Raw genomic sequence first — 121,896 nt, 5'->3', positions numbered from 1 at the left:
GTTGAGCCCAGGAGGTTGAGGCTGCAGTGAGCTGAGATCACACCACTGCACTCCAGCCTGGATGAAAGAGTGAGACCCTGTCTTCAAAAAGAAAAAAAGTATAGCTAAAGGAAAAATGGAAGAGGGAAAAATGAAGAGAAGAAAAAAAGGCAATGGTACGAAAGCTAGTTTCAGGTGGTGAGTCAGATTATACTTCCTTTTATAAGGTCTAGGTGAGTGGAAAATACATCCTCCAGAATAAAGTCTTTGCGTGAGATAGAAAATTCCCTCAAATGACTCCTTTCTTCCAACTATTGTATCTTTTAGTCACAGAGAGGTGTTTAGAAAACAGATTTTGTAAGGCCATCACATTGTTCTGCAGTATAATTTCAAAAATAGTCTCTCTTTTTTTTCCTTTTTTTAAATTTAATTTTATTTTTTTTGAGACAAGGTCTCACTCTGTCACCCAGACTGTAGTGCAGTGGCATGGTCATGACTCACTGTAGTTTCAGCCTCCTGCTCAAACGATCCTCCTGCCTCAGCCTCCTGAGCAGCTAGGACTACAGGCACGTGCCACCATACCTGGCTAGTTTTTAAATTTTTTGTAGAGAGGAGGATCTTGCTGTGTTCCTCAGGCTAGTCTCCAACTCCTGGGCACAAGCCATCTTCCTGCCTCAGCCTCCTAAAGTGGTGGAATTGCAGATGTATGACACCATGCCCAGCCAAAAGTATTCTCTTACTTTTACAAATAAAAACCTACCTTTTTATTTGTAAGAATCTTTCCCCGGCCGGGCGCGGTGGCTCAAGCCTGTAATCCCAGCACTTTGGGAGGCCGAGGCGGGCGGATCACAAGGTCAGGAGATCGAGACCACAGTGAAACCCCGTCTCTACTAAAAATACAAAAAATTAGCCGGGCGCGGTGGCGGGCGCCTGTAGTCCCAGCTACTCAGGAGGCTGAGGCAGGAGAATGGCGGGAACCTGGGAGGCGGAGCTTGCAGTGAGCCGAGATCGCGCCACTGCACTCCAGCCTGGGCAACAGCGTGAGACTCCGTCTCAAAAAAAAAAAAAAAAAAAGAATCTTTCCCCTTGGAGCACAGTATCAGAGTTTGTAAATCAAAACTACATGTTTACTTTATCATAGAATAAATTGTTTGATTCAAAAATTTTGATTTTTGTGAAGTTCATCTTTGAAGAGCCAGATTAACCACCTGGATTCAGTAGTGTGTCCTGTGTGTTGCCTGCCTCACCAGTTGAATTGCAGAGACCACAGTGAGCTGAACTTCCTGGTCTGGCCAGAGCCTCTCTTTGTGGGCAGAGAGGAAATGAGAGCAGCAGAAAATCTGGAGATAAGATCAGCCACCTCCCCTAGTGAGATCTGAGAGACTCCCTTGCCCCATATCTCTTCCTGTTGGATACCTGACAGGGGCCACTGCTTTGGAATAAGTCAGCAAAGATCACTACCAGATAAAGAATGGAAAGGCTGTTTGGTTTCAAGGAGGAGAGAAACACTAAGGCACTCCAGGAAAGGGAGTGTTTATCATAGATAATCAAACTGGAACCAGAAAACTGCTGGGGGATTGAGGGAGCTCTAGGGACTGGCTGTTTCCTTGATCTTTCTCATAGCCAGGATCATCTCCCTCTTGTTATCTTTCTGCTTTTTTCCTATGATGTGTCTGCTCTGTTTTCCTCTCTTTATCAAGAGGCCAATCCTGGCCGGGTGCGGTGGCCTGTAATCTCAGCACTTTGGGAGGCCGAGGCGGGCGGATCGTGAGGTTAAGAGATCGAGACCATCCTGAATGACATGGTGAAACCCCGTCTCTACTAAAAAAACAATACAAAAATTAGCCGGGCATGGTGATGCACGCCTGTAGTCCCAGCTACTCCAGAGGCTGAGGCAGGAGAATGGCTTGATCCCGGGAAGTAGAGGTTGCAGTGAGCTGAGAATGTGCCACTGCACTCCAGCCTGGCGACAGAGCGAGACTTCGTCCCCCCTACCCCCAGCCAAAAAAAAAAAAAAAGCCTGAGAGAGCTAGTCCAAATGCCTTTGTTCCATGGGGCTGCCCTTTGGGTAGAGCGATTTGCCCAAGGCATCTTCATGAGTCATTAACCAACTGATGGAAAGGCTGCCTCAGGCCAGGTGTCTACCTCTGGTCGACTTAGTGGTCCCTTGTGGATAGACACCAGCCTAAGGTAACTTCCCTGTTTCTGGGGATTATGGATGTGGCAGTTTATACTAAAAGCAACTGTTGGATGACAGTCCCTGGGATCTGCATTTAGTCTGAGTCCCAATGCGATCACGTGCCTAATTTGTTTGACCAGTCAGCACTCAGATTTCTTCCTCTGTAAATAGGGAATAATAATGAAACCAACTTCACAAGGTTGTAGTGAGGCTCCAACAGGGTGATATATAAGTGAAAGGGCTTTGTAAACTATTAAATATTATACTAATGATACTATTATCAAAAAGAGATAACCTCTTAAGCCATTTTGACCCCTTTGGGTTCTCAGGCTAGTCATTCATCTTAAAAAGGAACATGGCAGGGAACAAGTGGGGAGTGTCAGGGGGCCAGGAATCTCTTGTTACCCTGTGTTAAGGGATGTCCAAGGACAGCTAGCCGGGAGTCCTGGGACTCAGGGTCTCACAAGGCTCTGGGTTCTTGATGTGTATATGTATAAAATGAGGGGGAATAGAGGACCCCTCTTCTCCTTGCCTCTAGTGACACCTCCCTTTTCATTGATAACCCCTCCAAATTTCTTTAAAGATAAAGAGAAAAGGAGATGAGAAGTAAGAAAATGAAATTTGAAAAGAGAGAGGTGATAGTGACTAGGCAGAAGTAATAAGATACTGGGTGTGAGTTCCCTAGAAGGGCTGGGCAGTTCAGCTCACAGAACTGAATTGCTGGGGAATTTTGGCTCACAACTAAACATCCTGCAGCTGCCAGTAAATGGCAATCCCTTTGTATGAAATGTGGCCCTGACCTTGGGCAGAGCTGCATCTGAGCACCTCTGAACCCCCTGATTCACTGCTGAGGTAGCTAAATGAGGGTGGAACACTGGACGGAGTACAGCGGCTTTGTAATTAAATTTACAAAGTCCCTCATTGCACAAGGGGAAAGATGGAAAAGAAGTTGGAGAGATACTTCTTTAATAAGATCCCCGTCCCAAATCTGAAACCTATGTCCTGTTTGAATAGGCTTCAGTTGCTCATATCTAGGCTGTCATCTAAAAATGATCCGTGTGCTCCAGAAATTTATAATTTATTCATAAAAACACATTTTCAAAAACACACTGCAAACTGGAACGTCTTGGTGCAGCACAGACTAGCCATTAAATTCCGATGGACTAAATGGGCCTCTGCAGAGCCATGTGGTGTGGGAAGATTAAATAGGAGGAAGAAAAGTACAAGCAAACTTTCGATATGTTCCTTTGAGAAGAGTATAGGAAGGACAAGCAAGAGGAGATAGGGAAGTGAAGAAGTCGATGAATCATTCTCCTCTATATTTGGCTAATTTCCTCAGTGGCATTGGCAGATATGACTTCCAAGTCCTGGGGTCTTGACTTTCTTTTTCCAGGGTTTTTCATTCTCTGTTAATTAGGATATTGGAAGAATTGTCATGATAATTATAATGTCTAGACTAGGGGAACTGCAGGAGGCAGTAAGAGAATATTTAATTGCAGAGCTGAGAAGACACATGAAGATGACAGGATTGTGAAAGTCTCTCCTTAGAACAATGCCACATGGAGCTGTTTCACAGGATTGCTCTGGCATTACCTGTTATGTAAGGGGACTCTTTGGTGTTTTCTCTGAGCATTTAGGGTTTTCAAAATTCCCATTTCCTCCAGAAGATGCCAAGGATCTACAGAAAAAGTGGGGTTGCGGTGCTCTGATGTTTATCAGCTTTACTCTCAGAGTCTGTCATTGTAAAGGGTGGTAGGGATGGATGCTCTCAGAGTTTCTTGCCCAGACTGAAAGATACCGGCTGATTCTTTTGGAGAGGTAGGAAAAATGATCAGGCGGGGAAATCTCTTACCTTGCCAAGTTTGGTCATCATATTTCCTCTCCCGCAATTCAATTGTATGCCTTTTCCAGTTGGTTAGTAGAAGTATGGCGCAGAATGTTTTCCTTTCCACCACACAGTAAATCCTTGCTTATTGGTTTCCAATTAACTAGGAGAAGACAAAATAATTGGTATTTATAAGGATGCCTGGAATGTGCCAGGCCATCTCCAATTACCTTTTATTTTCTCCAAATGGAATTATCACTGTTGTTTCTGCTGATGATGGATATAAAACTAGCTTATTATAAAGATTCAACATTGAAAACTGGGGTAGTGAAAAATCCCTTTGCAAACATTTCACCTCATAGTTGACCTTCCAGTTAACCACTCTATAGACTAGATCCCTTGGAAATTTTCATGCACATAAATACACACATGTATATATAATGTAGACCATATGCAAATGAGATCATATACATCCTGTAAGCCACCTTTTCACTTTATATGTTATTAACGTACATTTCAAACATATACCTCAACCTTTCCAGTGGTTACACATTTTTTTTTTTTTTTTTTGAGATAGGGTCTCACTCTGTCCCCAGGCTGGTGTGCAGTGGTATTATCATAGCTCACTGCAGCCTCAACCTCCTGGGCTCAAGTGATTCTCCTGTCTCAGCTTCCTGAGTATCTGGAACTACAGGCACATGCCACCATGCCTGCTAATTTATTTTTTGTAGAGACAGGGTCTTGCTATGTTATCCAGGCTGGTCTTGAACTCTTGACCTCAAGTGATCCTCTCACCATGACTTCCCAAAGTGCTGGGATTACAGGTATGAGTCACCACTCCCTGCCTAGTATAGATTCTTCATAGTTGATTTTACTAAGCATCTGATAATGAATATTTCATTTGCTTTCCATTTTTGCTACTGTAATCCATTCTTCAATGACATTGCAGTTCTCTGATTCCTTTTATGGTTGTATTTTTTTTTTTTGACTTGGAGTTTCACTCTTGTTGCCCAAGCTGGAGTGCAATGGCGTGATCTCGGCTCATGGCAACCTCCGCCTCCCGGGTTCAAGTAATACTCCTGCCTCAGCCTCCTGGGTAGGTGGGATTACAGGCTCACGCCACCACGCCCAGCTAATTTTTTGTATTTTTAGTAGAGACAGGGTTTCATCATGTTGGTCAGGCTGGTCTGGAATTCCTGACCTCGTGATCCACCTGCCTCAGTCTCCCGAAGTGCTGGGATTACAGGCGGGAGCCACCGTGCCCAGCCCTCTGATTCTTTTTAAAAAGATAACTATTATTGTTTCACAGTTCTCTGATTTTTTTTTTTAAAGGTAACTATTGGCCTGGTGCGTGGCTCATGCCTGTAATCCCAGCACTTTGGGAGGCCGAGGCGGGTGGATCACCTGAGGTCGGGAGTTTGAGACCAGCCTGACCAACGTGAGAAACCCTGTCTCTATTAAAAATACAAAATTAGTCAGGCATGGTGGCGCATGCCTGTAATCCCAGCTACTCGGGAGGCTGCGGCAGGAGAAGGAGAATTGCTTGAACCTGGGAGACGGAGGTTGCAGTCAGCAGAGATCGTGCCATTGCATTCCAGCCTGGGCAACAAGAGCAAAACTCCACCCCCTCCCTGCTCCCCCCAAAAAAGAGAACTATTATTGCTTTCTATAAAATTAACTTTGTTGAAATATAGCTTATGTACAATAAACTGAAACCATTAAAAGCTGTAGTTTGATGAGTTTTGACAAATGTATCCACTCATTTAACCTCTACTACAGTCAAACTATAGAAAATTTCCGTCACCTTAAAAAGTTCCCTCATTTCCCTATACAGTCAACGTCCACACCCATCCTCAGCCCCAGGGAACTGTTGCTCCACTTTCTGTTATTATAGGCTAGTTTACATTTTCGAGAATTTCATGTAAGAAAAATTATATAATATGTACTTTTTTGAGTTTAGCTTAATGTTTTTGAGATTCGTCCATGCAGCTGCTTTTATCAATAGTTTTTTTTGTTTAAACAAAGTCTCACTTTGTCACCCAGGCTGTAGTGCAGTGGCTCAACCTCCTGAACTCAAGCAATCCTCTCACCTCAGCCTCCCGAGTAGCTGGGACTACAGGCTCGCCCACTAGGCCCGGCTAATGTTTTTGTTTTTTGCATCTTTTGTAGAGACTGGGTTTTACTATGTTGCCTGGGCTGGTCACAAACCCTTGAACTCAAGCAATTGGCCCACCTTAACCTACCAAACTGCTGGGATTACTGGTGTGAACCACCATGTAGGTCCGGTTCATTTCTTTTTAATGCTGCATAGTATTCTCTTGTACAGATGAATCACTATTTATCCATTCACTCATTGATGGATATGTATATTGTTTCCATTTTGATAACATATACAGTTGCTATGAACATTTGTGCAGAAGACTTTATGTAGACATATGTGTTCATTTGTCTTCCCTATGAACTTTATAAGAAACTGACAAATTGTTTTCCAATGTGGTTGTACCATTTACATTCCTATCAGCAGTGTGTTAGAGTTCCAGCTATTATATATTTCTAGTTTTAGTCATTCTATTGGATGCATGGTAATATATCATTGTGGCTTTAATTTTCATATCATTGATGACTAATGATGTTGAGTGCCTCTTCAAGAGCTTTTGACCATTGGTATGTCTTATTTTATGATGTATCTGTTCAAATATGTTGCCATTTAAAAACAGTAAGTTGTTGTCATCTTATTACTGAGGGGTAAGAGTTCTTTTTCTCTTTTATATTTTCTTTTAATATTTGACTTTTATTAATATGATTTTATTTATTTATTTATTTTTGAGACAGAGTTTCACTCTTTCGCCCATGCTGGAGTGAAGTGGAATGATTTTGGCTCATGGCAACCTCTGCCCCCAGGTTCAAGCGATTCTCCTGCCTCAGCCCCCTGAGTAGCTGGGATTATAGGTGCCTACCACCACGCCTGGCTAATTTTTGTATTTTTAGTAGAGACAGGGTTTCACCATGTTGGCCAGTCTGGTCTCGAACTCCTGACCTCAGGTGATCCACCATCCTTGGCCTCCCAAACTGCTAGGATTACAGGTGTGAGCTACTGCACCAGCCCATATAATTTTCGTTTATAGTTTTTCTCCAGGTGGAAAGAGGTCTTTATATAATCTAGATACAAGTACCTTGTCAGATGAGTGCATTGCAAATGTTTTTCTCAATCTGTGGCTTGCCTTTTAATTTTCTTAACAATGTTTTCCAAAGAGCAATGTTTTTAATTTTAATAAGGTCCATGAATTATTTTTGGAAGCATCTAAAAAAGAGAGAGAGAGAGCATGATAGGTTAAATAGTGGTCTGTCTAGTTTTAATAGTGAGCACATACGAAATTTCAATTCCTTGAAAATTGTCAACTATGTATTAATTAAAGTGTTGGATCAATCAAAACTTTCCTTTTTCTTATTGCCTTTGATAACATAATTTGCTGTATTTATGTGTCCTCATGTAATGACTCTGAAATTTAAATGATATATTAAACCTTTTTTTGTTTGTTTTAAGATAGAGTCTCACACTGTTGCCTGGGCTAGAGTGCAGTGGTGTGATCTCGGCTCAGTGCAACCTCTGCCTCCCAGGTTCAAGCAATTCTCCTCGCTTCAGCCTCCCAAGTAGCTGAGATTACAGGTGCCTGCCACCATGCCCAGCTAACTTTTTTTTTGTATTTTTAGTAGAGACAGGGTTTCATTACGTTGTCCCAGGCTGGTCTTGAACTCCTGACCTCATGATCCACCCACCTTGGCCTCCCAAAGTGCTGGGATTACAGGCATGAACCTCCAATATTAGCCTCCCAACGTGCTAAGATTACACCCGGCCTCCAATATTTTTTTAATGCCAATGTTTTATGCTATTAATAGATGTACAGTAACCAGATATTCCATCTCAACCACATTCATTTTTAAATAGTTTTTATGTGGATGTCCCATTATCCTTATCTAGGCATTCACTGATTTTGGGGGCAAACTATTTTGAGATTTTAAAAATATTTCATTTTAGCCTCAATAAGAATTTTCTCAATGTAGGGACTGAAGTTTTAAATTCATATTTGCCAATATTCTCAAGTAAAAAATTAGAAAATTCTAGTACTGAACCTTTTAATTCACTGGCAACGTACAGCTCTCAAGACAAAAATCTGGGAGGATGGAGAGAAGCTAAGGGAGACGAGGTGTGTCCCTCATAAATAAGAAATGTTGCTAAGTCACAGCTGTCCTTTGTTTTCAGATAAATTAATGAGAATCAATGGAAGCTCTCAGTGCAGCGCAGGGTTGCCTCCTAGGAAGGGGTGTATTTTCAACACGGGATCCAAAGAAATGGTTTATAGCACATTAGTGCCATGGTTTTTGAAGGTTGAATACGGCTTTGTTATTCGACTCTCCAGTTACATCCTCTAGAGGATACTCTCACTGTTGCCCTGGGGGAATAATATCTCAGTAGAGTTACAGAAGGCAATTGTAGGATATGGAGGAGGAAGGACCTCTCCCTCATTACTTTATGCTTTAAAAATTAAATAAACAGTCAAGTGTACTGTTAGCATTTTTCTTTCTCTTCTCCAGTTTCTGGAAGCAAAAAACAATAAAGAATTAAAGAGTACGGGAAAAAATTCATTTTCCTTAGTAGATATGATTTTTTTTTTCTTTTTTTTCTTTTGACAGAGTCTCATCCTGTCTCCCGGGCTGGAGTGCAGTGGCGCAATCTCAGCTCACTGCAACTTCCGCCTCCCGGGTTCAAGCAATTCTCCTGCCTCAGCCTCCTGCGTAGCTGGACTACAGGAGCTATGCCTGGCTAATTTTTTTGTATTTCACTCATCATGTTGCCCAGGCTGGTCTCAAACTCCTGAGCTCAGGCAATCCATCCACCTCGGCCTCCCAAAGTGCTAGGATTCACAGGCGTGAGCCACCACACCTGGCCCCTTTTGCCTAATATTAATTTACTGAACTAAACATCATACACTTATGGCCTTCCTTCTTTTAGTAATTCATATCAGCATGAATATTTAGAAATAAGAAAATTTTGAGGAGAAAGATTTAGTATGTAAATATGAACATCTGCTATCCACCTGAAGAGAGATATTTAATTCTAAAGCTAGGACATATATTTTGTAAAAACTAGTAGAGCCAGGCCTGCTGTCTGTATCAGCCCTACCCAGGCAGGTTTGGGATAAGGGAGGGAGTGAAGAGGGAAGGTAAGTCCCCAGAGTTCCCTTATCTCAGCCACAGCAAGTAAATCCCTGGAAAAAGCAGGAGACACTTTCCCGGCTAGTCCTCCTAGCCTCCCACCCTACCCCGCCCTCTCTCTAGGCCTCTTTTTAGAATTTCTGAAAAAAGGATATGGTCAGAGAGAAGAAGGCTGGAGAGAAACAAATGGGAAACAGCGATTCCAGGCTCAGTATGGGGTGTGTGTCAGAAAACTCAGGTCACCCTTGTTTTTTTTTTTTTTTTTTTTTTTGAGACGGAGTCTCGCTCTGTCTCCCAGGCTGGAGTGCAGTGGCGCTATCTGGGCTCACTGCAACCTCCGCCCCTCCAGGTTTTAAGCAATTCTCTGCCTCAGCCTCCGGAGTAGCTGGGATTACAGGAGTGTGCCACCATGCCCCGCCAATTTTTTTTTTGTATTTTTAGTAGAGACGGGGTTTCACCATCTTGGCCAGGCTGGTCTTGAACTCCTGACCTCATGATCCATCCGCCTTGACCTCCCAAAATGCTGGGATTACAGGCGTGAGCCACCGCGCCCGGCTACCATTGTTTGTTTTCTAGTCGTAATGCTTTCACTTATTTTATTAGCTGAACGACCTTGGACAAGTACTTTCACCCTTTCTGTTAAAACAACTCATTTTCCTACCATCATGTGCCTCTTTAAAAACAAGTAAGAGAATTGTATTGATCAGAATAACTTGCTTCTAGAAATATCTGGGGCAGGAAGGTCACTAACTGATGGAAAGTACTATTTCTTTTTCCTTGAGTACTAGAACTAGCCCAGTATAACACTGCATATACTTTTCCTTTCTTTGAGTCAGATCTCAGCTAGTATACTCTAGTAAGTATTGATGAAATTGTATGAAAGGTGAAGTAAGTTTCTCTTTTGAGACAGGAGAGTGAACCTATGTGCACTCACCTTCCCCCATGACCTCACAGAAATAAAAGTAAATAAGCACAGGGAAAAAAAAAAAAAAAAAGCATGTAGTAGGGAGAAGTAACAAGCAATAAACTGGAAATTTCAACAAATTCTTAAAATAAAGTGAAAGGAGAGAGTTAATGGTTAAAATGGGTAGAATACACAAGATAAAATGACAATTGGAAACTTGAGAGAAACAATTCTGAACAATAAAGTCACAGACCACACATGAAGCAAACTACAACTGGACAGGAATATAAGCAGTTAACGGAGTGTACGAAAAAGCAATTCATTTGACCTTCATGCTAGAAATAGCCTCATTTGAGAGACCCAGGGGTTATAACATTAAGTTCATGGAAAAGAAAATATCCTAGCACATTAACATTGAACAATGTTTATATTAATCATAATTGAGTATGTGTAGTGTATTGGATTCTTTTTTCTTTTCCTTTTGGAGACAGAGTCTCTCTCTGTCACCCAGGTTGGAGTGCAGTGGCACAATCTTGGCTCATGGCAACCTCCATCTCCCAAGTTCAAGGATTCTCCTGCCTTCCAACTAGCTGGGACTACAGGCGTGCACCACCATGCCCAGCTAATTTTTTTGTATTTTTAGTAGAGGCAGCGTTTCACCATGTTGCCCAGGCTGATCTCAAACTCCTGAGCACGGGTAATCACCTGCCTTGGCCTCCCAAAGTGCTAGGATTACAGGATTGAGCCACCGTGCCCAGCCTGTTTCTATTTTTTAAAAAATATTTTAAATAACTTTATTTTTTAGAACTATTTTAAATTTACAGAAAAATTGCACAATAGTACAGAGAGTTGCTATATACCCTGTAGTCAGTTTCCCCTATTATTAACATCTAACATTAGTATAGCCCATTTGTTACAATTAATGAATGAGTACTGATATGTTATTAATAACTAAAGTTCATAACTTATGCAAATTTTTAAATTTTCTCCCTCATGTCTTTTTTCTATTCTAGAATCCCATTGCATCCAGGTTATCACATTTCATTTCGTTGTCATGTCTTCTTAGGCTCCTCTAGGCTACAGCAGTTTCTCAGGCTTTTCTTGTTTTTGATGATTTTGAGTTTTGAGGAGTACTGATTAGGGTTTTGTAGACTGTCTCTCACTTGGGATTTTTTTTTTTTTTCTTATTATTAGACTGGCGTGATTGGTTTTGTGAGGAGGACCGCAAAGGTAAGGTGCCATTTTTATCACATGAAATCAAGAGTACATTCATACTATGTATGGATAGTACATACTATTGGTATGACTGTTGGTCCTGACCTCAATCACCTGATTGAACTAGAGTTACCAGGTTTCTCCAATGTATGGTTACTTGTCCTCTCCCCCTTTCCTTACTATACTTTTTGGAAGGAATTATATAGATTTTTAACTTCTAAAGTCAACCTATAAAAAAATTAGAACATAGTTTTTTATGATGGCAGTACACAATACAAATATTAACCATTTCGTGAGTTGTAAAGTATAGCGGTCAACAATGGAAGAGAGAAGAAAAGTTCAGGAATGGGAAGGGGAGCCACTACAATTTATAGAACAGAGAGCCCACAGATATGCTATTAAAAAGAAATAGAAATTTGAGTACTTACTGAAAAATATAAAAAAGTAGTTCCAAAAGAGGAAATAAAATAAATGATTACTGTTATTAAACATTGGGAAGAGGAGGATAATATGAGAGATGTGCTCATTTTTATATTGTGGAATTAACTGCTATTGACTAAAGTTGGTAAACCAAGAAGAGCAATATAGAGTGCAATGGAAGTAAACACCAAGTGATCTCATACCAGATGAAACAAGGAAGTTTTTCTCTGCAGAAGAACTGGAGCTGAGCACGAAGGGGAGGGAGGAAAGGCTGTTGCTTTTCAATGGAAATTCTTTTATACAATGTGATTTATTACCACATGCACAAATTATTTGCTTTAAACAAAAGATGATGTATAGGGTAGTACCAGGACTCCTACTGGACAACCTGGTATGACCCTTTTTTGGGCAGCACCCACCCAGCTTCAGTTATACAAGCAAACCGGTGAACTGCCTAACCTTCATCCACACAAACCACATTACAATGTGGTGTTTTGTTGGAACCTCACTTGTGAGATAGTGAAAGGAGCAACCATCTTAGGTCTTTGATTTGTAGGAAAGGCATTAAAAAAAAGAACTTCCTTTGTTTCCCTGGGATTAAAGATTAGGAAGATTTCAGTTGCAAAAAAAGAAAAAAAAAAAAAGAAATTGGCTGAAAGATGTGTCCAATTGTCTCTGGTTGCAAAGTATTGGCAATCAGTAGAAATCCTCTGTGTGTTTCCTGTGTTTAGCATTTATATAACATGTTTCAAGTTTAAAAGCCCTTTACTGTCATTAGCTAATTATCTCCCAAGGGCTGCAGGGTAGTTAGAGGAAATGTTGGAACCAAGCCAGTTTTTAGAGCTGTAAGTTGTATACACACATACAACTGTGGCAGCCTTGATTCAGGGTGTAGTTGTTACACCATTTCCCACACATAGATCAATCAGTTAGTGTGTGGATATTCAATCTCTGAAGTTCTTTTTCTAGACTTCACATTTTCTTCTTAAGAAGTACAACTTACTGAAACAGAAGAGCACTTATTCTAATAGCACCTCTCCTAAGTGTCTTGAAAATAAACATTGTTGATAGTTTTAGGTTCATCATCAAATCAGAATCCCTGAAGTGAGACCTGAGTTTGGCACTCGAGGCGTGCCCTGGGTGATTCCAGCGAAGAGCCACTCTCAAGAACCACGGACTTAAATGGCCAATAGAGGTTCCCCACACCCACCATCAATAACTATATCTCCAAAAAGAATGAAACACAATATGTGGCTACAGAGAACTTTTTATACACGCTAATCATTAATAAATATTAAATCTTGTTTTATGCCAAATATTTATTTTACATTATCAAAGTGCTCAAGAAATTTGGAGGATATAGAAAAATAAATATGCATACATATCTAAAAAGTCATCACAAAGAGAATCATTGTTCATGTTTTGGAATTATTCTTTCCATCATTTTATTTCATTGCTTTGTCTTTTTTTTTTTTTTTTTTTTTTTTTTTTTTTTTTTTTTTTTGAGACAGAGTCTCGCTCTGTCTCCCAGGCTGGAGTGCGGTGGCCTGACCTTGGCTCACTGCAACCTCCGCCTCCTGGGTTCAAGCAATTCTCCTGCCTTAGCCTCCCAAGTAACTGTGACTAAAGGTATCTGCCACTACGCCCGGCTACTTTTTGTATTTTTAGTAAAGACGGGGTTTCACCATATTGGCCAGGCTGATCTCAAACTCCTGACCTTGTGATCCGCCCGCCTCGGCCTCCCAAAGTGCTGGGATTACAGGTGTGAGCCACCGCGCCCAGCCTTTTCTTTCTTTCTTTTTTTTTTTTTTTTGAGACAGGGTCTCACTCTGTCATCCAGGCTGGAGTGCAGTTGCGTGTTCACAGTTCACTGCCACCTCGAGCTCACAGACTCAAGCGATCCTCCCGCCTTAGCTTCCCAAGTAGAATAGCTGGGCACATACCATCATGCCGGACTTGCTTTGTCTTTTAAGAAAATTTATTGAGGTAGCAGTTATCAGATTTCATATTGGCTCCATACACCAATAGACCTAAGCAGTTTTGTATCTTGCTTTTCAAATTTGCCATTATAATAAGCATTTTTCACTGTTTCATGCTTTAAAAGTCATCTCTGAAAATGAAATGAGGCAAACAGGAAAAATTATATCCGTGATTACACCAAAATAGAAATACAGGTACTTGCAGAGCACAGGCCAACAATATTCTCTACTTTGGTGTCCGTTTAGAATCCTTCAGATCAGCAGAAACTAGAACTTGAACTCAATTTCTGTAGCCACATTCTGACTATATTTGGTGTGTGATGCCCTCTACTGGCTGTTCTAGGATGGTGCCTTTTCCGTTTGTAAACTGTGTAAGGACTCTAAAGAAAGGGGGTTTAGATTGTGTCCGTGCTTGTTTGAATGTTCTATGTCTGTATTTTTATTTATAGGTGTCGCTTTCATGTAGAATTGAAGCTATATGAATACAGGAGCTGGCTGTGTGTCTGTTTCCTGTTTTTCTTTCAAGAAACATTTTAAAGAATCTACCACATGCCAGGTATGGTGCTAGGAAGCTGGAGACACAAAGATGAAATCTCCCCCTTCAAGTGGCTCATTATCTTAACTACTGGGAGAGACAAAGTCAGGCAGCGGAACCTACTCAACATGCCTTGAGTATTCCAGCAGAAAAACCTGATTCTCTGTAGTCAGTGGTCTTTATCTAGAAAAATCATCCTCTCCAATGAAGTGTCCAGCTTTTGGAAAAACACATGTGGCAGAGTCAGGAAGAAATGGGACACCATCTTAGCAGGACAGATCCAGCAAATCAATTCTGGCAATCAGTGGGGTTGACCGATGTCACAGCCAGCTTGCTCTCAATATACTTGGTAAATTAAAATTTATGATGGAGTGTGACACAAGAGTAAGATAAAATGAATGGCAATAATTCAGAGTTGTAATTGAGTTCCTATAAGGCAATATACTTCATTTTCCAGAAAAGTGTACTTTATATAATATGTAACCAACGAAGGAAGGTATAATTACATTTTGAAAGCACTTTGTGTTTGGAACTTTACTTTGCTTTCTTGGAAAACAAATTCATATAGGATTAACCAGTTTTTTTTTTTTTTTTTTTCCAAATCTGATGATGACCTGGAGCATAGGATAAAGCATTCATGATCACTTACATAGTTACCTGATATGTATTAATAGTTCTGTTTGACCACATTATGCACAATTATATAAAAATCCTCTATAGATTAGCAAGGTCTCTCTCTCTCTCTTTTTTTTTTAAACCTGAGGACCCTGATGATGGTATTGGCTCTACAAGGTTGGCTCCATACACCAATAGACCTAAGCATGACTAAACGATATCATAAATATGAAGCCAGCAATTGCTGATTGTGTGGTCTTAGGTGAGTTACTTAACTTCTCTTCAGTTTTCCTTGTTTGGGAGTGGGTATAACCTACCTTATTGTAAAGAAATAGGCTTGTAAAGTATCCATCAACATTCCTAGCAGAGCACAGTAGGTACGTCAAAACGACAGAGATGCAAGCTTAAGCTCTGGAGCCAGGCTGACTGGGTTTGAATCTTGGTGCTACGCTTTATTAGCTTTGTGACTTGGTATCTTTACCTTTCTGGGTCAGTTTCCTCATTGCTACATTGAGGGTGATAATAATACCTACAATCATAGCATTGTTGAGCAGATAAAATGAGTTAACACCTGTAAAGTGCTTTGGAACATTTATGAACATATAGGGTTTAATAAAGGTTAATTGTAATTTATATTGCTATTCCTTTCAGCTGTTAGAGACACTTGCATCTTTTTGTAGTTCTATATTAAAACCAGGGAGAGACATCTTCCCATGTATAAAATAACATTTCACTCAGTGCTGTCACACCAGCTGTTTTCAGCAGTTTCCCATTATTGTGACCCTGTAACTAGCTCTCCTTTGATATGACCTCAGATCCTCAGTAGAAATTACTTTAAGTTTGGCTGTTTGGCTATACAACAGTAATTGTTAGCTCTTGACTTCCCTCTCTAAGCGTCTATGGATTCTCTAAAGAACATGGAGGAAGATGGCCGGGCGCGGTGGCTCATGCCTGTAATCCCAGCACTTTGGGAGGCCGAGACAGGCGGATCACGAGGTCAGCAGATCCAGACCATCCTGGCTAACATGGTGAAACCCCGTCTCTACTAAAAATACAAAAAATTAGCCGGGTGTGGTGGCTGGCGCCTGTAGTCCCAGCTACTCGGGAGGCTGAGGCAGGAGAATGGCGTGAACCCGGGAGGCAGAGCTTGCAGTGAGCCAAGATCTCCACTGCACTCCAGCCTGGGCGACAGAGCGAGACTCTGTCTCAAAAAAAAAAAAAAAAAAAAAAAAAAAAAAGAACATGGAGCAAGAATTATCTAGTGGCAAATTAGGAAAGCGTCGTGTAATCAAGACTTTCCTTTGCAACTCTATTGTCACCTTCTCTCCAAAGTAATTGTATGACACAGTGACTTTCTGCAGAAGAAGCTCTGAGACCTCATTTCAGTCTAAGTTTTTTCATCATTTCGTTGATACTCCTCCCCTTCAACATACATAGTGACAATTTGCTATGTACAGGCCATACAAAGGGTTGCAAAGAAGGGTCTCCACACTCAAAGAGGGTGAACAAGGAGCAAGGCAAGGATATAACTAATTCACTCACTAATTATAGCAAAAATCCAACTGTGAGAACCACTTAAAAAGTTACACAGAGTGAAGGGGATTCTGATTAAGAACTTTGGAAGAGGTTTACAAAGAGGCAACACTTATATTGAGCCTGAAGAATGGCAAAGGAAGAGAGGAAACATGATAGAGGCAGAGAGTTCAACATGAGCGAAGGCCAGGAAATGTGAAATACACAGCTTGTTCGGGGAACAGCAGATGGGCCTGTGTTGTTAGAGTGGAAGGAATGTAGGCGGATAGCTAGGAGATAGGAACAAAGGTCCCTGGCTCCTCAGGGAGTCCACTCACCTAGCTCTTCTGAGGTTCCAGGGTGGGGCTTCTCTGACAACTCCCTCAGGATCAGGTCCTAGGTGTAACCTCACATTTCCTCCTTCTCCCAGAAGTCTTCTCTTGACCTCAGACCTATATTCTTTTACAGCTTCACATAAAAACCCTATGTTTTATTTTACATCGGACCTTGCTGGTCTGGCATTATTTACCTGCCACCTGTTGTAAAATATATGGAAGATGAAATGGCATGAGACTTTGTACAAAGCATTGGCCCTTTAAGATAAAAATCTGAGCCTAACAAAGTAAGAGCAGGTCAGGCAGCCTAGCTAGACTGTGGGGGGTGGGGGACAGTGGGTGGGAGAGAGATAACTATGAAGTAAGAAAATGATGCTTGGTACATTGTTGGTGTTCAGTCAATATTCAGTCAATGTTCAGTCAATATTCGTTGAATAAATGAATTAGGAGACAGCTTGATAGACTCTCAAGTATTGTGGGGTATCTCTGCAGTATGGCCATCTGCCTCTGGAACAGCACCTCCTATTTGGGAAAGAGGAAGGAAGGGGAGAAAATATATGTGTATTCTGGCTCTCCATGCATTTGTGCCAAGGTCAGGTTTGTTCTTGAGTTAGGAATCCCTTGTCTGGCAGTCTTCTCTTTTAGGGAAGAAGGGCGTGTGTGTGTGTGTGTGTGTGTGTGTGTGTGTGTGTATGTACAGTGACCCAATATTTATTCCCTTCTAGTCATGCCAACACCTAAAAACCTCAGGCTACAAAATCATTTCTTTGCCAGAAGGTAAACTGGGAGAAAATGATAAGAAAAAAAAGCTAAGAACATTCAGTGAGAACTCAGTTTTCTTGGTAAACATATATATTTGGCACTTAAGATGCAAAGAAGTCTTGATTCTAATCCCAAAGAGCTTTTAATGTGGGAAGACATAAAGCCAGAGTATTTAATGCATGGGAGATAGTGCAGGCACAGAACCCAAGGCCTTGCTACTCTACGTGTGGCTCCACCAGCGGCAGCATCTCCTGGAATTTTGTTAGAAATGTAGCCTGTTGGCTGGGCGCGGGGGCTCATGCCTGTAATCCCAGCACTTTGGGAGGCTGAGGCGGGCAGATCACGAGGTCAGGAGATCGAGACCATCCTGGCTAACACAGTGAAACTGCGTCTCTACTAAAAATACAAAAAATTAGCTGGTTGTGGTGGCTGGCGCCTGTAGTCCCAGCAACTCGGGAGGTTGAGGCAGGAGAATGGCATAAATCCAGGAGGCGGAGCTTGCAGTGAGCCGAGATGGCACCACTGCATTCCAGCCTGGGGGACAGAGTGAGACTCCATCTCAAAAAAAAAAAAAAAAAAAAAAAGGAAAATGCAGACTCTCCAGTTCCATTCAAGATTGACTGAATGTGATTTTGTCGTAACAAGTCCCTAGGTGAATCATATGCATATTGATATTTGAGAAGTACTGACCTAGGGGGTGGGGATGGGATCTGGGACTGTTTCTTAGAGGAAATAAATCCTGAGCTGTGTTTTGAAGATGAGTACAGTTAACCAGGTGGTGTTCCAAGTAGAGGAAAACAACATAAGCAAAAGTTCAGTGGTATGAAAAAGCACAGGGGCGTTTTAGGAACCTGTCACCTAAAACTGCTAATCAAAAGAGAGAGTGTGGGAGAGAGGAGGCGAGGGAAATGCAGAGAGATGACGCAGTTCAGGCAGTGGCCAAATCCTGCTGCATGTGTTCTAGGGTAAGGAGCTTTGACTAGACTTAATCCTTGATAGAGATGCATGATGACATGTTCAGATTTGCATTTAGATCACTGCAACCCTGAGGAGGCTGAAAGGTAGAGAGATTAATTAGGAAGCTGAGGCAATAGTTTTGGAGAGAGATAATGAGAGTCTAAACTTAGGTTGTGGCAGTGGGGATGAAGAGGAGGGGGCAGGTTTAAGACATTTTAGGAGCTAATAAACAGATGAAAGACTTCAGAATGGATTGGAGGTGGGAGGATAAGGGAGGGCTGAGTCTTGACTAGATGACTCGTAAGCTGGGATTAGTGCATGGCTGTTCATGATGCCACTAACAGAGATGAAAAGATACAGGAGGATGAACAGGTTTGAAATTATGAGTTTGGTTTTCAAAATGTTCAGCTCAGGTGAATAGAAAACATGTATAGATGGTCTCTGACTTACTATGGTTTGACTTCATAGCTGTGTGAAAGTGGTGCATTTAGTAGAAACTGTAGTCCAATTTTGAATTTTGATCTTTTTCCAGGCTAGTGACATGAAGTAGGATACTCTTTTGAAAGGCTGGGCAGCGTCTCCCAGTCAACGACATAATCACAAGGGTAAACAACTGATATTCTACAATGTACTGTGCTGCCAGATGACTTTGCCCAACTGTAGGCTAATGTAAATGTTCTAAGCACATTTAAGGTAGGTTAGGCGAAGCTATGATGTTCAATAGGTTAGGCATATTAAATGCATTTTTGAATTGTGATATTTTCAATTTATGAAGGGCTTATTGGGATGTAACCCCAAGTAAGCAGAGGAGTATCTGCATAGAAGGGAAAAAAGGAGGAAACAAGAAAAGGAAGGAGAATAGCATGAATCAATCAGGATGGAGGAGGAAAAAAATGCCCTGCCCATTTTTGGGGCAACACTAATACACATAGTGTATCTGTGAGCTTTTCTTGTAGTTGTATTTCCAGAGGTTGCCTCCGTGTTTCCAGCAACTGGGTGGACCCTGAAGAAAAGTAAATAATTTGATTCATGATTTCCTATCTGGTGACCAACTCATTGTTGCCACCGTTTGCTCTATGAAAAAAAAAAGTCTTTTGATCTGTGGTTCAAACTGCTCCAATGTCAGTTTGTCTTTTTCCAGATTCCTGAATGTATAAATAACTTTGTCCATGTCGCAAACACTGTTTCCAAAGTGGCAATAATACAATCCAGTATGTGTGTGTGTGTTTCTAGAGGTCATCCTTCAAGCTCTGGATGACTCTTCTGCCACAAATCTTACCCATCTGTGAATGTTACAGCTCTTTTATTTGCACCTTAAAATTCAGAACTAGATCATAGCCTGTCTCTAAAGTCATTTTTTCTAGACTTGACATTTTCTCAAGGAGTACAGGTTACTGAAACAGAAGAGAAATTAGTCCAATAACATCTCTTGTAAATGTCTTAAAAATAAACATTGGTGACAGTTTTAGGTTCATTATCAAATCAGAATCCCTGAAGTGAAACCTGAGTATTGGCACTTACTAAAAGTGCACTGGAGGATTCCAGAGTAGAGTCACAATCAAGAACCACTAACTTGGCCGGGCGCGGTGGCTCAAGCCTGTAATCCCAGCACTTTGGGAGGCCGAGATGGGCGGATCACGAGGTCAGGAGATCGAGACCATCCTGGCTAACACGGTGAAACCCCGTCTCTACTAAGAAATACAAAAAATAGCCGGGCGAGGTGGCAGCGCCTGTAGTCCCAGCTACTCGGGAGGCTGAGGCCGGAGAATGGCGTGAACCCGGGAGGCGGAGCTTGCAGTGAGCTGAGATCCGGCCACTGCACTCCAGCCTGGGCTACAGAGCGAGACTCCGTCTCAGAAAAAAAAAAAAAAAAAAAAAAAAAAAAAAAAAAAGAACCACTAACTTAAATGGTCAAGAGAGACCCCACCTCCGCATCACTAAGTATATCTTCAAAGAAAATGAAACATAATATTTGGCTAAAGAGAACTTTTAATAAACAGTAGTCATTAATAAAAATGAAATCTTGTTTTATGCCAAATATATATTTTACATTATGAAAGTGCTCGAGAATTTGGAGAATATAGAAAATACATAATCACGTGTATATAAAAAGTCATCACAAAAAGAATCATTGTTCATGTTTTAGAATTCTTTTTTTTTTTCTCCAGGCAAGAACTTTAATGAATTGAACTGTTACCGACAACATGAAACACCAGTATAATATATACAAAATTATCATTTTATTTCAGGATAAAATTTATCATGTTGGCAACAGAATATGTCCTGCCGACCTCCAAGTGGATGGCATAGTATATCCACCCCATGATAGGCCCACTGGGACTGTGGTGAACATGCCTGTACCTCAGTACAAAGTCCCCTTTCCCTGAGAAATGTACAGAAGGATAGATGAAGAGCGTGTATTCAAAAGGAAGAGGAAGAAGCTGGGTGCCCTGTGCCCCGAGCTCAGAACTTCAGGGGGATGGCCGGCTAGTACTTGGGCTGCTTTGGGTCACAGCGCGTGTCAAAGCTCAGCTGCACCGTAGCCTCCATGGCCTGAATCTTGGCGGCGCTGTCTCAGTACAAACGCTTCATCTCGGCCTGGCGCCGCTCACCAGGCCTCTCAGTTGGGGCGTCTACCGACCGGCGGGTGTTGCAGTACAGGTCGTGGTCAGCGTTCACAAACTGTCCAGGCGCTCTGCATCCGGCTGCCGCCGCCGCCGCCGTTCTTCTCTGTGCCTCTCGGTCTCTGCAAAGTACTGGCGGAGCTCTTCGGTGATTTCCACGTTGCTCAGGTCACATTCTACCTCTGCATCTGACTCGATCGCCATCTCTTCCTCTTTAGACAAAGCTTAGTCTTCTCTTATGGATGCCTGGATCCTATTGCTGCCATGTGGATGCTGCCCAGACCCTCTGAAAAGTGAAGAACTGCAGGGGGAGTCCTGCTAGGCCACATGATGGTCATAGAAGGACTGACGATATGCAGCCTGGTTATCGTAAGAGCTTTGGGGAAGAAGTGCAGGAAGGAAGTACCATGGAAGACTGAAACAGGATTCCGCCGCCTTCCTGTAGGCATTGTGGTGGCTTTGCATCCAAGACATTGCTTGATGATAATGTTGCCAGTATCTTGCATATACTGGATGAGGATACCAAGGCCTGGTAGCTTTTGATGTTGTTGCCTTCACCGCTGCCATCTCCGATTGTTAAAGTCCAAATGGGTGCCGAAACTTGTGGGCATGCAGCTTGCAGATCCTGCGTGGTGGCCAAGCAGGCCATATTTTAGAAATCTTTCCAGGCGGGTCGCGTTGGCTCACGCCTGTGATCCTAACACTTCGGGAGGCCGAGACGGGGCTGGGAGTGGGGGGATTGCTTGAGCCCAGGAGTTGGAGACCTGCTTGGGCAACATGGCAAAACCCCCATCTCTATAAAAATAATTTAAAAATTTTTTAAAGAATTATTATTTCCATTTTATTTCAATGCTTTGTCTTTCAAGAAAATTTATTGACAGCGATAATCAGACTCCATATGCAATTTTGTATCTTGCTTTTCAAATTTGCCACAGGCTTCTAAAAACGTCCCAGACTTCTGTGTCTCCATGGAGGAAACTCTGCAAGTACTTACAAATGTTATGATTAGTCATCCGTAGCCAATACAAAGCAAAAGTTAGGCTTGCAATTTTATTAGTTAGGGCAGGAAGAAGGCATTCCAACCGGCTTCTTTCGCTCTTGCCAGGTTCAAACATGGCGGGCCGCAGCCGGCCCTTCCCGTACACTCGGCTTGCTTTCCCACAACCCCTGCCAATCTTTAGCGCTCCTTTTTTACCTTCCTTCCCCATCAGCGGCTCCGGAGGGTCAGCACCTCCGATCATGACAGCGGACCTGCTTCCCGCCCCCACGCGAGGGCCCGCCCACCAGCCCGCGCCAGCCAATAGCAGGCCGCGCCGACAGGACTGGTAGCGCCGGTCGGCCCCGCCTCCCCAGCCTCGCTGTGGCCTGCGGCTCCCGGGCTGGTAGCGCCGCTCTCGGTCGCGCGGACTGATCGTGTGGAATCGCGGGTCGCGGACGCTCGCCGCCGGCCGCGGACGCTCGCCGCCGGCCGTAGCTCAGCCCAGCGCCTCCAAGGCCGACGGCCCCCAGCCTCTGCCATGGACTTCGAGGACGGTAAGCACTGCCTCTGGCTGGTCGGCGCGGCTAGCAGGAGGCGGGGTGGCCTGCGCTGGGGGTCTGTTTACCGTCTCAAGATGGCCGTGTGGGCTTTGTTCTGCGGGCCCGGAGGCCGCCGGCCCGCCCGCCCCGGGCCCAGCGCCCGGAGTCGGCCTCTTTGGGGACCCGCGCTCCCCGATTCGGCCCGCTCGGCGCCCGCTGCCGGCGGAGACAGGAGAACTCGGTGCCCGGTAGGACGCGCCTAGAGCGCAAGAACCTCCGGGCTGGAGCCGCAGACTCGCCTTGGCCCCTGGTAGTGGAAATTGCCCCGACGTCTCCAACTTCCCGGTCTCGGCCAAACGGGCGAGTGCGGCCTCACCCACCTAGTCTCGCATTCGCCCCACAGGGCAGCGACCCAGACTGTGTGCTTAGTTAATCCTCAGCCTCGGGTTACTTCTTGCCAGATAGAATTTTCAGAGGCTTGTTCACAGTGATGTTTCTGGTTGTCCCAGTTTAAGATGAGTTGAAAGGGTGTCTTTAAGTGATGTGTATAGATAGATATCTATGCAAAATGGAAAGCAAGATGTTTCCTGGTTAGCAAACTGGGGTGTTTATCATCAAAAATTACCTGCTTGTTAATCCCAAATTTGAAATATTTATGTAAACCAAAGCACTTTTCTTTGGATCGTGTGTAGATAGGATTGAAGTTAGTCAGAATTTTGGCACAGCAAGCATCAAATGTCCTTCACATTTGGACCTTTACACAGCCTTGTAAGTGTTCGACCTATGGATTAAATAAACTATTTTAGCAATACCTTTTAGTTGTCTCAGATACTAATTCTTTAAACTACTTTTACAGGGTCACAAAGTAATATTCATTTGGTCTTCACTTTTGTTTTCAAACCTTGCTAGGAATTGGTGTCAAGATAAAGTGGTATGTAGTGACAACATTAGGGAGACATGGGAAAGGACTTGTATGATTAAACTGGATTTAATCCTGAGTAACCAGGCATGCTTAAGTAAAACCAGTTTGCTAAGTAGGCTGTAAACCTTTGACCCCACCAAAAAAATGATCTTTAAATGAGGTGTGATCTCAGCATATGTCTTACTCAATGAGCTTTTGATTTTTCATAAGATTTCATGCAACAAAGAATTAAAGCTTTCACATCTAGGTACAGATTTTTGAAAGGGGACTGGAATCGCCCTCTTGTAGATACTTTTCAGTTACTTTGAAATAGTAAATTCAGCTCTTAAGAGTAACACACTGTTGTGGTTTTGTTTGTTTTAGTTGGACTTTGACTCATTTTGATGTAGATACCTTTAAACTGTGACTGTTTGGGCCGGGCACCACCGTGGCTTACGCCTGTAATCTCAGCCCTTTGGGAGGCCGAGGCAGAAGAATCACTTGAACCTGGGAGGCAGAGGTTGCAGTGAGCCGAGATCGCGAGCCTGGGCAACAAGAGCCAAACTCGGTCTCAAAAAAAAAAAAAACAAAAAAAAACCCCACAAAAAACAAAACAAAACAAAACAAAAACTCAACAACAAAACAAAAAACTCCGAATACTTGAAGTAGCCAGAGTTGGGAGTGAAAATAAGAAATATATTATTGTATTTTCATGCTAAAGTTTGATGATAATGCCAACACCCAAGGTATAGCAGAAGCTAACAAAGTGGAGATGGGGCAGTGGAAACAGTTATTTCCCCTCCCCACCCAAGGCAATAAGGGAATCCATTTTCTATAGAGAACTGAAAAACAATAATAAAACGTAGTATGTTTGCTTTCTATTAGTGCTGTATGCCTACAGTTCTAAATAGTGTCAGTGATAAAAATGCTAAACAATATTAGTGATGAAATACTCCCTCTCTCACTGTCCAAATACACCACTGCTGTATTTGGAAGATGGAATTTGACTAACGCCATATATGAATCTATTCCTGCGTAGTGTGGCAGGATTCTGTTGTATCCAGATGACCACTATATTAAATTCTGTTCTTCCAGTATATGTTTGTAAAATTAACTACGTATATATTTGTAAAATTAAAGAATTTAACAGTTGTTAAATTAGTTTTGACGAGGAAATTGGCAATATGGTTTTCAGTGATGACACATTCTGGATGAATATAGAACACAGTCATATACGTATATGCATATGCATGTCTCAGATGAGATCTTGAAATCCTTTTTTTTTTTTTTTTTTTTTTTTGAGACAGAGTCGCTCTGTCGCCCAGGCTGGAATGCAGTGGTGCAATCTTGGCTCACTGCAACTTCCGCCTCCTGGGTTCAAGTGATTCTTCTGCCTCGGCCTCCCTCGTAGCTGGGACTACAGGCGCGCACCACTAGGCCCGGCTAATTTTTGTATTTTCAGTAGAGAAAGGGTTTCACCATAATGGATAGGCTGGTCTTGAACTCCTGACGTCGTGATCTGCCCACCTCGCCTTCCCAAAGTGCTGGGATTACAGGAGTCGCCATCGTGCCCGGCCAAGATCTTGAAATCTTTAAAGAGCAAATTAAATGGTAAAAGAAATTAACTTAGCAAAAATGTCATGTTAGGTACAATTCTCACATGTCTTTGCTTTTGCATTATTTGATACATAATTTAATCTTTCTGCCTTTTGTTACTTGGTACAAATCAGTGCTGAATCCCCTCTTTTGGCTGTTACTATGTATCAGGTGTTGTAAACTAATGTTTACCATAATTCGAATAATAAACCTACCATTTGGGGAGACAGTGAAGCAAAAACAGATACTTTTTTCCCAAATGGAGTATTAGTAATTATTTGTTTTAATTATTCTCAATTTTGCAGATAATTGGGTTAATGTCATTTTAAAAATTGTACTTGTTTTTGACTAGTTGGGTATATGCTTTTGAATTATTGCTAATATCATACTAATTCCTTTTTGTTAAATGTGTCTTCATAGATTACACACACTCCGCCTGCAGGAATACTTATCAGGGTTTTAATGGTAAGTATCCTCTTTCAGCTTTTCTCTTCATGCCCATAAAAAAATATATATATATATATATATATATATAGAGTATCAATGTAGAAAGTCAGTTCTACCTATTTCAGTCCTTGTTTTGGTTCTTGATATATCACTTATGTGTTAATATTGTCTTACCATATATAGTATTTGAATTGGGGAATTTGCTATCAGAAAATGTTAGAGGTTATTCACATTAGTTTGATTTTTTTTTTTTTGGTCCGTTTTGTTTGAATTGTGATTATTTTAATGTGTTCCAAAGGGCCTAACTACCTTCTGAGTGATGAATCACAAGACACTGGTTGAGTTATTTTGGTTGAATTAGAGACTTTGGTATTGAGTAATGTAGACTAAGTGGATTATTGGCTTGGTTCTATGTAGCTTGTGTTGTAATGTATTTTGACTTTGTTTTTGAGGTCATTTTCTTCAGTCTGTCCAGATGTGTTAGTATATAAAGAGCTGTCTAGAGGAGCACATGAAGAAGCTTGATTGTTTATTGACATGAGCATGACATTAGACTTATGACTATAGAGCTAGATAGAATCATGAGAGGTATGTAGAATACAATTGGTTGTCATTTTGATAGTTATTAGAGTTAGGGCCCTGCCACACAAGATAATAATACGAAAAAGAACAAAGAACAATTAATACAGGTTAAAAAACATATGAAGGACTTGAGGGAGTGGCATTAAATATCCTGAGTGCCAGAGATGTAAAATCCAACTTTCATACAGAATAGAATATATTCGCAAAGTAAAACTGAAGCAAATGTACTACTAAAGACTATGCCATTGATGGGAATAATCACTGAACAGTTGATTTTTATTTTATCGTCTTTAAAGATTAAGATAAACTTCGGATTTCATGTGGGCTAAAAAGTCTTAGCATATAGGGAGTTAGTACTGAAGAATATATTTGTGAGCTGGAAATTGAAAATTACCAAAGGAAGTTTAATTTGCATCCACATGTAGGTTATATTGAAAACTGGAAAATCGAGAAAGCCGTTTCATAAGTTTTGATATAAAGATTTTAAGACCTTGAACTTGGGAGGTGATAGTAGTAATCTTAAAAATAAAGAGCAAATTAGCAGAACTTGCAGGCTGACTAGTAATGGGCAGAAAATTGAGAGGGTTGAATAAAAACAAATCCAGAATTTTAAACTGGAATGTAGGACTAGTGCTTTTACAAGGGAGAGGGGGAGGGGAAGGGGAAGAGGGAGATAATTTGTAATGATAAGAGGCCATCTAGGATTTACTGGATAGTTGGATTTAATGTCTAAACATAGGACTTGAAATGCAGACTCATGCAGGGCTAGACATTTATTTATTATACGGTGTTGCAATAAGATCTAATATTATGACTTTTATTTTTTCTCCTAATTTTAGTTATGATAGTGGTTCTCATCTGAGGGTGATTGTTGGAATCTCCTGGGGAGCTTTTTCAAAGTCTCTCTGTTCAGACATAGCCTATACCTCTCGAATCTTAATTTCAGTGTAAGTGGTCTTTGGCTGTGTATGTTGTGCAAAACCACTCTGATTTTGGAAGGCACCTCTTATTAAAGGCCAATGCTTGACAGTACTTCTAGGTCTAGATTATTTATAGTTTACAAATGAGGAACTTAATTTCAGGGATTCTATTTGACATTGTTCAGCGAATATTTAGTGCCTGCTGGGCATCAGATATCATTCTAGGAGGTGGGAATATAGCAGTGAACAAAATGGACAAATATTCCTGCCTTTGTGAGGCTTTCAGTCTAGTGGGATGAAATAGTAAACAAGTTAAGAAATAATATATATGTCATAATTTAGTCCACAGGGGAAAAAAGGAGTAATATATATTGTATGTTAGATGATGATCATTGCTAGGGAGAATAACAGAGAAGGAGGATAAATGTGTGTGTGTACTTGTATGTGTTGCAGTTTTAGAGTCTCTGGGGAAGGACTCACTAAAAAGATGATATTTGAGCATAGATTTAAGATAGGTGAGTATGAAAGCCATGAAGCGATTTAGAGGAAGACTTATAGGCTTTAAGAAATAAACAATGCATAGGTACCAAAAAGCCAAAAATATATTTTATTGTTAGCACTGTATTTTCTAGGAAGTGAAATGAAGTAGAAGGCATTGGAAAACATGGCACGGTACAGATTTTCCCCACACTATTTCTTGGAAGGAATATGTATTTCCAGTGTCTCCATATTTTCCTTCTTGCTTCATAATACCTTTTATATAAATAGCATATAGAAAAAGGGAGAGAAAAGGGTGCGCTAGCTCATGCCTGTAATCCTAGTGCTTTGGGAGCCTGAGGTAGGAGCACTGCTTGAGGCCAGGTGATTGAAACCAGCCTGGGCAACATAGTGAGACCCTGTCTCTACAAAAAAAATTTTTTTTTTTTTTTTGAGACAGAGTCTTGCTCTGTCGCCCGGGCTGGAGTGCAGTGGCCGGATCTCAGCTCACTGCAAGCTCCACCTCCCGGGTTTACACCATTCTCCTGCCCCAGCCTCCTGAGTAGCTGGGACTACAGGTGCCCGCCACCTCACCCAGCTAGTTTTTTGTATTTTTTAGTAGAGACGGGGTTTCACTGTGTTAGCCAGGATGGTCTCGATCTCCTGACCTCGTGATCCGCCCGTCTCGGCCTCCCAAAGTGCTGGGATTACAGGCTTGAGCCACCGCGCCCGGCCCCAAAAAAACATTTTTTTGCGTGGTGGTGCCCCCCTATAGTTCCAGTTACTCTAGAGGCTGAGATGGGAGGATTGATTGAGCCCAGGAGGTGAAGGCTGCAGTGAGCTATGATTGTGCCACTGCAGTCCAGCCTGGGTGACAGAGCAAGACCTTAACGCTGGCTTGACTAGAACAGATGATTTTTTACTGAGCAATCTTAAGACAAGGTTAGAGTGTTGAGGTGTAGCCAGAAAGCATTGAAAATCAAAGATAATTTGCTTATATATCAGAAGCAATAGCAAGTGAAGACCTGAAAAAGTTGAGGGAGTAAACAGTGCAGGTTCAGGGGAATGAGCATTCCAGGCAGAGGGAACAGCAGCTGCCAAAATGGGTATACACCTTGTGTTCTAGAAACATCAAGGGACCTGGTGGTGTAGGAGTGGAGTGAACAGGGGTGTATAAAATTGATAATGAAGTTAAGAGGTGATGAGGCAGATCATGTAGGGCAGGGTTTCTCAAATTTCTTACATTTTGGACTGGGTAATTTTTTGTTGTAGGGGGATGTCCTGTGCATCGTAGAACTTTTAACAGCCTCCTTGGCCTCTATATGCTAGATGTCAGTAGCATCTGCCCCCTAGTTGTGACATCCAAAAATGTTTCAGACATTGCCAATGTCCCCAGGGGGTGCAAAATCTCTGGTAGTTAAAACCACTGGTATAGGTTCTTATGTGTTATTTTAAGGTTTGGCTTTTACTTGGAATAAGAGGAAGCCATTGGAGGTTACTGAGCATTGAACATGATTGAACTTACATTTTATCAGAATTATTCTGGCTATTGTCTTCAGAATAAACAGCAAAGGAGCAAAAGTGGAGCAGGAAAACCAGTTAGGAGACTTGTGCAATAACCTAGGTGGTAGATGCTGGTATCTTGTAGTAGGCTGCTGGTAGTGTAGAGTTGCTAAAAAGTAGTCCCACTCAAGACTTAATGTCACATAGCTAGTTATTTTGGTCATAGGTCAGTTTTTAATTTTTTTTTTTTTTAAAAGACGGAGTTTCTCTCTTGTGGCCCAGGCTAGAGTGCAGTGGCGCCATCTCAGCTCACTGCAACCTCCGCCTCATGGATTCAAGCGATTCTCCTGACTCAGCCTCCTGAGTAGCTGGGATTACAGGCTCCCACCACCACGCCCGGCTAATTTTTTTTGTATTTTTTAGTAGAGACGGAGTTTTACCATGTTGGTCAGACTGGTCTTGAACTCCTGATCTCAGCTGATCCACCTACCTTGGCCTCCCAAAGGGTTGGGATTACAGGTGTGAGCCACCTTGCCCAGCCCATAGGTCAGTTTTTCCCCCAGTATTTTGCAGCTGCTTCTTTGTGTTTTAATTAAAAATGAGTTTTAGCATTTTTGAGCATGTATTTGATTTAAATTATTAGGTCAGTTTTATTTTTGTTGGTAAATTACTTTCATTTAAGAGATACTACTATGTTCTCACAGTTTTATTTTTTAAAGGGATTTTAAAATTCATTTTGGTGACTGGAAGAAAAATTTATATAAAAGCAGTCATCTTACAGAATCTATAGCCCTATAACTACACTGTATACAATATAAAGACTTTTCCTCCTGTTTAAATGAGTAGTAACAGTTCTATGAGCAATCAACCAGAATCATCGCTATATAAAAGTAGCTTTATTAATTTTTGTACATTTCAGAGTATCTAACACATGCATGGTTAGTGTGCAATAAATGTTAATAATTTTGATTATAGTGAAATAAAAATAGAATAAAAACTGAAGGTTTTAGTATTCAAAGGCAGCCAATGCTAACTCAAAATAGAAACTAGCAGAAATAAAACATAAGATTTTTTCCTCTGTGTACCTGATTAAACATAATCTTATTTTTAAATATGAGGCCTTAGAGGAAAACTTTCCATTTTTAAATCTTTATTTTAATCTTAGAATTATCCTCTAATATATGAGCATAAATTTACTATATACTTACCAACTTTATCACAAAAAATTAACTATTTTATTAATCTGGGACTGTGTTGTCCAGTTTGGTAGCTGCTAGCTACATGTTACTATTTAGCACTTAAAACATGTATAGTCTGAATTGAGGTGCTCTGTAAGTGTAAATTACACACCAGATTTGAAGTCTTCAAATGAAAAAGCAGTAAAATATCTCCATATGTTTTGTGTATTGATAAACTTTTTGTACTGTTATATTAAAACCCATTAGTATGTCTTGTACTTTGAATGGATCTTTTTTACCATATATTATTTTGTAATATCGACATTATTTGGAAAATAGTGGTTTTTATATAAAATGCAGATTTTCCAAATATTGATAGGTTTTATGGCACAATATTTAAAAAATCATATTCAGTAATACCACCACCAGCCTTATCAGAAAGTCTATAAGTATTGGGAAGCTGTCAAGCTGAAGGTGGTAGATACAACTTTTAAAAAATTCTCATGTTCACTTGAAAGCATGAATTTTATCATTGACAACAAATAATGTCAGCGTTTCTGTTAAAACAATGGTTTCACTTAGTTCATTTTTTTTTTTTTTTCTTCGAGACGAGTCTCGCTCTGTTGCCCAGTCTGGTGTGCAGTGGCACGATCTCAGCTCACTGCAAGCTCCGCCTCCCGGGTTCACGCCATTCTCCTGTCTCAGCCTCCAGAGTAACTGGGACTACTGGCGCCCGCCGCCATGCCTGGCTAATTTTTTGTATTTTTAGTAGAGAGGAGGTTTCACCGTGTTCGCCAGGATGGTCTCGATCTCCTGACCTCGTGATCCACCCGCTTCGGCCTCCCAAAGTGCTGGGATTACAGGCGTGAGCTACCACGCCAGGTCACACTTAGTTCATTTTTAAGAAAATATCTGCCAAATGCCCACATCTGAAAACCATCGTATTTGTCTGTCAGTCTTTCTAGTAAAAAGAGTGTTCCTTGTAAAAAGTGGCTGATTTAATTCACAAACCAAACACTTGCACAATAGCTTTTCCTGGGAGAGCTATGGTACTTTGGTAGGCAGCCAAATTGCTTGATATGTTTTCCCTTTCATTACAGAGAATATTAAAAAAGGTGTACTTAAAGGTCATGTTTTAATAAAATTGATAATTCTTACTGCTTCGTCAAGGACATTCTGAGGAGAAATTGGCATTTGTATTTTATTATTTTTACTGTGAGCGTGTAATGTTAAAGAATGTAATGACGCCGGGCGCGGTGGCTCAAGCCTGTAATCCCAGCACTTTGGGAGGCCGAGACGGGCGGATCACGAGGTCAGGAGATCGAGACCATCCTGGCTAACACAGTGAAACCCCGTCTCTACTAAAAAATACAAAAAACTAGCCGGGCGAGGTGGCGGGCGCCTGTAGTCACAGCTACTCGGGAGGCTGAGGCAGGAGAATGGCGTAAACCCGGGAGGTGGAGCTTGCAGTGAGCTGAGATCTGGCCACTACACTCCAGCCTGGGCGACAGAGAGAGACTCCGTCTCAAAAAAAAAAAAAAAAAAAAAAGAATGTAATGACTACCAGTACAATCTGTTGCCACTGCCTTGATCTGTGCTAGGTCACCAGCATTTTTATTCACCAGTGCTTTTGCACCTTCTGTGCAAGTGTCAACTCTGTGAAAAAGGCAAATAATGTTCAGGTGTTATTTATGAAAATATTTTGACCTTGTGGATCCCCAGAAAGATTCTCAGCAACTCCCAGTGGTCAGCAGCTGCCTTGACAACTGCTGTTCTAAGATAAAAATTGGACTTTACCACAGGACTGGTAAATTTAAGATGAGGCCACAAATGGCAGAGTAAGGCAGAGTATCACAAGCACCACGTGAGAGTTATAGGCTTTTGTGCCTATAACATTCAGAAGAAAGATGACACTCAGCTGAGAGAGTATCAGTAAAAGTTTTCTTGAGTGTATTAGTATTTGAAATGGACTTTAAAAGATTAGAAAGTTTCAGTAGGCCGCTATTTAGGGTAGTAGAGGAAAATATTTCATGCAGAAGTGATAGCATGAGACTAGACAAGAGGATATGTATGGAATTTTGGGAAAATCATTTCATCTCTTTGGACTTCAGTTCCCCATGTCTATAAAATGAGAGGATTGATTTTGAACATTTAGGTTGCTACCAGGTTTAAAGTTGGATGACTTTGAGTACTAGTTTTATAAAGTTGTTATTGTTGTCATTATTATTGTTGTTAGGACTAGAGATATTTAAATGATTATATAAAATTTAATGTTTTAAAAATGTAAATTAAGGTATTTACTCTGTGTGTACCATTGTATTTATTTGTGTATCACATTTGGGGAGGATAGTAATGAGGGATTTTTAAAGTACTTTATAGAAAACAAATTCTAAATGTTTGTTTTACTTTCTGATTTTTATAGTCATCCTAAATTGATTTTGTTACCTCTTTTGTTGTATTTATTTTTCATATCAGAGGTTGGTATATAGGCAGAATTGCAGTGTAATAAAATAGACAATATGCTTATTGTGTCTTAGTTTTTTTTTTTTTTTTTTTTAGTGTTCACATTGCTAGAAATTTGCATTCGTTTGTTGAGTCATCATTTATAGGCACAGTGCCATAGATTGGTCTCACTCTGTGATTTTACTTTTTAAAAATGTCTATTTCAATTACTGTGAACAAGGCTAATTGGAAACGTGGCTGCTTCTGAGTTTTCAGACATTTAGAGAGGAGTTAGATGCATAAAACAAGTATAGTCTACTGCTGTCATATAGAACAAAAATTTCCCCTTTGACATTATTAAATGCTGACTTCTCTTAAGAATAGGAATTATGTATCATTAATTATATATGCTATAGTACTTAATACAAGGCCTTATAGTAGTCCCCTAGTCAAATAAATATTGGTTAAATTGAAAATAATTCTGTGGCCAGGTGCAGTGACTCATGCCTGTAATCCCAGCACTTTGGGAGGCCAAGGCGGGTGGATTGTTTGAGCCCAGGAGCTCAAAACCAGCCTGGGCAACACGGTGAAAGCCCATCTCTATCAAAAATACAAAAATTAGCCAGTCTCATAACCAGTCTCAAAAGAAAATCAAAAAAGAAAATAATTCTAATGTAGAACTTTTAGTTGAAAATATGTTTTTCTTTGAAATATCAGGCTTTTTTTTTAAGCAAATTTGATTTAGTAGCTTCTCATCTTTGTGTTTTTCCCTTCAGCATTTAGTGTGAATTTAGTTTAAATGTTAATAGTAAATTATTATCTCAGGAGATAGATAGGAATATCTTGTGTTTTGTGCAAAGATCCCTGAAGAAAATGGTGTATTTTACTGACAATTTCTTATTGACTCTCTTTTAGGAATGGATCGTGATTATGGCCCTGGATCTTACGGAGGTCTGACATTCAAGGATATTTATCTAAAAATTCTTCTTTTGAGTGCCAGTAAAGGTGAGCATCATATAACTTTTTTCTTTTTAAACTCTTATAGGGATGGATCGTGACTATGGCCATGGATCCTATGGGGGTCAGAGATCCATGGAGTCCTACCTAAACCAGTCATATGGCATGGACAATCACAGTGGTGGTGGTGGGGGTAGCAGGTAAATTGCTTAATCATTTGGCCAAATAATTAGACAACTATAAGATTCTGGATATATTAAGTATTCTTTAGGCATGTTATGATACTTGAACTTCACTGTTTGCTATTGAATCATCACCTTAAATGTTTAAAGGTGTTAACTAATGGGATAAAATTTAAATCAGGATTACTGGCAGACATTATTTTAGGAAAACACCAGATAACTATATCATGTCAATACAATAGAGTAAGATACTCTGTTTTTAGCAGTGAACTTTTTAAAAATTCTTTTACTTCTAACTTCTTGTCAATCAAAATATCCTGAAAAATGATATAAAAATGTTATTGAAAATATTATTTATGAAGCTTTTTCTTAATAATTAAAAAAAATCTTTTCTAATGTGGGGTGCTATGTAAATTAGCAAAGCAGTCTAACTAGAATGGATTTTACTGAAACAGTCTAACATTTGCTTTCTAAGAAACATTCAAGACATATTCCTTTAATTCTAATTTTAAAGGAAGAGCATATTGCAATAATATAAATATTTTTAAAATTATGTTCAGGTTATTTATTGGCAGGTACTACTTACACCAAAGCATTTGTGCTCTAGGCTAGGAGCATTGTATTAAAGCCATGAATACTATACCTTTTACTAGTCTAGATTGTATTTATACTGTTACTACTGTATAAAGCTTAAACCTACTTAAACAACTACAAGCTTTAAGGTTGACCATATTTCAGGAGAAGGGGTGTCTGCTTTTTGAGGCACAAAGGTTCCTGCTGAATATAAGTAAAACTAGTTAGTAGACATGTGAAACAGTCATCCTTCTTCATAAATTGAAGGATCCGGATTCCTTAATGATGGACTGAATGATGCTTACTTTCCTTCTTTCTGCTTCCAGTGTGCCACTATGATTTATAGTAAAGAAAAATTAAGAAACTGAACAGTTGCAACTATTTTGCTTATGTGATAGATGTTTTGAAAAATGTAGTTGGAAATAGGAATAATTTTTATATGGTTACTAGGATTCAGAAGTAAATACTACCTTCTATTTAGTGATCTGTAAATAATTGAAGTAATGTAACACTTAATGTTTTAATATGTCAGTTATTGCCCTTTTATATTGTGAATGTAATGTGCATAAGCTATTTCTGTAGATGTTATTGTTTTATCTCATGTGTAATTGTGGGTCTTTATAAAATTGTGTTGTAAGATATCAAGCAACTTTTGTAATCCATGCTTTGGGTTTGTGAGAAGGAAGATGATTTATTTCTTCTGTTAACTCTCTTAAAACCTCGAGGAGACTGTGTGCTCCCTTTTTAAGGATAGTTTTATGTGATAATTTCCTGAAGGATATAATTTTTCAAATAATTGAATATATTATAAGATGTATTCTTTTTCATCTGCCTTGAAAATTCATATGCAGAGGGTATATGTTGGTGATCTTTTACTTTTATGTTTTATCTGTTTATCCTTCTAGATTTGTTAGATTTTCTAGTCTACAAGTAAAAAGTGATTGAGGATTGATTAATTGACCTTGGCTGAAGTTTGGCAGATTGTCAAATTTTTATAACCAGAGATAATTCCCCAAATTTTGACTCCTACAGACACAATGAAGCAGTTTGTGATATAGATTATTGGGAGTGCAAAAGGATCTCTCTGTGTCACAAATAACCTACATCTAAGTAGACTTCAGTTTGTGTCCTTATTGAAAGCCAAAATGTTGTAAATGTTTTGTAATTTTTAATAATAGAGATAGATTCAAAAACGTTTGAATAGTTTGTGAACTTTAGCAAATGACCTTTTCCAAGACTAGGGCTGGGCTTAAATAATGACAGACAAATCCTTTCTTTTTCATAAAATAGAAAAGCTGCTAAGAAGCAGATTTTTAAGCTAAGTTTTACTAAACTCAATTCATGTTTAGAATCTGACTCAGATAGCTTTCTATCTGGTCTCACGTTGAACTGCCCAGCCCTAATCAAGTGTGAACAAAAGTAGAACTGTGCAAACCAGTATGGTATAAATGAATTTTAGTTGATAAATGTCATCTGATAATTTGTCTTTTGAATTGTCTAACATTAGTAAGCTTACTTTTGTTTTTTCCCTCACTGTGCAACTTTTCCAGGTTTGGACCTTATGAGTCTTACGACTCCAGGTCTTCTCTGGGTGGGCGAGATCTGTACAGATCTGGCTATGGTTTTAATGAACCCGAACAAAGCCGCTTCGGAGGTAGTTATGGTGGTCGATTTGAGAGCTCCTACCGGAATAGCCTTGACTCTTTCGGAGGTAGAAACCAGGGCGGGTCTAGCTGGGAAGCACCTTACTCCCGTTCAAAATTGAGGCCTGGGTTTATGGAGGACAGAGGAAGAGAGAATTACTCTTCCTACAGCAGTTTTTCTTCACCCCATATGAAGCCTGCACCTGTAGGCTCTCGGGGGAGAGGAACGCCTGCTTATCCTGAAAGTACGTTTGGAAGCAGAAACTATGATGCTTTTGGAGGACCATCAACAGGCAGAGGCCGAGGCCGAGGAGTAAGTACAACAGAATCTTTTCAGATTCTTTTCACTAGTCACTCTTTTAAACCCTTTCAAGACCATCGCTTTCAACTAGAATAAACACTGTTCATCCCAGTGTATTTTGAAGCAAAAGCTGAGTCATAAACATAATTTTTAGGTTGACTGTAAAAGTTTTTCCAGCACCTCAGAAAATAAGTGGCAGTTTGAGATGATCATAAAGTTGTGCCAAATCTCCCTTTATTAAAAAGGTGAGGCTGTTAGGTTTGGTCTAAAAGGGGTTAAAAGGAGTTGCATTTTTCCTTGTAAACACTAGCAGTTTTGCTGGTGGAATAGTTTGTGGATTATTGTGAAAGGTCACTGAACCCTTTTTGAGTTTTTGAGTAGGTTAAAGGTGCAATGTATGATAAAATGTTTATACTTTGTTGCTAAACTCTAGCAAGTAGAATTTCTTCAAAGCTCCATGTTTCACATTAAACACAAGAGACTAAAAGTTGATGGTAGATCAGGATAGCTTAGCCATGTTTATGTGGTGAAGAAGTTGATGTGTATAATAGATTGTACAATGATTTGTGGTCAGTGTAATTTTGCTAACTCACTCTTACAATATGTCCAATTGCTGGTTGTTTATTTTTCCCTCGTGTTACTAGTTTTACTCTTGAGAAATAATTTTCACCTGTACAGATACGTTTATGATTTCTTCTTAGGAAGTAATATTTTGTAAATTATTGCTTAAATGAGTAAATATACTAGTCTACAATTGTTTAACGTTAGGGTGCATAGTGTAAACATTATGCTTTATGTTCTTAGGTCACTTGATTGACATGAAATTTTACCTAGTAAGTGTGTGTAGATTGTGGGCTTGTTATATAGTCTGATCATTTAAAGAGTGTTGTGTTTTTGTTATAATGTAAGAATCCTTTTAAGTCAGCTGCTCTTAATATTTTCTTTGCAGAGGAAAGTATTTCTAGTAAAAAATGTAGTAGGATACATACATGTTTTTGACTGGTTATTAACCTTTGGTGTGTCAGTGTAGCTTGTTACACTTGTGTAGAAATTTTGCATTTTTAACAGTTACTCTTTACTTATGTAAAAATGCATTGCACCTTTAATGTGTAATTAAGGAAGATTTTCCTGATATGACTTTTTAAATTACCTGGAAACACAACTAGGTTAGCTAGGCATTCCTAAGCATAGTATACAAATGTAAGCAACTGATACATTACAGTCCCACTATACTTCATGATCATAGGTTAATTGAAAATAGTTGGGATGACAGACTTTGGGTTTTGAATTGAAAATCCATTCTAGTTTGGAAATTTGGAAAACACTTAATATTTTCCATGCTGTATATTATTTTAGGCAAAGTGTGTTTTCTTAATGAGGCTTCAAAAGTAAATTTCGTTTTCATAATAGTAAAGCAAGTATTCTTGTACTTTGTATTTACCATTCTAGTCTGAATGGACTTTTCTTTCTTTCCTTCTGTTAGTGAAGTAGATGAGCCAATAGGACCTACATTTTAAATCTTCACTTGTACAATTTCCCTTGGGTCCTTCTCTTCAGATTACTCCTCCATCTTTATCTTCTAAAAGTAGGATTAGCAGAATAAATTTCTGTGGACATGTGGCCTCTTGGTGTAGATTTGGATAATGACAAGAGAAGAGGAAGGGACACAAAGAGTCGTTTGGTTGCATGACTCTTCATCTGTAAACTTTTGTTTCTTGGGCTTCGGGGTCAGAAAATGTTTCTCTAGGTAAGAATGTGAATGGAACGTCAGATGCAATTCTTTATCTGAAGTGTGTCTTGGAAGTTGATGCATGGTTATGCTTTAACTCTCCTATTTCATACTAATGTTCCATCTCGCCTTCTCATTCCCTTTTTCAACAGGGAGAATACTAAATGATTTCTGGATCTTTTTTACTTCAAACTACAAATATGGTCTTCTTTGTGTATCTTAGTTTTAAGCCAGGTTTTAGTAAAATAAAGATTTCTTTTAGGGTCTTTTCATGGGAAAACATCCATTAGGAACTCTGAAGAGGAGTTGTCAGAGAGTTGTACAAGTGGTAACATTTGGACAGGCACATATGTTGTCTATAATCTCAAGTAATTTTGAAATGTAAAAGTAAAAACATAGGTAGCAAATATTCATTATTTGTTCTACTGGAAATAAAAATACTAATTCAATGGATTTGAGTTTATGTAATAATTTACAGAGTTTTTCAATGTGTTTTTTCAGAATGGACATGTAAAATTTAGTTACATTCCAGGGAATTTTCAGGTGAAAATTAGTAGATAGTTAACGTGAAAATTTTATATGAATTCATAGTTTTTCTTGGACAATATGCTAATACTTATTGATTTCACAAATTTACAGCATATGGGTGATTTTGGAAGCATTCATAGACCTGGAATTGTTGTTGACTATCAAAACAAATCCACCAATGTGACAGTTGCTGCTGCAAGAGGAATAAAGAGAAAAATGATGCAGCCGTTTAATAAGCCCAGTGGAACCTTTATCAAGAAACCCAAACTAGCAAAACCTATGGAGAAGATAAGCCTCAACAAATCACCCAGTAAGTAAGAAAACATAATTGCTATGATTCAGGATACTTTTTATTTTTTTTAATTCCATACTTTTAGGTAATTTTTTCATGTTTATATACCAAAACTACTTAACAATTGCGATTGTAGAAATTAGATCTGTAAATTCCCTATTGCAGTTAATAATTGGTCATGAATACCCAAAGATACTTTAAATGTACATACCCTGGTCCATTCCTTTTTCCTGAATCCTGTGTGGTTGTGTATCAAACCCTCTACAGCTGAGGAAACAGGCATAGGATAGATAAATAATTTGCTGCCTAGGTCAAACAACCAGTAAATGGTAATGCCAGGATATATTCCAGAGCAAGTAATGCTCTAGAAATCCTGTTCTTAAACCTCCCTATGATTGTAACAGAAATTTGCTTTGTATTCATTTTTCCCTTTTATTTTAAAATAACTTTTTTCCCTGATTATAACATTATAGACATTTTATTATGTAATATTTGAAAAAACTGAAATTGCAATGTTAGATTCTTTCCTCAACATATCTTTTCTATAATATAAAATTTGAGAAAAGTTTAAAAATTGTACTGAAATTACTTTCTCATCATGCCTTATTGTTTAATAAGAAACAATATTCTGGAATTTCTGGAATTCCTGAAATTCTGGAAACCTGATACTAAGCAGAGTATGTGTTGTGGGGATACCTTTAACAATGTGTCAGTTGATAGACTGTTATGTATCAAATCTGAAATTTTATTAGATGTTACTATAATAGAAAATTCAGTTGATTCTCTTGGGACCTATTTCAAAGATGTATTTTCCGTGTATAGTTAAATATTGCAAAAGTTTGATAAAGAAACTGATTTGCCATTAAAGCAGATAATATGTATCCCTCCCCCATACCCTCTTTTTTATATAACAAAACTTGAGAATAGTGTTGTATAGCTAAGAATGAAACTCAGATTCTTTAATTAAATTATGGCTTCTCTGTCAGGTGTAAAATGGGCATTTAAAAAGATGATTGCTGAATTTTCCTCAATACAAGGTCTTGCTATGCTGTAGTATAGACTATGTGACTTTATAGAAAATTAGTAGGGAAGGAACCCTATTCTGTCACTTGGCTAGAAGTACAACATGTCATAGTTTTAGCATATGAAAGGAAGATTAAATTACTTATTTGAGGTAATATATAAATAAGTAGATTTTTCAAAGGCCATCTAAAAGGATAAGCAGTGCATAAAAGGAAAAATTTAAGGGCAAATCGTTAAGTTTTTTTTTTTTTTAAGTATAAAGTTAAATGTATTACAAGAAGGAACCTGCTCACAATGAGATACCACTCCATACCCACTAGGATAGTCATAATAATAAAAGGAAAATAACAAGTGTTGACAAGGATATGGGGAAATTGGAACCTTCACACATTACTGATGGGAATGTAAAGCAGTGAAGCCACTGTGGGAAGCAGATTGGTGCTTCCTGAAACAATTAAACATAGACTGTCCATATGATTCAGCAATTCTACTTCTAGGTGTTCTTCTACTCCAAAGAATTTAAAATAGTATTCAAACAAAAATTTATTTATTTATTTATTTTTATTTTTGAGACAGGATCTCACTCTGTTGCCCGGGCTGGAGTGCAGTGGCGCAGTCTTGGCTCGCTGCAACCTCTGCCCCTGGGTTCAAGCAATTCTCATTCCTCAGCCTCCTGAGTAACTAGGACTACAGATGTGCACCACCACGCCCAGTTAATTGTTGCATCTTGAGTAGAGATGGTTTTGCCATGTTGTCCAGGCTGGTCTCGAACTCCTGGCTTCAAGTGATCCATCCGTCTCAGCCTCCCAAAGTGCTAAGATTACAGGCATGAGCCACTGTGCCTGGCCCAAACAAAAATTTATATATGAATGTTTATAGTAGCATTATTCATAGTAGTCAAAAGGTAGAAACTATTGAAATACACATCAACAGATGAATGGTTTTAAAAATGTGGAATATTCATATAATGGAATATTATTAAACCATAAAAAAGAAGGAAGTACTTACTAATACATGGCACAACGTGGGTGAGCTGTGAAAACATGCTAAATAAAAGTCAGACCAAAAAGGCAACAGAGAGGATGATTCTAGGTATATGAAATACCTAGAGTAGGCAAATCCGTAGATCAGAAAGCAGATTAGTAGTTACCAGGGCCTTAGGGTAGGGTTGAAATGAGGAGTGACTGCTTTATGGGTTGATGAAAAGTTCTGTAACTAGATAGTGGAGATGGTTGCATAACTTTGTGAATGTACTTAATGCCATTGAATTGCACATTTTAAAATGGTTAAACTAGTAAATCTTATGTTTTGTGTATTTTATCACAATAGAGAATTTTTTTTTGAGACAGAGTCTCGCTCTGTCCCCCAGGTTGGAGTGCAGTGGCCAGATCCCAGCTCACTGCAAGCTCCGCCTCCCAGGTTTACGCCATTCTCCTGCCTCAGCCTCCCGAGTAGCTGGGACTACAGGCGCCCGCCACCTCACTGTGCTAGTTTTTTGTATTTTTTAGTAGAGATGGGGTTTCACCGTGTTAGCCAGGATGGTCTCGATCTCCTGACCTCGTGATCCACCCGTCTCGGCCTCCCAAAGTGCTGAGATTACAGGCTTGAGCTACTGCGCCCGGCCTACAATAGACAATTTTTTAAAAAAAGAGAACAAATGTGCTTTTATTTTGGAGATTATAAATTTTAAGAAACTTTCCGAGAGCTCCTACAATATGAATATGAGTTCTTGCATCCAGGTCTCTGCAGTGTTTACTGGACTTCCATTTTCATGCTGGGGCAGGTTGCTTTAGTGTTTCCCAAAGTATATGGTGCCCAAGATAATTTTAGGTGATAAGGATATTATTGCTTAGAATAAGGATAGGACAAATGAGCAGATTTAAAGAAAAATATGTAGCAAATAATCACATAGATGACAAGCAGATATGACGGAATTTGTGATGATGGTATTCAAATGAATGAAGTTAATTTAGTGAAGTTTAAGAAATACTGGATAATCTCAAACTCCGATTTTTTCAGTGAGTTCAATTTTAGATTACAATCACTAAGTAAACCTCATAAGTATATACTTTATGAACTGATGATTGGAAAGAGAGAATGGAAAAATGAATTTTAGCTTTTACTTTTTTGTGTGATATCCTAGCAAAAACTGATCCTAAAAATGAAGAGGAAGAAAAGCGACGAATTGAGGCTCGGAGAGAGAAACAAAGGCGCAGAAGAGAAAAAAACAGTGAGAAATACGGAGATGGATACAGGTTTGTGCTTAGAGTCAGAAAATTAGGCTCATTAAAAAATGGTTACCTAGAAAAGGCAAACACATCAATTGTAATGTGAAAAAGTTCTTAAGATTCAAATGAAAAGGCTTGTTCAAAGATATAGAGGAATGCTTTTGATTTTTGATATTTATATGTAATCACTACTTAGAAAACATAAGAAAAAAGGCATTCTATTTATAATGGCAATCCAGAAATATAAAATATCCAGAAATAACAGCATTCTTAAAAAGACATACTTGTCATTGAGGTTTGACTATATGGAGACAGTGATTTTCATGGGCAGGAACTAAATATTACAAATATGTAAGTTCTTTCCAATCCAGATCCCAAAGGAAGTTCTGAAGAAGAGTAAATGGGTAGGTACTGACTTTTTTTTTTCTCTTTTTTGAGACGGAGTCTTGCTCTGTCGCCCAGGCTGGAGTGCAGTGGCTGGATCTCAGCTCACTGCAAGCTCCGCCTCCTGGGTTTATGCCATTCTCCTGCCTCAACCTCCTGAGTAGCTGGGACTACAGGCGCCCACCACCACGCCTGGCTAGTGTTTTGTATTTTTTAGTAGAGATGGGGTTTCACCGTGTTAGTCAGGATGGTCTCGATCTCCTGACCTCGTGATCCGCCCGTCTCGGCCTCCCAAAGTGCTGGAATTACAGGCTTGAGCCACCGTGCCCAGCCGGTACTGACTTTTATAGATAATCATTCATTAAAAAGCTGTAATAGTTAAAAATACATGGTAATACACAAAACTAATTACTATATCAGAATTATTAGCCTGTGAGCAGATTGTCAGGAAGAATGTAATATTTAATAAAGAGGATATTAGAAATAAGAGGGGAATTGATTGAACAATGAAATAATAACAAAAATAAGTTTAGAGCTTCCTCATATGACACCTGGAATGAATGTAGTTAAAAAGAAAATGAAATTACAGAAAAACAAAATGTTCTGCAAGGAGATTTTTTTCCCAGGCTTAAAAGTTATAGAATAAATTACAAAGGAAATGATGAGCAGATTTGGCTAAATAAAAACTTAAAATTTGAAAGGAAAGCAAACAGACTCGGAAAATATAAACATGAGAAATGATTAATGTCCAAATTAGATTAAAACATTACCCAAATTATTTTAAAAAGTAAGAAAACTAAAATGTTTAATATTTAATATGATAAGGAAACAGCAGCTAGTAATAATTTTAAGGAAATTGTTTTAACAGTAATTTAAACTAAAAATTTAAATAACAGTATGCCATTTTATTACTAAGGAGAAATTTGATTTGCTGATTAAGGAATGATCAAAGGACACTTACAGTTTCTTGGTGACATTATAATATTATAACTGCTAGAAAGCAATTTAGCAGTTTTTAAAAAAATGTCTTAATTTTTCTTAAAGCCTTGAGCCCTGAAGTTTGAGGCCAGCCTAGGCAACATGGCAAGACCTCATCTCTAAACAAAACAAAACAATCCATAAAAAGAAGAGTAGTTCTAGTTTTAAGAACTACTGCTATTTTTAGTCCTTGTGAGTTCTCTGTCCCACTCATTATCTCTTGTGATTCCTTCTTTTGGTAGAAGCAACAGTCATAGTTATATTTTGGTATAGAAATGAATTTAAATTATCAGCCTCTTGGAGTGTAAAAATCATTTTACATTATAAGATGCAATTTTTAAAATTTAATTGCCCTATGAATATTTTTCTCATTAAAAATTTCGGCTCTGAATTACGTTCATGTTAACATAATCTGGATTATGTTAATGTTAATATAATATATAAAATTGTGATTTGGAGAAAATGAAAGAACTGAACTTTCATTTAGCTATGTTCTCTGTAACTCTAAATATAAATCTGATGATATAACCAAAAGAATGTCAACTCATAAATTATCATTGTAGGATATAATTTCTTTAAAGTAGTCTAGATTATTTTCACTTATCAGAGCAGTTTTACTTTGAGTTATGAGGATTCGAGATTGAGTAAATCACTATTCTTGTGATAGGTTCCCTTGGATATTTGAATGCTTTCAACATAATAAAGAGCATGGAAAGGTTTATACCTACCCTTAAGGGAACCTAGGGAGAAAGAGATGGATGTGTGAGAGATGTACATAAATAATAGTGTATGACGAAGGATACCAGAAGAGAAGTACAATGTAGTTTCATGAGAAATAACTTCTAAATAAGAGTATAGGAGGCCAAGCGTGCTAGCTCATGCCTGTAATTCCAGCACTTTGGGAGGCCAAGGTGGGTGGCTAGCTTGAGCCTAGGAGTTCAAGACCAGCTTGGGCAACATGGTGAAACCTTATTTCTACAAAAAATACAAAAATTAGCCAGGTGTGGTGGCATGCGGCTGTGGTCCCAGCCACTTGGGAGGCTGAGGTGGGAGGATAGCTTGAGCTTGGGAGGTGGAGGTTGCAGTGAGTTGAGTTCGCACCACTGCACTCTATGGCCTGGGCAACAGAGCAAGACTCTGTCTCGAAAAATAAGTAAATAAGGGTGCAGGGAAATCAGGGGAGGTGACCATGATGGACGTGGTATTTGAATTGATCTGGGAATGGTAGGGTTACAGGAGGAGTTGTGAGAGGCAGCCCAGGTAGAGGCCATGGCTTGCCATCAAAGCAAATAAATAGGACTGTGTTATTGTTATTTAGAAAATTGAAAGCAGTGTAGATTGAAGTGACTCTAATGGGATGAAAGGTATAATCTAATTTAAACATTTAATGGAGACATGCTGTGCCAGATATTATTAAAGGTATTGGTGAGTAAGCCAAAAAGGAGAGATTAGGAAATTTCCTGGATGGCAGCAAAAACATTTTTGTCTTTGTTTTTTGAGCTTACAGAGCTAATGAAGCCCTTTGAGCAGTAATGTGCTCTTACCTGCTATAGGAAGTAACAATAATTAATTGAGTAATTGTGTGTTAGGAAATGTTCTAAGGGCTTTGTATGCATTAATTTTTAAAAATCCTCAGACACCTCTGTGAGCGTTCTCATCTCAATGTAAGAAAGCCAAGGCCTAGAGAAGTCAAGTAACTTGCCCAAGATCACAAAATGGAATTAGGATATGAACTCGGCAGTTGGCTCCAGAGCTCATACTCTCAACCAGGAAAATAAATCTAGTAGCGTTGCAAAGAATTAATTGGAAAATGGAGACTGGAGACAGAAACCAGTTACGTGACTGCTAGCATAATTCAAGGAAAAGAAAATAACATAAGATAGAAACAGTTATGCTGGGCACAGTGGCTCACACCTGTAATCCCAGCACTTTGGGAGGCCGAGGCAGGCGGATCACCTGAGGTCAGGAGTTCAAGACCAGCCTGGCCAAGGTGGCAAAAACCCCATCTCTACTAAAACAGCCAGGTATGGTGGTGCATGCCTGTAGTCCCAGGTACTTGGGAGGCTGATGTGGGAGAACCGCTTGAACCCAGGAAGTGGAGGTTGCAGTGAGCTTAGATTGCACCACTGCACTCCAGTCTGGGCAACAGAGCGAGGCTCCATCTCAAACAAACAAACAAAAAAAGAAACAATTAGGTGGGACTGTTCATTATGGAGTGGCTCTTGAGCTTACAGATGCATGCATTTGTCCAGTCCAGGCCTATTAATTATCCTGAAGTGAAGTAGTCTTTAGAAGGCAAGACTTTTATCACCCAAGAATTCCATAGGAGTGAGTTATGATTGTCTGGTGGTGTGCCACTTTGCTTTGTTGATATGATACTACCATTGGTTTAGAAGCTTGAGGATGGAACAACATGTAAAATAAGTTGCAGAACTTTGGAACTCGATACTTCTTGAGGTTTGCTTTGGCTTTTTAATTGGTCCAGGCTTGAAGTGGATAACTTATAGATCCACTGGTTCCATTTTTCCTACTCGGAAGCTCCAAAGTGGGCCAGAAATGCAAAGTGGTGTATGGGTGCGGTCCAAATAAGTACTTAAAGAAATAGTTTTTTTAGATTTAAGCTAAGTTTAATTCAGTCATAAAATGGAAGAAAGGAAATAATTTATGTTGGTAAAATTAGTTTTAATGGTATATTTTTATGAACTCTTTATAAGTGAATAAAGTAATATTTAAAGGAAAACTTTTTTTTCTCTTACAGAATGGCATTTACGTGTTCATTTTGTAAATTTCGAACGTTTGAAGAAAAAGATATTGAACTGCATCTGGAAAGTTCTTCACATCAGGAAACGTTAGATCATATACAGAAACAAACTAAATTTGATAAAGTAGTTATGGAGTTTTTGCATGTAAGTAGCTGTTTTTGAAGTGAGAAGCATTTTATTGATATGAATTTCTTTTTTTTTTTTTTTTTTTTTTTTTGAGACGGAGTCTTGGTCTGTCGCCCAGGCTGGGGTGCAGTGGCACAATCGCGGCTTACTGCAACCTCCGCCTCCTGGGTTCACGCCATTCTCCTGCCTCAGCCTCCCGAGTAGCTGGGACTATAGGCGCTCGCCACTACGCCTGGCTAATTTTTTGTATTCTTTAGTAGAGACGGGGTTTCACTGTGTTAGCCAGGATGGTCTCGATCTCCTGACCTCGTGATCCGCCCGCCTTGGCCTCCCAAAGTGCTGGGATTACAGGCGTGAGCCACCGCGCCCGGCCTGATATGAATTTCTTAAGATTTCATTTTTCACTTTCCCCATCTCTTGCATTTATGTTTCTAAAATTTTAATTTACTATTTAAAGAAAGAGTTGCTTTAAAATTAACCCAGAATTACTTGTGAATTCCTCTATAATAGAATTTGTATTTGTTATTTCAGAAATGATTACATTTTTCACAGTTGTTTCTGGGGGAGGTGTCCTTTAACAACTTTATTGATGTAGAGTCAGCTATCATCCGTTAACTGGAGTTGTGCTGGTTACATTCATTCATTATTTCAGTTGAGTCCTATAACAACTCATTTTTATCATGAAAGATTATGCTCAGAGCAGTTAAATGTTCAGTGCCAATGCCAGGAATTCAGAAGTACCGTAGGGGTTTGGCAAAGGGAAAGACGGTTGGGAATGTTAAGGAATGCTTAAAGAAGGGGCTTGAGTTAGACTGCTAATTGTACATAAAATTAATTTGGACAGAAGAGATGGAATTATTAGAAAGTTAAAAATACAGTGATCATCAAGTATACATATGTAACACACCTGCACGTTGTGCACAGGTACCCTAGGACTTAAAGTATAATTAAAAAAAAAAAAGTCAAGAAACAATAGGTGCTGGAGAGGCCGTGGAGAAACAGTAACACTTTCACACTGTTGGTGGGAATGTAAATTAGTTACATGATTGTGGAAGACAGCATGGAGATTCCTCAAGGATCTAGAATCAGAAATACCATTTGACAGAGCAATCTCATTACTGAGTATATACCCAAAGGAATATAAATCATTCTACTATAAAGACATATGCACACATATGTCTATTGGAGCACTATTTACAATAGCGAACTAATGGAATCAACCCAAATGTCCATCACTGATAAACTGGATAAAGAAAATGTGGTACATATACACCAGGGAATATTATGCAGTCACAAAAAGGAATGAGATTATGTTCTTTGCAGGGACATGGATGAAGCTGGAAGCCATCATCCTCAGCAAACTAACATACGAACATAAAACCAAACACCGCATCTTCTCACTCGTAAGTGGGAGTCAAACAATGAGAACACATGGACACAGGCAGTGGAACAACACACCCCGGGCCTGTTGTGGGGTTGGAGGAAAGGAGAGGGAATTTATAGGACTAGTCATTAGGGGTAACAAACCGCCATGGCACATGTATACTTATGTAACAAACCTGCACATTTTGCACATCATCCTGCAACTAAAAGTAAAATAAAAATAAAATAAAATAAAAACACTGGCTAAAAACAACAACAAAAAAATACAGTGATCAGGCCGGGCGTAGTGGCTCACACCTGTAATCCCAGCACTTTGGGAGGCTGAGGCGGGTGGATCACGAGGTCAGGGGTTTGAGACCAGCCTGAAAAACATGGTGAAACCCCGTCTTTACTAAAAATACAAAAATTAGCCAGATGTGGTGGCACGTGCCTGTAATCCCAGCTACTCAGGAGGCTGAGGCAGGAAAATCCCTTAAACCCGGGAGGCAGAGGTTGCAGTGAGCAGAGATCGTGCCACTGCACTCCAGCCTGGGCGACAGAGTGACACTCCATCTAAAAAAAAAAAAAAGTGAACATTCATACCACCGTAATCCTCATAGAACTAACTGTGACCCTTTATTTTCTTCTGTAATTTATTTCCTTAATGAGTTTCTGTGTGTCCTTTATAACTTAAATACCCACCTACTCTGGAAGACCTCTTAAATATTCTAGCTCCCTTTGATCCCTTTCTCTATATGCTTAAAATATACTTTGAAAAGTGAATACTTTTTGTAGGTTCCTAATATTTTATGATTATCTTTTCAACTAAATTGTAAACTCCTTGAGAAAAGATATTAATTCTTATATAGCAGATATTGTATCTTCCATAGGATGAACATGGTGCTAAGCATTATATTGAGTACTCATTGAAAACTATTTGGATTCTTTCTGTTTTGTTTTCTAGGAGTGTATGGTGAATAAATTCAAGAAAACATCTATTCGTAAGCAACAGACAAATAATCAAACAGAAGTAGTTAAAATAATTGAAAAAGATGTTATGGAAGGTAAGTATTTAAAACAAATTATTTTAAAATTCTACATGTATTTTTACCTGTTTAAATGTAAATGATAGCCACTAGAGTGATATAGTACAGTCATATATACAGTAGCTCTGAGTGAGTTACCAGAAATGAACTTCTTTGTCTTCCTGTTCTCATGCTTACAAATTTATCATTACCTGCCATTACTTTCTTCAATTCAGTTTGAGAGGAAAAGTTACCTTTTCCTCTGGATGAAAGATACTTCTCTCTGTTCTCTGTTTCTGTTATTCCTTCTCCCAAAATTCAAGTTATGAACTCTTCTGTTTTTTAGTCTTTCCTTCTCTTTTGATTCCATCTCTGGAGTCTGTAAATATGCTTTTACTTAAAAAAAAAAACAAAACAAAAACGAAAACTAACCAAACAAAAAACAGCCAACAAAAGGAATAAAAAAAGGAAAGAAAAATAGACGCTAGTTCTCCTAAGTAACCTATCTTCTTTTTCATTTTAAATAACCAAATAACCATGCTTCTTTAAGCATAATCCACACTAGTCTCTGCTTCTTCGTCTCCCATGTATTACATTAAACACATTAAACAACTTTCGACTACTCTTAGTCTACTGAAACTGCTGTAACAGAAGTTATCAACAACAACTCCTCTAGGTTCTTTTGAATCATTATCTTCCATAACGTTTTTTACTAACTACATTATTCATGAATCATTTTTCTTGCTTTGTTTCTGTGGCACTTCACTGGCCTAATGTTTTCGTTATCCTTTTGTCATTTTTTAGTCTTTGTGCTTTCTCTGGCAGTCTTTTAGAATTTGATGTTTCTCAGTACCTTGTCATTAGCTCCATTACCATCTCCTTTTATATTCCTTCCTAATAAATTCACTTACTTACAGAGCTTAAGTTAGTATCTAGATGTTCGTTACTTATACATCTATATTTCTAGCACAGATCTTTCTTCTGAACTCAGTCTTACACATCTGCCTACTGACATCTCTCTACAGTAGTCACACAAAATCAACATATCAAAAAAATTTATCATCTCTTTGAGCATATCCTACCTTACATAGAAAGCAAAACAAAACCTCACAGTTTTTTCCTTCATTTATCTTGAAAAGGGCCTGCACCATCTACCAAAGCCGGAAGTAGAGAGTTATACGAGGTACTTTTTCCTTACTGTATCTCAAGTACTGATCAATTGAGAACGTCAATTCTATCTTTTAAATATTTATCAAATCTGTTTCTTTACGTCTCCTTTAAATACTGTATTTGTTCAAATCCTTGTCTGTTGTCTTGACAATTGTAGTATTTCTGAAGTAGTTTCCTTACTTCCAGTTTTTCTTTTTTTTTTTTTTTGAGACGGAGTCTTGCTCTGTCGCCCAAGCTGGAGTGCAGTGGCGCGATCCTGGCTCACTGCAAGCTCCGCCTCCTGGGTTCACGCCATTCTCCTGCCCCAGTCTCCCGAGTAGCTGGGACTACAGGCGCCCGCCACTGCGCCCGGCTCATTTTTTGTATTTTTAGTAGAGACGGGGTTTCACCGTGGTCTCGATCTCCTGACCTTGTGATCCGCCCGCCTCGGCCTCCCAAAGTGCTGGGATTACAGGCGTGAGCCACCGCGCCCGGCCCCAGTTTTTCTTATCTATGATTTTACCACATGATTTCATTGTTTCAGGAACTTTCAGTGGCCTCTCATCCTCTCCAGGATCAAGTTCAAATTCCTAGGCATGGCACATAAAGCTCTTTATTATTTAGGCCCTTTTTTTCTATTTTCATCTTTAGTCTCTTCTTCTCTGTTCCAGTCGTACTAACTTGCAGAAAGTACCATTTTCTTTCACCCTTCCCCTGCATATGTTTATACCTTCATCTGTAATAAACCCTAGTCACCATTTGCAAGATCCAGAATATCTTTGTTCCTTATGAATCCAGTTTTGACATCATTTCCCCTTTTCTTACTCATCCACATTCATAATCATGGAAATTCTTATTTTACTAGAAAATCAACATTTGTTTTCCTTTATATTATAGTTTTGGGAGGGTGAATGTACCGGCCTCAGAGCATGGTTGTTTAACCTGATTAGGAACTATAATGTAATTATACCTTAATAATTTTAATTAGTTAGCAATATATTAAATCTACATATGTAGATTTATGAGATGTGGTAGAAATACTCAACATAAACCTGTTCACTCTGATCTTTATTTTGGAAGAAGGGGTATGGAAACTAAGTAGTAAAAACTTCATTGGTCAGAAATAATACATGAGTCATTTCTTTCATAATTGGATGTCTTTTGTAGGTGTTACTGCAGATGATCACATGATGAAAGTAGAGACAGTTCATTGCAGCGCTTGCAGTGTGTATATCCCTGCCTTACATAGTTCAGTTCAGCAGCACTTAAAGTCTCCTGATCATATCAAAGGGAAGCAGGTAAAATTTTGATCTGTCTTAATAAAGTTGCTGGATTATCCATCAATGTTTTATTGTTCTTTGGCCATAGCTTCACACCTATCTGCAATTTTATCAATTTTATCAATCTCATATGGAAATAACTGTGATTATATTGAGAGAGGCAGTATATAGTGGTTAAGAGTGAGCTCTAGAGTAAGATTCCCGGAGTTGTTCAATCTATAACATGTGTTAAGCAAGCAAGTTAGCCTTTCTTTGTCTAAGTTTCCTTATCTGTAAAATGAGAGTAGATGATCATTCTACTCTTACCTCATTTTTTTAAAGAATTAGATTAACTAAAATGTATAAGGCAATTAAAATAGTGTCTGGTAATGGTAAGCATTCAGGAAATTGTAGCTTTTATTGAACTGTTAACTTTTTTAAAAGTCAGTACGAAACAGTTTTGTGAGAGAGAGAGAGAGTGTGTGTGTGTGTGTGTGTGTGTGTGTGTGTGTGTGTGTGTTTTAGAATAAAAAAGTAAAGATTTGATTATTACTGATAAATTTTTCTGATGGTTGGGAAAAATACATTTAAAAACAGCATTACCAGCTAGCATCATTGTTACATTTTTTAGTAGAATATCCCTGAAAAATTTACTGTCTTTTTGGTTAGTATGTTTCTGCTTCTCTATTGGCGTGGCTGGTTTTATTTAGTCAGATTTACTTCAGGCAATACAAATGTTTATATTGTGGAAAATCGGTTTGTTTGAAAAGCATATTTAAAGATTCAAATATTAAAGCCTTAAGTTTTAAGTAGAACATACTCAGTGTTAAACTTGTATTTTGTATTAAAGTGAACCTCATTTAATTCAGATTTCTTCAAGCATTTTTGAACACATACAATCTTTTCTTAATCTACGTCTTTTTCTTCTCTTGATATTCCCTTGACACCATTTTGGCAATTAGACATTCTATATTGTTACCTTTCTTCCTTTGTATAATAGTCTTGAAATAACTACAGCCTAAAGGAAGACTAGATACTCTTGTAGTATGAAAAATTATTCTTCATTTTTTGATAGCATGAAAATTAATAGTTGGGGCCTGGGGAGGCAGATGGGGAGTGGAAAGAAGAGAAGGCAGCTATCTAGTAGAATCTAGACTTGTAGATTTGTGGGACTGAGTGTTTTCTGTTGAAGCTGATTGGCTTGAATCTTCAGTGTTTTAATTCATAGATTTAGATTGTGGTTATAGTAGGTACTGTTGCTCTATAGTTTGTAAGAAGATAAGTCATTCAAATCTAAGGGTTTGAGCATTAAATGCTGTTTTAATTATGGAAATATTTTTCATAGCATGATTTTCAAGAACCCTCAGTGTGTTCTGTTTTTTATAGGCTTATAAGGAACAAATAAAAAGAGAGAGTGTCTTGACTGCTACAAGCATTTTAAATAATCCAATAGTGAAGGCGCGATATGAACGTTTTGTTAAGGTAAGATATTAGGGCAAAAACCTTTTCGATAATATTGTGGTATTGCAGTAATTAACTGGTGACATAGTAACCTTTTGTGATACTTGAATATAGTATAACATATTAAGAAGAATTTTACTCAGTATCTTGTATATAGGTAAAACATCTTTTTTCCTTATTGTTGGGTTGGTCAAGATGGGAGCAGTGATTCCTCTGATCATCTTTGTAGCTCTGAATCAATTGAGAAATACACAAGAATTAGACAGAAAATCAAAATGTCAGCTTTATTCTTGATTTAAGAAAAAATTGACTTGGAGAATATATCTTAGTTATGTAGTTGCTGTGAACTTTTAATATTTCACTTCTGAATTAGGTAGACTTAGATCCTCCCAACTTCTGTTACCAGCCCAGATGGAGAGCAACAGGCTTCTCCTAGTTTACCACATGGCGTAGAACAGACTAGGATGTACCTTTTCTGTCACTAGGAAGACCCAAAAGAGGGGACCCAGAAGGGATTGTATTGTGTACACCTAGTTTTTTCTTCCAAGCATACTAATTGCATATGTCATTCCTTTTCTTTGGATAAAAGTTGGAGGGTAGCAGGAAGGTCAGATATGTTGCTCCAGAAGAAGGAATCTCATGGAATTTGGAGGGCAGGAGAAGAGAGGTTTGCTTCTAATGTTAGGAAACTCAGATGTGGACTCTTTACTCCTCAGGGTTTTTGCCATATGTTATGGCTTGAATCCATCTTTACATAAAATTTATTATAAACACTATACAAATAAGAGCTTACTATGATTCAGGAGATTAATAGAAATCAATTTTAGAGGTTAGTCTTTTAGTTTTGTTCTGTTTTTACTTATAATACCCAGACTGGTCTGACAGAAGTTATTTTTCAGTCTTTACAAAATAATACCTACCTTAAAATCATTATTCTACACTGAAGAGAGCAGTTGTGTTGAAGATGTACAAGTGTGTTATTTGCATTAGTAAGTATAGATTAAAGAAGTTTTGTTTATTTTGTCTATTGTGACTGTTAACAGCTACTCTGAAGAAAACCTGATACATATTTAATGACCATTAAATTGTCCCTCTACCGGTTCTTTCCAAGCGAAATAATATCAGTTCTTTCAGCTTGTTCCTTAGGGACCTATTTTCTAATTTGTTAATTTAATATTTGTTAATATTTGTCACCGTTTACTACATTCTTGACACTGCTTTAAAAAAATGAATGCAGCCCTCAATTGAAATCCAATTTTATGGGAGGTATGGCATCAAAAAGAAGCATCATAGCTAAAGAAGGAAAGATTAGATTTTTATTTTTGCATTGTCACAAACTTCTGAGAAGTCAATGGTTTCTATTGATATGTGAAGATAATTTTTAATAAGGGAAGAATGCAAAATTAGAATTTCTATATAGTGTTTTCAGGTTACACATAGAATTTCTATATAGTGTTTTCAAGTTACACAATTGAGTCACTTCATGGAATGGGAGATGTCACTGGTGGGAGTATCCTGCTCATGCACGTATTATAGAGAACGCACCTGAACTGAGAACTCCTCTAGAACTTTGTTACTCAGAATGTGATCTGTGGATCAGCAGTATTGGTATCACTTGGGAGCTCATTAGAAATGCAGTATTTCAGGTCATACCCGGGACTACTGAAGAAGAATCTTCATTTTAATGAGATTCCTGTTGATTTATATGCATGTGAAAATTCAGGAAGCACGGGGGTCACATTACTCACTGACGGCCCTTTATTCGGCATGCCTGTCTGCTCTGTTCCCTGTTGTGGTTCCCCAGAACATCTTCTGCTCATGGTCAGCTCTGGTCATGGCTTAAAACTCCTCCACTGTCAAGTACTCTCTGTCTGACAAAATGCCCTTGTAAATCTTTGTCCCTTAGAGACACAGCAGAGAAGACAGAAAAAAACAAAATAAAACAAAACAAGTTTGTCCCCATCGAGATGATCAGTTCATCAATTTCTCCTAATTGTCCAACTGTATCATCTTGTTCTGCCTTCAGTCCTTGCTGTGGGCATTGATAATCACCCTTTCAGTAGGGAATGGTGCTGTTCTAAAATTCCTTATTCGTTCTAGCTCTATGGTTAGCTTTAATGTTTGTCTTTCTAAAAAATGTGGAATCGTGCGTGCCAGTCCTGTGTTTCCCAGATTTTTACTCAATTCACAATAATTTTACTTATTAACTACCAGTGTAATGTGTTTCCTATAGTGACTTTTCCAACCTTTAATAACTTCACATCTCAGATTTCATTCTTGCTCTCTTTGTTTTCCATATTCTTTTTCTTATATATGTGTTTATATTTTAACACAATCTCTTTGTGTTGCCCAGGCCAGAATGCATGGTGTGATAATAGCTCACTGCAGCCTTGAACTCCTGGGTTTAAAGCCATTCTCCCACCTCAGCCTCTTTAGTAGCTGGGATTACAGGCACATGCCACCACCTTCAGCTACTTCCCATATTCTCACTCTCCTGCATTAGGGAGATTGAGACCATTAGATGTAAATTCAGTAAGTGTTCGCATTTCTGTCTTAGATATATCTTTCCTTCACCTTTATTATCTGTGAGGAAAAATCATTGCCTTTCATATGTGTCCTAATTTCATCACTATTTCTTCCCTTACTTGCATCTGATTTTTTTCCTGTTTTTTTTTTTTTTTCTGATCTTCCTCAAATAGACATGCTTATGAGTTCCCTAAACTAAAAATGACTTAACTTTTCCTAGACTTTGGCCCACCCTATTTTATCATCTTTTCTCTTCCCAGAATACTTGAAATGGTAGTTTACTTTGCACGTGCTCTTTGCTTCCTCTCTATTAGTCACTCTTTAAACTAGTAGTTCTCAACCAGAGGTATGTGTTCAGTTACCCGTGAGGCTAAGATAAATGAAAAGCTGCCTAAGCCCTTTTTTTAGGCTTTCTGAATTAGGGTTTCCCAAACCTCACTGATAAATACCTCCTAAAATGCTTCTCTTACTTTGAGACAGAGCCTCACTCTGTTGCCCAGGCTGGAGTACAGTGGTGCGATCTTGGCTCACTGCAAACTCCACCTCCCAGGTTCAAACGATTCTCCTGCCTCAGCCTCCTGAGTAGCTGGGTCTGCGGGCGTGTACTACCATGCCAAGCTCATTTTTGCCCTGAAATGCTTCTTAAATGTGCAAATTACCAAGCTTCTCCTGGAAATTTTGATTTAGGCGGTCTGAGATTGATCCAGGAATTGGTGTTTTCAGCAGGAGCTCCAGGACAGACTCAATGAAAATCTCAGGGTGTTGGAACCAGGGCCTGTGGTTTTTGACAGCTTCACAGGAAATTTTAAAGATACATTCTTGGACAACTGCTGCTGTCTTAACTGTCACATCATACTTTTGAAACTGCTCTGCCTAAGATTACTAATGATGTCATTATCAAATCTAGTGACCTTTAAAAAATTATAACATACTATTTTAAATGTATGAAAATAAGGGGATAGTACAATAAATCCTCAAGAACCTCCATTCTGTAATGATGATCAACTCTAGTGACCTTTTTCAATTGCTTTCTGCTTTTTTATACATATCATTTGACACTGTTGATCTATCACTTATTCTTGAAACTCTTTTATCAGGTAGTCTTTTACTGTCCTGGGTTTTCTCCTGCACCAAGTGTTCTTTCACTTCTTTTTTTTCTTTTTTTTTTGAGATGGAGTCTTGCTGTGTCGCCCAGGCTGGAGTGAAGTGGCACGATCTTGGCTCACTGCAAGCTTTGCCCCCTGGGTTCACCCCGTTCTCCTGTCTCAGTCTCCCGAGTAGCTGGGACTACAGGTGCCCGCTACTAATTTTTTGTATGTTTAGTGGAGACAGGGTTTCACTGTGTTAGCCAGGACGGTCTCGATCTCCTGACCTCGTGATCCGCCCGCCTCAGCCTTACAGGTGTGAGCCACCACGCCCGGCCTTGTTCCTTCACTTCTAACTTCTGCTGCCTCCATGTATAGAGTAGGCATCTTCATAGGGTTTTTATTCCAGCCCTTTTTTCTACTTAATCCACCAGTCCCATCCCAGGGCCTTGCCATTTAAGACTCTGGCTTCACCATGCAGTCTATGCAAGCAGGCAATTCATTAATGTAAATATCTTACTTTGAACTCTCCTCTCTTTTTTGAGTTGCAGATTTATAGCTGCCTATTAGACATCTAGATATCTGAAGTTTTAATTATATATATTAATAACATATACACACTTCCTCCCCTTTTCCTTTCCATTAGAATAGTGATTGTAACTTACCTGTTCTGTGAATAATGTCACCACATCTTTTACATTTCTGGTCTGGGGTATTAGAGTAGCTTCCTCACTAGTATTCCTTCTTTTGGTTCTCTACTTCATCCTTCACATTCCTGTGGCATTCATCTTAAAGGGTAGTGCCAGTCTTAATGTTTTCCTGCTTAATAACGTTCACTGTTACTTCATTTCTTACTACATTAATATAGCCTTCTGATATGGTCAAATTTGTATGAGATTTGATCCAGATATATAATTCAAATATTAAAATAAAGTTGTACCTGTGAATGTTTACTGAGAGGTTTGTCTACTTTTTAAAAGTAGAAGTAAGGCATGGTATCTAATAGATTAGGCAAGGTACCTGATTTTCATTTGAGTTTTAAAGAGATTCTGTAACATTAAATACTCATATAATTAAGTAAAATGTAAATCTTTGTGTCATCTGTTTCTACCAAAAACAACACTTGCCTTTGTCATATATATATATATATATATGACATATATATGATTTTGTCATATATATATATATGATTTTAGAAATACAGTTAAGGGGAAAATATGCTGCTCTTGGGAGTGAATATTCAAGTGTGCATCAATTTTTTGAATACTTACCCTAGAAGATTCCAGTTATGGAGTATAAAGTAATGGCTTCAGTAAATTATATGCTCACATTGGTATGAAATGGACACTCAGCAAATATTTAATGAATTTGTTACAATTTATAATGAAAAGTTTCAAAATGGCATTTACTTCTCATGATATGGCAAGTAAAAATTTCACTTGCCATATCATGTAATAATGAATGTGCTGATTTTAAAACCCATTTCCTATGTTTTTAGGGTGAGAATCCTTTTGAAATTCAAGACCATTCTCAGGATCAGCAAATAGAAGGAGATGAGGAAGATGAAGAGAAGATTGATGAACCTATTGAAGAAGAGGAGGATGAAGAGGAGGAAGAAGAAGCAGAGGAAGTGGGGGAAGTAGAGGAGGTGGAAGAAGTAGAGGAAGTGAGAGAAGGAGGAATAGAGGGCGAGGGAAATATAGAGGGAGTGGGGGAAGGAGGGGAAGTAGGGGCAGTGGGAGAAGTAGAGGGAGTGGGGGAAGTAGAGGAAGTAGAGGAAGAAACAGCAAAGGAAGAACCGGCTGATTTCCCTGTTGAGCAACCTGAAGAAAATTAAATATAAGATATTAGATTTAAAAGGAGCTTTACATTTCGGTTCTAATGTAAAAAAGGGTAAGACATTTAATAGCTTAAAATATGAATTAACACCCATGTTGCATGCATTCCACATATTAAAATTTGTTTTATATAATTTCTAAATGTTTAACATTTGTTTAATAAAATGAAGGTAAAACTATTTTAGTTTAGTTTTTATAGCTACCAAACTTAGATCTGATAAATTGTTTGTATAATTTTTAAGCTTAATTTTTATTACTTTATTGGTGTTAAGGATAACAAATGTGTATTGTTAGTATAGCTATTCTAATAATTTTATCTTAAATGCTGCTCTTGGGAGTGAATATTCAAGTGTGCATCAATTTTTTGAATACTTACCCTAGAAGATATAAACTGGGCAAGTATTTTGTGCTCTGACTGTGTATTTTTTTACTGCATTGGACATTGAATAGTAATTTGCGTTAAGATAGGCTTAAAGGCTCTTTGTGACCATGTTTCCCTTTGTAGCAATAAAATGTTTTTTACAAAAAACATTCTCCCTGGATTAGCAGTTTAAATGAAACAGAGTTCATCAATGAAATGAATATTTAAAATCAAAATTTGCCTTAATGTATCAGTTCAGCTCACAAGTATTTTAAGAGGATTGAGAAGACTTGAAGTAAAGAAAAAAAAATTCTCAATCATATTTTTAAAAAGTAAAACTAAAAATTTTTTAAAAAACACATTTCAAATAGAAGTGAGTCTGTAACTGACCTTATTTATACTCTTTTTAGTTTGTTCCTTTTCCCTGTGCCTGTGTCAAATCTTGAAGTCTTCCTGAAAATACATTTGATACAAAGTTTTCTGTAGTTGTGTTAGTTCTTTTGTCATGTCTATTTTTGGCTGAAGAACCAAAAAGCAGACTTTTCTTTTAAAAGAATTATTTCTCTTTCAAATACTTCTATCCTTTTTTAAAAATTACTTTTTATGGCTTATATACCTACATATATAAAAAGAGAACTTGAGCTTGATAGAGGATCTATTCTTAAGTCATTTGTTTTCAAACAACCATCTATCTATGTCACTAATAAGTAGTGCTCTTGTTTTTTTCAGTCTTTACTGTGGCCTCTTTTGAGAGTAGGGTCCGTTTTTTTTTTTTCTTTTTTGGGACAGGGTCTCACTCTGTCGCCCAGACTGGAGTGCAGTGTAGCCTCAACCTCCTGGGCTCAAGTGATCCTCCAACTTAGCCTACCACATAGCTGGTACTGTTAAGTGTGAGCCACCATGCCCAGCTAAATTTTGTAGTTTTCGTGGAGACAGGGTTTTACCATGTTGTCCAGGCTGGTCTCGAACTCCTGGGCTCAAATGACCTGCCTGTCTTGGCCTCCTAAAGTGCTGGGATTACAGGTGTGAGCCCATGCCTGGCGTAGGGGGCTGCATTTCAGTGAAATTAGATTCTTAAAGTTTTGAGGCATTGTATGGATAAATGTATTATATCAGATTGTAAGGCATTAAGTGGGTGAATATATGGACATTTGTAGAATCCCACAGATAATTTATCTTTTTGTATAAAATAAGACTTTTAAAACTAGACTTTCTGGACCAATACAGTTTTTTTTTTGAGGTGAACTAAGTTTGCCTACCTTAAAGCTAGGAATATCCAGTAGATACTTGCATCTAATTTTAGGGATTTGGTGCCAAATAAGAGAAGGTTATTTGAAGACTAGAGAAATTTGGATACTCTCTAGGAGTCTGTATTTACTTAGCAGGCTTTTGAAAGCCTTTTTGCTTAGTTCAAATTTTAGGGATAATAGGACTTGTTACCCGCTTGTTTCTCCTTTATTTGAAAATATTTGTGGAAGGGCTAAGGTAAAATAATAATAAATTCCTCTAGGTTATTAGTATTTGGTTCTTTTGATACTAAGCTGAGTGATTTTTTAAAAAACAATGTCTCTGGTAATCTGATTGAGATATGAAACTTTTGGAAAGAAGACTGTGTAACAAAAATTCTATGTAACAACTGGATAAATGTTTTAGAATGAGAGATAGGAAAGAACATCTAAGTAGTGTTTTTTTTGTGGGACACATGAGCCTTTATACAGACTAGCTAATTTGCAAGATAATGATAAAAGTGTATTTTGTTACTGTGCTTTATTCAGAAATTCAAATTCATGTATTTCCTATTGGGTAATTTGTAGATGGGCAGTTTATAGGCAAGTTAGTTTTTGTGATCCTTAGTGTTTATATTTTCATTGCTTTTGTAATAAGGATTTATATAAGATCTTAAACATCTTTCAACTTCTGTTTTCCAATTATCACTTGTTTTCTCTATTACAAAGTGAGATACATAGTTCTAAATAACCAAAGAAATTTATTTATAACCTACACAGTTGTTTCAGCTACATGCCTAGGGACTATCCTGTATTCTTCCCTTTGTATCACTTCCTACCTCCAGTCTGTCAAAAAGTCTGTCTGTTCTACTTCCAACATTTATCTGCCCACTCTTCTACCTCCACGGCAACCAACCCAGTTCAAGTCATGATCGTTTCTTATTAACGAATCTTGATTCCACCCTTACTGTGGTAGATTCAGTTTTCTACACAAGTATAAGCTTTTAAAAATGTAATTCAGATAATGTTAATCTCATGCTTTTTTTTTTTTTTTTTTGTACCTATACAGTTAGAACTCCTTATCATGTTGATCAGACTGGCCTAGCTTTCCAACTTTATAGCATATGCCATTCTTCTCACCAGCCATAATGGCCTTCTGTTACTTTTTTGATGAAGTTCTTTCCTACAAAGACCTTTGCATTTTCTGTTTCTGTAGCCTGTACCCATCAGCTTCCCTTGGCTGATTCTTCATCCTTCAGGTCATCTTAAATGTTAGAAAACGGGAGTAGTTCTAAAATGTTTGTAGAAGCGAGGATTTGGGGGTACCAACCTAGATTTTACTAGAGCATATTCTTTGGAGATGTTCTTTTTTCCCACTTTTTATTTTTATTTTTTTAATATAGGATCTCTCTTTGTCATGCAGGCTGGAATTCAGTGGCATGATCATGGCTCACTGCACCCTTGACCTCCTGGGCTCAAGTGGTCGTCCCACCTTAGCCTCCCAAGTAGCTGGGACCACAGGTGTGCACCATCACACTCAGCTAATATTTGTTTTGTAGAGATGGTGTCTTGCTTTGTCGCCAGGCTAGTCTTGAACTCTTGGACACAGGCAGTCCTCCCACCTCAGCCTCCCAAAGTGCTAGGATTATAGGCATGAGCCACCACGCCTATCCTGGAGGTGATATATTTTTAACAAATATCTCACATGATTTTGAAGGTGGTCAGTGATTGCACTTTGAGAACATTCATAGGGCCCTCAAACAAATTCCTGGTGCCTGTAACTCTCCCCTATCAAGACAGGAGTTTCTGCCCTTTTGAATATAAACATAGGTTTGGGGAATTCTTCATAATATTTTCTGAAAGCACTGGAATCTGTAATAGACCTGCGGTAGTCAGAAAATGGGGCCTTCCCCCCCCTCATTTAATACTTACAACTGTATTGTGAAGTTAGTAGGATTAGTACTTTTCTCATATAATAAGCTCATTCTTGTACATGTAGACACAGAGAAAAGAACTACAAAGGTAAATGTTAGTGCATGTTGAAATGTATTTAAGAACTCTGTTTTAATCTTGTGGATATTATCAGATTATTTTAGATGTTATTTAACATTTGATTTATTTACCAAATTGTCCTTACTTTGAATATAAGCAGACTTTTTTTATTGTGGTAAAGTATGCATAGCATAAAATTACCATTCTAATCATTTTTTAATGTACCATTTAGTGGCATTAATTACAAGCAAACTTTTTTTTTTGAGACATAGTCTCACTCTGTGACCCAGGCTGGAGTTCAGTGGCACTATTTCAGCTCACTGCAACCTCTGCTTCCTGGGTTTAAGCGATTCTCATGCCTCAGCCTCCCGAGTAACTGGGATTACAGGCACACACCACCATGCCTAGCTATTTTTTTTGTATTTTTAATAGAGATGGGGTTTCATCCTGTTGGTTAGGTTGGTCTTGAATTCCTGACCTCAGGTGATCCGCCTGCTTTGGCCTCCCAAAGTTCTGGGATTATAGGCATGAGCTGCTGTGTCTGGCATACAAACTTTTGATTACAGTTTGAGACCTGTTGATGGACAGAAAATGGAGTAACCACACAGGCAGAAATGTTCTAGTCTGCGTGACAGTTACGGTTCATTTTATAAATAAACCATTTGACTTTATTTGGTAGTTATGGTTCCTATCCTGAGTGCTGGATCTCTATTTGGTATTTGAACAAATCCAGGGAATCTGCAAGGCTGAAAGGCAGATTCTTGGCAATGGTAAATTCAGTAGGTCCTGCCACCGTTTGAGGCCTCCTTGGAGACAGCCACACTAGTCTAATCTCTGCTTGACTTTCCCTTCTTTTTTCCCAGACCTCTAATTCCCAGAGGTCTGTTATGAATTCTAATGCTTTCAGAACATACTACGGAGAATCCCACAATGATAAATTTTCCCAGTTTTTGTTTTAAAACAAAGTTTAAAAATACTATATTAGGGGTTAGGGTGAGGTGATGTTGATGTTGACAGATGGCCCCCTTGGTGACAGGGAGGTATGAAATAGCATGGAGTGTGGAAGGGTACTATGAGTAGTTTATTTATTAGATCAGTATAAAGTATAGGTTTAAAAGAGATTAAAATGGCATGCTTGATTCAAGTCATTATATTCTAAAGTTCTATTAAAATTATAGAGGAGGTACAGTAATATAAATTTCAGTAATAAAGATAGCTTTATAATCACACTAGAAAGACAAGTGTGCTGTGAAATATTTCTAGAAGATTTCTAGAAAACAAGGAATTAGATGTTAGTGAAACCAAGAGAGCCAAGGAACTGACAGCCACATACAGATGATAATTAAAGAATGACTCTAGTTGTAGAGACAGCTCTGAGATGGGATGTCTGTAGTGTGCTAAGGCAGATTTTTAAAGGACTAGATAGTTATTCTGGTCTCTGACTCAGAGCTACTGGTCCACACAATTCCTCTAAGCTAAAGCTATAACACAACTTGATGTTTGCCAAATAAGGTGAGACTCACAGAGTATATACGCAGAGCATATAAATAGGGGTCATCGAAGTGTGGCAATGCCCTAGGTATATTGTGATTACCGCAAGGAGCTTTGTTCCTCATACTTACAAGCAAACAAAAATCTGCCAGCTGTCTATTTCCCAGTTTTCCTTCTGACTGTTCCTTTCTCCTTTCTCACACAATTAAAATGCTAGGTTTCCTGTAATCACAATCTTCAGGAAATTTTTCACTCAAGCCCAGAAAATAAACTCCAGATAATGATACTGAGAAATTTATTGGTTGGAAAACTATCTGCGGCCTCCCCATTTCTTAGTAGATTTTACATTTTTAAAGGGTTGTAGAACACCAAAACAATATATGACAGATACTGTGTGTGGGCCTCAAAACCTAACCTTTATATAAAAAGTTTGTTGACTCCTAGGCTCTAATTTGCAAATAGACAAACAAATGAGAAACAGCAAAAACTTAAGGAAAAGAGCGACATGAAATATGTACAGTAAACTTAACAAGCAGAAAGAATTCCTGGGAAAACAATTCAGGGGGAAAAAAATGACCAAGTATAATTAGTATTATATGGAATAATAATTAGCGCTACTTATAATAGTTTTATATGTAATCCTCATCATATTATATGTCATAATCTTCAAGTATTTTAGAGGTTATTGTACTAATTTAAAAAATGCAAGTTGCTATAAAGAAGTATCTTGGAAATAAAAAACAGTTGTGAAAATAAACTCTGTTTTAGGCTGATTAGTTGAATAAACATGGCTGAGAATCAAATTACTGAGCTAGAATTTTGAGCTGAAGATACTTCCAGAGGCTTACAAGAAAAGATGAAAAATATAGAAGTTACAGTAAAAGACATAGAACATGTATCTCTTAAAGACATAGAAAACCGAGAACATCTGTTTAAAGATTAAGCTTCATGAGATTAAGAGCCATATGTATAGAGAATTCACCATTGAATACCCTGCATGTATCACAGGCCAGGTAAATACTATGCAATAAATATTTTTGAATGTATAAAAATATGTATGTAAGTATAAATATATAGAGGAGTTCCAGAAAGTGAAAAAAGAAGTGAAGGATCAGAAAAAAAAATCTTCTGATGAAAGATTCATATTAGAAGTCTCCAGTGCTGAGCAAAAACAATGAAAAAGTCATACTGGATGAATACTGACAAAATACGTGTAATCCCAAGCTTAAGAGAAAAATCTCAAAATGTCTAAAGAGAAACAGTGTACCTTTAAGGGGAAAATAATCACATTGGTCTCAGACTTGTCATCTGTACATTGGAGTACTACAAGATACTGCTATTTTTGAAGTTCTGAGGGAGAACTATTTTGAATTTAGACTTCTGTCTTGAGTGAAACTATCAAGAGTAAGGGCACAGTAAGGACACTAGCAATTTTAGAACATGCAAGGATTTCAGAAATTAACTGTCATGAAACACTATGCACACCATGATATCAAATTATGTAAAGAAAAACTTGGATAAACAAGAAATTGACGTAATCATAGCTACCTATTTGAACACAGCTCTTAGAAATTATCAGATAAAGAGTTCAAAATAGAGGAAACATTTTGAATTATATAGTGCACAAATTTTAATAGCTGTAGAATAATTTTTTTCAAATGCCACGAAAAGACCATGAAGCAAACCACAATATTTTTTTGTTTGTTGATAGGTAGGAATTCAGGGTCCATCCTGTCATGACAATGCAGTGAAACTAGAAATTAGCAAGTGGATAGCAATAAATCAATTTTAAACAATAAGACTAAAGAAAACACTCCTTATAATGCTTGCATTTAAAGGGAAATAAAAACTTACGAAAGAGAATCCCTATTTTATTTAAGCAGTTCTAGATTAAACAAAATGTTGAAACATCTCAATTTGGTCTCCGAGGCTAGCATAATCCTTATTCTAGAAAATTGTTCATCAAAGATAACTATGGACCAGTCTCACTTATGAACAAATGTAATCATTGAAAAAGCAAGACCAATTAAATACCCCGAAATAATGTGTCATGGTAGAGTAGGGTTTATCTGAAAAGTGCAACATAACATATTATGTAACTCAATCCTTTAGGAAATTTATTACTTTAACTTGAAAAAAAACAAGATAAACTTGATAGATGCTGGAAAAACATTTCCTAAGATTTAACACATTCCAGATTAAAATTTGTCAGGCTGAGAATAGAATAAACCTTTTAACTTGGCTAAGGAGTAGGGAGGTCTTCCAGAAAGCTCCAAACATCTGCATTCAAGTCAGGATTAAGACAAAAATGACCGTTGCCTATGCAGCAATCATTTAACCCTAAGAAATAGAAGTATTAGGAAGAGACAACATAGTCCTTATTTTGAGCAGTGTGATTGTAGAGACAAACATCCAAGAGAATCAACTGAGAAACTATTAGACATGATAAAAGGTAGTTTTGTTTAATAGTTCATCATGAAAATCTGTACTACATAGAAAATCTGTATATAGAATATAGCATTGGCCGATTGGAAATGTAATTTGAAAATCCCATTTGCAACAAAACTTGGAACTGTATACTGTCTAAGAAATGGGAAAAATGCAAAATCCATATGAGGAAAATGATACATGTTAATGGAGGAAATAAAATACCTGAATAGATAAGCACTGTGTTTCTGTCTGAAAAATATTGTCTATATGCCAGTTATCTTCAGATAATTCATTAATTAATTACCATTCCAGTTGTTACTTAGGGTTAGTGGTGGCGGTGAGAGAAAAGTTAAAAATACCAGCCTTGGGAACATTGAAGTGTCTTTCTCATATATATAAGTTCAGGTAGACAAGGCAGGGCTGGTGTCACCCTTCAAGATGTCAGAGACTGAGGCTCCCTCTATCTTGTTACTTTGCTGTCTTTAAAACCTTATCTTTGACAGGGCGTGGTGGCTCGAGCCTGTAATCCCAGCACTTTGGGAGGCCAAAGCAGGCCGATCATGAGGTCAGGAGATTGAGACCATCCTGGCTAACATGGTGAAACCCCGTATCTACTAAAAATACAAAAAATTATCTGCGCGTGGTGGCAGGCGCCTGTAGTCCCAGCTACTTGGGAGACTGAGGCTGGAGAATGGTGTGAACCCGGAAGGCGCAGTTTGCAGTGAGCCGAGATCGCGCCACTGCACTCCAGCCTGGGTGACAGAGTGAGACTCCCTCTCAAAACCAACCAACCAACCAACCAACCAACCAACCAACCTTATGTTCAGTTGTCCTGTGTATATTCCAGCCCATGGAGAGGGAGAAAAGGACTGTTCCCAGAAATTGTACCTACTTTTCTACATGAATCTCATTGCTTAAAGCAGCCACATGAATACAGCTAGCTTCCAGGATGGGAATTGTGTTTATTCTATATGGCCATGTTCCTAGGTGAAAAGGAAGGGCTTCTATTAGAGAAAAAGGGGAGAATGGATGTTAGCATATATTAGTGTATTACTAGCAGTGTGTACCGCTTAAGTTTATTCAGAAACTCATATACAAAGTTAATAACCAAGAAATTTTTTTTACATGAGGAACATTTGACTTACATTTCTTACTACAACCATACAACAAAAGAATAAGTATATCAAAGATTAATACATCAATGAAACATTAAAGAAACAAACTCAAGTAATGTGTAGATATATAGTTACATGCTGAAATCACGGGTAAAAGTCCAGGCACAGTGGCTCACACCTGTAATCCCAGCACTTTGGGAAGCCAAGGCAGGTGGATCGCTTGAGGTCAAGAGTTTGAGACCAGGCTGGCCAACATGGTGAAATGCCCTCTTTACTAAAGATACAAAAATTAGCCGGGCATGGTGGTGCGAACCTGTAATCCCAGCTACTTGGGAGGCTGAGGCAGGAGAATCACTTGAACTCAAGAGGTGGAGGTTGCAGTGAGCTGAGATCAGGCCACTGCACTCCAGCCTGGGCGACAGTGAAAACCTGTCTTAAAAAAGAAAAAGAAAAGAAATCATGGGTAAAAGAAAAGGAGCCTATGAATGATTAAAAAAAGAAAAATAAAAACAAAAAACATAACTACCTAAGTACAAAAACAAAATGTAGGAAAAATCATTTCTAATTTCAGAGTGGAGGTCTTTCTACGTGAATTATAAACCCCAGAAGTCGAAAAGAAGAAGTTTGACAGATTTGGTACAAGAAGAAAAAAAACCGAAGGGTGAAAGACACCATTAACAAAGTTGAAAGAAGAGAAATGGGGTGGGGGGAATATTTGCAATATGTATAAGAGTAAAAAGAGTAAATTAAGTCAACAGCCCCAATTTATCAACCATTACCTTGGTAAATATGAAAAGAATTATAATAGTCACTGTTGGTGAGGAAAACAAAACAAGCCCTTTCCAAGATGATCCATGGCTGTATAAGTTGGAGGGCAATTTGGAAGTATCTAGCAAAATCAAAAGTGTACATACCCCTTAATCTAGCAGTCCCACCTGTAAATAGCTATGTATTTGCCAGAAATCACAAATGTCTGAAATACACATGAATGAAAAGATACCTCTTTCATAAAATGTAAAATGCATTAAGGCTAATGCTTTTTTTATTCCTACAGGAAAACGTCAAAAAAACAAACAAAAAAAGAGTTTACAAAACAAATACCACCTGGATGACAGTGATGGTAACAAGCCATCAGTTGTAAGATGCATCCAAGCACCAAAAATGATAAAATGTGAAGGCAAAAAGTCTTTTTTGTTTAAGAATTGATGAAACAGGATATAGCTATAAGAATGGAGTTTGCAGCATTATTTGTAATAATGAGAAATAGGAAACATTTAACAATAAAGGGAATAATTAAATTATGGTATGGGCACCGCAACTAAATACTCTAGCCATTAGGAAGAATGAGAGAGATATGTATGTTTTGACTTGGAAAAATCTCTAAGATATATTGTTAAGAGGAAAAAAGCAAGTTACAGTATAATATATAGTATATATTAGAGTTTCACTTAGGAAAAATGATATATATGTATATATGCAAGTATACAAATTCCAAACTGTTTCTACAGGATGCATAGAAATAAAAATACATTTGCCTAGAAAAAATGTCTGAAAGGATATATAAATAGTGTTTACATATGAAGAGGGAAGTTGAACTGGGAGAGTGGACTTTTTTTTTTTTACTGTACCAATTTGTTATTTTAAAAAATTTTTAAAACAGTAGGTTATAATGATGTTTTACATTATAATGTAAATGTTAAATCTGGAAAATATAGAGAAGTATAAAGAATAAAATAAAAATACCTAGAATTTAACCACCAAGATAAATAGCACTATTAATAGTTTTTGTACATTTCCTTATGATCCATTTTCCTTTTCAAGGAGATACATATTGATACTGTTTCTTAAGAGAAACAGGAAAAGCAGATTTACATGAGGAAGATGATAAATCAAATTTGGGACATGTTAAATTGGCATTGCCTGTGGGACACTGAAATTGTGTTGTCAAGTAAGCAATTCAATATATGGGTATGGCGTTTAGGGGAGCTCATGGTCAACTTAGAGTATTAATGCTTTCTCTTTCAAGTAAAGAATTTTAATATTCATGTGTCTGACACCAATAAAAATGTAGTTCCTTGGGGCAGCATAGTGTAACACAGCTTATTAGCCTTGGGCTTTAACAAACCTTCCTTCCCTGCTGTTCCCCACTCCTACCCCAGCTGTACCATCTTTTAGTTCTGTCCATCTTGGGAAAAACGTTTAAGAAAAGCCTCTGTTTTCTCATCTGTCATATGAAGATAATGTTACTTTCCTTGCTAGGTTGTTACAAAGATTAAATGAATAAACACCTAGCACTGTCTAGGGTGCCTGGTTGGCCCCTTAATATTTTAGTTTTCCTATTGTTACCTACAAAAAAAAAAAAAAAAACCCAACAACAACAACAAAAAAAACGGAGCTTATTTGTTTGTTCATTTTAAATTAGAGATAAGAGAGAAAAAGAAGTATTGGCCTGGTAAATCCTTATATGAAGTTAAGGCAAAACAATTTTATAAGTTCATTTTGACCTTGTTTTGATCTTTCACAACATGTTTTGAAGATTACATTATATCTATTTATTTCTCTTTAAGGTTTGCACAGACCTGTGGTCAAAATTAACAAAATCATGACCTGATAATTTGATATAATTGAAAGGAAATAATTTATGAAGATCTCATAAAATAATTAATTACACTTATTCTCAATGATTTTTTTTTTCATTTGGCATCAAAGATCCTCAACTGACAAGGACATTAATAATCTGCTAATAGTGTTTCAAACTTGGCCACCCCTAAAGGGTTAAATCACTCTACTCAAGTGGGATTTGAATTGCTTGTCAGTGCTGAGGGTCACTGCCACGGTTAAATGACAGATGTTTTCCTGAAAATCCCGTGTATCCTTTCTGGTGATATAAAGTTCAATGTCTGCAACAACAGGGTGGTGTTCTTTAATAACTGTTAAATTTACTCTTTAGAGACTTTACAAAGATGTCCTATTGCTCCTAGAGAACTCCCTTGACACCCAACTCTGCATTTTCTTTTTGCATAATGCCTGCAATTTAGAGCCACCAGGCTCCTTGTTGTGTAACTCCTGCGTCCTTAGTTCAGTATAACCAGAATACTCATAAATCTCCTTTTCTTCCAGTAGCTTTCTGCAGCAGCTGGGGTATGACAGTGATGTCCCTGATCTATAATTCCAGACAGCCCTAGGGTGAACAGATAAACCAATCCAAAGCCACTACGTCAGATAAAATGATGTTGTTTGCACAACTCAGTGCCCTCAAGAGATAGTCATGTAATACTCCCAATTTGTATTCTGCATAAAACTCGTTTTACAAGTTATAAACTTCCTATGGGGAACAAATGTATCCAGCTAAAAGATGCTGAACATATGACTATATAATGTAATTTTAAACTCAAAAGGAGAGGGCTAAGCCTTTTCTATCCTAGAAACTGAAAGCTATACATAAAAAATCCTGTCTAAGTATGACATTCTTCAATTTGGAATTCTAATTAAGCAATGTTTTCCTGAGACCCTGGGCTTCATACATAATGTTAGGAATATAACTGATTAATATAAATATATGAATTGTACTTATGATATTTAAGTATCTTATTCAGAGTCATCACAAAAAATTTAACTGATTGTTTTATTATTTGTACTTGATTGACTTACAGTTGAGGCATCTAATTAAATGATTTCTGTGGTCACATTAATTACATTGGAGAAACCTTGGCTAAACCATGTGTTTGTATTTATTTGCATGGTACTTCCTAATTCTTCTCTCATTCTAAATCAGGGATTCTCAGTCTTGGCACTATGTGGCCAAAACTGGATAATTCTTTGTTGTGGGAGGCTGTCCTATGCATTGTAGGATGTTTAGCAACATCCTTGGTTTCTACTTAATAGATTCCAGTAGCATACAGCAGTGAGACCATCAAAAATGTTCCCAGACAGTGTCAAATGGCAGGCAAAATCTCTCCTAGTTGAGAACCACTGGTCTAGATACATTAAAGGAAGTTAGGTGTGGAATTTGAACTAACTTAGAGCAGAATTCTAAATGTTCTGTTAAAGGTATTAAGATTTCCCTAAAACGAAACAATGCAGTTTAGATTCAGCTGTTCTAGGAAGTATTCCTGGGTTTTCTCAGCCTTCTTTCTCCATATTCGCCAGTAACTCTGAGCCCCCTGACCCCCTGCTTACTTCGTCAGAACAGGCACAAAAATGTGGAGCTGTTTCTTTCTCCACTCTACACTGTGGGCCTCTGCTTCCCAGAAAGGTCTTGTGTCACTCTTTTTTCTATCTCCAGCTTCTAGCACAGTGCATGCCACATAATAGATGCCCCAGAAAGGAATTTGTTGGATGAATGAATGCTACAGCTATTTTTTTTTTCTTTCAGATGTTTCATCTATAAACATATAGACTTTAAAAAAATGTGTGTAGGGATTTTTATTTTGCTTTCTGGTATCTCTTTAACCTGTATGACTTTGTTTTCTTGAAGCATTATTTATTCATCTTATGTATATTGGGTGCTTACTATCTGCCAGATACTGATGCTTGGAGCTAAGTGTATGGTTATGAAGGAAACAGATATAATCCTTGTCCTTAGGAATCTTAAAGACAATTAGGAGGCAACTACACTTCAGGAATGACCTACTTACTCAAGTCTATCTGACAGCACCGATTTCCACACAAAATTGTATAAAGCCTAGAAACTGCCTCTAGATACACTGTACATAAGAAACATGCCCTGTAGGCTTCATGGGTTTCCCTCCTGCTTCAGAGATCCCAAATTATTTCTTCTAACTTCATCCATGATCAAAACCCCACAGCAGAAAATTTGTAGTCAATGGTGGTGGTATGATTGTTAGGAAGTACAGCGCATCTTCACATAATATTGTTTTGTTATAATGTTGATGAGTGAGCAAACACTGATTCCTGGCTGGGCCACTGTTTATGTGGAGTTTGCATGTGTTGGTTTTCTCTGGGCACTCCAGTTCCCTCTAGCATCCCAAAGCTGTGCATGCTAGATGAATTGGAGTGTCTAAATGGTCCCAGTCTGAGTGAATGAATGCATATGCGTGAGCGTGTCTTGCAAGGGAATGGCATGCTGTCCAGGATGGGTTCCTGCCTTGTGTCCTGAGCTGCCCAATGGACTCCATTCACCCACCACCCTGAATTGGAATAAGTGGGTTGGACAAATGAATGAATAAATGAAAAAATACAAATTTCTATCAAAATCAAAAATTTTAAAGTAGACAATCATCATACAAATGCACAACAATAAATGATGCGGTATGGAAGTGCTCAGTGAGCCCGCCATATTTGTGATTGGTTTTGAACTGCACGGTGGGAGGAGGTGGTCCTTACAATTTTTGCTCTGCAAACATGTTCCTTGGTTTAATTCACCAACACTATGGGTCACTCACTGATTCACCAAAAATTGGGTAAATAATTATCTTACTTGTTTTTATTAATCTTTCCTAAACATATGTATACTCATATGTATTTCGTGTTTAATGTCTTTATTTAGTGTATTTTGTCTTTAGGTATTTGGTGGTGTTTTGTGAGTAGATATATGCCATAGGAACTTAATCTTTTTATATTAATTAGCCTGTGGTAAAATTAATTTCGTTATAGTTGTTTCACTTAAAGTTGCAGTTTCCAAGAAACCATCCTATGATGTGAAGTGAGGACTTAATTGTGTATAACATAGAGACAGTGCCCTGTTCTTCAGTTGGTCGCTTCCTACGAGGGGGCCTCCCAGGAAGTAAGAGAGGCAATATTCCAAGGAAGATTTTGAGAGAGGGAGAAAAGGTGTTGAATAGCTTTCTTTCTCCTCTAGTTACAAATGTATCCCTAAGTTTCATTCAGATCCCTCAGCTATCTGAGTACTCAGAGTATAGTAAGGAAAACAGGTCAAGCTCTCTAGTCCAGTAACAAAAATAGGTCAAACTCTCTTGTCCTTACCTCTACCTGCTTGCTTACTTTCTTTAATTTCCCTGAAGTTACCACTCCTTGTACCAGCTTTCTATATACCCCAACGAGTGTCCACATGAATATTTGCTCACACTGCGTGTGGCCACTGCCAAACACTGACGTCTCTCTGCGTGCCCTCTCTAAAAGCTTCCTGTGAATCTAAATTTGGTACTGTGTCAGCAATATCATATGTGATCCTGCCCCTGTCTTTCTAATCTCTTGTCACTCTTCCCCTTACCCATTATGCCACAGGTACACTGTCCTTTCTACTCCTCTGATATACAACACTTGTTTCTGTCTTTTAGCCATTGCGGTTATTGTTTTCTTTGCCCGGAATGCTCTTTTCTCAAACCTTTGCATGACTGGTTCCCTTTCATCATTCAGCTCTGTTAAATTGCAGCTTCCTCAGAGAGGATTTCTCATGTAGTCATTCTCTATCCCATCACTCTGTTACCACTCAGCACTATCTAAAATGATTTTATTTATTTCTTATCACATGTCTCCTTCACTGGAATGTAAGCCCCATGAGAACAAGAATTTTGTCTTTTAATTCAGCACTGGTACCTTAGCACCTAGAATGGCAGGCACTCAATGAACACAACCAAGGTTTTCTCAATGGGTTGTTACAACTTTTTCCCTCAGGATTAGTTTCATGATGATTCTTAGTTTAATTTGAATCCCTTTTAGATGTGTAAGACTCTTCCTATATGATGTTTTGATAAGGTATTTGCCTTTTATGGCCTGAAGAGTCTTTGAATAACAGAGCTATATGATCTTTTAAAAATGTTCTCTTACATATACTCTAAACTGCCTTGAGAGCTTGAGAATCAGTCTTGGCTGTATTTGGCTGCAAGCAACAAAAATCTATGCATGTTGGCTTAAAGAAACAGGGTTTACTTTTCTCACATAACAAGAAGTCTGGAGTTAGATGACTATTTGTATCGGATCAGCTGCTCAGTGTTGTCTGAGTCAGCATCTCAATTTTTTTGGCCTTCCCCACAAAATCTCAGGATGCAGTTGTGACTCCAAATAATGTATCTACATTAAAGACAGAAGGAAGGGATGGTAGGGAAAATTGTCCCCAGACCTATCTGTCTCCCTTATCAGGAAAGCAAATATTTTCCTGGACGTTCTCTAACAGACCTTTGCCTCTGTCTCTTTGATTAGATCTGGGTCACATGGATATTGCTGTCTGTCTATAGTAAAAGATGGGAAGAAAGAAAGGGATTGAGAATGACTGTTGTATCAGTTTTCCAACGGAATCTGTCAGAGAAGCTGAAGAAGCAAGCATACCACTGAAACAGCAACATGCTCTGGGAAACAGCATCAACATGCTAAGATTCAAAGGAAGACAACAGGAATAAATAATGATAGCTTCAAACTGTTGAACATTAATGTATCATGATTGCATTAGTTGCCTTGCATTTAGTATGTTACTTAGTGCTCACCCAAACTCAGATAAGGAAACAGGCTCAGAGAGGTGAAGTAACTTCCAGTCCTACCCCAGCTCACACAGTTGGTAAGGAGCAGTGGCGGAATTCATCCCTGGTTTTGATTCTAGTGATTGAGCACTTAACTCTGAGTACACTGAAAATGGCAAAGAATTTTTAAAACCAGGGAATCCATAAAATTAGACTCAAAAGTTAGTCAGTTGCCAGGCAGTGGCTCACGCCTGTGATCCCAGCACTTTGAGAGACCAAGGCAGGCAGATCACTTGAGGTCAGGAGTTTGAGACCAGCCTGGTCAACATGGTGAAACCCCATCTCTCTAAAAAATACAAAAATTAGCCAGGTGTGATGGCCATGCCTATAATCCCAGCTACTCGAGAGGCTGAGGTGTGAGAATTGCTTGAACCCGGGAGGCGCAGGTTGCAGTGAACTGAGATCGCACCACTGCACTCCAGCCTGGGCAACAGAGTGAGACTCTGTCTCGAAAAAGAAAAAAAAAAAGTTAATCAGTTACTTTTGCTTGGGAAGTGAGTAATGACCCTGAAGCTCATCTATCTAGTAACATTTAACACATGTATTAATTTATCCAAATATGTATTAAAACACATGCAGTGTATTCTGCTACATATTATGTATGAGGGGACATAAAACGAATGAAATATACATAAATGTAAAATTTCATACTGCATTTATGAAATTTTCAGTCTAGAAGGAAAAGTAAGACTTGCACAGGAAGAGAATACAAATTGGAAAATGGCAAATACTAGACTGTAAGATCCATGAGGATAGGAATCGTGTCTGTTTTGGTTTGCCCCAATTGTGTCCTTACCAGGCATATTCCTGTACACAGCAGAAATTGAATACATATTTGCTCATTTCAACAAAAGAATGGAACAGATAGAATGTGATTAGACTTCAGAGAAGGAAAGATATATTCCAATGGAAGGAATTAGGCAAGGCTTTGCAATGGAAATAGTATATAACCTAGGACTTGAATGATGCAAATGATTTGGGCCTAAAGAACTGAAGATAATAGGAGTGGTAGAAGAAAAGCATTCACAGAAGAAGTATCAGCAGGAGCAAGGCACAGAAGAAAATCATGCACTGTCTCTAGGGAACAATATGTGCCTTATACACAGGTCACTTGAACGCAGTAGAAAAATCAGTGGGTGGCAGGTCATGGAGAGCCTTGGATGCTAGACTAGAGGGTTTGGATTTTTTTCTGAGGCATGAGGGAGACAATGGGGTGACATGAGCAGAGCTGTACTTCAGAAGGATGAACCTGCCAGCAATTTTAAGATGTATTGGAATGAAGACAAGCTGGTATGAGGTGGAGACTGCAGTTAGAAGGCTAGTGTAACATTCCAGATGGAAAAAGTGCTGGCCCAAGGAAGGCCTAAACCTGGGTAGCTGGAGAGGAGGCAATAGGTTTAAAAGATGTGCATAGAAGAAGGCAGTACCTGCCATTCATTTGAAGCAGGAGGCCAGTGAGACGGAAACATATCAAAGGTGGAATACGATTTTTTAACTAGAGCGACTGAAGAATAGTAGTACCATGAAAATAAATCAAGCTCACTGAAGGAAAGCCTCATATTGGCTGGTTTGTGAGGAGAAATGCTAAGCTTCGTTTTGGTCATTTTGAGTTTGAAGGCCTTTTTGGATATTCAAGTATGAATCAAGTTTGGGTGTTAAGTGTTAGCGATTCTCTGTCAGCAAGGAAGTGATGGTCAAAATCCAAGGAGTATTCCAGGAAGAGCACAGGCAGGAACAGATTCTAAAGAGAGATCCATGGTGCCCTTCAGCGTGCTGAAGCCATCCTGGGCCCTTATCACTGCGTCTAGGTAACCAGTGTTTACATAATAGAGGAGTTTGGGTAACAGAGAATGTCTTTGGAGACCCTAAAGTATTGTCAGTAATTTTGGTTTGGGGGTATGTGGGCGTATGTGTATGTGTGTTTGTGTGTGTGTGTCAGAGAGACAGAGACAGAGAGAGACAGAGAGATGGGGGAGGAGGGAGAGTGAGAGAGAGAGAGAGACAGAGACAGAGAGAGACACAGAGAGAGAGAGAGAGACAGAGACAGAGAGAGACAGAGAGAGAGAGACAGACAGAGAGAGACAGAGAGAGAGAGAGAGACAGAGAGAGACAGAGAGAGACAGAGAGAGAGAGAGAGACAGAGAGAGACAGAGAGAGAGAGAGAGACAGAGAGAGACAGAGAGAGAGAGAGAGACAGAGAGAGACAGAGAGAGAGAGAGAGACAGAGAGAGACAGAGAGAGACAGAGAGAGAGAGACAGAGAGAGAGAGACAGAGAGAGACAGAGAGAGAGAGAGAGACAGAGAGAGACAGAGAGAGACAGAGAGAGAGAGAGAGACAGAGAGAGACAGAGAGAGAGAGAGAGACAGAGAGAGACAGAGAGAGAGTGAGAGACAGAGAGAGACAGAGAGAGACAGAGAGAGAGAGACAGAGAGAGAGAGACAGAGAGAGACAGAGAGAGAGAGAGAGACAGAGAGAGACAGAGAGAGAGAGAGAGACAGAGAGAGACAGAGAGAGAGAGAGAGACAGAGAGAGACAGAGAGAGACAGAGAGAGAGAGAGACAGAGAGAGAGAGAGAGGCAGAGAGAGACAGAGAGAGAGAGAGAGACAGAGAGAGAGAGAGACAGAGAGAGAGAGAGACAGAGAGAGACAGAGAGAGAGAGAGACAGAGAGAGAGAGAGAGACAGAGAGAGAGAGAGACAGAGAGAGAGAGACAGAGAGAGAGAGAGACAGAGAGAGACAGAGAGAGACAGAGAGAGAGTGAGACTGGTTCTTCAATGATTTAGTGATTGCCAGTTCTGCCCTAAGCAGTTTTTATAGTGGGAAGCAGGGGGCAGCAGAGTCCCACCTTTCAAAGGGATTCAGACCATAACATCACATTTTTCTGTATCTTTTTGTTGTTGTTGTCAATGAAACTATATCCCCTTCTTAAAGTTGGAGAAAATAATTTCTAAGTTGCTGTCGTTGGGCACAGCATATGGATCTGGAGCTTAACTTTTGGGGAGCCTATCTCCAAGCCGATTATGGAAACCTCTTTTAAAGAAGGGAGTTAAGAATTGAAAGAACTTATTTACTGGTGATGGTCTGATTGATGCTATTTCAGTGAAAGAGCTGGGATTAGAATTTCAATGGGGAATTTTTAGCCTGAAGGCTAACTCTGTCCTGAAGACTTTGGTTTGCATTTAAAGAAAAGAGAATTAGATTCATCGCAGCAGCACTTTTAAGATACATTTGCTATTGTAGTTACAGTAGTGGTGAATACAGTCCACAGTCCTTGCTGCTATTGGCAGGGTTTCCTTAAGACAGGTTGACCTGGGATAAGGGTAGGAAATGAAGCCATGGTTACAATAATAACTCATTGCTTTTTTTTTTTTTTTTTTTTTTGAGAGTCTTGCTCTGTCTCCCAGGCTGGGGTGCAGTGGCGCGATCTCGGCTCACTGCAAGCTCCGCCTCCCAGGTTCACTCCATTCTCCTGCCTCAGTCTCCCGAGCAGCTGGGACTACAGGCGCCTGCCACCAGGCCCGGCTAATTTTTTGTATTTTTGTAGAGATGGGGTTTCACCGTGTTAGCCAGGATGGTCTCGATCGCCTGACCTTGTGATCCACCTGCCTCGGCCTCCCAAAGTGCTGGGATTACCGGCGTGAGCCACCGTGCCCGGCCGCTTTTTTTTTTTTTAAACCAAATTCACTATTGCAGAACCTCTAGTTCTTTCTCATCTCTGTTGATTTACCTCTCGGTCTTTGCCTGCTGTCTAGACTGCCTGTGAAGCAAGTGGCACGAGGCTTCTTCTTTCTGTTTCTAGTGCTTGGCTGTGGTGTCTTCCACCAGGTGATGTACTGCTGAGCCCTGAGCAGTGGGTCCTACTGTTGCAGAGCCGCGCTGGATTGTGCAGAGGTGGGGGCTTGCTTCTGCCTTTTCTGCCATACTTTGTTTGATGGACAAGGACCATATCTACTGTGCATTTTCACATCTGATTGCCTACAATATATAGGTGTTTGACGATTCTTTTTGATTGTTGTTGAATAGGCACCACAGACCTTTCAGCTCCGTCTCATGGAATTTCAAATTAAAAATTATTAAATTAGTTCTTGTACTTTTTCTTTCTAGGTCTCAGACATATATCCATAGCGATAAGAACAGAAAGCAAACTCTCATGAGTTCCAGAAAAAAAGGTGGGGGCAATGTGCAAATAACGGTGTTTAGTGCAAATTGTTGAGTTGAGATGAGGTGTGAGGTAGGGGCTGCACACACGTGCATCTTTAATATTGCTTTCGACTCTGGCCACACTACGCTATCTCTATCTTCAGTTCTTTGATTATGGCATTCCCCTTAAACTTTCGCCTTTGTTCATAGTGTTTTTCCCCTGGTCATCTCTTTCCTCTTTTCTGTTTCATGAACTTTTCTTTCCTGCCCTAGTTTTCTTTTTCCCCCATAGCACTTACCACTTTTGAACACATTATATAATTTATTATGTTTATTATCTGTTCTCCCATCCTCCTGCTAGAATATAAACTCCATGAGTGCAGGGATCTTTGTTTTGTTCATTGATTTATCTCCAGCACCTAGAATACTGCTTTGAATATAATAGGTATTCAGTAAATGTTTGTTAAACGAACAAGCGGATCTTGAAGGCGCAACTCAAATGTTATTGCCTCAGCGAAGCGTTCCATGTCCAACCTCTACTCTCAAACCTGGATAAAATTTGTTTATTCTTCTATATTATCATTGTGCTTTGTTTATATTTGTATCACAGCAGTTAGTCTATCATAAAGAGTGAATTCATATTTCAATAAAAATGATAATGTAATAAAATATTAAATTGGACATTTTAACTGAAGTGCCAAGTTGCAATACGTGTGAAATTCCAAAGTGGATTGCCATCCAAAAATGCAAATTTTCATGAGTTTCTTGACTCTTAAAACACCCCACCCACATTAAAGATATGGAAGGATCAAGAGAGTGGAGATAAGGAGAAGTCTGACAGGATTTCTTTTGAGAAAACATGGTTGTGAGTACCCTGCCCCTGCCAGGAAGAACACACAGACTGCTTTTCCCTTCAGATGAAGTCCAGGGAGAGCTTCCGAAGGGACCTCATGGACATGTGTGTCTCTGGCAGTGAGGAAGACACAGCTGCTTTCTGAATCCTACTTGGAAAATTTAAAAGGCAAAGAGACAGGCTGGCCAGCTGCTCTAAAGGCAGGAGCAAGGAGACACTCCCAGAGTTAACTGGGGGACAGTTTCCCCTGGAGCAAATGTGAGCCGTGTGGGCGCCTGAGTCAGGCAGGAGTCATTTAAAATCCTTCCCAAGATTGCTGCCTGGAGGAGAGACAGGGGACTGCAGAGAAAGGAGGTGGCTAGCCAGGGTAAGATACATTATTTCTGTCAGATGAAGAATATTCGAATATTTCAAATTTTTTTTTTTTGGTTCAGGGAGGGCCCTGAAGAACCCAGGGAATTGTTAGAAAAAGTCATCTTTAAACACCTATCAGGCCCTCAGAGCAAGAAGCTGGCCCAAAAGAGAATCAGTTAAAATAAGAACTTTCTGCCCACCTTTCCCTCTCCTCTATCCCACTTTCTTTGCCTCTGGCAGGGTCAGAAACTAGACAACAAGCTGGGGGAGAGAAGAAATGCTGAGGGCTGGAAAGGCCTGTGGGGATGGGGCAAGGAAGAGGCCTCTCTTTCTTACTAAATGCTGCCAGCCTGCAGCAAAACCCTCCTGGGAGACAATTTAACATTAAATCAGGTTACAAGTTATACTTCTTAGGAGGGACTGGACTTTCTGATTTCTGAATTAAGAGTTTTTATGGCCTAAAGTGACCTGAATGCTGTTTTTTTTTTTTTTTTAAATTATTATTGCCTAGGAATAATCAGAAAGATTGTGATGATGCCTGAGATTTTGTCCAGGGTCATACATTTTAAAAGGGACAGAGGGAGTCAGAAATAGTCATGCTGTATGATTACCTCCCATGAGCACTCACAGTGTCAGTGACAATAATCGTGTTTGCTAATGTTTATTGCGCATCCACTGTTTTTCAGGCAATCTGCTAAATATTAATATGTTTGCCTGTGCCCAGCAACCCTATGTGGTAGGACCTCTTCTTCTCCCATTTTGCACATAGGAAAACTCAAGTTCAAAGACATTAAATAACTTTCCTGAGGTTTCCAACCAGTTAGAAATAGAGTCAGTGTTTGAACCCAGGTGGTCTTACTGTATTTTATTCTTTAATAGATACAGATTTCCTTATGAATTTGTGTTCATATTATCTTTTTTTTTTTTTTTTGAGAGAATCTATCTTGCTCTGTCACCCAGGCTGGAGTGCGTGGTGCGATCTCAGCTCACTGCAACCTCCGCCTCCCAGGTTCAAACGAATCTTCTGCCTCAGCCTCCTGAGTAGTTGGGATTACAGGTGCCCGCCATCTCACCTGGTTAGTTTTTGTATTTTTTAAAAATAGATACAGAGTTTTATCATGTTGCCCAGGCTGATCTCAAACTCCGGATCTTAGGTGATCCTCCTGCCTCAGCCTCCCAAAGTGCTAGGATTACAGGTGTGAGCCACTGTGCCTGGCCTTCTGTTCATATTGCCTGTGTACAGCACAGGGCCTGGCATCTTGTGCTGAACGGGGTCTTGCTCTTTTGCCCAGGCTGGAGTACAGTGTGTGTGATCACGGCTCACTGTAGCCTTGATCCCAGGCTCGATCAATCCTCCCATCTTAGCCTCCCGAGTAGCTGGGACTACAGGTGTGTGCCACCACGCACAGCTAATTTTCATGTTGTTTTTGTAGAGGCAGGGTTTCACCATGTTGTTCAGGCTGGTCTTGAGCTCTTGGGCTCAAGTGATCTGCCCACCTTGGCCTCCCAAAGTGCTGGGATTACAGGCATGAGTTATCACGCTTGGCCTAAACAAAATTTTTAATTTTTAATATATGTTGTTGGCAATATTTTACAGTAACATATAGAAAATTCAGCAAAATGTAGTAACAAGGAACGTAGACTTTAGAGTCAGCGGACATGGGTTTGAATCCTGGTTCCAAACCTCTTGATCGCTGTTCTGTCTTTGGGAAAATGACTTAACCTGTCCATGCCCCAGTTTCCTCATTTATAAAATAGAAAAATACTACCTATATCATAGTGTTATGGTGAGGACCAAATAAGATAATAAACATAAAGCACCTAGCACTGCCTAGCATTCGGCACATGGTAGATGTACTTGTCATATCCTGTGACTCAAAAATGGGATGACATTTACTTATTTGGATTATGTGTTATTTTGTATTTCTGAATTATCAGCAGTAGAGTTTAATCATAGTATACAGTCAGACCTAACTCTGAGAAAAATTGTGAAGTACAATTGAAGTGCTTGACCAAGCCCATATGCTCCATTCTCGCAGCAGTCATGCCTTCGGATGCACCTGCTGGCTGGGTGCTCCTGCTAGTTGACCACCCACTGCTCCCCTGTGCATCAGCCCACCTTGTAAGGTGTGTGTTTGTAGTGCGTCCCTTGCTTGTTCCTAAATCTGTTTGTCATTGTCATTACATAATTCAATTAAATATCATTTAAATAGAGTATGAATATGAAGAGACTGGAGGACTTTTACAGTTATCTCTTCGCCTTGTCTTTTCTCTCTAATGAGGGCAGTCTTTCCTCATGCTTGCTTCCCTTTGTTTAGGACAAAGAACTGACTAAATTCATTTATACTAAGGCATAAATGCCTGCTGCCCCTCTCAGGGTCAACTGCATTTTAATAGAGATTTAATGCTCTAGCCAAAGGAAGAAAGCTCTAATTTTGGAAGCTGGGTAAGATGACTGATTTGTCCTATCCAAAAACATGTCATAAATCCTCCTTCATCCCTCCTCTGCATACTTTGAAATATGTTGTTATTTCTGTTACAGTTGTGCATTGTGTCTCCATGGCCATTCATACCTCTGGACAGAGGAAATGTATGTTAAGCCTTTTCTGATTTGCCTTGAGAATACTTACCAGTGGCGTTAGTGGCTGCAAGACCCTAAGATAAACTTGCCACAAAATATCTCACTTTTATTATTATTTTTGCATTGCTCTAGTATATCGACTTTGAAAATGAAAAAGTCATTCTATTTATAGCATTCTGCTTTTAGTAGTGGTATTCTGGCTTACAAAATATAGTAATTCTTGATTGCTGAAAATGTCAGATCCTAGAAAACATAGCGTTTCCATGTGTGATGTTAACATTGTCTTTGAACAGTTGTTGCCTGAAGATTGATTTGATGAATCCGATTTTTCTGACATAGACAATTCTGATACTAGCGCTGTTTAGAAATAACTCCAAGAACAGCAATATGGTTTGGTTCTGTGTCCCCACCAAAATCTCATCTTAAATTGTAATCCCCACGTGTTGAGGGAGGGAGGTGATTGGATCACGTGGATGGTTCCCCCATGCTCTTCTCATGATAGTGAGTAGCAGTTTAGTAGATAGTAAGTAGTAGTTTCCCTGCTCCTCCCTCTCTGACCACCTTGTGAAGAAGGTGCCTGCTTCTCCTTCCACCATAATTACAAGTTTCTTGAGGCCTCCCCAGCCATGCAGAACTGAGTCAGTTAAGCCTATTTTCTTTATAAATTACCCAGTCTTAGGGAAGTTCTTAGAAGTGTGAGAATGGGTGAATGCAAATAGTTTTTATCTTCTATTTTCACATTGAAAATCAGTCAGATTTGCTTCAGCCTCAAAGAGTGTGCTTATGTAAAATTAAATGACTGCTGGCAGTGAGCGGCACATTTTTTTTCTAAATGGGTTAATTGTCTAATTGTCATTTGTCTTATTTCACTGAGAGTGGTGCGGTACGCACTGTAGTTAAATTTGGAAGCAGAAGCTATGGAACAACTTCTCCCACCCACAGAATATACTCACACCTTTTGTTCTTTTGTGGCCAACCCCGAGGTACAAAGATACTCATAAAATTTAAGTTGTTTACTGAATTCCCATATGGAAACATGGGCCTTTTTATTTATTTTTGCACACTGCCTTGGTAAATGTTCGTAGAACAAAAAGCCTGATTCCCACTTAATATATATTTATATGTTCATATACGTTCATTTAGTGAATAATTAAGAACGTGTTACAACTGGAATTATACAATTGAAGGAACTTAGAGAAGTTGTAGTCCAAACACCTCATTTTATGCATAAGGAAATTGAGCCAAAGAGAAGTGACTCGCCTAAGTTCATAGAGTGAGTTAGAACTCAGATCTTCCGACTCTTAATCTGGGGCTCTTTTGCTGTTCTAGCTGTTATATTTGAAAATATTTTAATAATGTCCAACATTTATTGACTAGATATTACATTCCGGATGTTATTAATAACTCTTTACATTTATTAATCATTTTACTCTCACAACAGACCTACGAAGTGGGTACTATTATTATCCTATTTTACAAATGCAGAAACTAAAGCATGCAGAGTTACATAACTTGTGCAAGGTCAAAAGGTAGAATCAGGTCTTGAAAGTAGGAATTTTAACAGAAGATGCTTCAGATAGACGGGGATTTCTTTGGCTCTTCTTATTTTCTCCAGTCTACATCTTTTGAATACTTGAGAATTCACTCAGTAGCTTTCTTACATATAAGGGAATGACAGTCTTGGTAATTGTACGTCCCATGAATTGTCCTAAGTGGAAATTACCTTGGGCTGGTGTTCAGCTATGCTCTGAACCTCAGGTATGCATTGAGTATGCCAGTTAAGATTATCCAGATAGTCCTTGCTTTTCTGTAAGATGCCCCACTACCTTTTTAGAGATGATTATTCTTTACAGTTAAGTAGTTGTGAGGTAACATGAGTTACGGTTCCCTCCCCTGAACTCAACACAGAAGCTGTGACAGAGCACGAAGAAGGTCATTGACTCTGAAGGAAGGACAAAAAATTGTGACTAGTCCCTGAAGAGAGAAAAATTTGATGAGCCCCTTTATTGGAAATCAGTGGTTGCCCAGAGCAGAAGAAGGCCATGTGCCTAGGACAGGAGTAGGCAATGGATAACTTTTCAGTTGTGCCATTTCTTTCCCTCCTCCCCATAGTTCTGAGTAGGTCATGACCTGAAGTGTCAACAAAGAAAAATGGTAGCACTAGCCCAGCAACTGGTGGGAGTAGGGGGGTAACATCAGGCTTCTACTTGAGTCAGGCTGGGGATGGGAGCAGATGAAAGCCAGAGGTCTTCATCCTGGCCCACATATACCCATACCACAAGGGGTAGGCCATAAAAAAGACCAGGATGGGGGTTCTCCATGAAGCATGGTTCTCTGGTGCAGGAAACGCCAGTGGGAAGTGGTCAAACCTAGATTTTAATGCCAGACACTGTCCACTAGAAAGTACATCTCCTGTTTTATACTCCCTAAGCTCACACGAAGGAGAATAAGGGACTGGGTTTTTGTACCTCACTTTTAGGTGCATAACTGATCAGTGTTCTCTAGGGGGTCAGTTTCCTAGAAGAACCTGCATACTAGAAGGAAAGAAATACCAGGGGAGTAAAACCACTGTTACAGAAAGAAAATAAACGGAACAACCTAGACCAGGTTTAATGCAGGATTAATGAAACCAAAGAATAAGAATTTAAAATAAGCATACTATCATCTAATAGACAGATAAGAAACAAGTTGGAGATATGAAGCAGTAACAAGAAGTTAAGAAGAACATAGTGCAAATATTGGGTATGAAATTGTAATTGTTGAAAATAAGAATCCAATAAATTGATTAAATAGCAGAGTGAATATAGCCACAGAATGAATTAGTGAATTGGAAGATGAGGACAAGGAACTCTTTTGGAAGGCATTAAGGATAAAGAGATAGAAAGTATAAAGTGAATGTTAAGAGATTTGCAGGATTGGCTTAGAGCTTTCTACATTGGTGTATCAGTCAGGGTCCCTGTAGGCAAGAGAGAACACATTAAGCTGGAATTTTAAAGAGACCTTAATTAAAGCACTATTTAAATAATAGAATTTAAGGTGGAGGACATGGTATACTGGTAAAAGTAACAACAAATCAAGAAGATGTAATAATAAAAGACAAAACCGACAAACCATGGAGAAAAAAATGGATAAATTAAAAATTATAGTTGGATATATTGTTGTATTGCTTTCGAGAACTAATTGAGCAAGCAAAAAGCAAATAAATATCGGTATAAATAATATAATTAATAGGCTTGAACTAACATAAACACATACACATGTAAGCAATATAATCTTACTCTCAACAGAGAGTATAAATTATTTTCTAGCACAGGTAGAACATTCAAAAACTTTACTACATACCAAGCACGAAGAAGTCTCGGTAAAGGTAATCAGCACTACTCAGATCATGTTCTCTGACCAAAGGGCAAAAAAATTAAGATATCATTTTTTGAATAAAAATATCATGGAGAAAAGTTGTAAGGGAAATTGGGAAGTACATAGAAGAGAAAGACAATGAAAAGACTATGTAGTATCTTCATGTAGCTAAAATAAAGCTTAGAAATAAATGTATAGCTCTGATAGAATGTAAGAGAATATAATCAAATAAACTAATATTTAAATTCAGAAAGCTGGAAAAAGATAAGTTGAATACACTAAGAAAAAGTAACCAGGAGGAAGGAAAAAGAAACAAAACAAAAGTAGCCAAGACAAAATAATAAACTATAGAATTACTTCAAATTAGAGAAGATTAGTAAGTTGAAAAGCTCATTGTCTGAAAATTTTAAGATAGGCTATAACGGCTAACACCTATATAGTGTTTACTACATTGTTACACTTGTGTAGTACTTGTATATTACTCTAAACTCTTTACATCTACTAATGCATTTTATCTTCATAACAACCCTATAAGATAGGTACTATAATCTCCACTTTACAGATGAGGAAATAAAGCAGAAGAGGCATATTAAATTTTGCAAATTAGAGAGTATAAAGGAAACAGTTGCATATGCAAAGATATTATGAAACTTTTGAAGACTATCGTGACCAAATGTTGACCAAAATGTTGAAAACAAGAAATAAATGAATAAATTTCTGGAATAATATAAAATGTCAAACTTGTTTTAAGAAGAAAGAAAACTTGAATAAGTCAAAGACCAATAAAGAGTCTGATGTTATAAAGATATCCCTCCCCTCAAAAAGCCCCAGGCCTGGGTGGTTTTATAGATGACTTCTATCAGTTTTCAAAGAAAGAGGACATCTCTATCTTAATCAAGTTGTACAACAAAATAGAAAATTAAAGGCAAATGCCCAAAACATTTTTAAAAATTAAGATGAAATTTACATAACATAAAATTAAACATTTTAAAGTGCTCAATTTATTTTATAGAGTTAAATTGTCAATGATTTAAAAACTGGATCAAGATAGTATGGGGGAGAAAGAAAATTAGTGATGCACTTTACTTATGAGCCCATTTAAAAACTATGAAAAAATGCTAAATGAAATGTAAGCTAATAAAACTCTGATGTTATACTGTGAAATGATACATTACAATCAAGTAGGGTTTATCTATTGAATGCAAAGCTGGTTTAGTATCTGAAAATCTATCAGAGTAATTCACCACATTAACAGACTAAAGGAGAAAAATTACACAATGATTTTAATCCATATGAAAAATTCTGATGCAGTTTAGCATACATATCTTGAAAAACAAACCCAGAAAACTGGCAATAGAAAGGATGCAATACAATATAGACCACATTCAATAATCTTCAAGAAACACAATACTTAACAATGACGAATTCCCTTTGAAATTCAGGAAAATTTGAGGATGTCCCTTATCTTTATTTTAATAATGATTCAACATTGTACTGGGGATTCTAGCCAGTGTAATAAGAAAAATAAATAAGATACAGAAATTGGAAGGGAAGAGACATAACAGTCATAATTTACAGGTGATATAATTATCAACATGGAAAATCTAGCAGAGTTTAGCAGTCAATTAGAGCTTATATGAGAGTTCAACGGTGTTATTTGATACAAGATAAACTTACATACATCGATAGTGCACTTTTTATACTAACAATAACTCACTAGAGTATGATGAAAAAGAAGATATTATTTATAATATTAACAGTAACAAAAAACAATAAAGTATCTAGGAATTACCTAGCAAAGAACACATAGGACTTTTAAAGAGAAAAGTTTTGGCCGGGCGCGGTGGCTCAAGCCTGTAATCCCAGCACTTTGGGAGGCCGAGACGGGCGGATCACGAGGTCAGGAGATCGAGACCATCCTGGCTAACACGGTGAAACCCCGTCTCTACTAAAAAATACAAAAAACTAGCTGGGCGAGGTGGCGGGCGCCTGTAGTCCCAGCTACTTGGGAGGCTGAGGCAGGAGAATGGCGTAAACCCGGGAGGCGGAGCTTGCAGTGAGCTGAGATCCGGCCACTGTACTCCAGCTCGGGTGACAGAGCGAGACTCTGTCTCAAAAAAAAAAAGAGAAAAGTTTTAAACTTTTCAAGGGACACAAAAAGATCAGAATAAATAGAGTTCATGGATGGCATTACTTATAAAAATATCAACTTCTTTCTATATCTATACATTATACAATATTAATAAAAATTCTAGTAGGATTTTTTCAAGAACTCAAGGTTTAAAAATTTACCTGGAATGAATATTCATGAAGAGTCATTTTTTTGAAAAGGGATAACAAGGAGAAGAAACATGTGCAATGCTATTTTAAAATAAACCATGTAGAACACACATAAGAACAAATGGAAAAAATGAAACAAAATTAATAGTGCAGACAGAGCCATGGATACATGGTGGTGTCATAAATTGGATGGAAAATGATAGATTGTTCACTACAGTGTGTTTGGAACATTATATAGCATTGGCTTACTCTTTCACCAACTGTATCTCCAATACTGTTGGATCTTTATTTTACATTATGTACATAGTTGAACCTAAGATGGATTAAAGACCTAAAGGTGAATGTGGAACAACATATCAAATAGAATTTATTATGAATATTGGTAACAAACCCTAGTAGTATTTATAGTACTTGTGAATTTCATTAGTGGAAATTATAGATATTTTCATGCCACATTAAATTGTTGTAGAAATGTCATTAATACTTTGAGATTATGATAATTATTAGATCTACCGACTTGTCTTCTGATTGAATGCTTTAATAAACTGGTACATGTATTGCTATGTCACAAATAAAAATATTTTGATAACAGTCTTTCAATAAATTGGTTTTCTTCATAATTCCAAGTATTTTATTTTATTATTTAAGGGCAATGTTTTAAGTAGAACATAAGCTCTACTAGACTGTCAGAGGGGTCCTTGGCACTAAAACAGGATTCAGAAATTCTGAGAAAGAGGAAGTGATCTGTAGGTCAGATGCTAACGAAAGATCAAGTGAGGTGAAGACTGGAAAGAAGACATCAGATTTGGCTGCCATTACAATAATTATGTTAGTCTCTATTCTAGCGGTGAAGGTGGAGGCAAAATCTGGATTAGAGTGAGCTGAGAAGTGAATCCAATAAAGGGCATGCAATTAAGGAAGTCAACTATTTCTTTGGCAGTAAAGGGAAAGAACTGGTAGACAAAGGGAGTAACAGGATCAAGAAGAAAATGAAGAAAAAAATGAATGTACTTATAAGAAGAAGACAAGAATCTGGTGGAAAGGGAGGGGCTGAGAGGAGAGGAGAGAGGATGATGGAGGACATGAAGTCTTAGACAATACAGGATGGAAGGAAATGGAGAACTTGGAGGGATTTGTCTCAGACCAGGGTCGATCGGCACAATGGGCTCAAATTTAGATAAATTAGGGGGAAAAGGAAAAGGACATGAAGGACTTTCAACTTTCAGTGGCTTCTCCTTCGCCCCAACCCCCATCTCCCAAAAATGTTGAGGGCAGGGATGATTTATGGGCTTTGCGCTTAAGAGTATGAAGGTATGTAAAAGCTGGTGTGGAGTATGGTAAGGTTGCTGAGCAGAGATAAGGAAAGGACTGCAGAGCAGGTCTAGGGGATCTAGAGGTCAGAAACCACTCAGTTGTAATAAAGCCAACACATCCAAAGTGAGAAAAGAGGTAAACAGCTAAGAGCAACTGTGCGTTGAACTCAGGAGGGCAGTTAAAAGAGACTAACCTGGAAGCGTGTGTGTGTGTGTGTGTGTGTGTGTGTGTGTGTGTGTGTAAGCTATGCAATTCATTTCCTGTGAAGGTGAAAGTAAGCATATACACCATGGAATACTACGCAACCATAAAAAAGGATGAGTTCATGTCCTTTGCAGGGACATGGATGAAGCTGGAAACGATCATTCTCAGCAAACTAACACAGGAACAGAAAACCAACACCACATGCTCTCACTCGTAAGTGGGAGTTGAACAATGAGAACACATGGACACAGGGAGGGGAACATTACACACTGGGGCCTGTCGGTGGGTGGGGGGTTAGGGAAGGGATAGCATTAAGATAGATAGATATCTAATGTAGGTGACGGGTTGATGGGTGCAGCAAACCACCATGGCACGTGTATACCTATGTAACAAACCTGCACGTTCTGAACATGTATCCCAGAACTTAAAGTAAAATAAAAAAAGAGAAAGGTGCTTAATCAATGGTAACATTCTTTTTCTATATCATGTTTAAAAGCTTTCATTAAAAAAAAATTCTTGAGAGGTTTTATGCCTTATGTCCTCCTTGTTTCAGTTCCGTATTTGTTCTTTTAGTTCTCAGCTATGTAGAATGTTCGAGTGCCTAGAGAAGGTGACGGAAGCCTGGCGTATCTTATTTTTTCTACAAAGGAATAGCATAATCACTTACAGCAAAATCTCCTAATTTTATGCTTTATTTAGCAGTTAAATAGAATATTTTCCTATCTGGAAGTGCTCTTATTTGTCTTTGGATTAAAAGTAATAAAACACAAAAATCTTAGGAATAACTAGTGTTTTGATTTTGGAAAATAAATTCACCATTTGACACCAGTGAGTTAAAAACAATTTACTTGTTAATATACCGATGAAAAATCCTGTAAAAATTGTGATAAAATTTATTTTCCATTCTAATTTATTAGTTCTTACAATAGAAAAAACAAAACATGTTAAAATCTTTTGCTTAATGTATTGATTTTGTTATTTCAGTTTTTGTATTTTAAATGCAAAATAGAAAATGTAAAAATTAATTGAAATGGGAAAAAGAAGAATGCAGAAACTGGGGCCAACCATCTATTTCACATTAGCTTTGTGCAAAAGAAAGTGAAGACTAAGAATCCATCTGGAGATGCTAAAGAAAGGAGACCAACTTTTTAGCAGCTGTAAAAGAACCTTCGCTTCAAATGAGAAAGAGTCCCTTCAAAATGGTCACCTTGGAAAGGAAAGCACTTGTTGTAATGATGTTATCCTTACTCACGTTATTTATAAAACACTTGTTTTAGAATTTCTCCTGGATCCTATTGACTTTTGTTTTTTGGTAATGTTTTCAGTAGTGGAAAAAAATCTTTCTCTGTGGAGGAATGAGTTTGATTTTTAGAAATAGTAAAAGTCCTTCAGACAGGTCCATTGAAACAGCAAACAAACTATTCTTGGTCAAAGATAGGAAGCATGACCACAGTGCAATGAAATGAATTTTCTTACATTGGAAAAAAACCAAAACTGCCTGTGATGGTTATGTTGGTTTTGTATGTGAGACAAATTAGAAAGGCAGGTAGAATTCAAATTATAGAGGTTTGCATTGCAAAGCAAATGACTTTGAATGTAATTTTAAATGCAATGGGAGATTAATTAAAGGTTTTTGAGCAGTGGAATGACATATATAATAATAATGAAAGTAGGGGAAGTGAATGGGGTGTGAAAAACCAATTCAAATGGCTTTCTGAGATCTAGGACATTGTGATTTTCTTATAATGTACTGACATAATAACTCTTGTCAGGAAAAGGAAATGGGTTGGTATGATTTGTTAGTAAACTGCTATTCTATCCTCTCAAGGTAGAAAAAATTTCCCTTGACAGAGAGGACAGAAGTGGGAGAGGGGAAAAGAAGAAGGATTAACTGTTGATAATCAGTGTGATTGTGGGCCATTGATTGATTAGATCACCAGTTAAATTATTCAGTAATTAATACTTTAAAAATCCTTTTAAAATGGTGCACAACACCTTTTAAAGGGGGCTACATATTTTGTCTTGTTTGTATCTTGGTGTATTTTCTATAATGCCTAAAATTCAGAAATAATGTTTTATTAGTGACTAGTTGAGTGGCCTTTTGCCCTGAATTTTTTTTTCTTTTTGAGGGCATCAACATTCACTAGGTCAAATTAGAAACTTCTGAGTTATTCTAAACACTTTACTTTTCTATGCCATCCACATTAAATATATAATAAAGTCCTATTTTGCCACAATATCACTGCCTTATTTTAGGTAATCATAAATTGCGTATAAACTGTAACAGCTTTCTAACTGATCTTTTAAAATACCATCTCAATACCCTTTGCTATTTACTGGTTAATTCATTTAATCATGCACAAAATTAACAAATGGCTTCATAACAGGTACTGTATTGGGTTCTGGGTATACCATAATAAAAAAAGTAGACAGCATCCCTGCTTTCATAGATTTATAATTTAGTGGGAATATGGGTATAAACTTAAAAATGATTATGAAATGTAATCAGTGCTAGGAAAAGACAGGGATGAGGGGGAGTGCACTGTAGCCACATCAATCTTTCTAAAGATAAATCTGACTATGCTTTAAATCTTGCATTTATTTCCAATTGCCTGCAGGACTAAATCTAGACTATTTAAAATTGCTCAGAAGTAACCGTATGTTTGAACCCTAATATCTAGCACAGTATCAAATTCATACAGAGTCAATGAATATTAGTGGAATGAATGAATGATAAAACTTAAAAATGGTTTAAAGACAATTCTGCACTTACTTGCATTAATAAAATTTGTTAGTTTTGAAACAGATTGCCAAATACTTTATGAAAGGGAAAAGAATGTTTCCATCGCTGAGCCCAGATTGCTTTTAGAACTATGTTTTTTATTATTGAAAACACTGCTAGAATTTTAATGGAAATATCAGAATGTCCTGTTACTATAAAGTGTAAAGCATTGCTTTTTTGTGTGTGGCAGGAGAAGTCTGTAGTAAGGGTAGTGAAAAACAGATTGACATTTGGTCATTATTTCTTATCAAGGGTGTTTTACTTGTAATGCTATTTGACAGCTATATTCCAGGTCTGACAGCATTGAACCAGCTTAATTCCCACTGAACTGCTCTAAATAGGCAGTATTGCAATCAGTTTAACAACCCCTGGAGGCAATAAAATCTCTCCTTTGAACGAATACTCAAGGGGAAGAAATCTAAGATTTATAAAGGGCAGCAAGTATTCAAGAAAGGGGCAAAGTTTATGTGTGAGCCTATAATTGATGTTTCCTTTGTTGGAAAAGGAAGCTTGAGGATGCTTCAAGAATTAATCTTTAACAAGTTCTAATCTGCACTAACAAGTGTGTTCAAGATGAGTGAAAGAGATATGTGATTCTGAGAGTTGAGTTGCTTCCAGCCAACTAAGAAAATTTGGAGGAGTCGTAAAAGTATGAGAAAGAAACTTTAAAATTAAACTGGATGACTTTAGCTGTATCTCTTTGAGGTCTGTGCCAGAGGGCTGCCATTGCTACAGACTGTTGATGATGCTTTACGGTTGGCTCATGGTTTGTACTTGCCTAATATGTATGGACCTGGATGAAGAAATTTCCAGACAAACATACAATCGTCCTCATTCTAAATGAGCTTGGCTGTTTATCTTCTGTTGGTGGTAATTTAGTTAAACGGTTTAAGCAGAGTTTACATTAAGATAGTCCTAGGTTTAAATTACATTACATTAAGATAGTCCTAGGTTTAAATCTCTGTTCCCACCACGGCTAGCTGTGGTGGAACACCCCATCCTTGGGAATGTTATGTTATTATTCACAGCCATCTCATCTGTAAAATGGGGATGAAGTTCCTCTGGACTGCGGAGGTTTGGAAGTATGTAGCTCAGGAGAAACGTTTAATTCAATGTGGGCCAAAGAGTAACAGCTGATTTTAATGAGGTCTTACTATGTGCTAAGCAGCTATGCTAAGGGCTTTAAACTGCTAGATCCTCACAGTAACCATATAATGTAGGTTCAACAGTATAGTACAGAGAATGCTCTGAGGTTGGGGAATATTAGGAGAAATAGGTCAAAATATATAACCTGTTATTTTTCAAACTCCTGGGCTCAAGCGATCCTCCTACCTTAGCCTCCCAAAGTGCTTAGATTACAGGCATGAAGCCACCATGCCAGGTACTTGTTACTTATGTCCCCAGGACTTAATTGCTAGGGAAGTAACTTTGTCCTTGTCAGTGGAACCCACAAACCTTGGTGCTGAAACTTTGGAAATCCTCAGCACATCTGGGTGTTCACGTCCCCTAGGGTGGTAGTGGCGCAGGCACGACAATCACATCTCCAGTGAGAGCTGTTGTCATTTCTCCATTTTAATATTTATGTAGTATATATGTACATATGCAATACACATACATTTCTGTGTGTGTATGGGCATATTACTGATTCCTACAGCCCTGGTTCTTTACCTCACCACTTGCACTCATGTTGCTGCCTGTAACTTCCGTAACAATAGCAGAGCCAGGCAAGAGGATAAACTTTCCATGCTTTCCATATATATAGTACTCCTTCTGACTAGGACTGTCATCCTTAACCATCTATTTAATTTATTAAATTCCATTCATCTTTTGGGTCTCAGGTTAACTATTACATCCTCCAGCAATTTACAATGTCATTGTAATAGTTATTTTTACTGTTTACCAGTATCTCTCCCTTCCCTTCCCCTCCCTTCCCCTTCCTTTCCCTCCCTCCCTCCCTCCCTCTCTCTCTCTCTCTCTTTCTTTCTTTCTTTCTTTCTTTCTTTCTTTCTTTCTTTCTTTCTTTCTTTCTTTCTTTCTTTCTTTCTTTCTTTCTTTCTTTCTTTCCTTCCTTCCTTCCTTTCTCTCTCTCTCTCTTTCTTTCTTTTTCTTTCGTTCTTTCTTTCTTTCTTTCTTTCTTTCTTTCTTTCTTTCTTTCTTTCTTTCTTTCTTTCTTTCTTTTCTCTCTCTTTCTTTCTTTTCTTTTTCTTTCTCTCTTTCTCTCTTTTTCTTTCTTTCTCTCTTTCTCTCTCTCTTTTTTCCTTTCATTCTCCTTTTTTTTTTGAGCCAGGCTCTGGCTCTGTCACCCAGGCTGGAGTGCACTGGCATGATCTTGGCTCACTGCAACCTCAGCCTCCTACGCTCAAGCCATCCTCCCACCTCAGCCTCCTAAGTGTCTGGGACTACAGGTGTGTAACATCATGCCCAGCTAGTTTTTGTATTTTTAGCAGAGACCAGGTTTTGCTGTGTTTGCCTAGGCTGGCCTTGAACTCCTGAGCTCAAGCAATCCACCCACCTCGGCCTCCAAAAATGCTGAGATTACAGTCGTGAGCCACTGCGCCTGGCCCCATATCTGTTTCTTTATTTCTGAGCATATGAGAGAATTGCACCTCCACATCTTCTTGAATTTAGGTGTGGCCATGGTTTGATGTGGCTGATAATTTGTGAGCAGAATGGATGTATGTAATTTCTGTGTTCAAGTCCCTCTCTCTCTTCCTCCGCCTTGGCAATTCTGAAAGCTTATGTTGATATGGAGGAGTAATGGCGAATCAATGTATGGAAGGCAGTTGCCATGGAGAGTTACTGAAACATGCAACAGACTTTGCATGTGCAAGATACACGGCTTTGCTGCCTTTTAGCTAGTGAGATTTTTGGGGTTGTTGGGCTTGCTTCCTTATCTGTCTACAGGTGTGACTGAAGAAAGAAATTGTCTTGTTCATCATTCTATCCCCAGAGCCTTGTTATGGGACTGTCTGACATATGGAAGGCAACTGATAAATCATTCATGCAATGAAATAATGATTCCATATCAAGGAAGGATCTATCTGAAGATTTAATTTCCACAGTAGTAGAACCCTTGACATGGCTCTGATGTGAGATAAAGTGATAAAGAAATATTATTTGAGGTGAAAAATAATGATAATGGTTCCATATCTAAACTTTAGAAAACAATTTCTTTAGAAAAAAGAAAACGTTCTATGATTGAAAGATAATTAGCTATGGACAAGAAACAAAATACACACTTATCTTTTATTCATGGCTAAATAACAACAGTGAAATATTCCAGGAACTGGAGTAAAAGGCCTGTAATATGAAGTCACATGAAAACAACTATTGCTATTCATTCATTCATTCACTCATTCATTCATTCATTCAGCGTTGGATACTCACTGACCTTGTGTGTACTGTAGTGGGTGAGAAGAAGAGCTCACAGTTGAGTAGAAATAAACAGAGACCAGGCTAATTAGAATACAGTGGAATAAGGACAATAACAGAAATGCTCTTGGGGAAGAGCAGAGAAAAAGGTTGTATTACTTTTGAGTTGGGGGATGTTGAATTCACAGAAGTGACTTTTTAATTGGGCCCCTCCACTGTATAAACTCACCTTTTATTTCCAATGACCATCAGCTATGTTTATCTTCAACGACTACCATGGCCATATTCTGGGCTTTCTCATCATCCAGACTATATAAACTCTCATACAACAAAATCCACGATCCCACGCTCTGACCAAACCAACTGGTCTTCCCAGTTTGCTTATTCAGTTTCAGAGACAGCCCTTCCTTGGAACTTATCAAGACTTTCACTCTCAGACCCCTCCTATTTACACTTTGCTCTCCTCCTAGCACAGATCTCCATAAACCAGGACTTTGGCCACTCTCTTGCTGTTGTTCTTAATTTCTTGACTCCTTTATTGTCCTTTATTGGTTTTATTGGGAAAATCCTACCTTAGATCAAACCACCTGTGGCCTTCTCCATGCTCATGTTTAGACTACTAGGGAAAAATCACAGGCAGATTGGGGACATTTAAAGACCATCATTCCCAACTTTAACTAGGATTTAACATGTCTCAGTAATCCTTTTATGTTTTCCTACTTAATATTCTTGCCAGTCCTCCATGATGGCTATTTCAATATTCTTTTCTTTCCTAATATTCTTGGATATTCTACCACCTTCTACTCATGTGTTTAGCAGATAATCTTGCTTGCTACATTTTAGAGAAAATGGAAACCATCAGATGGGTAATTCTTTAACTTCCTGCAATCAAATCTAAAAAATTACTGGTGGCTATAGTATTTCTCCTTCTATCCTGTTAAAACCAAAGTTGGGCTTCAGTCTATCCTAGGCAAACAACTTGGGTATGTATTAAAATATCAGGATAGGGGAAGGAGAGAAAATATGTTTATTCAGTAAGAAAAAGGCCTAAGAAAGAATCCTGATGAATAGCAATATTAAAGAGGCAGATGCAGAAGGAAGAGAGCACCACAGGGACTCAGAAGGAGCATTCAGAGAGAGGGGAGGTAACATCAGAAAGCGTGAAATTAAGGGGGCAAAGGTAGAATACATTTTAAGCAAGAGGGAGAATTTACATTACCAATCTCCAAAACTTTGGACAAAAAAACAAAAACAGAAACAAAAACATGACAATCAACATGTATCTTTTGGATTTGATAACAAATAGGCTACTGAGGAGTTTGATAAGAGTACTTCAGTGGAGAGACAGGGAAGGCAGACAGACTGGGGTGGTCTGAGAAGTGAATGTCAAGTGTGGACATGGAGATTCCAGTCGTAGATTTCTATTTTAAGAAGTTCACCTCTGGCTGGGAGCGGTGGCTCACACCTGTAATCCCAGTGCTTTGGGAGGCCGATGCGGGCAGATCACGCGGTCAGGAGATCGAGACCATCCTGGCCAACACAGTGAAACCCCGTCTCTACTAAAAGTACAGAAAAAAAAAAAAAAATTAGCTGGGTGTGGTGGCATGTGCCTGTAATCCCAGACACTTGGGAGGCTGAGACATGAGACTTGCTTGAACCTGGGAGGGGGAGGTTGCAAAAAAAAAAAAAAAAAAAAAAAAAGAGGTTCAGTTCTGATGGGGAGGAAGCAGATAGACAAAGTTATAACTGGACAGAGTTATGGGGTAGGCAAAAGCTATTTATCGTTTTGATGATAAAGACTTAGTATACTTAAATGCCCATGGAAAAGGATAAAATATTAAATGCCCATGGAAAATGATAAATATTTGATGGAATAAGGTCTGCGTGAAAGCAGGAAAGAAGAAAATAAGAAACTTCTTGTAGGCTCCTCTTTTTCTACCTGTACTAGATTCTTCTTTTTACTCTGTATAACTCTTTCATGCTTCCAAGTATTACCTACCTGACAATGACTTCCAAATCTAGACCATTACGTAAAAGCAATCTCTTGAGCTCCAGACCTTTTTATCCAGCTGCCTGTTGGACAGTACTCACTGGCTATCTACAGGCACCTCAGGCACATCACACTCAAAACAGAGACAATTATTGTTTCTTCCAAACATGCTTTTTCCCCCCTATGTTTCATGTACCGGGAGGCAACTATTAGGTAACCGAATGTTAGTAGAGATCTCTGACTCTCCTTCACCTTTCCTCATTTCCTCCTACTTTCTTTCCTTGGTTAATTCCAGGTCTTAACTTAGATTTCCCTTTTCTCTAGGAAGCCTCCTTATCCCCTCCTAGCCCACAAGTCAGGGCTAGGTGTTTTTCAGGCTAGGTGTTTTTCCTCTCTTTTAGCATTTATTACTTTATTTTGTATTGCCTTTTTACTAGACTCTGAACTCTATGTGGACAGGCAGGGACTGTGTCTACTTCACAGTTTCATTCCAGTGCCTGGAACATAGCAAATGTTGAATAAATATTAGTGGAATGAATAATTATAATTTATAATATTTGTATACCACTTTAGGGCATTTCCACATTTATTATCTTATTTAATCTTCATACACAACTGTGAACATGTTGCTATTATGTTTTTATTTTACTGATGAAGAAAAATGGGGCTCAAAAAGTTTAAGTGACTTTATCCAAATCATGCACCCATAAGTGGCAGAGTGGGAAATCTCACTTTTTTGGTATTTATCTCATAGCATGTTGTCTTTCTAAGGAAATTTGTCTTGGGCTTTCACTGACTTGAGGCTGCAAGGCCTCCATAAAGTGCTTTTGATTTTAATCATATTATTTCTTGATACTGTTTCATGCTTCCAAGTATTATCTATCTGACAATGAATCTTCTCTGGAAGATTCTTTCGTATAATGGTAAAAAAAAGAAGGAAAGAAAAGTAAAGAAATGCTAGCACTATAATCAGGCTGCATATATTAGAACTCTGTATGTTACCTCTTGTGAGCTTGGGCAAGTTTTATAACTTCTCTAGGCCGTGGTTTTCTCAAAGGGAAAATGAAAACAGTAGTACCTACCTCACAGGTGCCTTCAAAGAAAGCGCTTAATGTAGAGCTTGGCACAGATTTGGTGATTAATCAGTGATAGATATTATTATGATCATCTTCATCCTTGTGCCATCAGTCAGTACACTAATATGCAGGACACATGACAGACTCAGGGGTTCCTGTTTCCTGCGGGCAAGTAACGAACGTCATCTTGGAAGTTGCTATTGCTGATTAACTTGTGCAGACAGGTCTAGAGTTCCAGACCCCTCAGGCTCCCTCCTGCATGACTATATTTGAGGGAAGAATCTAGCCTTAGAGAGTGTTAGTGTGGTTCTAAAGAGGCCGGGCTGGGTAGCATTGGAGCCTGTGGGCGAGTTCCTGATCAGAATCTGGAGATGCAGATTGGAGAACGGAGTGGAGGAAGATATGTTGTGCTTAAACAGGAAAACGAAAGTAGGGTTGTCCAGTAAGGAAGGAGAAGTAAAACCTAAATGAAGCCAAAAAACCTTTCAGATAGGTTATAGTGATTGATTGGTTAGTATGTGTCAGGTGCTTATGTACATTAAATTATTTCTTTATAACAACCTCGTCAATTGTGATATTATTCCTGTTTCGTATTTGAAGAAACTGAGGCTTAGAAAGGGTAAGTAACTTGCCCAAAATCTCACAGATGGAATCAAAAGGAGAGCATATCAGGAGTGCATGGACAGAGTTGGAACTAGAGGTAATAAGCGTGCTTGAACATGATGCTCTGCTGAATACCCCTACAGAAGACGCCATTGTTCCTGTGGGTTTTACTGATGGGTTTATGTGCCTGCTCCTGCCCAGGTGATCCTTTAAGGAAGCTGACAAACCTGGCTGCAGATCACATTTCCCTGGGAGCTTGTCACTGTACAGATTCCCAGGCCACACTCGCGCATATGCTTACGCAGTAGGTCTCAGATAGGTGCACCAAATCCAGGTTTTTAACAATCACCCCAGATAATTTTGAATCACCTGGTCTCCTGGCTGATATTTAGAAAGTAGTCCATTAAAGCCACCCACAGCTGGAGGCAATATGTGGTCTTTATGCAGCATTCCGACAAGTTAGCAATGGTTGCCCTAGCTAAAGAATCTGTTGATTACCCAGTTCTGGCAGGGGAAGGGTTGAAACTATGCCAAGAAATTCCCTTGGCTTCCCAAATTCCAGGCTTCAGAATAAAACCTGGATTAATAGATGCACACATAGAATGCAACATGGCAGTAATTCAGGCTGTAAAATGTGTTCTTGTTAAATCGCCTGTATTCATAGAATGCTGCGGATCTGTTAGGTTAGCTTAAAATCCTGAATATTGGGTTTGAAATTCTCAGCAATCATTTGTGTTCTACATGAGTAAAGAAGCAATAAGCATTTTGTCTGCAGCAAGCTAAATCATCCTGAGGGAGCAGTTTACATCATTAGAATGTAATGAAATAAGTTGTCACCAGCAGCTGCCAACGATGTTTCTGGTGACAAAAGGTTATGTTTAGCAGACATTTTCAGAGTTATATTTACTTTTGTGCATGGAGGGAGGCCAGGTATGCTGGCAGAGTGACTTTCTTTTTGATTTCATGTACTTTTTTTGGAATAAATTTTACTATGTATATTTGGGTTTTACAACATGATGTTTTGGGATATGTACACATAGTAAAATAGTTACTGTAGTGAAGCAGATTAACGTATCTATCATCTCACATAGTTACTTCTTTTTGGTGACAAGAGCAGCTAAAATGTATTATACCTGTTTTAAAAAATCCCTAATACAATACAATTCTATTAACTTTAGTCCTCATGCCCTACATTGGATCTATAAACTTGTTAATCCTACATATCTGCTCTTTTGTATCTTTTGCTCTACATTTTCCTATTTCCTCCCCACTCACCAGCCTGTGGAATATACATATATAATATATATTATATATACATATACATATTATATATACATATATACATATATACACATTACATATACGTATTATATACATCTATACATATATTAAAAATATATTTGTGTATATATACACATATATAAATATGTATACACACATATATAAATAGGTATACACACACATATATATTTAGATTTGGTTTATTATTCTCTTAGCATAATGTCTTCAAGGTCCATCCATGTTGTGGCCAATGGCAGGATCTCCCTTTTTAAGTTTGTATAATATTCCATTCTGGGGAGAAAATTTTTGCAATCTACCCATCTGACAAAGGGCTAATATCCAGAATCTACAAAGAACTTAAACAAATTTACAAGAAAAAAGCAACCCCATCAAAAAATGGGCAAAGGATATGAACAGACACTTCTCAAAAGAAGACATGCAACCAACAGACATATGAAAAAAAGCTCGTCATCATTGGTCATTAGAGAAATGAAAATCAAAACCACAATGAGATACCATCTCATGCCAGTTAGAATGATGATCATTAAAAAGTCTGGAAACAACAGATGCTGGAGGGGTTGTGGAAAAATAGGAATGCTTTTACACTGTTGGTGGGAATGTAAATTCAACCATTGTGGAAGATAGTGTGGTGATTCCTCAAGAATCTAGAACTAGAAATACCATTTGACCCAGCAATCCCATTACTGGGCATATACCCAAAAAATTATAAATCATTTTATGATAAAGACACATGCACATGTATGTTTATTGCGGCACTATTCACAATAGCAAAGACTTGGAACAAGCCCAAATGTCCATCAATGATAGACTGGATTAAGAAAATGTGACACATATACACCATGGAATACTATGCAGCCATAAAAAGGATGAGTTCATGTCCTTTGCAGGGACACGGATGAAGCTGGAAACCCATCATTCTCAGCAAACTATCACAAGATCAGAAAACCAAACACCACATGTTCTCGCTCATAGGTGGGAGTTGAACAATGAGAACACATGGACAAAGGGTAGGAACATCACACACCAGGACCTGTCAGGGAGTGGGAGGCTAGGGGAGGGATAACATTAGGAGAAATACCTATTGTAGGTAACAGGTTGATGGTTGCAGCAAACCACCATTGCACGTGTATATCTATGTAAAAAAACTGCACTTTCTGCACATGTAACCCAGAACTTAAAGTATAATAATAATAATAATAATTAAAAAAAGAAAGTCCTGAATCCCGAGAACTCATCATTCCTGGATCAACTCAGGCAGCTGGTTTCCTAACATACTGAATTTGGATACCTAGGAAGAAACTCTGTGGTGACTTACGTACTTTTATTTCTGCCATTTGAGCTGAATGTTTACCAAGAGTTTGTTAGGACATTTGTTTCCAAGCCTGTTTAAGTCAGTTACAAATCATTACAAATTTAATGAAATACAATATAAACTGATGAAATATCTGTGTCAAAATAGAGAGTTGTATTGCTAGAGAAACTAATTAGAACATTTTGGAAAGATCCAACAAAGGAAAGTTGCTTTTAAAAAAATATTCCATTCTGTATATATACCACACTTAAAAAAATCCATTTGTCTGCTGATGGACATTACGTTGTTTTCGCATCATGGCTACTTTGAATAATGCCACAGTGAACATGGGAGTGCAGACATCTTTATGATGTGGTGATTTCATCATCTTTGGGTATATACTCAGAAGAGGGATCACTGGGTCATGTGGTAGTTCTATTTTTAATTTCTTTAGGACCCTGTTTTCCATAATGCTCTACCAATCTACATTCTCATCAACAGTATACTAGGGTTCCCTTTTCTTCACACCGTTGCCACCATCTGTTATCGCTTGTCTTTTTGATAATAGTCAACCTTATGGGTATGGGTGATATCTTATAGTGGCTTTAATTTGCATTTTTTTGATGATTAGTGATGTTAAGCACCTTTTCATACACCTGTTGGCTATTTTTATGTTTTCTTTGAAGAAATGTCTGTTCAGGTCCTCTGTTTATTTTTAAAATGTAATTGTTTTTCTTCTTTTGAGTTGTAAGAATTCTTTGTAGATTTTGGTTATTAACTCCTTATCAGATATGTGGCTTGCAACTTTGTTTTTCTTTCTCACGACTGCTTTGGCTATTTGTGAGTTTTTATGGCTCCATACGAACTTTAGCATTTTTTTTCTATTTCTATGAAAAAATGCCTTTTGAATTTTGGTAATGATTATGTTACATTTCTACATTGCTATGGGCAGTATGGACATTTCAACTATATTAATTATTCCATCCATCAATGTGGGATATATTTTTATTTACATGTGGGATGTATTTTTATTTACATGTGGCTTCTTCAATTTCTTTTATCAATGTTTTATAGTTTTCAGTGTAGAAATCTTTCATCTCCTTGGTTAAAGTTGTTCTTAGGTATTTGATGCTATCATAAATGAGATTGTTTTTTGACTTCTTTTTCAGCTAGGCTGTTACCTATGTATAGAAATGCTACTTATCTTTGCATGTTGATTTTGTATTTAGCAACTTTACTGCATTCATTTATTAGTTAAAACAGATTTTAATTGAATTTTTGGGCTTTTCTATGTATGAGACATGTCATCTGCCAATAGAGATAGTTTTGCTTCTTTCTTTCTGATTTGGATGAATACTTTTTATTTCTTTTTCTTACCTGATTGCTTATGCTAGTACTTTCAGTACTATGTTGAATAGAAGTGGTTAGAGTAGGCATCCTTGTTTTATGTTGGATCTTAGTGGAAAAGCTTTCAGTTTTTCTTTGTTGATTATAATGTTAGCTGTGGGTTTTTCATAAAAGGCCTTTGTTATGGTTGAGGAGCTTTCCTACTGTACCTAAACTAATATAAGAGTTTTTATCAAGAAGAGATACTGAACTTTGTCAAATGTTTTTTCTGCATCAATTGAGATAATCATGTGGTTTTAATCTTTCATTCTGTTAATGTGATATGTCACACTGATTGATTTGTGTATGTTAAACCAGCCTTGCATGTCAGGAATAAATCCCACTTGGTCATGATGTATAATCTTTTTGACATGTTGAATTGTTTGCTAATATTTTATTGAGGATTTTTGCATCAGTGTTCATTAGGGGTACTGGCCTATAGTTTTCTTTTCCTGTGGTGTTTTGTCTGGCTTAGGTATCAAGGTGGTGCTGGCATTGTGAAATGTGAAATGTGAAACGTGTTTGAAAGTATTTCCTGTAGCTCTCTTTTTTGGAAGAGTTTGAGAAGTACAGGTAATAATTCTTCTATGAATGTTTGGTAGACTTCAGCTGTGAAGGCATTTGGTCCTGGGCTTTTCTTTGTTGGAATGTTTTAAATGACTTCTTCAATCTCTTTATTTGTTAGTGGTTTTTGTACTTTTTTCTTTTTTTTCTTTTTGAGACAGGGTCTGGGTCTCTCACCCAGGCTGGAGTGCAGTGGCATGATCTCAGCTTAGTGCAAACTCTGCCTACAGAGCTCAAGCTATCCTCCCACGTCAGCCTCCTGAGTAGCTGGCACTACAGATGCACACCACCACACCTGGCTAATTTTTGCCTTTTTTTTGTAGAGACAGAGTCTCACTATGTTGCCCAGGCTGGTCTCAAATTCCTGCTCTCAAGCGATCTGCTTGCCTCGGCCGTTCAGTGTTGGGATTACAGGTGTAAGCCACTGTGGCTGGCCTGGTTTATGTACTTTTAATAATGGCTTGTCTAGGTAGGCATGGACAGATCTAATAAAGTACTTAATAAAATGCTTGTTGTCAAAGCAATAATGTTTCAGTAGGTGGCTTCAGAAGCCTGCTCTTCTAAAAGATGAAGTATGTACTATGCTAAATGCTATTTATCACCAAACTTTCTTTTCCTATTATTGGACACAGCAATGAAACTCTTGGCTAGGGGAGCCAATGCCTCTCCAAGTCTCTTTTTCTGCCTATGTGGACACCACCCTGACCCAAGCAACAATTAATCCTCTTTTGGGTTACAGTAATAAACTCCTAACTGGTCTCTGTCTCACTCTTCTTGCCCTTCTATACACAGTTTTTTTATTAAGTAGCTTGACTTTTTGTTCTTGTATAAATATCTGATCATGTCTAACTGCTATTTCCCTTGCACTTAGAAAAATCTTTGGCACATAGTATGTGCCCAGTAATTATTTGTTAACTGAGTTAATAACTGTTACTCTCTGCTAAAACTTTTCAAACCCTTCTCACTGCTTTCAGTATACAGACCAAACTTTTAAATAGCGGGTTACAATTGCCTTGCTTACTCACTCACCTCTTACATGTTCTGCTCCATACTAGACTACCTTCAGCTCATCCAGTTTACCATTTCTCATTGCTGAAACTTCATACCTGCTATTCTCCCTGTCCAAGCATCATCACTTCCCCTACCTTGCCCACTTTTCTTTAACCGAGGAATTCATTTTATTCTTTAGATCTCAGCCTAGATGCCATCTTTTGCAACAGGTATTCTCTGATTCCCCACAATTGGGTAACTTGGACCTCATTTGTGATCCTTTAGCTTCTGAACTCTTCCATTCTAGCTATTCTTCCATTGCACTGTAATTGCTGATTTGCTTGTCTCTGCATTCAACTAGGCTCTAAGGTCCTGGGTGCAGAGATGATATCTATCTTATTTACACTGCAAAGCACCTAGAACAGGTCTTTGCATCTAGTGTGTATTCATTAGAGAGCCAAAAGCATAGCCTTGATTTCTCCCTTCAGCTGTAGTTGGAAAGAAAGTCCTACAGGTAAGGTAAGTTTATAGGCTTTCAGTGAGAGTGAACTCTTTGGTTCACCTCCCTCACTTGACACCTACATGGTCACCACCCTGACCCAGGTTACTATTAGTCCTGGCCTGGGTTATAGCAATAGACTCCTAACTTGTCTCCCTTACTCTCTTCTTGTCCTTCTTTACATAGTTCTGCACTCAGTAGCCAGAGAAATTGAACTCTAGAGTGTTCATGTGGCTTGTGTAAAGCCTTACAATGGCTTAGTAGTGAAACAGAATGAGAAACCATGTTTTAGGAACTACTTTCTTCTTTTATAATAGTAGAATGCTCATTAGCCGCAAACCTATCCTGATTAAATCCCATTTGATTCTGATTCACTCTTAAGTCTCTTCACTTAGCAACAGTATTCTAATTTCAGCTGTGTTTTCCTTGAGGTCTTGCACAGATCCTAGAGATAATACTATTACTCTCTCTTTATGGTTCTGAAAATATCCGCTTTTCTTAATAAGCAACATCCCACCTAGTAACCACTTACAGTGAGAGAAAGAGATTTCATTGACAGAAAAAATATAATAAACCTTGAATATGGAGAGTGCATATCAAGCCTGAATATTTTATTCTCAATGAGTTTTTTTGTTTTATGAGCTCAATCTCTGAAGACACAGTGGGAAGGTTGTTCAATTCCAGAAGTCTATGCTGTCTGTCATAATTTGTTCTTAGCAGATGTCTTTATCATTAATTACCGAATATTGTTGGCTTGTTTCATTGAACATTCAGATATCCCAATGGAAGAACTCTTCCATTTCTTTTTTTTTTTCTTTTATTCTTGGTACCCATTTTTTAGCTGCTTCATGCAGCTGCCATTTTGTTTTCCTTGTGGCAGTTCCTCCCCTCATGCACCCCACCTCAACACAACTTGTTCCTTTCATAAACAATGGGTTTTTGAAGGAGAGAGAATAATTTTTGGTTTCAAAGACCAAAAGACTCAAAAACTTTCCTCCTTCTTTCCTCTAGCTGTGACCCTAAGACCTTTGCTCTATGCTTACCTGCAATTTTATACCATCTCCATTTCCCTTCTCCCAGAGGTAGCAACTGGGGTTTGCCATGTGACCCTGGCATCACAATGGTGTACATAGCTATAAGTGAGTATTCTTTCAAGAAGGTACAGAATTATTTCTAGGCTTCTGGTCCTGTAGGCAGTTCCCCAAACCTGGGGTTTGGCAGGAGCATGAGTGAGAGGGCAGACAGGCAGACAGTATTAGGGGACAAGCAGCTGGGACTATTTTCAAAGAAGTAGAAGGCAACACAACCCTGGAGAATCTAACTGAAAAGCTTGTATATAACTAGCTAAGCAAACACATCTCAGGGCTATTTCCCTGGCATGCTTCCTCTCCAAGATCATAGCGTTTTCTTTTCTGTTTCCTTTTATTTTTAATTTTGAAAAAAATTCAAATTCACTTTTAAAATCGCAAAATATAGTGCTTTTTCTTTTCTTTGTTTTTGAGACAGGATCTCACTTGGTCACCCAGGCTGGAGTGCAGTGGCATGATCTGGGCTCACTGCAGGCTCAGCCTCCCAGGCTCAAACGATTTTTCCACCTTAGCTCCTGCAAATAGTTGAAACTATAAGCACACGCTACCACACCTGGCTAATTTATTTTTTGGTAATTTATTTTTGCCGTGTTGTCCAGGCTGGTCTTAAACTCCCGGGCTCAAGCAATCTGCCCACCTCAGCCTACCAAAGTGCTGGGATTTCAGGCGTGAGCCACTGTGCCCAGCCCATAGTATATTCTTATATATCCTTCATCTAGATTCCCCAAATGTTCATATTTTTTACCAAAATGTGTTCTTCGTGGAATGCCCTATAATTTTCTCTGTCTCTCTCTCTCTCTCTCTTTGCATATGCACATATATAAAATGTCCTTATATTTATGCATATATATATCTCTGGACATATATATATAGATATATGTATGTATATATATAAAATACCCTTTCTCTGAATCTTTTGAGACTAAGTTGTAGACATACAACTTTACTGTCATGCATTTCAGTGTATATTTCCTAAAAACAATGACACTATCCTATATAACTATAGTATAACTGTAGTATAATTGTCAAAATCAGGAAATTAACATGGTTATAGTGTTAATTAATATCTAATCTATGTTAAAAGTAAACCCGGAGTTGAATTAAATTTAATGGAGTTTTATTGAGCAAAGAGGCATTCATCAACTGGGCAGCCTCCTGCACCAGAATAGGCTCATAGAGACTCTAGCACAGCCACGTGGTGGAAGATTTTTGGACACAAAAAGGAAAGTGACAGAAAACTGAAGTGAGGTACAGAAACAGCTGGATTGGTTACAGCTAGTCGTTTCCCTTATTTGAACATGGTTTGAACAGTTGGCTGCCACTGATTAGCCAAAACTCGTTGATTGACACAAGAATACGTTACAGTTCACGGAGAAAGCTTTAGGCTGAACTTAAAATATGAAAGGAGGTGGTTTTAGGTTAGACTTAATTTAACATCTACAACTCTTACTTGAATTTTGCCAGTTATGGTATTAATGATTTTTATGACAAAAGAAAAAATAATTCTGGTTCAAGATCGAATCCAGCGTTATTTTTTTTTTACATGTAGATGGCATATGTTTTTACTCTTCTTTAACCTGGGAGAGTTCCTCAGTTTTTCTTTTTCATGAACTTGATATTTTTGAACAGTACAGGCTAGTCATTTTAAAGACAGTCCTTCAGGTTAGTTTCTTTAATATTTCCTCATGGTTAGATTCAGACTGTACATTTTTGGCAGGGAAAATACAGAAGTGATGTTGCGTCCCTCTTGGTGCATCACATCAGGAGGCATGTGACGCCAGTAAGTCTCATTAGCCGTCATGCTAATTTTGATCGCTTGGTCAATGTGGTGTCTGCCAGATTTTCCCATTAAAAAGTTACCTTTGGTAATTAAGTGTTTTGTGGAGAGATACTTTGAGACTATGCAAATATCTTATTTTTCATCCAGATATACCCACTAATTTTAATATCTACTAGTGATTCTTGACCGAAACGATTATTACTATGGTGGTTGTCAAATGTTGATTTTGAATTTCATCATTTCTTCTGTATTTATTATTTATTAGTTGCCATTTTACTTTCAGAAAATGTTTCCTTCCTTCCTTTCTTCCCTCCTTCCTTCCTTCCTTCCTTCCTTCCTTCCTTCCTTCCTTCCTTCCTCCCTCTTTTTTCTTCCTCTTTTCCTTTCTTCCTTTTTACCTTCCTTCCTTCTGTATAGGCTCACAGGATTTTATTATATTCTATGGGTTGTAATTTGTTACTATAATGATTTATTTTGATGCTTAGATTGACCCAGATTTAGCTACTGAGGAGTCCTCTGAATCTGGTTTCTTGTCTTTCTGACATGTCCCCATCAGTCTTTGAATACTTCCTTACTTTCTAGTATAGCAAGATGCTCCAGGCTTAGCTTGTACACATCCTACCACAGCAATGGAACCAGTCATTTGGTCACAGAGCCCTAATTCCTTTCGGTGAGGAGTGGCATATAGAAAGCAAGATCTGGATGCTAGGTGTGTTCATCAATACTGAGGTATCATTGCTTCTAGTTCTCACACAAATACACACAAGTTCACGCATCTATATGTAATTTCCATATCAATCTATTGGGACCCTAGCTTTTGCTTATTTGTCTCACAGGCAATGAGAAAGGAATTGTCACTTTGTGTTTGGTTAGTTCTTTAAAACAATTTTTGTAGGACTTACATTTTCATCAAGTTTAAAATGGCTCCACTTTTCCTAGCCAGTTTCAGGTCACAGTTTCCCCATCTCTTTTAAGGTTGCAAACTTTAGCACATGTATTACACAGAGTATCAAGTGCTGATCAGTGCAAATGACTAGAAGCAATAGGAGTATGAAAGCCTCACTGCTCTCCTATGCTTGTTTGCAGAAGGCTATGAGGGCTAAACTACATCCATGCTGGGGCATGTAAACTCGTTCCTTAGATGAAACAGGTGAGATGGGAAGAGTTCATTGATTTGTACATATGAGATCAACATTACTCTGGGAAAAACAAGTGTCAGTATTTCATTTGAATTCATATGATGACACTACTGTGGTCTGAGAATGTTGACTCATATTAGTTGGTATTTGATGAAAAAAATGTTCTGTGGTAAAATAACTAGAGCATTTACTATACTAATGGGTATTATGGCTTTTCAAGAGAGGGATATACTACAAAATTTCCCAAACTTACCTATCCATGGAATCCCCTTTTCATGGAGCACTGGATGAAATTTTGTCCCATGAAACCAACTCTGGGGAATACTGTTACACACATACTAGCTCATATAGTAAGTAACACAGAGTCATGATACTATAACTGTTCCAGAAAACCTGATTTGCTCTGAGCCTCAGGACTCTCTTGAATGCAGTCCTAATGTTTTCTCTGTGATTCATTTTCTCTCTGTCTTCACTTGTTATGTGTCCCTCATCAAATGAAAGGCTTTGAGTTTTCATATTGCTGTATTAGTGAGGTCCTGGAAACATTTGTTTAACAAATTTGCTAATCACTCTATTTATTTCTGATAGATACATCTCTAATATCTTGTGATTCTCTAATGGTTCATGCCCATCTTCCACCAAATCTGTCATGATTCCCTGAAGTGAATTTAGAACACTTTGGAAAATGCATGTGTGTGAGAGGGGGTAGCTCTCATAGGATTAGAAGGAGTACACATAGTTAAATTACACTACAGATGACACTTTCATCTGTATTGATTTTTTTTTTTTTTTTTTGAGACAGAGTCTTGCTCTGTCACCCAGGCTGGAGTGCACTGGTATGATCTTGGCTCACTACAACCTCCGCCTCCCGAGTTCAAGTGATTCTCTTGCCTCAGCCTCCTGAGTAGCTGGGATTACAGGTGCACACCACCATGCCTGGCTAATTTTTGTTTAGTAGAGATGGGGTTTCATCATGGTGGTCAGGCTGGTCTTGAACTCCTGACCTCGTGATCCGCCCACCTCAGCCTCCCAAAGTTCTGAGATTACAGACGTGAGCCACTGTGCCTGGCTGTACTCTTAAAAAACTTATTTATTGAGAAATTAAGAGTTGATCACCTTAAGATATCTGCACTTTTAATTGATTTCATTCTTTCCAGAGAGCCACAGCAAATGCAAGTTAAACTTAAAAATTTTTGCAAGTAGATTACATTTCACAAATATTTTAGTATTTTATGCATTTAGAGTAATGAAGTTAGCTATCAAATCTTTTTTGTACTGATATTTTTAACTGATAATTAGGTGTTTACTAATGCTGCTAAATACAATCCTTCAGTGTTTGTAAAAATCATAGACAAAACATTTTGGTCCCTGAACGGGCTTTAGATCTGTAAATCAATCTCATGGATCATTTTAAATTACTAATCATAAGCAAATAGATAAGCAAGAAGGACTATAAGTTGGGTTAATTACTGTAGCTCAAGTTTTAGCTCATAATTTTGACTTTCAAAGGCTACACAAACCAATTTTGTACTCTTAGATTATAATGAGCAGTTTTTATTCTTTAATCAGTTCACCCCGTATCTAGCTGTCTAATGTAACATTCCTTTGAAGTCTAGAAAGATCTAACATAATTGAAGAAATGTCGAACTACTTGACTCTTTTTTTTAATATAAAGGAATTAAACATTAATCAGGCTTATGCATCTCAATTAAGCCAATTAAAATTATCACAGAATGCAGTGCATACCTCAATAGGTAGCCTTAATGCTTGAATACATTATCAACTTTTACCTAATATTCTCATCTTCATTATGTCTATTACTTAAAAAGTAAATACACATCTGAAGTCCATATTAGAAAGTCCACCGGTTAATATGGTCTTGCAAAGCCCTGGCAAAAGAAACACTTAAAGTGATGTTTATTCAACTACTGCTAATAGTGCTGGAACTCACCTTAAATTTTTCTGCCAAAGAAGAAATTCTGTAATTACAGTGATGAGTGATGCCTTCATCCAAATAGCCCATTAACTATTCAATTTGCTCCCTAACAACTGGGAAAGGCAGTTTTGGTCTTGCAAGCTATAGTATATACACAAAGTCCATATAATTACTAATAATTTGTAACAAGTGTTAATTGATAAACAGCTCCCTCTGGTAGCTTAATTAAAGCTGTAGGATAGCTAGGCGATTTACAACTGGGATTGATCTCAATTAGTCAACAAAATCTGTGTAGTCTGTTCAAAGGAGAGTAAGGAAATTTAGCCTAGTGAGGCTTTGGGGATTTTGTCTCGTCTTCCTTGTTTCTTTTTCTTTCAAGAAGAGAAATGAAATCCGAAGAGCTGCCTTGCTTTGTCAGTAGTGATCCACCTAGCTTAGACAGTGCATTACTTGTAGTCTCTTCAGCATTTGTTCTTCCATTTGTTTATTCTCTGGCAGGTTACTGAAAAATATTCAAGCATTTGCTTTTATTACACCCAGTGGTACACATTGCTGAATACCAACCCTGAGGGGCCTAAAAGTAGAAGGAAAAAACAATTTTTTAAAATGTCAGGTTTTCATCTTGCAGATCTGTTTACAAACTGGCATTCTGAGGCCATAATTAAAAGGAAGCCCAGGAACAGTGGCACAGGGGAATCACCTGAGACTTGGCAGCCTGGGGATCTTGTAAAGCCATCATGGCTGCTTCAGGACTCAACTTATTTTATCATGTGGGCTGATACAGTAAAAACCTAATCTAAGCATTGCTGAAATTACCCCTATGGAATAGAAGAGGAAAAAAGTGTCATCTGTGCTCAGTGAGATCACAGACTGCCTGCAAACAGCTGCTGAAACATTAATTAATCTGTTTGCAAATAAATTGTGGATCTGTACTAGCTGAAATTGCTGTTATAAACAAGCTGGGATGCTGTACTTATCAGGTTTGCTTGTATTTTAATTTTTTTTTCCTATGCTGCAAAATCACCAGAGCCCAGATACAGCACTGTGTGTTTACTTGTGGAAGCTCTGAGAAAGTACACTGATGTTACCTTGTAGATACCCAGCTTGAAAGCAATTCATATCAGATGTGGGACTTTTGTAGGCTTACAATACCGTGTTTAAGGGTACACACTTCTTTTAAGTCAGATTTGTTAATCAAAGAGAATGAAATATTCTACAGAGCAAATTGATGTGGATTTAGCAATTCTGTAATTTTAAGACATTTCGTAAGTGTCACGGTTGCTTAATTTGTTCTAACTAGGCTGTGGCAAATTCTAGTTGCCTTGACCCTTAAAAGATTAATGTTGGTTACCCATGTTTACTCATTTTTTAAAAAGTGGTAGGATATGTAGCTGGAACAGAGAATCTGAGAGAGTTTGTCCTGCCAAAATTGGAAATTCTGATACTCCCTGTTCCTTGTTTTTCTGTTCTTTTTTCTTGAAGATGATTTTAATTCAACAAACACTCACATCTCTTTACTTATTTAACAGATAGTTATTGAATGTCTAGTATGAGCCAATAACTCTGCTAGGTGCTGGATACAGAAGGTACTTGGAATATAACTCTTGCCCTCAAGGGGTTTATGGTCTTAATGGGTTTAGGGTGAAGGTAGCCATAGCCAATATGGAAATGAATGACTATGACTGTGTTCCAATAAAACTTTATTTGTAAAACCAACAGCAGGCTGGATTTAGTTCTTGGGTTCCAGTTTACCAATTCCTGGCCTAATGATAAAGCGTCAAATAAACCAAACTACAAACCAGTGTGACTGTGATCTCGTATGGCTATAGCATACCATTTGGGTATATTGGAGGGACACTTTATCCAGCTTTGGTGGTAGTGGTGATTGCAGGTTAAAGTCAACAAAACCTTTAAAGGAACTCTAAGTGAAAACATTTGGATGAGAAGGAACTATTCAGATGAATGGACAAGGTGGGCAGTGTGTCCCAGTCAGAAGAAACAAAATGGTCCAAAGTCGAGGGTGAGATACAGCATGGTGTTGTGATATCATGAATATGTTCATCAATACTTTGATTTTCCTCCTCCTTCCAGCCACACTGTTGTACCACACTTCTGTATCCTGCTCTAAAAGTAAGCATGGCCATACAACTTACTTTGGCCATGAAATGTGAGAGGAAATGACATGGTTACCTTACAGTGGAAGATGTCAGAGCCAGTGTTCAATTCTCTACATTCACATCCCTTGCTGTACGGAACACAGAAGTTCTTGTTGAGGTAGAACCTCCATCTTCCCTTGGTTTCTGAGAGATTATCATGACAAATTCCAGCTGCCACACCCTGCCCCGCTTAAAACTTGCACTGGAAATTTAGTATGAGATTCTGATAAACCTTAATAGAGGAAAACTACTGCAATATTGGGGATTGTGTTTTTATTCCATCATAGCTGAATCTCTCCTGCCTTTTACAATGTGTCCCTGAGACTGAAAATGTGGATGGCTTTGTCATGGGTAGTGAGGTAGAGACAAGGACTTCAAGATGTTAACGATATATTGACACTCAATTATGACACAAAGCAAAATATGGTAGGATGTCTGAGAAAAGTAAAAAGTGCTTGAGGACTATGGAAAAGAGAAGGCCCATTCTAGGATCTATCAGGAAAGATTCCATTAAAAAGCTGCCATTTGAACAGCTATAAAGAGCTATAAAGAACAATGAGGGTTCTATTAAACCATCACATGCAGTGAGGAGGAAAAGACATATAGGTGGTAAGAGGATGAGACAAAGTATGGAAGCCAAAAGCTATGACTTAAAACGACGTAGTTTGGAAGCAAGACAAAAAAATCAAGGCCAATGAATGGGGACCCTTATATGCCATGCTGAAGGGCTAGAACTTCAAGGTGGAGTGGGCAGAGCAATTGATGCAGAGTTGGAAGATCTGATTTCGAGTGCTCTTTCTACCAATTATTAGCTGGTAAAGGAAAAGGGTGTCTCTCCGCATTGTCCCCTGCATTATAGCCCACAGGCTACTGATTGGGCTTGTACTGAAATGCTGTTCTCAGGCTGGCACAGTCCTAGTCAGATTCCAGTTTCTGTCCCTGAAAACAGCAGGTGAAGAACCTGAAGATATTGGGGGACAGAAGCAGTGACTGAATTTCAGCGTACCTCGGGATAAAGCTTAGTCTGGGATTATTAACTAAGTTTTAAAGATGATAAAATTGAGGTGCGGAGAGGTCGCATGAATCACTCAGCTAGTTCATGGAATTAGTTAAATGCACTAGAACTTAAATTTCCTGACTTCCAAGCCAGAGCCCTATAATACCACACTGCCACTGGAATCAGAGACTTCTAACCTAGGATCACATCCTACAAGTGTACCCTAAAGGATATAGGAAGTCAGAGAGCAAAAACTGCACCTGCGGTGATTGGAGGAACAACTCCATGAGAACAAAGGAGTTGCCACAGTATATCTCCCCTTGTACTTGGAATCATGGTATAAATAAAAGCCTGAAATTCCTATATTAAGGTTGTCTTTGACCTCAGCCTAATGCTCCTGTTAGTATCCACTTACAGGCTTATATTTCTGGATATTTTGCAAATTTCTTTTCAAAAGCCTATTTATCACTGGGCATGGTGGCTCACGCCTGTAATCCCAGCTCTTTGGGAGGCTGCGGCGGGTGGATCACAAGGTCAGGAGATCGAGACCATCCTGGCTAACATGGTGAAACCCCATCTCTACTAAAAAATACAAAAAACTAGCCGGGCGAAGTGGCGGGTGCCTGTAGTCCCAGCTACTCAGGAGGCTGAGGCAGGTGAATGGTGTGAACCCGGGAGGCAGAGCTTGCAGTGAGCCGAGATTGCAGCCACTGCACTCCAGCCTGGGCGACAGAACGAGACTCCATCTCAAAAGCCGATTTATCATTGTGTTAATACCTGCTTATAGTTAGTGTCAAGAAAATACTATTCTAGGAGTAATAAGTTTTAAAACTTTGATTAATGGCTCTCTGTTTCAGAAGCACTGAGTGTAGAGCCCTGAATCGGGGGTTAGGTAACTTGGATCTAGTCTGAATTCCACAACTTGCCAACTTTAATACCTTTGTGTAGGACACCACCTTTCGAAATTTTCTCACCCAGTCCCCTGAAAGGGCTTAATCAACTACTTGTAAATCTTTGTAAATAAAAGCTGTGATTTTTGTTGCTATAAATGTTAAGAAATGGTTTTCCAAGTTTAACCAAGAAGGATGAGAAGAGATGGTTACTCTAGGACATTGGTACTGCCTGTTTAGGATGACGGGCCTGGGACTGGCCATTTTACTTTTCTTGGGAAGTTTCCTTTGTCTTCTGCAGCGTGACGACCACTACATCCTTTGTACTTCCATGAGACTTGACTCTTACTTTTTCCTAGAGGACCTAGTGCATATTTGTTTACATCATTTATTCTTCTGCTTACCTGGGAACTCAGTGAGAAGTGTGTCTTACTCATCTTTGGGTCTTCACAGTGAGATAAAGTGGATGGCATGATATGTGAGTTGTACCTATACAAATGTATCTAACTACAGTTGACTCTTAAACAACGTGTGTTTGAACTGCACAGGTTTGCTTATAAACTTGTAGATTTTTTTCCACCTCTGTCACCCTTGAGACAGCAAGACCAACTACCCCTCTTCCTCCTCCACCTCAGCCCACTCAGTGTGAAGATGACGAGGACGAAGACCTTTGTGATGATTCACTTCCACTTAATGAATAGTAGATATATTTTCTCTTCCTTGTGATTTTATTCATAACGTTTTCTTTTCTCTAATTTACTTTATTATAAGAATATACCATGTAATACATACAACATACAAAATATGCATTAATTGACTGTTTACATTATTAGTAAGGCTTCTGGTCAACAGTAGGCTATTGGTAGTTAAGTTTTGGGGGAGTCAATAGTTATCCATGGATTTTGACTGCACAGAGGTCAGTCCTCCTAATCCCCATGTTGTTTAAAGGTCAACTGTATAGATGGTTGGGTGGGGTTGGGGGAGGAAAGCCAGAGAAGGCAGGGAGAAAGATTTAACTTACTAGGGCAAGTGATGCCACTCACTATTGCACTTAATGAGCCTATGGCCCTGAATAAGCAGTATTTTGGAGAGTATCATTTTCTATTTTCCATTCTCTCACACAGACTCCATTTCTCTATGCCTCTTATAGTGTGAGCATATTGCTGTGCTGGATGTGATTCTCATGTTTAAAGGTACATATTTTTCCTACAACATGGCTGCTAAACTTAGCCAACTACTTCATCTGTCCCCAGCTGAAATAGTTGCAAGCTGTTCCAGTGTTGGCAGAAAAACTTGCTCTGTTGGAATTAATGAAAGATGGGGTGCTAGTCTCTGATGTAACCCTTTCCTGAAAGATTTTCAAGGGTAATTTTGACTATGCCATATATCTCACCTTTGCATTTAAACATGGACTGTTGGGTATCCCTCACAACTTGGCAATATCTTGGACATATTCCATAGCTTTTTCAGTCACATTTGGGTTTAGAATTACCTAATATTTTTAGGTATTAAGATGCCCAGTTCACTGGGGGGCTGCTGCTCTACGTTTTGAAGTCCAAAGTGCAGATAGCCTAAAGTCTTGATGTCCAAAGCAGGAGAAGAAAAGGGTGTCCCAGGCCTGGAGAGAGAGACCAAGTCACCTTTTTTCTGTTTTTTGTTCTATTCGGGCCCCCTGCAGATTGAATGGTGCCCACCCACATTAAGGGAGAATCTCTTCCACTGATTCCACTTAGACTCACATATTAATCTCTTCTGGAAACACTTCATTCGAGGTACTCCTTCATCCAGTCAAGTCAACACCTGAAATTAACCATAAATGCTACAATCCCAGATTCCTTTGCCAATTAGATTGTGGTAAGGTCTAAGCAATAAAGATGGTGGAATATTGGAGCCCAAAAGGAGGGGAGAATCTCCCATTGCTTTAGGCTGTATCTACATCAGTGGCAATATCTCCTCTGTTGTCCCAGTTCCCACCATCTAGCCTATATCCTCTAGGTTCCTCTGGGTGACCCTAACACCTGAACACAGGCAGCACCAACTCCCTTACTTGTTCTGCAGTTCTTGGGGTAGCACCTTCCTACCATTGCTGATGTTTAAGTTGTCTTACCATTCCTTGTTTGAACCTTTGCAAGTTAGTTCCCCATATTAAATTCTCTCTGTAGGATACAAATGAATAAATATATAAATAATAAATAGGATTCCCAGTTCATTTCAAAGCACACCTTTATTCTCTCACCCAGTTCCAAACTTTCCTTGCCACACTTCCTACCAAGATTAGACCTCATTCAAAAATCTGTAAGACAACAGAAGAAGATGTGTAGTGTTTTGTTCCTTCCACTATTGTACTGCCTTGTTCTACTCTTTTCCCCCTTTCTTTATTTCTAGCTGCTCTTGCGCTAGGGTAAGAAGGATGAGATGAGAGGTATAGGGGCAAAGTCATGCATGACAGGTGAGGATAAAATTTGGCTGCGGTGCCTACCATGTGTCAGATAGTTCTCATTCTGGGAACTTTTGTGAGTTCTTTGGCTACTCCTTTGAGGGCCTTTGGCACTGCACTGATTCTCAATATTGGAAACCTGTTTCCTAGATCAGCTCTTACAACTCTTTGCTTAGTTCCTGCATAGGATGGTAGACTGTCAGGACTTTTTTTACTGGTATTGTCTTGCTCAGGCAGGTAGCCTTCTAGGATGGAGGTCTTTCAAGATAGTAGCTCATGAGAGAATCCCTTAGCTCAGAGGAAAACTCAACATGCTTGCCACACCAAACTCTGGAAGAATAAGCCATTTACACTGCTATCTTTTCTTCTCTTGTCACTATGGTCCACACAAGGTTTGTTTTTACACATAACCTCAAAGCCCTGAGAACACTATATCATCATCCCTCAAGAATTGCCCCAGGCTCAGCTCTAATCCAAGGGCACTAGAAAGTCTCTGTGGCTCACATCTCAGTTGGAGGCTAACGTGTCAATCCTCTCTTCCGGAAGACAGTCTCTGTGAGAGATTTTCCTGAGCTCCTTTCTCACTTGACTCAGGAGGGGTCATCTATGAGGAGAAGTGGGGAAATCCTACAGTACTCCTGACTCGGTTTACAGTTTTTTACCTCAATGACTCTGAATTTTCATTTGAAATGTCTTGAGTTTTTTTTGTTTTTGTTTTTAAATAAGCCTGGAGTTGGCTCACAGCACTAATTTTTTTCATCTTATAGTAAAACTTTCAAGGATGTAAGTTGCTTTTGTATCAGAGGTATGGATATTTGTTACCAGTTATTTTTTTTCTTTGGGCTTCAGTTGAAATTTCAGGACAATAGAAAGTTCCCTTCAACATTTTGATAAATAACATTTTAGATTTTTTGCTTCATATGCTAATTTTAAGAGCCAAATTCCCTCTTATATAATTTCACCCAATGCTTACTTGCTCAGTACATATTTTTGAATTAAACTATGCCCATATCCATACTTGGGGTTATACCAAGAGAAATCATGTGGTCTCCAGATAATTCTCCATCTCTGGTTGAGGTCAACTCTTAAAATGAGAAAATCTCTTCTGCCAGTTTTCAGAAAAGACCTGCTGGCCTAACAGTGATCCTAATACAGTCATGTGTCACTTAACAATGGTGATATGTTCTGAGAAATTCATTGTTAGGCAATTTCATTATTGTGTGAACATCATAGAGTGTACTTACACAACTTCAGTGGTTTAGCCTACCACACACCTAGGGTATATGGTGTAGCCTATTGCTCCTAGGCTACAAACCTGCACAACATGCTACTGTACTGAATACTATAGGCAATTGTAGCAGAATGGTATTTGTATATCTAAACATATCTAAATGTAGAAAAGGTACAAAAATATACTATATTTACTATATTTTAATTTTATGGGACTATGTTGTATATGTGGTCTCATTGACTGAAACATCATTATGTAACACATGACTGTATCTGTCAAAGACAGCATATAAAGGAAAAATATGCATAAACCTTACTAATGAATTTAAAAAACACCCTACCAAGTAAAGCAGAGCAAATGGAATCCAATGCAACAGCAATAGAATATGATTAAATTGATTAATTTCAGGAATGCAAGAATACTTTCTTATTAGGAAATTTGTTAATATAATTTGCTATATAAATAGGTCAAAGGAGAAAAACTCAACAAATAGTAAAAAAATACTTGAAAAATTAAACATCTATCTCTCAGTTAAACTTTTTTAAGGGTGAAAATAGATGGATTCTTCCTTAATATTACAAATAATGTATTTAAATTTAAACTCCAGTACCACTCTTAGTAATTCTAATTAAACTTAGGGAAAAGACATTCTAATTAAACTAAACATTCTAATCAAACTCAGGAACAAGACAACTTGCTAACAATTATTATTGCTTAACATTGTTTAAAGAGTACTAGCCAATACAATTAGAAAAGAAAAATAATTAATATGTAAATATTATGATAGAAAAGATTTAAAAAATTATTTCTACTTGATATAATTATATGTCTGGAAACTCCAAGGAAATCAACTGGGAGGAAAAAAAACTTTAGAGACTATAAGAGAATCCAGTAGGTAGCTGATATGTACTTTTTTTTTGGAGATAGAGTCTCACTCTGTTGCCCAGGCTGGAGTGCAGTGGTGTGAACATAGCTCATAGCAGCCTCAAACTCCCGGACTCAAATGAGCCTCCTGCCTCAACCCCCTAAGTAGCTGGAACTACAAGTGTGTGCCACCATGCCTGGCTAATTTTTGTAGACAAGGTTTCGCCATGTTTCCCAGGCTAGTGTTGAACTTCTGAGCTCAGGTGATCCTACTGCTTTGGCCTCCCAGAATGCTGAGATTACAGGCATGAGCCACTGCGCTTGGCCTGATATATAATTAATAAATAAATGTTAATAACTAAAACAGAAGAAATATAAAGTTTAGAAAACATAATGAGATAAAATATCTCATTTACCAAAGACACAAATGCAATTACTTAGAAATAAATTCAACAAGGAAGGTGCAGGGCATATATGAAGAAAATTTTGTCTTCTTGAGGGAGAACATGATACTAATTCATATTATCATGTATCACAGGCTATCATAATAGCACAAGGAAGAAAATCACTGATAACAAACATCTATACATCTGGTAACTGAGAAGAATTATTCTTCGTAACTCTCTGCCTCCATGGTGCAAAATGACAATTAAGCAAAACAAACTTTGCTGAGCGACATAAGACAAGACTAATGAATGAAAAATATTGTTCTTGGATAGGGAGAATGAATGTTGTAAACATGCCAGTTCTCTGTACATTAATTTAGATAAGCAAGTAATTTCAATAAAAATACCAACTTTGTTTTGATTTTGATAAAGTGATGCTACAGTTTATTTGGAAAACTAAACATGGGAAAATTCTAGAGATTAAAGAAGGAGAACAAACTTTGCAAGTTAATAAACTGTATTATGAATCTATAATATTTAAAACAATAGATAATACAGAAATAGAATTAAAGTCACATGGAAATTGATTATTGATAAAAAGATATTTTAAATTAATACTGATTATTAGTTATTTGTTAAAATATTTGGTTGGATGATGGGTGCAGCACAGCAATATGGCACAAGTATACATATGTAACAAACCTGCACGTTATGCACATGTACCCTACAACTTAAAGTATAATAATAATAAATAAATTAAAAAAAATATTTGGTTGGAGAAAACTGACATAGCATTTGGAATAAAATATTTTTTAACCAAATTTCTACTTGATACCTTTTGCCAAAGTAAATACTAGATAAAGGTTTAAAATAAAAATCACACAGTAAATGTTCTAGAAAAAAACATCATTGAACTTATTTTTAATGATTTTAATAATGAGGAAGATTATTCTAAGACACAAAATCCAGAAATCACAGAAAAGGATAAATTTAACAATATAGATGTTTAACACTTGTACACAACAGAAAAAAGACATAAACAATAATAAAAGAGAAAACACAAATTAGCAAAGTATTTGCTTATAAAGAGTGCTTTTAAAATATCAAGAAGACTAACAGAACATTAGAAAGATGGATGTGAAGATACAAAGAAATATAACTGAGTAACCTCACTTATAACTGAAGAAATGCATTTTAACATATTCGTTTGTCAAATATTAAGAAGTGTAATCATTTCCATTGTTGGCCTAGACATAGGAAAACAGGGCACTTATGCATTGTTGGCAGGAGTGTAAATTGGTGAAATATATTTTATAGATTACTTTGGCATGATTTGCCAAATTTTGAATTGTGCATATTCTTTGAATAATTCCATTTATAAGAATTTATCATATATAAGTTATAACTTTTATATATGCCATATATATGATGAATGTGTGATAAATTATATATATCATATATATGATGAATATATATCATACATATATATGGTGCTCAGCATTGTCTACACACTGTATATATATGTTGCTGACAATGCTGCAACATTGTCTGAGATAACAAAAAAGTTGGAAAAAATACTTAAATGTATACCAAGTGGGAATAGGTTAAACAAATGATGATATGTTCATACTAGTATCTCTTAAAAAGTTTGAGACAAATATAGAGATATTGATATGCAAAGATATCCACAATATATTATTGTGTGAAAAAAGCAAACAGCAGGAAATTATGTCAAATATGACCTTATTTGTGTGGTATGAAAAGAATGATCAATAAATGTGTGTTGTGTGTATTTTTATATTTAGGTTTTACATGTAGAGTCACAACAAACTATAATAGGTGGTTACTTCTGAGAATAAAACTGAGTGGCTGGGAGGAAAAGGGCCTTTAAAATATCTGTGCTCCTTCACTTTGGGAGGCTGAGGCAGGTGGATCGCCTGAGGTCAGGAGTTTGAGACCAGCCTGGCCAACA

General features: G+C 38.2%; 1 protein-coding gene, 1 long non-coding RNA gene and 1 pseudogene across 10 annotated transcripts; 1 reads left to right on the top strand and 2 right to left on the bottom strand.

The window, feature by feature from the left end:
- Positions 1-3,966: 3,966 nt before the first annotated feature.
- LOC144332661 (uncharacterized) lies at positions 3,967-16,957 on the bottom strand. Its single transcript, XR_013400636.1, has 3 exons — positions 16,716-16,957; positions 7,157-7,284; positions 3,967-4,146 (listed from the first exon to the last, which is right to left on the bottom strand). It is a non-coding gene; the product is annotated as an uncharacterized LOC144332661 (long non-coding RNA).
- Positions 16,958-20,746: 3,789 nt separating this feature from the next.
- LOC696457 (gem-associated protein 8 pseudogene) lies at positions 20,747-21,846 on the bottom strand (annotated as a pseudogene).
- A 560-nt stretch (positions 21,847-22,406) lies between these two features.
- ZNF326 (zinc finger protein 326) lies at positions 22,407-63,857 on the top strand. 9 transcript variants are annotated; one of them, XM_077939786.1, is made up of 13 exons: positions 22,407-22,588; positions 24,940-25,085; positions 25,491-25,535; positions 33,535-33,570; positions 33,665-33,776; positions 35,882-36,287; positions 38,644-38,842; positions 41,991-42,102; positions 46,196-46,343; positions 48,652-48,751; positions 51,029-51,159; positions 52,507-52,602; positions 57,691-58,207. In XM_077939786.1, exons 4-13 carry the CDS (start codon positions 33,537-33,539, stop codon positions 58,027-58,029), a joined length of 1,677 nt encoding a protein of 558 aa, XP_077795912.1. In that variant the 5' UTR covers positions 22,407-22,588; positions 24,940-25,085; positions 25,491-25,535; positions 33,535-33,536; the 3' UTR covers positions 58,030-58,207.
- The last annotated feature ends 58,039 nt before the right edge of the window (positions 63,858-121,896 follow it).

This window comes from Macaca mulatta, chromosome 1 (assembly GCF_049350105.2).
Source record: "Macaca mulatta isolate MMU2019108-1 chromosome 1, T2T-MMU8v2.0, whole genome shotgun sequence".
Classification (NCBI taxonomy): Eukaryota; Metazoa; Chordata; class Mammalia; order Primates; family Cercopithecidae; genus Macaca; species Macaca mulatta.
Note: the sequence above shows the minus strand (reverse complement) of the source record. Positions and strands in the feature narration are given on the sequence as shown.

Bases quoted from the DNA above. Each gene is read 5' to 3' on its own strand.
- ZNF326 (XM_077939786.1), top strand. From the start codon at position 33,537: ATGGATCGTGATTATGGCCCTGGATCTTACGGAG. The intron at 33,777-35,881 runs GTAAATTGCTTA...CAACTTTTCCAG, and splicing joins GGTGGTGGTGGGGGTAGCAG to GTTTGGACCTTATGAGTCTT. The intron at 38,843-41,990 runs GTAAGTAAGAAA...GTGATATCCTAG, and splicing joins AAGCCTCAACAAATCACCCA to CAAAAACTGATCCTAAAAAT.